Here is a 107840-nt window from a genome sequence, read left to right as displayed (position 1 = left end):
ATTAAAAAAAAATTGCATTCGTGTTTCCCTATTTCGATTCTATATGTCTGTAAAAAAAATTTATGATTTATAGTGTAAATTGAGATTTACATTTTATGAAAAAAATAGCTTAGCAACGCCTGATTTGAGGGCGGAGCTCCATGCCTATCTCAACTGCAGTAAAGTTTGCCTCCCGCCCCAAATTTCCGATAACCTCTCTTTTTTTGAAATGTCCATATTTCCTAAACTAATGGGTCAAAAATTTAATTTTTTTTAAACGATAAAGAAATGAACAAAGTTTCTTTCCATGTAAATATAGTATGCATTTTTTTATATTTTTCCCGTAATACCTTTTATGGCGGCGAAAAATTTTTACATCGAAAAGCCGTTTTTTTTAAATTTTGTCAATAACTCCTACAGTTATTGACAAAAACACACCAAACTTCAACCCCGATTAGATAATATGTTTTTACATGTCACATTAAAAAATCTTTTAAATTAATTCATATTTTCTATTTTTCCCCTCGCTTTCCCTCTTGACCCGCAGTCCCGGGATACTCCAGTCTCCCCTAGGCCCTATGACGTTTGATACAGTACCCACCAAACTATTAGGTACACCCCCCTTTTTTCAGTGCATTCTTATGGCACTACGTGTTTTTAAAAAATGCAATAACTCTTGAACCGCTTAGGCTAGATTTTTTTCCTTTTTTACCTGAGTAGATCTAATGATGATCTACATTTTTTATACACATGAAGTTGTCGTAGGATTAACCCCCACGGCGCTACGGTATCGTTCACTTTATTAGGTACACCCCGTTTTCCCCCATATACGCCGTGTTAAATACGGCGTTTTAAAAAATTTACAAAAAATACTAAAAATCAAGCTATAATCTTTTTCTTTGTGCCGAAAGATGCACAATTCAATTCTTTCAGTTTCATTCGACAGCCACAGCATGGAACCAACCCCATAAGCCATAACATATCAATAGATAACGCATAATTTAATAAGAGAAGATTAACTACGCCTTTCTTTGAATGGAAACCCATAGGGTATCAGTATATTTATTGGTTTTAATAAATTTTCTGGGAAAAGAACCGTGACATTCTTTCACCCGATATTACCAACAACCCTTACCCTAACACTAAACCCCAAGCACGCGCGCATTCCTATTAAACAACGCCATTATGGCGGATATAAAGCTGTTAGAACATGCGAGAGTGAGTCCATGTTAAGGAAGAAACGGACAGGGTGTAACAGAGTCTGGGGTTTGCTACCCTGAAAAAGAATTTGAACGCCCTCTAGTAAACTAACAGTGAGGGAAAAATAAACAGTACAACACAATTTTTGTGGGCTATGGGCCTTAAACAGGTCGCGCTAGAAATATACTTCGGTTAGTTAATCTTGTGGAATTCATGACTCCTAATTTTATGTTAAGATAGCAAAGCAAACTTTTCAGCTTGCCGAATGGATAGTCGTAAGCCAGTTGAAAACTGTCTTAAATGACGAATAATTCAGGGCCTATTGTTAAGTCGGACTTTTTGCTAAATGCCTTCCTTGAGCAATCAGTCTTGAACATGGAAAAATTTCTTTGTAACGTTGTTTCTGCTTGAGAGGTTACACTTAGTACCGGCAGTATTAACTTCAGTTTTCAATGTCAATTTAAAAAAATGCACTCTTGTCAATTACCTACCTTAATCAAACAATGTCTGGGTTAAACAAATATAATCTAGCTTGGCAACGTTGCCTATGCTGCAACGTATACAAATACGATACGACCCAACCTAGTAAATTTTAGCCCTTCCGAGGCCGGTCCTTAGTTGGCCTAGTTCTAAGTGGGACTTTTGGCTAAAGACCTTCTTTGAGCAGTCAGTGTCATACGTGAAAAAGAAATTTCAGTTGACAACGTTGCATCTGCTTTGTGAGTTTCGCGTTATAGCTGCTTGTATCGGCATATTCTTATTTCGTTCGTCATTTGCAACTTCAGTCACGGGACCCCTGCGGGGGCCCGCACCCGAAGTTGCCCCCGTGTTATTCACCTGCCTTGAGCCTACAGTGCTTGGGGGGAAAATATACAATCTAGCTTGGCAACCTATGCAGCGAGGGCTCCGCTCATGAGCCCCACTCCCGTTGACTCGAGTCACGCTGGAGGTATCCTCGCTGCATCCGCTCCGCGGCCGCTTGCATCGGCAAAGTTAGAGGCAGTTATTTGGGTTTTTTGTTGATAGATTGGTCGTCGTGGCATCATTGTGTGTTTCTGCAAATTTTTTTTTTGACTTACAGTAATTTAATATTTTGTTGCCCGTTAACACCCTGCCAGTCATTCTCATCCTACCCGTTACTTAATGGCTGTTGGTCTCATTTTATTCTTTAATCTCCTGTTATTGTTTCTCGAGGAATTGTGACTATACCAACAGTCTCATTGTTTATGCGAACTTTGCAAAAGTGCAATTGCCTCCGGCGGTAATTTTGCAGTGTAGAGGATATTCACACATTGCCTCCGGCGGTAAATTTGTAGTGCATAGATGTTCACGCATGGCCACCTGCGGTATGTTGATGTGACAGCGATCCACAACAGCGTTCCAAGAAGGATCAATCCTACTATAGCCCCTACCGATGCGATAAGCGTCGTAAAATGTAACGTGTTTTTTCGTGAAAATTTTTATCACGATATTTCGTCAGTACCGAACGTTGACTACACATACCTAAGCCATACACGCCAATGTTCACGATAGATGATGTTGATGGGGGTTGACTTGAACCTCTGCGCTTCACGAATCTGAAGCCATAGCCACTACACCGGCAACTACTTTGGTTGAGCAACCTTTTTGCAAGAGCGCAATGGCCTCCTGCGATATATTTGCAGGATAGAGTGTTTTCAAGCATAGCCTCCGGTGATAAATTTGCAAGATGACCAAGTTTTCACGCATGGTCATGGCAGGACTCTGTAAAAGCACTCAACAGGACTCTGGTAAAATGCAAATAAAAACAAGTGAAAAATTAATTTAACCATATCATCTCAAATGTGTTCTATTTCCTCTAGGTTTCAGGTTCTTCAATCAAATACACAAAATGACCAAATATCAACAAGAATAAAAATAAATATCCAAAAATAAAATAAAAATACAGAACATTCAAACTTAACGTGAAAAAATTTTCTTTTGCAAAGATTTGAACCATTAACATAGCTGCAAGGGTTGCTGGTTATTTTATATAATGATAATTAAATTAAGTCAATATTTTATATAAATATTCTCTTTGTAATTAAAAATTAGTAAACGGAAGTAAAAACAATCCTTTGTCATGCAAGTTTGCGGATATTTGAGAACACTGGTATAGACCAGGAGCGTCTTTCAAGCCAAAGCCTATCTTAGGTTCATTCGAACCGCTAACCATTACACGGAGTGTTATCATTTCTCTTTTAAGTAAAAATGTATTTACCAAAAAAAAGCTCAATATTAATATTTCTACATAACAAATCTTTAAATATACAAATTTCTCCGGTTAAATGCAAATAAAAACAAGTGAAAAATTTATTAAACCATATCATCTCAAATTTATTCTATTTCCTCTATAGTCTGGGAGCTGGGCGACAAAAAAATGACAATGATTTAGCAAAAGGTTTGAGGTTAAAATATGGTTAGGGGGGGGGGTATGACACACACGAAAAGCCACGTCTGTCGACTGGCGGCCGGGGCGTTCAAGCGTGACGCGATCCCAAAGTCGGCGGGAACAGTAAAAAAATCCACTTTGTTTAGAAAATCTTAACTATATCTTAAAAAATATTGGGATTTCAACTTTATTTAATATCCGGCAGACAGACGTCATAATCTGGGGCCTTGGGGCCATCAGACGTCGGTGTGTAACAAATTTCACGAAATTTCAGTCAATTTTGAAAATGGCAACGTTGCAACCTAAGCGCAAAATTTAAAATAGAGATATTTGGGGAGGATATGTGAGTTTTTAACGAAGTAAATGTGAACAGAAAATGCAGTAAACTGTTTTTTAAATAAAATTATGCATTTATTTTGTTTGACCGATCATTTTTTGATTATTTGGTTAGTGTTATTGGCAGCTTAATTTTTGGCGATTCAAATTTCTTCCCTATTCTCCCCGCTTTTTTTCTGCTCCTCTTTCGTCATAGCGTAGCGAATGTCACGGGAAACCCTTGACTAACAGACGTTATGGTTTTTCCCCTGTCTCCGCATGGGTTGTTCCCCGCTTATGTGTATGCGCTCTGATGATATCGGAAACAAACGCCAAATCGCCTCTAGTTCTAAGAATGAAGTGTCTCTCGTCGGAGCAATCGACCAATACTCGTTATTCTTCATCTTCCTTTTTGACGATATCTTTTAAGTATATTACTTATTTATACTATACATATAGGCCTACTTGTGTGTAGTTTCCCCGTGCTGTTGAAGAGAGACGTGACTCTCTCTGGTTGTCCCGCGGCCAACCACTTGTCCATCCGCAACGAATAAATCGGGTGCTTCACGCTATTGCAGCTGGAGTTGGCGTTGACCAATTTGTCCCGATCGACGACGACGGCCAACGATATCAACCTTTTTTTCTTATTCTCGTCATATAGACGGAACAGAGAGAGTCTTATATATATAGCACAGCAGGACTATAATAGAAAACTTCCTAATAATTTACCTAAAATTCTTACGTCTTAATGACTCAGCACTCACTCCATTTTGAGAGAGATTCGTCGTTCCGCCCGTAATTTTTCTTTTTTCTTTCCCATTACAAAACACAATACGGCAGGCCTAAACATACATTAACCTCCTCGGAATATTGAATCGAAAATGTCCAAGAGATTCTTTTTTTCTTTTGATTTTTTTTTATTCGCCAAACGTTTTCTCTTTTTTTATTCTTTCGAGATTTTGGTCTCTTTGTGTGGCTTCTCATATCTTTTTACCGCGGCTGATTGTATCCATCACTAAACACTACGTATAGCAGCAGTCGTCTGGGCGTGAAAGAAGGGTCTGCCACAAGGTCGTGATTGCATTCGGAGCTAACCCGTTCTGGCAGGTTGTGCTGTGTGCCACTAAGGTGTCCCATTCCCGCATTATTTTTGATAATGAATGTGGGATTATTGTAGAAATGTTCGAAAATGTTAAAACAAAAATCCTATTTTATTTTTATTTTTAGGGGTTGCTGTTTTAATAAAACCCCCAAAAGCTATATTTTTTAATTTTTTAATTTTTTATTGACATCAAGAATTATTTTTTAGGTCATGGGGCTGGGATATGTCAATCCCTATACCAAAACCTATATTTGGTCCAAAAATTTTAAAGATAATGTAGGGGTCGCTGATTCATAAAAATGATTTACCACTACGTGAGATATTCGATCTAGCGCGTAAATAATTAGTAATTGTTTAAGATAATCATGAAACGCCGGAATCATTAAGAGATCTGTCAGTTGGTCACTTCACTTTCAGTTTTCAATTGCTATTGTGTCTAAAAATGAGTCGCGGAAAAATTGACTGGTTGGTTGGACCCACCAAAGAAAAATGTTTGTCAGAAAGTACTCAATTTCCAACGTATCAGTGTGTTATTTCTCGTTACTTGTACTTGCGTAATGAAAATCAAAGTGAATCAGTGAGAAACCTGTTTAAAATAGTGCATAGTGAACTTGAAAACACGTGGTCAAAGACTTGCATTCCTATCAAAGAAAAGAGGAAAGTGTTGGATCTGCTTGTTGACTTTCATAAACAATAGGAATCCATGAAAAGACTAAATAAGTCTGATGTTAAAAATCCTACAAAAGTGATAGAAGCAAAAATTCAGTCATTTAAGAAAAAACTTGATAGTCTTTGTGATTTATCAGTTGTCAATGAGTATAAACAAATGCTTTTATTTCGGCTACCATCATGGAAAGAGGACTGGGAGTTGCGTGACCAACGAAAGAGTCGAAAGCTTCATCTAGGAGGTATCGTTTTACCAGATGCGGCTGCTATTATTCGAGAGAAAAATAGAGAATATCAAACGCAACTATTAAACGAACAAGCCCAAAGATCTCATAAACAATTGAGTGATGGAGAGATTATAGTGGAATTGGAAGACAGCACCGATGATGAAATGAACATATCGGCAAGTGAAGATGATGCTTTTATTCTGCCAAATAGACGTAAAACACCAGAAGTAGTAACTCTAAGAATATCACCATCCGAACTTATCACAGGATCTGCACAGTGCGCTGACAGAATTGGTCTTTCTGTTCGAAGCCATATTTTGATTTCTGCGGACTTTGTTGGTAGAGCAGGCGGCAAACTATCTGATTTCTCCTTATCAAATTCATCTATTTGGAGGAAAAGATAAGCAACTCGAATTGAACTTTCAGCAACCATTAAAAACGGTATGACTATATCATTTATCATTTATCTTTATTTATTCAACAAAATATTTATTTCAGATTGGTTAAAGAACAATCCAAAAAATCTTATTGTTCACTGGGACACGAAGCTGTTTAGTTTGAATGATGGCCAGAAACAAGAGAGAATAGCAGTAATCGTAAGCGGATGCCAAACAGGGTAGGCGATATCTCTAAGTCCATAAAATGATGAGAAACATTCTAATAGTTTGCATGAATTGCAGCCCTAAAATGCTAGGCACTCCTCCAGTTGAGAACTCTACGGGTCAGACACAAATGATCGCCACACTTGAAATGCTTGACGAATGGAAAGTTAAAGAAATGGTGGTTGGAATGGGCTTCGATACGACATAAAGTAATTCCGGTATTAGACTGGGTTGCTGTTCTTTAATGGAGATCGAACTTTAAAGGCCTCTACTATGGTGCGCTTGCAACACGCTTGGCAGTCATTAAGAGGAGAAAGAACTTGCCCAGAGGAAATGTTGTTAAAGAAAATTCAAGCTAACTGGGGCAATATGGATCGTGACACAAACAACTTGACTCTTCGAATGGCCTACAGACAAGAATTGTGATCTCTGGCACTAATCTCATACAGTTAGAAAATGGGCCCAGGATTGCACATTTAAAGATACATTTCCCAGAGGGGATTACAGAGAGCTGATAGAACTTACTCTGATTTACATCGGAGGATCTTTTCCACATTGCAATTTTTATCTACGAAAACCAAGTGCGATCCATCATGCTCGATTCATGAGTAAGGCAATTTATCTGTTGAAAATGGAACTCATGTCGGAGAGAATTGATTTAACAGTAGAAGAGAGATGAGAAATTAATCAGATGGCGGTTTTCATAAGTCTTTTTTATGCGCGACTTTTTCTGCGATCTCGAATTGCCGTATTTGCTCCGACTGATGATCTACAACTTATTGGTAAAATGATGTTGTTTCGTGAACAAATTGAAACCATTGCAAACGCTGTGATACTATCCGTTACCCGTCATTGTTGGTATTTCACTGAAGAGTTGGTTGTTCTCTCTTTATTCAATGAACAACTTGGAACTTTTACTCGGGAATTAATTGCTAGAAAATTGTTTAGTACTCCACGTCCATCTCATTTTGAAATTGGGAAGCCTACATTTCCGAAAATTGAAACAAATACTCCCCCTATGCTGCTCGATCTCATTGGTCGCCGCTCTTGGCTTTTATTTTCATTAATTGGGCTTAACCAAAGTCAAGACTGGATGCAACTCCCAAGCAAATATTGGAATCAGATGACGGACTATCGGACACTTAGAGACTTTTGTTTAAATCTCGAAGTATTTAACGACTGCGCCGAGCGTGGAATAAAAATAGTAGAAGACTTTGCAGTGATAACTCCAAATGAAGCGCAATTTCAATATCTTTTGCAATGTGAATGTATTAAGGATATAAACCAGTTCTGACTCGGTCACTATCTGGATTCGAACAATCTTCAATGACTTGTCACATTGCAGATTGAACAACCTACATTCATTCTTTTCAGCCTGAGGGGAGGAATCAGGTTACAGAATTAAGTATTGCCACAGATAAATTAGTTACTAAATTACCAACACAGATGACAGACTGGATAAGTTCTTCTTTTTAACATACTCTTTGAGCAGGGTGTTATCTGATTCCGAATGAACTTGGTGCAGAATTCTAGAAGACAAATTTCTGTGCAGCCCATTCCATGATTCTTGTTATCAACTTCCTCTAGTAGTCAGGCTTTAGTCTACTGGAGGTAGATTGTTGTTTTGATATCCAAACAATGGTTAAAACAATCTCTTCCTTCTGGGTCACTGGGTGTGCTGACGAAATTAACTTTATCAGTGTTTCCTAAACAAAGAAATAGTTGTAGGACTTGAAATTAAACAAGATTAAGAGTAGAAATTTAAATTCCTTCCACGACAATAATTAATAACTTTAGCTCTGTGAGAATCAAATCGTTGACTACAAGTTAAGCTGTCAAATTTTTAACAACAAACCTGTTTCACTCCTATTGCCGCTGGGCAGCACCATAGGGTTGGTGGCACCGATGGTTCGGCGTTACAACGCTAGAGATAGGAAGAAAAGCTGGCACGCACTCCCACCAAAGGGTCGGGTTCCACCGTGGAGACCATGTTGCACTAGCTGCCATCTTGAACAATAAAGAAAGGAGGAGGATAAGAAAAATTTTCCTTTAGAACCTGTGAAGTGACATCTAGCGTTAAAGCGAAAAAGTTAATGGGAGGTCTCCGCAAATGGAGTGGCTAATTGGTCAGAAAATTGTTTTACCATTATTCTATTCTGTATCTAGTGTTACTTAAATGGTATCAGAAACCTTAAGGATAACTTTCTCAGGGGATGCGAAAGACCAAAATCTTACATTTCAAGATTTTCAAGACACATCGCTAAGCTAATACTGCGAAATAGCGACATTGTTTTTCCGAATTGAAAGAGCATGTTAAAATTGGGGATATGGGAATATTGTTGTAGGGAAAAGATACAGTATCTCACTTTTTAAATAGAAACAGAAATAAAACATTAGTTGGTTTGCTAAACAGTCTGGAATTTGTTTTAAAAGGAATACGAGTAACTTGAGGCCCGGTCAAATCCGGGGAACTTTGGTCTAGCGTAAAGTCGGACATTTTTTCTATTCGCTTCTCTGTAGCCTAATACCACGATCTGCCCATAATAGATTTTATCGTGGGAAGTCTGCCCAGTCAGTAGATTCCCTACCTTACTTTAAGATTGCGTCATCACGGTGATGCTATAGACATCTGGTGGTGATGCGGTGCGTCATGGTTGGGTCATCAAAGACTGCGTTATCACAGCGATGTTACAGACATCTGGTGGTGATTTGCGACTGACCAATCACAGCGTGTTCGCATTGTGACATGAATAAGCTCCTCCCCCAAACGTTCGTGACAGACACAGGCTCCTCCCCCATAATGTTCGTGACAGACACAGGCTCCTCCCCCAAAAGCTTGTTCTTTTATTGTATATGGATTAAAGATTCGGCTCAATCTAAGCTATTGCCCACTCAATCAAAACAGAAATATTTTCTGTGATTCATGGTATCGTAACAATTTTAGGTACCATACCTCCAAAATTACAAAAACGTACTTAAGACATGACTAAGAGAAAGAAAAACATATTGGTAACGGTGAGATTCGACCTCGCGCCTCCGAAGAGACTGGTGCCTTAAACCTACTCCTTAGACCGCTCGGCCAAGCAACCGTTTCAAATTTCTATTTACTAATTTAAAGTACTAGGTAAAATAATAATTAAACTCGACATGGTGTAAGATTCAAATTTCAAAAGAAAAAATATATTAGTTCAAAAATAACTCCAAGTCTTTCCAATACAGAAGAATGTGCAGTCGTGCACATTATAACATACATAATTTTTTAAACCGTAAGTGGTGCACACCAGCTTTTTATGGAGGCCGTGAGCGAACAGTTGTTTTCTTTATTTTAGGCCCTTTTGCAAACCGAATACGAAACAAGCAAGATTTTTTTAAAGAGGGGGTAATTAAATATGGTCAAATCGAATGTAAGTTTTGAATACGGTACACATCTCCTCAAAAATCAGATTTGTAACGCCCCTTTCCCAGTTTTCTTCTTTGCGTGGCTCAGAAACAACGTGCCAGAAGCGATTGGTAGCGACAATCAAACAGACCTTGAATGCTATCTGTATTCTGCACGAATGAATAACGACTGTCTAGTGTCAACAGTTTAATGTTCCATGCGCGTCTGGTGTCTCTCGTATCAAGATTTAATGACTGAAAGAAAAACAAATTTATAAAAAATCCTACAGAACACATTCACAAGAGAGCAATTTGTTAGGGACTTTTGGGCAGATAAAAATTAATACAAATACAGTTAACAAGAAATGGATTCAAATTTCTGTAACCTTTACACTTTAATTTATAAGTGAAAAATTACTTGATCAACGTTAGTCTTTCTACTCTGAAAGATTTAATTTGACTTTCCAATGAGAATAACTTTGTAAACAAAAAATTTGTCAGTGAATTACGAGACTAGCTCCCAGAAGACCTCTGCCGATGAGGCGACAGGCAATCAAAAGGTGGAAGACATCACTCATTAAGTTTTTACTGATCAAAGCTAGAACCGAATTTGATTTTTAAAGACGACCCATTTTGCGATCCCTCAATATCTCACCAAAAGCTACGAAATCGGGTGTAAAAACACCAGCAGACATGGGAAGGAACGTTAACGTGATTACAATTCCACCTGTTTGCTTGTCTAATATAATCAATTAATAACTTATCTACATTTACACAAGTCACCACCTCCGCCCATTTGTAAACGAGTTCTTAACTTTTGCCTACAATCCCCTCAGTGTCTACGATCTCAGTTTAACTTGCACTAAAATAGAAAAAAGGGCGAGGTTAATATCAACTAATAACTGAAAGTTGAGCACAATAAAATTCAGTTAATTGAAGTCGTCGTCAAGGTTGCGCATTAACCTTGATTCTAGCGGTAACGGTAGCCGTTGGTATGCACTCTTGTTGGGAGAGGCTTGCCCATCCTTTGTCACTGTCAGTCCCCACAGTGGTCCCACAGTGGTTCATCCGAAGTCAAGGAGGTAGTTCGTGACCTCCCTGCCCCATACGCATCTGAAGGAGAAACAAAACAGAGATTCAATCAACATGTGTCAGAAATGTGAAGGGCTGTGCTTTTAACAAAAACATAAGGATCATAATCTCAACCAATATATAGTGGTTTTGGTTTCGTTAAGTCAGCGATAAGACTCAAACAAATAAAATCGAATAGGTATTCACGAGTTTATGACAAAGAAACAGTGATAAGACGGCCTTATTTTCGACTTTGGTCTAATTTTACCATAGAAAAAACAACCCAGTTTCAAATTCGATTAAAAAAGCGAAAATTGAAAAACAACCTCGTGGAATCAAATTGACTTATTTAGTTATTTCATGAGACCCGGAAATCTTGTCAATAGAACAATAAAACTTGTCTTTATATAAATTACAGCTTACCGTCAGATTATGTGAAAACAACCTAATGTCACGGTAGCAAGACATGTACTGTAGGCCTGTTATGCTAGTCACTTTCAATAGATAAGAAAAGCAACTGGCTCAGAAAATAAAAGCATAAGGACAAATCAACTTTGAAACAGAGCTGAATCTGACTATATGTCAGTGTTAACAAACCAATGAGTAGGTAATATTTCGTCCAGTTAAGCTCAAGTGGACCGTGTATGGAATAACACACAAAAAACGACCAGTCTTCAGTCAAGCCCGGTGCACTAAGTTTGCAATGTTCAAAATTGAACGGAAAAAAAGAAAGGATCCAAAACACATTCAGTCCTGTCTACTCAGAGAGACTAGTTCCTCATCAGATTAACCGAAATGGATGTAGGGCGAGGACTTTTGGATTTTCCCACTACATATGCGATGGTTTTATTTTCTTCTGATGTGGTTCCCGTATAAGTCCTGTGTTCTGTGTGTGATAAGTCCGAGAAAAAGACATCCCAAAACATTATTTTGAATAACTAATTACGACCGATTACGACTTTTATTAGTATTTGGCACTCCACGCACAAAGCCTAACAGTGTAACAGTTCGTTTTATTTAATAAAAACAAAAATTGCGGAGAAGAAACTAAAAAAGTTTGACTCATTGTTTAAGAAAATACGTCTATATTGAACAAAAGAGACATTTTCCCTTATTATCTTGTGTTTTACTTTCTCGATTATTCAGTACCTTGCGCTACTGCAACATCGCGTGTGCCATATAAAGATTCGCAACAAACTAGTCAATTGTAGTGAACTAATAAAGGAAGTCGGAAAATTCTCCAGAATTTCAATTTTGGAATAATGCCAATAGATATACGATAGAGCTGAAATTATATCAAATCAAAAGGTGTTACGAGTAAGCTTAAGCTTTTATGGAAATGAAAGTTCTCTCTATAGAACTGAACGTTCCACCAACTTGTTGTATTTCCGAAAACGAAAGAACGATACCTCCTTATTTGATCCACACGTACCAAACGACCATCAGTCCATGCGAAAAACACTAGATGCTAATTTCCAAGTCTGATAGAACCAACTGATATCCAGCCATCATATCCCATATTTAGCAATTTAATTACCATCCATTTAAAACAACCACACCTCTCACATCAACCAAAATGTGCCAGAAAGTGGAAAATTCAAACCAACCAACTACCACAGAACCGAAAAAGAAAAGATTTTTCATCTTTATTTACGCTCAACTGCTCGATTGAGCAGAAATGAGTTTTCGTTAATTTCAACAGTGTTAAATAACGTAAACTTAGTCAAGAATCAAGATTGACTACACATGATAAGTTACTCAAAAGTACGGCAATTAATCTACGAAAATCCTATCCAATAAAAACAGCAAAAAAAAGTTTCCAGCGACTAAACGTTTACTGATGAGCGTATTACTTTAAAAAGGAATGAGCAAATTGAATTTAAAAAAAATTAATCGTCGTCAATTTCCTACATTTAAACATGGTGCGGACAAGATAAATTGGTGAACGCGCAAGGTCATCAGTTCAATCAAACATTTTCCAATACCTATATTTCGGCAAAAACGACAGGGATGTCGACTTAAACACGCATCTTCACGGTCACCTAAAAATAATACACGTATAACATGACCTTGAATAGGTGGAGGACTTTGATTGGGTAAATGGACTTTCAGCTGATTTTCCATACCAACAGCGAAATAACTTGTGCGCAATCTTACAACGAAACAAAAATCCGCACTATATAAAGTGTTGGCTGTCACTTCGATTTTCAAGCAGTCATCGCTAATTCTCCAATCCAATCCTCTAAGCATTGCCACCATACAACACTCGGTAATTCAAAATTATATTACTTCATTTACTCTGAGGCTAATTATCGCAAAAGGCTAAAACGTAATCGTACAATCCTTGAATTCTGTTGTTACTAGTACTGTACGCTACTTGCTGAATCATGTCTAGATTGCCACGGTCTTTGTCTCCTTGGCGGCCAACATTTTAATGGTCAATGTACAACAACCGACAAGCTGGACCAACCCATACTTTACTACCATTACAACACCCAACTGGACCTGACTACACAGAAAGTCTCGGCCGATGAAAAAGCAGGAAATCAGCAGCAGCTATTCACTAATTACAACGATCACAGTATGCAAAACACGCTAGGATCTCATGTCGTACTGCTAACAACATGCCTGAGGGATCTGAAAAGTAAGTTACGACAAAAAAAAATATTTTCTAATGGAAATTCGGATAAATTACGTGAAAAACTATTTTCAGCTACGAAAGCCGATTTGGTTCACACACATTCCGAGACTGGACGAAACTCAAAAATCCCAATAAAGCCTTTCAGGTCGACCGATGGAGGAGGAGCCTATGCTGCTATAAAGACCTCTAAACCTTCCGTTATTTAGTGAACTAAACATCTCAGGGATAAACTCTTTTTTTACGACGCTCAAAAAGCAAAACAAGGAAAATAAAGCAACTATAACCACAAAAATCGTCGCCCAGAGCACATTCAAAAGGTAAAAGCCAAGTGGACCCTAAATAAACTTTGCTCTTTCGCGTTTACACGATGGGAATTTGTTGTCAATGAACAGTAACCAGACTCACCAGTCGATATTGCATTTCATATCCACTCCTACTGTCGCCAATCAACTCGTTAATCAATATGATGGCACAACAGCGTACTTAACCCCCTCCTTCCATTCAAAATTAGGCAAAAACAAACTGCCGTAGAGAATTCTTGTAAAGAAAAATGCACAGCTCAAGAGATGAAATGCTGAAGAATAAACGCGAAGTTTGAGCATAGGGATTCAAAATACTCAGGCGAAATCAAAGTTTGGTACAATTCAAACCATCTTGAAACGATCATTGAAATGGGGCAAGGCTTACGCTAAACCAACTCAGGCTCAATAATCATAAAAAGGTGGTACACTCGTTGCTGATGTGCGTAAACTGGAATGTGATGAGTGGCGGGCCAGTGAAATCCTGCGAAAAATTATATAAAAATAAAATTAAAATAAGTTACAGTTTTTTAGCTTATTTTATAACACTACATTTTCCAGTCTTCATTAAAAATGCAAAGTTTTCATTCCATGTGATATGTTTTAAAAAATCAATGTAATATTTGTTGGCGCTAACGCCACAACGACAGGAGTGGTACATCGGCATATGACAATCCAGGATAGGTATTTGGTATCAGGTTTCACATACTCAATTTTTAATGGGAGAAAATCCATTACAATTCTAAGAACATAATCAGAGAGCAAGATAAAGCTGAATTCAGTTTTAAAAAGTCCAAAAATGATGTCTCAAGAATATAACAACGGAATGATATTAGACAAAGCTAACCGGTTTTGTTGACTGATTGAACTTGCTAAAATTGAGCATAAAAGGAACGCACCGAATAAATTCCGCCTTGTCAATTTATTTACGAACTAACGTGACAATAAAGTTGAAAAACAAAAACAAAAGAAAAAAAAGTTCCTTTCGTTCGAGCACCTTTTCAAAAACGTCGCGATATCTCTCGCGTAGACTACGTTATAAAATATAAATTGCAGTTACGATGAACATTGCGGAAGAAACGAATTTAACGTTAAATTACTTAATCATTCAAAATTTTTATATTCAAATCTGAATCGCTTTATGCACAGTCCACTTTACAAAAATACTTTTCATTAGAAAATGAATTAAACGATAATCTCTTTGAAACTAATGGAGAATGTCCGAGATTCTAGGCAACACGAAAACAATGGAAGGACTGCAATCGACATAATTTGAAGAAACATTTGGTGGACGGTGGAGTGACTAATCGAAGTTACATGAATAACCTTGATGGGTTGATCCTTTGATCAGCGCGATATTGTATACGTAGACTCTTAAAACCTCTTTTAAGGGTTTTGTACTCTACTACTATAATAATTCGGAAATGAGACTTTGTAAATTACATTGCAATTAATTCCGCTCCTTCACTTGCTTTCTATAATAAGAAAAATAAAACCAACCTTTAAAATACATTACTCAAATACACAGGATGCCACTCCCCCCATTTGTTAACGAGGTATTAACTTTTGCCCACAATCCACTTATATACTATGCTTTCCATCGTCGCTTCCATTCAAATAAAAAAAAGGGTGAGGTTTGTCAACTAATAACAGAAGAAAAATCATCTAATTGAAGTCAACGTCAAGGTGGGGTTCGCGCACTAACCTTGATTCTATTGGTGGCGGTTGCCATTGGTGGTATGCACTTTCGTTGAGGTTTGTCAATTCTCTGTCAGTCCCCAGATTTCCAACAGTTTTTCATCCGAAGTCAAGGAGGTAGGTGGTGCCATTTATGTCCTACGCCTCCGAAATGGAAAAAAAAATAAATTCAATCAATATCTGAAGAAGTTCGGTTCTGAAAACCGCATTTCTTTCTTTTAATTATATACCATACAAAAAAATCTAGCACGGAGTAGCATACTTAATAAGGAGGTCGAGAATCGAGATACTACCAGAACGGGAATTTTCTTTTTTTAATGAATTAAAAAAAAAGTGTGAACCAGTAGCTTTTCTATTTTTTCAAACAAGTTTTGAGAAACACACTCGTTGACCCTAAACATTTTTTAAGAACTGACAACAAATGAATTGGAAATACTCAATCAAATGAAGGATAGACTGGATGAAAACATTTTCTAGTAGTGACTTTTTTTTATCCAGATTGACTAGTTTTGTGTCAGATACCCCAAAACGGTTCAAAAACAACAACTGCACGCACAATGAGTTCCATCTATGGAAACGAACACTTCAATTAAAATAGTTGATTTCCTAATTAGAGAAAAACAAAAATATCATCAGTCCACTAACCAACGCCAATGAAGATTAACTGAAAGTAATTTATGTTCCCTTCAAACAGACAGATTTGTACTACAATTTATCTGACAGCTAGCAATTTTGAATTTGGTTGATTTCGGTCAACTGTGTTCAATTGTTTCTTGCTTTCCTCCAACTGAAGCTGCGATGCTTCGTCCTTAACCTCCAATCTGCACGATTTTTTAACTTACGGATTAGTAACCATTATCCGTTAATCTTCTATCAATAAAACGGAATTTCTACTTTTATTTTCATTTTCTAATAATCAAGTTATAAAACTTATAACATCGAGTTATACATCACTTTTACATTAGCATTCACTTGTTTGCTGATTCAGCAGCTTGATAAGATTTCGGGAATTTCATCACGACATCCAAATCGGCAATGAGGTGTTTTGTCTAGACTGACAATAAATAATAAAGTTGGTGAGACGTTGTGACAGACCTACGATCATCAGATTATGAGAACCAGCTCCGATCAATGAAAAACAGCCAAATTTTCTGATTCTACTACTAAAGATGTTTGTAAGCACAACTTGGGCATTCCCTTGAAAGAACCTGCAAGTTCAAAAGCAACAATATCCTACCGTGTATTGGGTGTGGACAGTTCATGGGCGTTCATGAGTACAAGGCCATCAGATCAATCCAATAAAATGTTTCCACGTCCATTTGGCAAAAAATAAGAATAGGAGCCAACTTAAACACGCATCTTCACGGTCACACATAAAATAATATATGCAACTTTCAGTAAACTGTAACCATAAAAGGGGTGATGGGGATAGGCGGCAAGGCCTACGCTCACAACCAAACCAAACTCCACAAGTATTAAAAAAGAGGATGAAGTTTGGAACACTTACATGGGGCGATCTGCGATGACTGGAATGTGAATGATGCCTGGAATGTGATGATGGGCCAGAGAAAATCCTGCGACAAATCAAAAGAGAAAAACATTTTAGTTGCAGTTTCAGTAGAAAAAAGTTAAAGCACCAAAATTTTCAGTTTCCAGTCAAAACACATAGCTTGATTAATTGATTTCCATGTGAATTGCTTAACAAACTAAACAATATTGATAAACCCCTATTAATTAACTAATTTAATATCATCCCAGAATTAATATTTGGTATCAGGTTTTAGAGGCTCAATTCCTGAGGGGGGAGAATATAATACCCATTGAAATTCTGAGCACAGAATCAGAGCCAAGAAAGAAAATTGAAGCTGATTTCAATTTTTAAAAGTCCAAATACAGTGTCTCAAGAATATCACCATAATGAGGGGAAGCTAACTGGTTTGATTTGACTGCTGCATTTTTTGGTTGAAATTCAGGAGCATGAAAGAAGCGCATCGAATAAATTTCGCCATGCCAATTTCTTCACGAACAAGTGTGACAATCAACTTGATAAATCATAGGAAAATCAAAAGTGGTCGGTCGAGCACCTTCGCATAGACGTCAAGATAAAACTGGACGAACGATTCCATTGGTTGGCGACGTGATTTCAGGTTGGAGGAGAAAGACTGAGCGTCCTCGTGAATACATTCACCTTCACATGAATGTACACAAGGACACAGGAAAAGGGGAGGAGACTACTGAAACAAAAAAAAATGTATGTTTGTTTTTCAAGGTGAAAATTAACCTCATCTATGTTATACAGATGTTGACGACTGATGGCATGGGTTCTGCAAAAGATTGTCAGACTAAACGAACAATTAGCCTCTCACAAATCGGATATGCGCTCCAACTAACGAAAGTGTCAGTTTTTAAAAATATCTGTAACATGCAAGACAAAAATGACTAAATTGAAGTTCGAAAATATGCCAAAACACTGATAACACACAAGACACAAATGTCACTCAAGTGTATGTCTACCTGTTTACAGCTATCACACGGTGACCTCAGATGATAATTCAAATTTGTCTGCTCCAACAGTTGAGGTGTCAAGGACAAGGGGTAACACCAATCATTCGAAGTAACCAATCTTTTTTCTCTGCTGCTAACATCTACTTTCCATAAATGTTTGTTGTGTTAGGCTTATTAAGGATAACAGCATGCTCAAAAAGGTTATAACAATCCATTCTGGTGAGAATATGAGCAACAGTTCTATTACTATTCAAATTATCTGCTGTTTGGTTTGTAGGAACTCTTGATGGCTAGTACCTGATTTTGGTGTTTTGCTATTTTGCCATTTTGGGAAGTTTGAATCGCAGACGCCATATATCATCAGCAGTCAGCTCTCTTGAAGAAACACGTTGCTTACAACCATACTGGCCCATACTTTCATCCTTCCATTAACATTTTAGTTTCTTTTTAAAACACTTCATATTATTGCAACGTGCTTAGCAGACAAAATTGAGGTTTATAATCATCTTCGACAGATGTCGTTGTTGGCCATTGGTCGTGTATGCAGAAATGTGAGCGCCAATTTCGTAAAATGCAAAATTTTATGTAACCAATTTTTAAATCATGCGGTTCTGAAAAAGTTAGTTTTTGTAAAAAGTCAGTAGTTTTTTCCTGGTCAGATCCGACCGAAAAACAAACCAATCATCTTTTACACGGTTGCCGCTCCCCTTCTATGTCAAGTAGTACTATAGAAAAAACAAGTAGTTTTATAGAAAAAGCGAAAGAAACCATTGGATCAAAGAAGCCCCGATAAATATGCCGTCAAATGCATCGAAACGATGTTTGAAAGTGAACGAAAGTGAACCGGTTCTTTCTCCTATTTGGAGAAAAGCAAAACGGACCTTATTTGGAGGATACGACGAGAACGTATAGGCTACGCTATAAAGTGTAAATTGCACGAACGGATAATGAGAAAAAACTGCAATGACTGGAATGATTTAACAAATTTAATGACAAATTGATAATATAAATATAATCAGTTTGCTCAAATCTGAATCGCTTTTTGCACGGCCCACTTTTAAAAAACAATACTTTTCATTAGAGAACGAGTTAAACGAAAATCACTTTATTAATGATGGATGATGTCTCAGACCTTAGGCTATACGAAAAACAATGAAGATTAATTTGAAACAAGGAAGTTGGAAAAATTGCAAAATGGAATAACCTTGATGGGTATATCAGCGCGGAATTGAATTCGTTGACTCTCAAAATATCTTTTCTTTGGGAGGGGGGGGGGTTCTAATCAATTCAGCTTTCAGAAAACCTGAATTCAACCTAATTACCTGCAATCTACAATCATCAGATTCTGCATTCACTGGAATCAGTTCCCGCTCAAGATAACCTAACATGGTTGGGAATATTTAACATATTTTAACTCCAACTTCGCACGCGATTCAGCAGCTCTCAATATGGGAGTGTACACTTGGTACAGTCTGTGGAAGTTGTTGCTCTGTTCGTCAAGTCTTACAACAAATAAAAGTGAGGAGGTTTCCGGCTTTTGATCATTGAAAAATAAAAGATGGACATGAGAAAAATATTAAAAAAATAAATAAATAAAAATCAGAATGGCCATTTGAAAATAAAAGACCATTTGAATCCTGATGCTAACTCCAATCGATCACGATTCTTAACCAGCAAGTCAAATTTCAGATTTGGTTTGTCACTGACCTTGTTTCTGGTGGTAGCCAGCCAGTGTGTCACTCACTTCCGTTGAGGTTTCGCCCGTCCTCCGTCAGACATCCGCAGTCAGGGAGGTAGGTGGATTTATTTCACTACCGTTTGCATCTGAAGAAAAAAAAAAAAAGAAAACAATTTCAGTCAACATTTGACATAATGAAGAGCTCTGCTTTTAACAAAAACAAGGATTATTACCCCACAAACGATATAAAACCACATTTATTTCTTTTGATTGAATACCATATAAAAATTCTACCAAGCAGTAGCACACCAAAAATGGAGGTCGGAATGTTACCAAAATGGGGTTTTCTCGCAAACATAATGTAACGAAAGGTAGTTGATTATTTCATTTCAACAATAAAGAAATAAATCAAAGTGAAAGAATAGCTTTGAATTTTTTTCAAACAAGTTTTGGGAAACGAACTCGTTGACCCTATACATTTTTGAAACTTTATTTGATTCAGCAAGAATCTGATTAAGTGAAACCTCACTCAATCATATGAAGGATACAGTGTCAAGATTTTCCAGCTGTACGCACATTGAGTTCCATCTGTGGAAACGAACACTTCAATTAAAATAGTTGACTTCCTAATTACAGAAAAACAAAATTTCTACGACTCCACCAACCAAAGTCCGTGCAAATTAACTTTAAAAGTAATTCATGTTCCCTTTCATCAAACAGGTTTCACAGCACTTTCATCTGACAGCTAGCAATTTTAAATTTAATTGATTGATTTTATCGGTCAACTGTCCTTAATCACCCATCAGCACGATTTTTTAACTTATAGATTAGTAACCATTATCCGTAATCTTTTATCAATAAATCGGAATGATTTCTTTAATAATCCACTTTCTCATAATCAAGTTAAAAAAGAGCTCATAACAGAAGTCGTCAAGTTTTACAGCTTTTCTGCATTCACTTGTTTGCTGATTCAGCAGCTTGATTGGATTTCGTGAATTTCAACAAAATGTCCAAAATGGGAATAAGGTGTTTTGTCTAGACCGATGACGAATAATGAAATAAGTTTGGCGACACGTTGAAACAAATAATACAATCAGATATGAGAACCGGCTTCGATCAATAAAAAAACAGCAAAATCTAACTACTTTTTTCAACTACTGAAGACGTTCTTGAGCAAAACTTGGGGACTAGCTTACCAGAAAATTAGAACAACAACAATTTTCTTCCTACCATCTTTTGCAAATCGGGTGTGGATCAGTTCACGGGCGTTCATGAGCACAAGGCCATCAGTGAAAAAAAAATAAAATGTTTCCATTCCGAGTCAACTTCGACACGAATCTTCACGTAATCCATAAAAAAAAATACGTGACCTTCATCCAATTCCGATAGAAGACTTTCAGTTGGTTTTCATTTTAAATTTAAACAACAAAATTACTTATAAGGAATCGCTGAACGGAGCGAAAACCGCACTATATAAAGGACGACCCATCTTTTGGATTATCAAGCAGCATTCGACGCTTATTCTTCAATCCCGACACAAGCATCTCAAATCGCCATGAAACACGCGGTGAGTCAAAATCGCTTATACACTTAAATTTCGATATTCGTATTACTCATTAAATCGTATGTTTAGATTGCTATGGTATTTGTCTCTTTGACGGCCTTTGTTTTAATGGCCTCTGCTCAGCTACCCACCACCTGGACCAACCCTTATTATTTCTACTCCAACATCAACACTCCACCAATCGTGGCTCCCCAAAAGATCTCGGCCGACGAGACGGAAATCAATTCGAAGACATTCACTAATTACGACGATCACAGTATCCAAAACACATTAAGCTCTCACGTCGTACTCTTAACAGCATGCCTGAGAGATCTCAAAAGTAAATTGTACATTTTTAGTGGGAAGGAAATCAAATTTAAAGTTTTAATTTTCAGCTACAAAATCCGATTTGGCTGAAACGCACACTACCGTCAAATTTGTAAAGAAGGAATTGAAAAGTAATTTTTACTTCTGCAAGACAACTAATAAGAGAAAATTCGACTACATCTATCTATTTTTGTATCCGCTATGAATCGATTTACAGATACGAAAGATGATTTAACAAACACAGATACCACCCGGTGGCGCCCTCACAGGTTGCACCTAAAAGTCAGTCCCGAACAACGGTTTTATTTTAATTGTTTTAGTTCTGGTTTCATGTGATAGTTTGTTCCCAATTATTCGTGAGTGTGTCGTGCATCTGCCAAGCAAAGACTTAGTGTACTTACTTCGTCCGTGCTGGTAGTTTTTCGTTCAATTTGTCTGTGTTATTGTCGGCCATGACACTCCATTACTCTCGTTCAGATCTTTTGGCTCTGAGCCTGAGGCCTACCCCCAGGCTCATGCCTGGCAACTACAGAATTTTCAGAGACCTTTGTCTGCTTGTGAGAATGTCAACAAGCCGATCACGCCGAAAGAAAAAGAAACGATGTGAGAAGTTGCTTAGTGATACTGATGCCAAACTTTTCTTAGTAAATGCAAGGGACCTCCGCAATTTCTCTTCCTGCACTAAAATTACCCGTCTACTCGCTGCGTCTTGTCCTGACCTGCTGGCGGTAACTGAGACTTGGTTTACTGATGCTGCTGGCGACCATGACGCCAGGTCTGTCTGCCCGCGCGGCTACTCAGCAGTGCAGAAGCCTAGAAACCTGGTTCTAACGAAAAAGAAGAGTGGTGGTGGTTTGGCTCTCTTCCACAAAAACTCAGTCAAAGTGACAGTATTGTCTGAGTTCCCTGATTTTCTTTCTTTCGAGTGCCTTGACCTTAGTGTTGCGATCAAATCTACAAAAGTCCGTCTCATCGTCATCTACAGACCACCGGATAAATCACGCGCCCAATTCATTGAAGAATTCTCTTCTCTACTGGAATCTACAGTTTCAGTCTCCTCGAAGCTATTGATCACCGGAGACTTCAATCTTCATGTCGACGCTCCAATCACCGACGCGCATGCCAATCATTTTCTGACTCTCGTCGAGTCTTTTGGCTTGCAGCAACACGTGAACCAACCCACACACAACGATGATCACATTCTCGACTTGGTTCTCTCCCGTCAGTCGGAATCCCTGGTGAAATCCACTCACGTTGATGACAGCTTAGGTCGGAATATCTCTGATCACTCTGCTATCAAGTGTGTGCTCAACATCCGACCTCCCCGTTGGCCGACTAAGACCATCACCTTCAGGTCGTTCAAGTCCATTGACTTGGACGCTTTTCTCTTGGACATTGACTCTCTTCCGTTGGTACAGTCTCCATCCGACTCACTGGATGGCCTTGTCACCCAGTACAACGATGGCATCCGCTCCACTATCGATCAACATGCTCCTCTTCAGACGAAAACCATTGTTCTCCGTCCTTCTGCTCCTTGGAGATCCTTTGAAATCCGAGGCCTTAAAGCGATGGCACGATGGGCTGAGCGAATGTGGCAGGCTGCTAGGAGAAAACGCGACCCAGCCAGTGAACGATTCCACAAAGTCTACAGAAAACACCGATTAAAGTACTCTACTACTCTTGACGCCGCCAGAACCGATTCAGTTCGGGAACGTGTGTCTGACTGTGGTGGCGATATGCGCGCACTTTTTCAACTGGTTGGCGACTTAACTGGCTCATCCTCACCCCCGGTTCTTCCAGATCGTCCCTGCATGCAGGAAGTTGTCGACGACCTAAGCGAATTCTTCTCGTCTAAAATCTCTACAATACGATCGAATTTGGACCGTGTGGCTGAGTCTACCTCGTCTCACACACTTCAGCACGAGCAGTCCTTCCTTCAGCTACATGAAGAAAACGACCTGCTCAAGTTTCGATCTGTGTCCACTGCGGAGGTGTCCAAACTTATTGAATCGTCGCCAACGAAGTCGTGTTCCTTGGACCCACTACCAACTCAACTACTCAAGAAGTGCCTCGTGGTCCTAGTTAGACCAATAACCGACATCATCAACCTTTCCCTTTCTACTGGCGCTTTTCCTTCCAGTCTGAAACATGGCATCATCACGCCTCTCCTGAAAAAACCAACTCTTGACCGGAACGTACTAGGCAACTTTCGTCCAGTATCAAACCTTTCATTTCTTTCGAAACTGATCGAGAGAGCTGTTCTCATGTTGCTGACTGAACACTTGTCTAAGTTCCACCTACTTCCGGTACACCAATCAGCCTACAGAGCCAACCATTCAACTGAGACAGCCCTACTCTCCTTATTTGATGACCTTCTCACCACAGCAGATCAAAAAGACGCAAGTGCTCTTGTTCTTCTCGACCTGTCTGCGGCATTCGACACAATTGATCACCAAATACTGCTTGAGAGACTGTCCCACTGTTTCGGCCTTTCTAGCACCGCTGTCAACTGGTTCTCATCATACTTAAGCAATAGAACGCAGTCCGTCCATGTTGGTGCATATACATCTGCTAGCGTTCATCTTTTGTTTGGCGTAGCACAAGGCTCCGTACTCGGCGGCCCACTGTTCATCATGTACGTCACACCTTTTTCTGAGGCTACGAAAACTGAAGGCGTGCAAGTTAGTCAGTTTTCAGATGACAAGCAGGCACGCTCACGTTTCGCTCTCAAGGAGGATTTCTCCTCCCAGTCTCAGTGTCGCACCCGCCTTGGCTGCTGGTTCGAAAAGACCGACGCCTGGCTCACCATCAACCGCGTCCAGCTCAACATTCCTAAAAGCACACTAATCTACACATACAACCCCGGTAAAGGCTCCACAACTCGTCACATTGATTCAACCCCTCTCCAGATTGGATCGTCACTAGTCCAGCCGTCCACAACGGCTTGTAACCTTGGTGTCATCATTGATAGTCACCTGACAATGGAAGCCCAAGTCAAGAAGACCTGCAGAGCCGCCAACTTTCATCTCAGCAGGATAAACAAGATCCGTCGGTTTCTCGATTTTTCCTCTGTCAAATGTGTTGTGAATGCTTTAGTTCTTTCTCGCCTCGAATACTGCAATTCTCTCTATCTTAATCTTCCATCTTCTCTCTTGAAGCGCCTTCAGCGTGTCCAAAATGCAGCGGTTCGTACGATTTTTAATCTTCGAAAACGTGAACATGTGTCTATACACCGCCAATCTCTTCGCTGGCTTGAAATCGCTGACCGTGCTAAACTCAAAGTTGCCTGTCTCACTTTTCGCTGCCTTAATGGCTCAGCCCCTCCCTATCTTTCTGATCTCATCTCCTGCTATTCCCCAAGTCGTGAACTCCGCTCCGGCGATAAAACTCTTCTCATTTGCAAACCTTATCGTCTCACTCTATTCGGCAAACGAGCTTTCTCATGCGCCGCCCCTCTTCTCTGGAATAGTCTACCCGACCCTGTCAGACAAGCCCCGAACTTGAACACTTTTCGTTCTCTTGTAATTCGTCACCTTCTGTCCAAAAACTGTAACTAAGACACACTATTTATTTCCGTTGTATTTGTCGACTGTACATATCTGCGTCATTTGACAATTCCTTAAAATGCGCGTTACAAATAAATCTAATCTAATCTAATCTAATCACTAGGCAACGCTTGGATGAAACGCATGCTACTGTCGAAGGTTTAAAAAATGAGTTGAAAGGTAAAATACCATATTGCATACATTTGAAAATAAAGACAACGCAACTCTCGTCATAATTCGATAATTTTTCAGGAAATTCCCAACTTCTTGCTACTGTTATGGCCACATTCGAAACCTTGAAAAATGAGATGAAAAGTACGATTCATAATTTTAGTTGAAAATATCGTTTCAGGAAGATACATGTTTTAATTAGGCTACTATTTGATTTCCATCGACAGACAGCGCTGCTTCTAGCATCGGTCGAATGCCCAAATCTTGTGACGATCTGCATAAAATTGGACACCGGAAAAGCGGATTTTTTACAGTCATGGGCAACAAAACGGTTGACAACGTCTACTGTGATTTCACGAAGCCAACCACCGATGCGGGTACAGAATAAAAATTTAAAACTTTTTTATTCCCAAGTAAAAATTTGTAGCCTAATTTTTTGTTTGATTTTTATGTCGGTTAGGTTTTCAAAAAATGATTGGCTACTTTGACGTTAAAACGTCACCCATTCATTTTTACGCCCAAAGACGGACATCCTACGGGGCTGTTAATACCGCTATTCCATTAGAAATACTGAAACTGAACTTGGGAAATGCAATGAGTACTTCCGGAATATTTGTCGCTCCTAAATCCGGCAAATACTCATTCGCTTTATCTGGTATTAGTGAAGGAAATGCCCTAGCCCGAATCCAATTGCAAGTCAAGACTGCCACAGCGGATTGGACAAATGTTGGAACAGCGTTCGCAGAAGTCACACTATATCAAACATTTTCGCTGCAATCCACCCTGGAGCTTGTCAAAGGCAATCAAATTCGACTTCTTTTACTAGAAGGAGTACTTTTTGATAATGATTTGCTCTAGACTCATTTTGTTGGTCGGCTACTCGAAGAAGATATCGAACAATAAGTTCAGAAATATCATAAATAGAATGGGTTTTGATATTGCAAGACAGCCCACACCCACTGTTTAGTGTTTTCCCACAAAAATCACCTGGGTTAATTTTTTATTGACTTTAATATCTAGCTACTGTAGTCTACCTTTCCTTAGTACCTAACACTATACACCTGTTGAATAATAAAAGTTCTTGGATTCGGAATTATAAAAAATTGCAAAAAGATGTCAGAATTGTTACTCATTGATAACAGAACGCCAGCAGATATCATAATCTGCTGTTAGAAGAAACGCACCAGCCAAAAGTTTGATTTAAAAAAAGTGCCAGTCAGAAATTTCCATTACCCAAAGACCCCGTGCCCTTGTACAGTGTACTACTAGCTTTTACTACCCCAGCACATGTTCGATACATTTAATCGCTCAATCAATCAAAAACAAATTGTGGCAGCGATTTCTTCCCAAAAAGCACACGGCTTAAAAAAGAGAATTCTGATAAAATCGAAACGTGAAGTTCCGAGTATTTTGGATCCTTACGATCAGAGGCGAAACCAAAGGAGAATCAAAGTTGTGTGTTTCAAGAGTCACGACACAATCCCAAACGATCTTGAAGCAATAAAAATGAGAAATACCTACTCTTAACCAATATCGGTGTTAGACTTACTTTGGGATGATCTGGGAAGTTGTGTGCTTGATGAGTGGAAGGTGATGTGAGGCGGACCAGTGACATCCTACGATAAATAATAAAAAGGACAACCATTTTATTAGCTGCATTTGCTCAAGAATATTGTAGGAGTGAAAACAAACAAATATTTGATAACTATAAAAGCAAAATCGGAAGGGGTCGTTCGAGCACCTTTAGACAGATGTCAAGATAATGTCAATAAAAAGACTCAATCTGGATCGATTCGCGATCCTATTTCTAAACAGTTCTATCAATAAACGAAATAGCTAACCCGGCAATCAGTTCGAAAATTACGTCTGAGACCCAGTCTAAGCGGAAGTACAAATTATCGGTTATTATTATTAATTATAAAATGAATTATTATGAAATAATAATTAAGTATTCAAGCATCTTCCTGTCAAAACAAAAGCGTCCCAGCCAGCAGGAAAAGCATTGCTGTACGTAGATTACCACCATTCTGCTGGCAACAGCTATTTGGCGCTATAGCTATAGATAATGCAAAATGTTGATTTAGACGCCACCTTAGGTTTGTGAAAAAAACAGCAGACATCAATTTCAAAAAAGGAGTTTGAAAAACCACAAGATGGAAATGAGCTAATAAAGTGGGGGGTGATGTTGAAGATGGAATGGAATGACTATATAATGAGGCGAAAAGGAAAAGTTGTTTTTGAATAACCTTGGGTTAATCAGCGCGATATTCAATTCGATGACTCTTTAAACTTCTTTTCTGGTTTTAATTAATTCGGCAAGAACCTGAATTCTTCATATACTCAACCACCTACACTAAACAATCATTAAATCCTGCACACACAGGGAAAGAGTTCCCGGTAGAGATAACCCAAAACAGTTGGAAATATTTGAACATTCACTCGTCTCCATCAACTTCACATGCGAATACCATAGTTTTCAATATGGAAGTGTAAAGCAATGTTTTTCGTATCTCTTATCGAGAAACATATCATTATAAGTTCAGAATTACCGGCGCCATTAAAAAATAGTCATAAGGTATTTCTTGTTTCTAAATAGGCAAAACTCAAGAAAACGACAAGTGGTCTACAAGTTACTTTCGGCTCCCATAATTCATTCATCAGACAAACTCCCGCTGTAAATTAACCAAAAATAAAACTCTACCCTCCCAATTTCTCTTGCCTTCTTGTTATTGATCCATCGTTATTAATGAAACTATTCGTACAAGGCACACAATATTTTCCATCAATGAGAATCTATGATCATGATACGAATTTAAAGAAAGTAATCCTCATTTAAATGGGCGCTCTCCTGCTGCTGATATAGAAGCAAAATAATTTCGTGACATTCAGCCGGATATCCGAAAAAGAAAAAAAAGTTGATTCGTCAAGGCTATCAACAAATGATAGTGACAACGATATACTGAACAAAAACACGAAGATCAGACAAGTCACGAGAACTGCAGACTATGACAACAGAAGATGTATCGACCAGAACACAACTTCATGCGTCCCTTAAAAGGACCGATCCATTCAGTTAAATTTGAATAATTTTTGTTCCATATAAAATAAATTGGGTGTGGACACATTCAAGAATTATTGAATGCACAAGGGCATAAGGAAATCAGTTTATCCATTTTATTTTGCAAATGAGTTGAATGAGTACGAGCAAAAACGAGAACTTCTTCACTTTCAGTTGATTTGATTTCCCGATTAAATAGCAAACTACCCCGAAGGCAACCACACAGCAATGTAAAATCCGCACTACATAAAAGACGAAAATTTCCTCAGTTTTCCATCATTCGTCGCCAAATCTACGATCCACTTCAAGCATCGCACTGTCACAGCCCTCGCTACCATGAAGCAAACGGTAGAAAAAAAAAACACGTCGCTTGTTTATTATGAGAGTTCTTTTCGTGAATGCCATTGTTTCAATCGCTCACTGAATTCACCTATTTAGATGTTTATGCTCTTTGTGTCCTTGACGGCTTACGGTTCGACGTCCTCAGCCCAGCAACCAACCACCTGGACCAACCCTTACTTTTACTACAACTACAACAACCCGCTTGCCCTGCCTACCCAGAAGGCCTCCGCCAACGAAATGGTGGGCAATCCGAAACAATTATCCGCTTACGACGATCACAGTATTCAAAGCACGCTAGGATCTCATGTCGTACTGCTAACAACATGCCTGAGGGATTTGAGAAGCAAGTTAAAAAAAAACGAACCAAATTAGTTTTCAATGGTAATTCATATAAATGACGTTATAAACTATTTTCAGCCACGAAAGCCGATTTGGTACAAACCCATAAGGAGGTTGAAAATTTTAAGAAAGAGTTGATTGAGTTAAAAGGTAAGTTTTAATTACATTCTTTTGAAAACAAAAAATTGCTGAAAATGTGAACCAACTCCATTGATTTCTTACAGAATTTTCAATTTACCTCGGCGTCAACTCAACTTTTGGCCAATGTTATGGCCACGGTTGAAAATTTGAAAAAAGAGATGATCACCAAAACTGATTTGGCACAAACTGCGCAACGCTTGGACAAAACTCATACTAGTGTCGAAAGCCTGAAGAATGAATTGACGAATGTAATAACTACCGTTCAAAATATGAAATTAGATACAAATGGTAAGTTCAGTATAATCCCGAAGTTTGAAATTGCCATGCCTAAGGGATCTAAAAGTAATGAAATTTACTACCAATTTAATCACATTGAGACTTCGTATCAATTATGAATTTATGGATTAAACTGCAACGACGGTTTAAAATCTTGTTTTGCAGAAAATACGGAGGGACTGGTGGTGACCAATACTAAAGTTCAGGAATTGACCTCGCAACTAACAAGTAAAATCTTTCAAATATCAATTTACTGACAACCATAAACTTGACCATTTTGGCTGTATTCTCGGTGAAAACAGAAAGTACGGCCGCATCGTCCATTGGCAAAATCCCGGCCTCATGCGAAGACCTTCAACAGATCGGCCACAAGAAAAGCGGATTGTACTCTGTCATGGGAAGTAAACAAGTCGAAAACGTCTACTGCGATTTCACTAAACCAACTGGAGGGAGTCTATTTCTTTTCTTTCAGGGATTGGCTGGCTTCCCAAGTTCAACTGGACAAAATGTTCACTTGAAAATTGCTTTTTACTTAAACGGCAGCTATCTGAGTACGGCCGAGGTAGCTGAGGCAAACACCCCTGGCCACTCTTCCACGCTAACGATGCAATCAACGCTAAATATGCAAAGGGGAGATCAAATCTGGTTGCAGATTTTGTCCATTCACCAGGTGTCAGATTGTGGGACAACAATTATCACCATAATCATTTCACTGGTTTTCTTCTGCACGAAGAAATGTCTGTCTTGCTTTAATTTAATAGCGTGACAAACATAACAACATAAATGAGTTTGGTGACATCATCGATACCATCGACAAGGAGATTTCCGGAAATTGACTTAAAAAAAGCATTCAAAACTGATTCTGCCTTCAACTTAACTGATATATTTGCAGCAATAATTTTTCTATTTCTTAGACTAAATCTGACGACAAGAAAAAATACACAACACAAAGGAAATCTCAGCGAAATTCATTTTTTTCTCCTATCCGCAGAATTATAGAAATCTATCGTTTACGTTTACGCAAAAACTTGATATTCACTCAAGGCAACAGAAGGCCAAGAAAATGCCAAGCAACAGATCAGAAATCAAAGATAGAAGCTGGCAAAAACATGCATAACACACAACAGTATCTTCAACGTAAAAATTAGACCCCAGCAAGTCTAAGGTCTGAGACATCATCCATCATTAACAAAGTGATTGTCGTTTAACTCGTTCTCTAATGAAAAGTATTTTTTTTTTAAATTGGGCTGTGCAAAAAGCGATTCAGATTTGAGCAAACTGATTATATTTATATTATAAATTTGTCGTTAAATTTGTTAAATCATTCCAGTCATTGCAGTTTTTTATCATTGTCCGTTAGTGCAATTTACACTTTAAAGCGTAGCCTATACGTTCTCGTCGCACCGATGAAATTTAAAAAAATAATTACTTATACTAAAATTAAGAGAAAAAAAAAACAATAAAAAATATTTCAAATTTAATGTCTCTCGGAAAAAATTATTTTAGAAGTTATTTAGCTTTAAAGTTTCGATCACGTGACTTTCCAAAAAAACGGAGGAGGTGGCTTAAAAGTCATGTGATCTTCCGGCATTAGCGGTGGTTCATGAACAACCAATAGAAATGGATTACGTGATCCGCGAAACCAATAGAGTGCGTCAGCCGCAAAACTTTTTTAGCCCACTTCACTATTTCTTTTCAAACGACCTAGAGCATACAAGAATTCTCACCAGATGTCTCAGCAAGACCAAGCTGTCAATAGGAAAGCCAATAGAAAAGCCAAGCTGTCAATCACGTGATCTTTTCCTATTGGTTTTAAATCGGACCACCGCTAATGCTCTAAAGTCACGTGACTTTAGGCCCCTCCTCGTTTTTTGAGGAAAGTCACGTGATCGAAACTTTAAAGCTAAATTACTTCTAAAATAATTTTTGCCGAGAGACACATTAAATTTGAAATTTTTTTTTTCTTAATTTTAGTATAAGTCATTATTTTTTTGAATTTCATTGATCCCGACCCTATTGTTTGTTTCACTTTTTCTATTAAACTAATTGTTTTTTCTGTAGCACTACTTGAAAAAAATTTTGATAGAAGCGGAGCGGCAACCGTGTAAAAGATGATAGGTTTGTTTTTCGATCAGATCTGACCAGGAAAAAACTATTACAAAATCGTCTGTCCTACTGGTACACCAAAAACGAATTGTTTTTAATACCCGCATGATTAAAAAGTTGGTTACATAAAATTTTGCATTTTACGAAATTGGCGCTCACATTTTTGCATACAGGACCAATGGCCAACAACGTCATCTGTCGAAGATGATTATAAACCTCAATTTTGTCTGCTAAGCACGTTGCAATAATATGAAGTGTTTTAAAAAGAAACTAAAATGTAAATGGAAGGATGAAAGTATGGGCCAGTATGGTTGTAAGCAACGTGTTTCTTCAAGAGAGCTGACTGCTGATGATATATGGCGTCTGCGATTCAAACTTCCCAAAATGGCAAAATAGCAAAACACCAAAATCAGGTACTAGCCATCAAGAGTTCCTACAAACCAAACAGCAGATAATTTGAATAGTAATAGAACTGTTGCTCATATTCTCACCAGAATGGATTGTTATAACCTTTTTGAGCATGCTGTTATCCTTAATAAGCCTAACACAACAAACATTTATGGAAAGTAGATGTTAGCAGCAGAGAAAAAAGATTGGTTACTTCGAATGATTGGTGTTACCCCTTGTCCTTGACACCTCAACTGTTGGAGCAGACAAATTTGAATTATCATCTGAGGTCACCGTGTGATAGCTGTAAACAGGTAGACATACACTTGAGTGACATTTGTGTCTTGTGTGTTATCAGTGTTTTGGCATATTTTTGAACTTTTTTGTCTTGCAAGTTACAGAGATTTTTAAAAAATCAGTTAAATTATCCTAACGAAAGTGTGCAGCTTTCTATGGTCAGCCAATTTTTGTAGCAATAATGTCAACATCCAAGCAATTAGATAATTGAATTTAACCCCAACAGTTCAGTACCGATAGACAATTGTTGTTGGTTGGACATTATTGCATAATGTGCAAGCTCTTTCTAAGATCTGGAATCCTTTGTTTTGTAGAAGCTTAATGAAGTTGTCTAATTTGGTTTTCTTTTACTTATTTCCTCTTCAACCCAGAGATGAAATCAGTGTTCATCATTTTCTTGCTTCTGCTAGATTCCCTGGATTAAAACTGACATTTTCGTTAGTTGGAGCGCATATCCGATTTGTGAGAGGCTAATTGTTCGTTTAGTCTGACAATCTTTTGCAGAACCCATGCCATCAGTCGTCAACATCTGTATAACATAGATGAGGTTAATGTTCACCTTGAAAAACAAACATACATTTTTTGTTTCAATAGTCTCCTCCCTTTTTTCTGTGTCCTTGTGTACATTCATGTGAAGGTGAATGTATTCAAGAGGATGCTCAGTCTTCCTGCTCCAACCTGAAATCACGTCGCCAACCAATGGAATCGTTCGTCCAGTTTTATCTTGACGTCTATGCGAAGGTGCTCGACCAACCACTTTTGATTTTCCTTTGATTTATCAAGTTGATTGTCACACTTGTTCGTGAAGAAATTGGCATGGCGAAATTTATTCGATGCGCTTCTTTATTCATGCTCCTGAATTTCAACCAAAAAATGCAGCAGTCAAATCAAACCAGTTAGCTTTCCTTCATTATGGTGATATTCTTGAGACACTGTATTTGGAAATTGAAATCAGCTTCATTTTTCTTTTTTGGCTCTGATTCTGTGCTCAGAATTTCGATGGGTATTTTATTCTCCCCCCTCAAGAATTGAGCCTCTAAAACCTGATACCAAATATTAATTCTGGGGTGATATTAAATTAGTTAATTAATAGGGGTTTATCAATATTGTTTAGTTTGTTATATTTTTTGTTGTTTGTTGTAAGAAATTCACATGGAAATCAATTAATCAAGCTATGTGTTTTGACTAGAAGCTAAAAATTTTCGTGCTTTAACTTTTTTCTACTGAAACTGCAACTAAATTGTTTTTCTCTTTTGATTTGTCGCAGGACACTGGCCCACCATCACATTCCAGGTATCGTTCACATTCCAGTCATTGCAGATCACGTGATCGCCCCATCATCCCCATGTAAGTGTTCCAAACTTCCACCTCTTTTTTAATACTTGTAGAGTTTGGTTTGGTTTAGCGTAGGCCTTGCCGCCTTGCCCCCTCCCCCCTTTTATGGTTACAGTTTACTGAAAAATGCATGTATTATTTTATGTGTGACCGTGAAGATGCGTGTTTGAGTTGGCTCCTATTCTTATTTTTTGCCAAATGGACGTGGAAACATTTTATTGGATTGATCTGATGGCTTTGTACTCATGAACGCCCATGAACTGCCCACACCCAATTTGTAAAATATGGTAGGATATTATTGCTTTTGAACTTGCAGGTTCTTTCCAAGGAACTGCCCAAGTTGTGCTTACAAACATCTTTAGTAGTAGAATCAGCAAATTTGGCTGTATTTTTATTGATCGGAGCTGGTTCTCATAATCTGATGATCGTATGTCTGTCACAACGTCTCGCCAACTTTATTATTTATTGTCAGTCTAGACAAAACACCTCATTGCCGATTTGGATGTCGTATTGAAATTCCCGAATTCTTATCAAGCTGCTGAATCAGCAAACAAGTGAATGCTAATGATGATGATGATATTTGTTTTAACGGTGCTACCGAAGGGGGCTGCTAAAGCGCAACCCACGTCTTCGGATTACGGGCAAGTGTGAACGAGCCCTTTGCGCACCGACCGATTGACTGAGATCTTCTTGTAGAATCACATGTCATAGTCAAAAGACTATGAAAGAGAGTTCACATAGATAGTTTGGGGGGGGGGGGAGGGAGAAAGGGTGGAATGGAATTTAAATTCGACTAATGAGGCCAGACTGAATTAGAAATTTTACTACGCCGTCTCTGATTTTAAAATGACTGTTAGAAGGAATGTTTTCACAAATGCCAATAAGGACTGGGAGGGCAAAATCAAGTTTAAGACCGGATACAAGAGATCTTAGGGGCTCCCGAAAGATTTCATAAGTTGGACATACGGTAAGAACGGGGTTAGAGTCTTCTAAATTGGGGCAACCTTTGGGGCAAAAACCATCATTGTCCGCGTCAAAATGTCTCAACGTTTTATTTAGGCGATTTCGACCGCTCCTGAGCCTGTGAAGGATTCTCGAAATAACTCTCGACTTGTGGACCTGCCACGGTCTAAGACCCATACGACACCTCGATGAGGGAAGGAGAGTAGGACAGGCCAGTCTAAGGGAACGGCTGAGGTTAGAAATTCTAACAGAATGGATAACGTTCAAAAATTCTGATGTTGAAGGCATAATTGATAAAACCGGGCTAACGGGATCAGACAAGCATTGAGTAGCGAGCTCATTGGCGCGTTCATTACCAGGGATGGTTACGTGGCTCGGTATCCAAATAAAGTTAGTACGGGTGCCTGAACTCAAAAGGTTAGATACAGTCTGACGGATATCTTTAATAAGGTGATGGGAATCGACGCGCTGACTATGGATAGCCTTAACACTTGAAAGGGAGTCGCTGAAAATATTAACCACTGCAATTTCAAAGTTATAGATATAGTCTAGTGCTTGTCTAATCGCCGCGAGCTCGGCCGAAAAAATGCTACTGTTATCGGGAAGTTTCCAAGCTTCATTTACATCACGGGAAGGGATGGTAAACGCACAAGCAGCACGGTTGTCTCTTATTAGGCTCCATCCGTGAAGACATGTTATTCGCTGGTTGGGACTCGTAAAGTTCCAAAAAGTGGCCCGGGCCAGGCCCGCATTCTGGACGGACATCTTTTTCGTGATGGGAAATTTAGAAAACTCGGAGTGGGGTGTTTGCCACGGCGGGGGCGGGAGAGGCCTAACAGTTGACGCGCTATTATTGAAGATGTTGAGATTGTCGATTAATTTAAGATTTTTACAGAGAGGGACGATGGCTGGGGTACTACGAGGTTTTCATTTAATATTTACGTAAACAAGAGAGCTGGCCGTTTGGTAGGTCATGTTAAACGGTTTGGCGTTAAGGTTCAGCAAGTAATTGATCGCCAGCGATTTCCACCGGAAATCGATAGGTTCAATGTTAAGTTCCCAATTCAAAAGAGTGACTGCAGTGGACTTAAAGGCGCCGATAATAGATCTCATTGCAGCATTCTGGAGCACTTCAAATGAGTAAGTCTGGGACTTAGAGAGAGACGATAAGACTACAGCGCCATATTCAAGTCTACTTCGAATAAGAGATTTATAGAGGCGGACTAGAGACCTGAAATTAAGGCCGATCTTACCTCTCGCAAGAATTTTAATGGCATTCAGATTACGAGACGCCTTGGCGAGCGTAATGCTGACATGCGCGTTCCAGCTAAGTTTTTATATCAAAATGAACTCCAAGAAATTTAAATGTGGTTTCAATGGGAATAGGCAGATTGTTTAGGGTTAAGGTTAAATCCTGATTCATAGAGCGTCTTCTCGAGAAAATGAGAAGGACACATTTGTCAATTGAAAAGACTAGGTACCAATCTGTGGCCCAGAGGCCAATACGATTAAGATACGGTTGCAACACTTCGGCCGCCCACACTTTAGATTTTGACGACGTATGAAGCTCAATATCGTCTGCGAAGAGCGCTGTGTGGCACAGAGGAGCCGGAATCGGGAAATCGTACATATAGGCTAGCCAAAGTGTGGGGCTGAGAACTCCACCTTGGGTGACACCACGCTTGAGGGCTGCCGGTGAAGATAGCTTGTTATTAATTCTTACGGTAGAGGAACGGTTAGTAAGAAAGTGTTTGAGCCAATTCAATATAGAACCAGAAATTTTCAATTTGGATAATTTGTACAAGAGGGCTGGAATCCAGACTGAATCGTACGCCTTGGAAATGTCAAGAAAAACTGCATAAGTATTCTGGCCTTTATTAAAGCTTTCCTTTATGTGGGACTCGAGTCTGACTATATGGTCGAACGTGGAAAAACCTGGTCGGAAGCCAGCTTGGAATTTCGGGATGCAATTGAAGTGTTCAAAGTGCCATTGGAGCCGAAATTTTATAACGCGTTCAAAAACTTTAGCCACACACGACGTGAGGGAGATCGGACGGTACGAATTGACGTCATTTGGAGGCTTACCTGGTTTAAGGAGAGGGACAACAATAGCAGTTTTCCAATGATTTGGACTGAAGCCGGATACGAAAAACAGATTAAATAAATGTAAAAGGGACCTGCGGTTAACTGGACTGAGCTGTTTAAGCATTTCATTATGGATCAGATCGGGGCCTAACGCTCTACTTTTTAGGTTCTGAAGGCCCGATGACAGTTCAGACAAAATTATTTTACTGTTAAGAGGGTTCGGAACCTCGGAGGAAATAGCGGCATCTGCTTTACTAGTAAAGAATTTCTCCTTATTCGCAGCTCCTGCGCAGGAGGGGGGCGTAGAGGTATGGGCCGACAATGTGTGTACGAACAGTTCCGCTTTCTCCTGGGTGGAAATCAAAGGTGCGCCAGAGGAATCAACTACTGGGTAATTGGAAGAGGGTGACGGAGCTGAACCGATCATTTTATTAGTGAAGCGCCAGATATCATTCGATTTGCTTGCATCCAGAGCTGTAATAAAATTATTCCACGAATCAGACTTAGCTTTTTCATAGCCTTTTTTTTTCAAAGCATCTAAACGATTGAGCTCGATTTTGTTTTCAATACAAGAAGATTTTAGCCAGCGTAGCTTGGCGCGCCTAGCTAAGGCAATCGATTTTTTAATATCAGCTGACCACCAAGGCCTACTTAGTTCCTTAGCTTGGTTGTTCCTGGGGGAAAATTTAAACATCGCGTTACTAGCATTCATAATGGAATCATACCACGTTTGGTACGCTACGACCGGGTCAGACAAAGAAGAAAAATTTGAGTTAGTAAGGTTGCTTTCAATAAGGTTATTCCACCCTAACCACTTGTTGGGGTCAAACTTCCAGGTAGACGGAAGGTCGGAAATGAAATCCATTTTCATATTTAGAGAAATACGGATGGGGACGTGATCACTGTCCCATGTAGTTGGACCAAGAGAGATTTGAGTCAAATGCGCTAAATCTGGAGTGGCGAAAGTGAGGTCAATTGTGGAGCACTGATTAGTAGAGGAAATCTGATCAATTCTAGTCGGGAGATTTGGGGGCGTACACAAAACCATATGATAATTAGAACTGAGATATTGGACAATCGACAACCCACATCTATTATTAGTCCGTGAGTTCTCCCATACGCACGGCGATGGGCATTAAAATCGCCGCCAGTAACACACAAATTATTAGACTGGTCAAGCAACGAGGCGATTTCCGACGGTTCTGCATCCCCTTTGGGGCAGTACGCCGAAATCAGGACAAGGTTTTTGCCATCGGGTAGTAAAATTGAGACCCCGATACACTCTATATGGGCAAGAATAGGAGAAGGAATTAAAGACGCAGAGATGGACTTCTTAACGAGAATGGCTACTCCGCCACCGTTTTTATCTGTGCGATTTTTAACAAACAATTATAGGCATCAAAAGCAACAGGGTGAGAATCGACCCAATGGGTCTCGCTCAACAAAACAATTGAGGGGTTAGAACTTCTGAGATTATTTTTAAATAAATCTAACTTAGCACGGTATAAACTTCTAGCGTTCCATTGGATAATATTAAGATGAGGGATTGTTTTATTCACTTGTTGTTTTGGGGAGACTTGTCATAAGGCGTTCTATGGAAACGGGACTGGGCCTGGCTCTGAGATGACGACACGTTCACAGACTTCATGAAGGTTGCCATCTCGGCAAATTGGTTCTGCAGACCTTGAATCGCACCGGGTACTCCTGAAAATGTCTCGATTTTCTCGTGAATAGCTGCAAAGGAATCAACTATTTTTTCAACGTTGCTTTTCAAAGTGAAAAGAGGTTGGATATCTACCACTAACTGGGAAAGTTTAGAGTCCAACAGTTTGAATTTCAAATGGAGACTATCAATTTCTTTCTGTTGGGCGAGTTCGATCGCCGAGGGCGCGGCTGGGCCTGAGGCAGAAGGAGGCGTTTGTGTTTAACTACGGAGAGTGGATAAACGCTGTTTAGCTTCGAACATCGAGACATTGTTAGCCCTGGCAAACTTGAGCGCATTCAAATGTAAAATGTACGCAGGGCATAGGGGGCTTCCCGTAAGATGGAGATCTTTCTGACAATTTAAACACTTGGCCTTGCTTTCACAGTTGGCTGCCGGTGGGTGACTGCCACCGCAGCTGGGACATTTAGCTGGAAAATTACAATGCGCGGCGGTGTGCCTAATGCGGTGGCATTTTGAACATTGCATGGGCTTGGGAGAGTATGCACGAACCACAAAGCTTCTATAGCCCAATCTTACTCTGTAAGGAAACGGTTGCGAAAAGGTGAGCACGACAACAGTGGATGGAGACTGAACCCCATCAACGAATTTGTTAACCCGATGCACGTGGGTAACGTGTTGGTCTTCCAAGAGATCTAACAGAGCCTCGCTATCCGATTCCGACACAGGGACTCCAACTATAACAACTCTAAATTCAGATTCAGATTTGGGTAGTTTACAAGAGACCTTAAGGTTGTTAATGCAGTTTAAATTCAAAATAGCCTGTTTTTGTTCCATATCGAACGGGAAAACAAAAAGGTCTCCCCCTGACGCAACTTCGACATTCTTAACAGGCTTGACTAAGCGTCCAAGATCATCAACAAAGGATTTAGTGTCAGCAAATTTGAGAGACAGGAAGAACCCGGGTTTATCAATCGCGGAGACAACTACTGGGGCAATTTTACTAAGGCTGCTGATGCAAAGTGATGGCTGCACGGGATTAACATGGTCGACTAAGACTTTTGGTGGGCGACTAGGCGAATCCTCATCATCTCCTTCGCTCATCTCTGAGATGCTACGTCTACGATCGTACATCGTGAAAATTACTAGACAAACGAGAGCCACGCGGGTCAAGAGCGGTTTTAGATACAGACGGACAATGAGGTTGGGCAGACTTACGTACGAGAGACGGCGTGGTTCGAAAAAGTAGCTGGAGGCGAAAATAGTCCTGGGAGGAGAGGTATGAAACGCACACAAAAAGGAAAAAAGAAGGAGAGACTTAACACGCGTCCGACTGCCATGAAAGCTCAAGGCGAACCCGACGTTTTTTAAGAAGGAAATAAGTAATTCAAATTCCTCCAAAATATTCGTCTGCTAACCATTACGTACACGTGTAAAATTTCTCATCACTCGGATTCTTCCTGTAAGAGTGATAGATGGCAGGCACATCATTAATAAAAAGTAATCGGATAAAAAGTGTAATAAAACAGTGTTCAAATCAGCGGAAAAATGATTCATTCTAAAAATTCGATACGATGCAAAATGAAATAAACTTTTAAAAGAAGTCATAAAAAAAATTAAAAATTTCCCATTGACGAGCAACGACATCAGCGCCACCACTCCAGACACGATGGTGGCTCCCTCGTAATGGAGTCGGTCTCTGGCACTTGTTGTAAAGGGATCTGAGAAGAGAGACGTGTTGTTGTCCATTCTGGGCTGTGTTTAATCGTGAAACAACATACACACACAGTGCTGTTTACTTTTGTTTTTTGTTACCTTCTACACTTAGTAAACTATAGGATCTGAGAAGAGAGACGTGTTGTTGTCCATTCTGGGCTGTGTTTAATCGTGAAACAACACACACACACAGTGTTGTTTACTTTTTTTTTACCTTCTACACTTAGTAAACTCTAGGATCTGAGAAGAGAGAAGTGTTGTTGTCCATTCTGGGCTGTGTTTAATCGTGAAACAACATACACACACAGTGCTGTTTACTTTAGTTTTTTGTTACCTTCTACACTTTGGAGTGCGTGTTGTCTCCCCGTCAGTTATCGAATAAGGTAATTGTTTTTAAGCTTCAGTCAATCACGAAATCCAATCGAATATTTTGCACGACTGTGTCGGGAGGTACGCGAAAGAATTGGCCGCCACACACATACACAAGTTTAGTCCATTGACCAGCACACATATACACGAGAAACACAGTCAAGTTTACTGCTATTTTTCCCAATCTTTTTGGAACGTTGATTTTTGATTTGGGATGGCTAGATCACACGCGAGTCGTTATTCTTTCATCGGTTAGAAACCAGCAGGTGAATGTAGAAAAAAATTCTGGGCGTGTAAAGGGAGGAGCACATGTTAAGTTTGTGTGTGTGTGTGTGTGTAAAATGTTGATTGTTAATCCAGTTAAGCCACTTTTTATTTCAATCACCCAAGATGGAAAGATGAATGGGTTATACAAAAAGAAAGCACCTACATGTGTCTATAAGAATGTTCATTTCTCTCAACGTCTTGTCGACCTTGACTTTCTTGTTAAGTCATTCGTGTGGTATGGCAGAGAGTTGCCGGGGTGACGAGGTACAGCACCGACAACATTGCAAAGCGTGAAAAGTGTTCGCCGGACATTGTCAGAATCGACTCGAGTCTGGTACAAAACGTCAGAAGCCCCCGGGGCGAAAGCCCTTCTTCATCTTCTGTTGCAATTGCAGTTTAAAACTTTTTTGAAAACTTCGTTTTGTTCGTTTAACTTCGTTTCACGCAATTTCAAACTACCTCGAGTGGCCTCTGCCAAGAACGGCGAAACGTTCTCGGTATATTCAAATTTTCCTCTTTTCCAATTTTGTAAGTAATTCAATTGGTACCTTCGGGAATGATAGGCACATGGATGCATCATGGGCTATTTTTAATGAATGCCTTACTTGCACATTTTATTTTAGTACGTATACGTACATTTAAAAATAAATTTCGCAGAAAGGGATAGCGGTGTATTATTCAAACGACCTTGAACCCCGTGTTATATGAACTTTCCATTTTTTGGGCCTAACAACGGAAAAAACCCTACACCCCTTTGAGGACCAACCCCCTCGTGTTGGTTAGGTTAGGCATTTTTTAAAAAAAGGGTAGTCGGATTTTTATGGAAGATACTGTACGACTTTTTGTTTATTATTTCCAGATAATGGAAAATTTGGCAGTTTCTCATCTAGAAGAATCAGAGCCCAATCACCACGTTGTTCGTGTTGGATGGTCGGTCGACTCTACTACTTATCAATTGGGTAAAAGCAAAAAATATTTTTATTGCCATGTCAGCGCAGTCACTAAATATTTGTTGTATTAGGCGCAGATCCATTTTCTTACGGCTATGGAGGTACGGCCAAAATATATGAAAATAGTGAATTCAAAGATTACGGGTTCCCTTTCAAATTGAACGACGTGGTTGGTGTTTACCTGGTAAACAATCTCGTTTGGCTCTTCCCTAGCAAGACAAGTTTTTTGCTATCGAAAAACGATTAATACAGGATTGTAGATCTTTTTACACTGATCATTTTTAATATATGGTTTAGGGTGTGGAAATGAACGGAAGTGCCCGTAAAACGCGTTCAAAGTTTCAAGTTTTACGGGGCTGACGCGCAACCCACGCCGGCCAGAAAGGGGGTTGAGCGGGGGAGGGGGGTGGCGCGTACCCATGGGAGAGGGGTGAGTGAAGGGGGGTATACCTGGGTGGCCTGGGCCATACTATACTAGCCCATGTTTCCCCATCTGCTCCCATGTCACCGGTGCCCTAATGGTCAGCATTCCGGGCTGATATGTCGAAGGACTTGTTTGAAAAAATAGAAAAGCTACTGGTACTTTTTTTTAAATTCAGAAAATTCTCGTTCTGGTAGTATCTCGATTCTCGACCTCCTTATTAAGTATGCTACTCCATGCTAGATTTTTTTGTATGGTATATAATTAAAAGAAAGAAATGCGGTTTTCAGAACCGAACTTCTTCAGATATTGATTGAATTTATTTTTTTTTCCATTTCGGAGGCGTAGGACATAAATGGCACCACCTACCTCCTTGACTTCGGATGAAAAACTGTTGGAAATCTGGGGACTGACAGAGAATTGACAAACCTCAACGAAAGTGCATACCACCAATGGCAACCGCCACCAATAGAATCAAGGTTAGTGCGCGAACCCCACCTTGACGTTGACTTCAATTAGATGATTTTTCTTCTGTTATTAGTTGACAAACCTCACCCTTTTTTTTATTTGAATGGAAGCGACGATGGAAAGCATAGTATATAAGTGGATTGTGGGCAAAAGTTAATACCTCGTTAACAAATGGGGGGAGTGGCATCCTGTGTATTTGAGTAATGTATTTTAAAGGTTGGTTTTATTTTTCTTATTATAGAAAGCAAGTGAAGGAGCGGAATTAATTGCAATGTAATTTACAAAGTCTCATTTCCGAATTATTATAGTAGTAGAGTACAAAACCCTTAAAAGAGGTTTTAAGAGTCAACGTATACAATATCGCGCTGATCAAAGGATCAACCCATCAAGGTTATTCATGTAACTTCGATTAGTCACTCCACCGTCCACCAAATGTTTCTTCAAATTATGTCGATTGCAGTCCTTCCATTGTTTTCGTGTTGCCTAGAATCTCGGACATTCTCCATTAGTTTCAAAGAGATTATCGTTTAATTCATTTTCTAATGAAAAGTATTTTTGTAAAGTGGACTGTGCATAAAGCGATTCAGATTTGAATATAAAAATTTTGAATGATTAAGTAATTTAACGTTAAATTCGTTTCTTCCGCAATGTTCATCGTAACTGCAATTTATATTTTATAACGTAGTCTACGCGAGAGATATCGCGACGTTTTTGAAAAGGTGCTCGAACGAAAGGAACTTTTTTTTCTTTTGTTTTTGTTTTTCAACTTTATTGTCACGTTAGTTCGTAAATAAATTGACAAGGCGGAATTTATTCGGTGCGTTCCTTTTATGCTCAATTTTAGCAAGTTCAATCAGTCAACAAAACCGGTTAGCTTTGTCTAATATCATTCCGTTGTTATATTCTTGAGACATCATTTTTGGACTTTTTAAAACTGAATTCAGCTTTATCTTGCTCTCTGATTATGTTCTTAGAATTGTAATGGATATTCTCCCATTAAAAATTGAGTATGTGAAACCTGATACCAAATACCTATCCTGGATTGTCATATGCCGATGTACCACTCCTGTCGTTGTGGCGTTAGCGCCAACAAATATTACATTGATTTTTTAAAACATAACACATGGAATGAAAACTTTGCATTTTTAATGAAGACTGGAAAATGTAGTGTTATAAAATAAGCTAAAAAACTGTAACTTATTTTAATTTTATTTTTATATAATTTTTCGCAGGATTTCACTGGCCCGCCACTCATCACATTCCAGTTTACGCACATCAGCAACGAGTGTACCACCTTTTTATGATTATTGAGCCTGAGTTGGTTTAGCGTAAGCCTTGCCCCATTTCAATGATCGTTTCAAGATGGTTTGAATTGTACCAAACTTTGATTTCGCCTGAGTATTTTGAATCCCTATGCTCAAACTTCGCGTTTATTCTTCAGCATTTCATCTCTTGAGCTGTGCATTTTTCTTTACAAGAATTCTCTACGGCAGTTTGTTTTTGCCTAATTTTGAATGGAAGGAGGGGGTTAAGTACGCTGTTGTGCCATCATATTGATTAACGAGTTGATTGGCGACAGTAGGAGTGGATATGAAATGCAATATCGACTGGTGAGTCTGGTTACTGTTCATTGACAACAAATTCCCATCGTGTAAACGCGAAAGAGCAAAGTTTATTTAGGGTCCACTTGGCTTTTACCTTTTGAATGTGCTCTGGGCGACGATTTTTGTGGTTATAGTTGCTTTATTTTCCTTGTTTTGCTTTTTGAGCGTCGTAAAAAAAGAGTTTATCCCTGAGATGTTTAGTTCACTAAATAACGGAAGGTTTAGAGGTCTTTATAGCAGCATAGGCTCCTCCTCCATCGGTCGACCTGAAAGGCTTTATTGGGATTTTTGAGTTTCGTCCAGTCTCGGAATGTGTGTGAACCAAATCGGCTTTCGTAGCTGAAAATAGTTTTTCACGTAATTTATCCGAATTTCCATTAGAAAATATTTTTTTTTGTCGTAACTTACTTTTCAGATCCCTCAGGCATGTTGTTAGCAGTACGACATGAGATCCTAGCGTGTTTTGCATACTGTGATCGTTGTAATTAGTGAATAGCTGCTGCTGATTTCCTGCTTTTTCATCGGCCGAGACTTTCTGTGTAGTCAGGTCCAGTTGGGTGTTGTAATGGTAGTAAAGTATGGGTTGGTCCAGCTTGTCGGTTGTTGTACATTGACCATTAAAATGTTGGCCGCCAAGGAGACAAAGACCGTGGCAATCTAGACATGATTCAGCAAGTAGCGTACAGTACTAGTAACAACAGAATTCAAGGATTGTACGATTACGTTTTAGCCTTTTGCGATAATTAGCCTCAGAGTAAATGAAGTAATAGAATTTTGAATTACCGAGTGTTGTATGGTGGCAATGCTTAGAGGATTGGATTGGAGAATTAGCGATGACTGCTTGAAAATCGAAGTGACAGCCAACACTTTATATAGTGCGGATTTTTGTTTCGTTGTAAGATTGCGCACAAGTTATTTCGCTGTTGGTATGGAAAATCAGCTGAAAGTCCATTTACCCAATCAAAGTCCTCCACCTATTCAAGGTCATGTTATACGTGTATTATTTTTAGGTGACCGTGAAGATGCGTGTTTAAGTCGACATCCCTGTCGTTTTTGCCGAAATATAGGTATTGGAAAATGTTTGATTGAACTGATGACCTTGCGCGTTCACCAATTTATCTTGTCCGCACCATGTTTAAATGTAGGAAATTGACGACGATTAATTTTTTTTAAATTCAATTTGCTCATTCCTTTTTAAAGTAATACGCTCATCAGTAAACGTTTAGTCGCTGGAAACTTTTTTTTGCTGTTTTTATTGGATAGGATTTTCGTAGATTAATTGCCGTACTTTTGAGTAACTTATCATGTGTAGTCAATCTTGATTCTTGACTAAGTTTACGTTATTTAACACTGTTGAAATTAACGAAAACTCATTTCTGCTCAATCGAGCAGTTGAGCGTAAATAAAGATGAAAAATCTTTTCTTTTTCGGTTCTGTGGTAGTTGGTTGGTTTGAATTTTCTTCTTTCTGGCACATTTTGGTTGATGTGAGAGGTGTGGTTGTTTTAAATGGATGGTAATTAAATTGCTAAATATGGGATATGATGGCTGGATATCAGTTGGTTCTATCAGACTTGGAAATTAGCATCTAGTGTTTTTCGCATGGACTGATGGTCGTTTGGTACGTGTGGATCAAATAAGGAGGTATCGTTCTTTCGTTTTCGGAAATACAACAAGTTGGTGGAACGTTCAGTTCTATAGAGAGAACTTTCATTTCCATAAAAGCTTAAGCTTACTCGTAACACCTTTTGATTTGATATAATTTCAGCTCTATCGTATATCTATTGGCATTATTCCAAAATTGAAATTCTGGAGAATTTTCCGACTTCCTTTATTAGTTCACTACAATTGACTAGTTTGTTGCGAATCTTTATATGGCACACGCGATGTTGCAGTAGCGCAAGGTACTGAATAATCGAGAAAGTAAAACACAAGATAATAAGGGAAAATGTCTCTTTTGTTCAATATAGACGTATTTTCTTAAACAATGAGTCAAACTTTTTTAGTTTCTTCTCCGCAATTTTTGTTTTTATTAAATAAAACGAACTGTTACACTGTTAGGCTTTGTGCGTGGAGTGCCAAATACTAATAAAAGTCGTAATCGGTCGTAATTAGTTATTCAAAATAATGTTTTGGGATGTCTTTTTCTCGGACTTATCACACACAGAACACAGGACTTATACGGGAACCACATCAGAAGAAAATAAAACCATCGCATATGTAGTGGGAAAATCCAAAAGTCCTCGCCCTACATCCATTTCGGTTAATCTGATGAGGAACTAGTCTCTCTGAGTAGACAGGACTGAATGTGTTTTGGATCCTTTCTTTTTTTCCGTTCAATTTTGAACATTGCAAACTTAGTGCACCGGGCTTGACTGAAGACTGGTCGTTTTTTGTGTGTTATTCCATACACGGTCCACTTGAGCTTAACTGGACGAAATATTACCTACTCATTGGTTTGTTAACACTGACATATAGTCAGATTCAGCTCTGTTTCAAAGTTGATTTGTCCTTATGCTTTTATTTTCTGAGCCAGTTGCTTTTCTTATCTATTGAAAGTGACTAGCATAACAGGCCTACAGTACATGTCTTGCTACCGTGACATTAGGTTGTTTTCACATAATCTGACGGTAAGCTGTAATTTATATAAAGACAAGTTTTATTGTTCTATTGACAAGATTTCCGGGTCTCATGAAATAACTAAATAAGTCAATTTGATTCCACGAGGTTGTTTTTCAATTTTCGCTTTTTTAATCGAATTTGAAACTGGGTTGTTTTTTCTATGGTAAAATTAGACCAAAGTCGAAAATAAGGCCGTCTTATCACTGTTTCTTTGTCATAAACTCGTGAATAACTATTCGATTTTATCTGTTTGAGTCTTATCGCTGACTTAACGAAACCAAAACCACTATATATTGGTTGAGATTATGATCCTTATGTTTTTGTTAAAAGCACAGCCCTTCACATTTCTGACACATGTTGATTGAATCTCTGTTTTGTTTCTCCTTCAGATGCGTATGGGGCAGGGAGGTCACGAACTACCTCCTTGACTTCGGATGAACAACTGTGGGACCACTGTGGGGACTGACAGTGACAAAGGATGGGCAAGCCTCTCCCAACAAGAGTGCATACCAACGGCTACCGTTACCGCTAGAATCAAGGTTAATGCGCAACCTTGACGACGACTTCAATTAACTGAATTTTATTGTGCTCAACTTTCAGTTATTAGTTGATATTAACCTCGCCCTTTTTTCTATTTTAGTGCAAGTTAAACTGAGATCGTAGACACTGAGGGGATTGTAGGCAAAAGTTAAGAACTCGTTTACAAATGGGCGGAGGTGGTGACTTGTGTAAATGTAGATAAGTTATTAATTGATTATATTAGACAAGCAAACAGGTGGAATTATAATCACGTTAACGTTCCTTCCCATGTCTGCTGGTGTTTTTACACCCGATTTCGTAGCTTTTGGTGAGATATTGAGGGATCGCAAAATGGGTCGTCTTTAAAAATCAAATTCGGTTCTTGCTTTGATCAGTAAAAACTTAATGAGTGATGTCTTCCACCTTTTGATTGCCTGTCGCCTCATCGGCAGAGGTCTTCTGGGAGCTAGTCTCGTAATTCACTGACAAATTTTTTATTTACAAAGTTATTCTCATTGGAAAGTCAAATTAAATCTTTCAGAGTAGAAAGACTAACGTTGATCAAGTAATTTTTCACTTATAAATTAAAGTGTAAAGGTTACAGAAATTTGAATCCATTTCTTGTTAACTGTATTTGTATTAATTTTTATCTGCCCAAAAGTCCCTAACAAATTGCTCTCTTGTGAATGTGTTCTGTAGGATTTTTTATAAATTTGTTTTTCTTTCAGTCATTAAATCTTGATACGAGAGACACCAGACGCGCATGGAACATTAAACTGTTGACACTAGACAGTCGTTATTCATTCGTGCAGAATACAGATAGCATTCACGGTCTGTTTGATTGTCGCTACCAATCGCTTCTGGCACGTTGTTTCTGAGCCACGCAAAGAAGAAAACTGGGAAAGGGGCGTTACAAATCTGATTTTTGAGGAGATGCGTACCGTATTCAAAACTTACATTCGATTTGACCATATTTAATTACCCCCTCTTTAAAAAAATCTTGCTTGTTTCGTATTCGGTTTGCAAAAGGGCCTAAAATAAAGAAAACAACTGTTCGCTCACGGCCTCCATAAAAAGCTGGTGTGCACCACTTACGGTTTAAAAAATTATGTATGTTATAATGTGCACGACTGCACATTCTTCTGTATTGGAAAGACTTGGAGTTATTTTTGAACTAATATATTTTTTCTTTTGAAATTTGAATCTTACACCATGTCGAGTTTAATTATTATTTTACCTAGTACTTTAAATTAGTAAATAGAAATTTGAAACGGTTGCTTGGCCGAGCGGTCTAAGGAGCAGGTTTAAGGCACCAGTCTCTTCGGAGGCGCGAGTTCGAATCTCGCCGTTACCAATATGTTTTTCTTTCTCTTAGTCATGTCTTAAGTACGTTTTTGTAATTTTGGAGGTATGGTACCTAAAATTGTTACGATACCATGAATCACAGAAAATATTTCTGTTTTGATTGAGTGGGCAATAGCTTAGATTGAGCCGAATCTTTAATCCATATACAATAAAAGAACAAGCTTTTGGGGGAGGGGCCTGTGTCTGTCACGAACATTATGGGGGAGGAGCCTGTGTCTGTCACGAACGTTTGGGGAGGAGCTTATTCATGTCACAATGCGAACACGCTGTGATTGGTCAGTCGCAAATCACCACCAGATGTCTGTAACATCGCTGTGATAACGCAATCTTTGATGACCCAACCATGACGCACCGCATCACCACCAGATGTCTATAGCATCACCGTGATGACGCAATCTTAAAGTAAGGTAGGGAATCTACTGACTGGGCAGACTTCCCACGATAAAATCTATTATGGGCAGATCGTGGTATTAGGCTACAGAGAAGCGAATAGAAAAAATGTCCGACTTTACGCTAGACCAAAGTTCCCCGGATTTGACCGGGCCTCAAGTTACTCGTATTCCTTTTAAAACAAATTCCAGACTGTTTAGCAAACCAACTAATGTTTTATTTCTGTTTCTATTAAAAAAGTGAGATACTGTATCTTTTCCCTACAACAATATTCCCATATCCCCAATTTTAACATGCTCTTTCAATTCGAAAAACAATGTCGCTATTTCGCAGTCTTAGCTTAGCGATGTGTCTTGAAAGTCTTGAAATCATGAAATGTAAGATTTTGGTCTTTCGCATCACCTGACAAAGTTATCCTTATGGTTTCTGATACCGTTTAAGTAACGCTAGGTACAGAATAGAAAAATGGTAAACCAATTTTCTGACCAATTAGCCACTCCATTTGCGGAGACCTCCCATTAACTTTTTTATGGCGCGCCGAATCCATCACAAAAAAAAATTAAAACAAAAGAAAAAAAACGCCACCGCCATCTAGCGGTCAAATTTGGAAACTACACCTTATTTTTTTTTCTTGATTCCCGACTGTTTTTTTTTTCTCTTGGGCGCGCGCGTATTATCACGGTCGGGTTTCGCCTTTATGTCAAAGTCGTGACTGGCGTGTGTGTGTGAGTGTGGCTCACGCCCTTTTTGCCGCTCTGCTTCGCTTCCCCGTTGGGCTTTTCTAAAAATTGGCTAAAGTCCCGCACTCCCGCGACCGTAGAATGAAAAAATATCACGGCGGGAGAATCGAGAGAGAATCATTCATGCCTTGCTAATACGTCCATTAAGGAGCCAGTGCCCTTTTTGTTATTTTTGATTACATCACCCGACTCGAATGTTTTTTATAGTTGGCCAAACCGAAAATTCTGGTTATCTCGGCAGCAGCAGCAGGCCAGCAGCCTATATTATTATTCATTGAAGCCGTGGTTATTATTACGTGATATTCTTACGCCGCTGTCCATATTATATTAAACCCGTTTCCGAAATGACGATGATTTGGGTTTTTTTTCCAGATGAAAATTGGGTCAAAGATCGACATGTCTAGCCCCAACAAGAAATATGTACACATTGTTTTATTCTCTCTTCGGCTTGCAGTTTGGTGTGGGTCAAAAAATTGAAAAGTCACTATATATACTCTATGTACCCGCTATGCATATTATACAAGGCCCACATATATCTAGAGACCCTATAGGTATAGTGTCTGGTGCCGAGAGACTGAAATGGACGTCGGCATTAGGGAAGAAGAAATGGACTTTTTATTTTTCTTCATGTCCGACACGTCCGAGAAGAAAAAGAAGAAGAGGAACACGACGACGACGGTCGAATAAAAAAGAATAAAGGCTACACAACTACAAGGCTGTGTTGGTGGGTAACAAAAAGAAAAGAAATAAAATCTTTTTAAAAATTCAAACGTCCCGCCCTTTTTATTTTTTGAAAAAATATCGCCCGCAAAGGATTGGCTGATGGAAATGTCTTTGTGTATAATATTAAGATATCCATTATAACGGGAATAATGGAATTGCAGAAATGCAGAGAGATAACGAGATAAAAAGAAGAAGGAAAAGTGCGTTATTGGTCCATTCTTTCGATTGTACTTACATGAATCGGATATTCGGATGGAAGAGGACAGACGACCAGTTTGAGCGGGACTGCCCGATCGATCGACACAAGTCGTCATCTCGCTCAATCAAATATATAGTCAAACGATTTTTGGGTTGTTATTTTCTTCTTTCTTTTCACGTGTGTCTGTTGGCTGTTTCACAATACGCACCGGTTTCAACTATCCGCTTTTAACTCATGAATGAAAAGATTTTGCAGCATTATTTACTAACCTACAAGATGTTGTAATTCAACCCGGGTAATCTGCTTAACCATTTCACTTCATTTATATAAGGATTTTGTACGAGAAACGCCAAGGAAATGTGAAATAACCAGCACAGTGAATTATGAGTAGTGTTCTTATGAGAAAAATTTAGGGGTAGTTTCCAAATTTGACCGCTAGATGGTGGTGGCGTTTTTTTTTTGTAATTTTTTTTTTTTTTTAATTTTTTTTTTTTGTGATGGATTCGGCGCGCCATAGCCATACTTTCTTTATTGTTCAAGATGGCAGCTAGTGCAACATGGTCTCCACGGTGGAAAGGGGTAGGGTAGCTCCAGCCGTCAGATGTAGAGACTAGAGAGGGGTACCCCCCAACCATCAGCCGTCAGAGCGCCCCTAGCGGCCTGACGGTGCAATAGCGCAAAACCCCATTCGAGCACCGTCAGCCCGACGGTGCAATAGAATTTTCGCCCGACGGTTCTACATTAAAAAGTTATTTCGTTATCAATTTATGTGTTCGAAAAGCAGCCTGTGGGGTTAGTTGTTAAAAAATTTTGATTAAATATCAAAATCGAACTGGCAACTTCGGACGTTAGCCAAGTATTATTGCACATTGTATCGTGTTTATCGATGTTTCAATCGATTAACGATTGCAATGCTTCGTCTGCCAAAACACTGACTACACCGGTCACCAGACACCAGTCAATACTAGGATAATTTGTATTATTGTAATTTGAATTTTATTACAGCTATGTTTTTCTCCTCTTGCGTTAATAACATTGCCTTGCGACCAATGCATGGTTACTTTGAAAAATTGAGCAAATTTAGTAAACTTGGTAGCTATCGGAGTTTAAGTTCCAATCCACTTAGCTGCTTAGTGTTTCTTGAAAATTTGAAACGAAACTCTCCGCTGCTGTCAATATCGTATACTCAAAACAACGTTGGATACGCAAATAAATTCAGAAGATCGTACAGTCAACAAAACTCCCAATCTGAATCAAAATCAGATAATGGAAGGAAAGGTTCCAGCAAAATAAAGCTGTTAATGATTGGATTTGGTTTTGGAGCTGTTATCGGACTGTCATATTGGTACAACAAAAATGTCAGAAATAAGATGGTTCCTATTGCAAATGTGGATTCTGAAAACAAGCTTTTGTTCTTGGAGCCTCCCCCTGTAGATTTCATTGCAAAAAAGGTATTTGAAGAAAAATGTTACATAATCAGTGATTGTTTTGTATTTTTTTTTTTTTTTTGTAAAATATTTTTCTGCAGGTAGAGGGCAACAAAGATACCAGCAACTTGCAACTGACATTATTTCAATATGAGCCGTATAAAAGAATAGATATTTTGTATTTATTCTATAAATTTCAAAATATCTTTGGCTTCTTAGGTGTCCTTTCTGCAAGAAAGTCCGTGCCTATTTGGATTTTGCTGGTCTATCATACGATGTGGTTGAGGTAAACCCAGTTACAAAAAAACAACTGAACTGGTCTGCATACAAAAAAGTTCCAATTGTTGTTGTGAAAGTGGAAGAAGGTTATCAGGTAACCTTTTAACTCAATCTTCTATGTGTTTAAACATTTTGCACTGCAAACTAATGATTAGTAATTCTTTTATAGCAACTCAATGACAGCAGTATGATTATATCATCTTTGGCCTCTCATTTGGTTAACCCTGACCAAGACCTATCCACAGTTGTCAAGTATTATCCTCAAGTTGACTTTCAAGATACTAACGGCAAAAAAGGCTCCGAAATAATGAATCGGTATTTCTTAATGTTTGGTGACAATGAGTCTACTGGACGAAGCAAGGAAAGCATAATGTAATTAACTTTTTATAACCATTAACATTTTGGCCAAAGATTAAGCGCTCCTCTTTTGATGAAATTTAAAAAAAAAAAAAGTATGCATACATTACATAATTCTTTAAACATTGACTTTAGGGAAGAACGCAAGTGGCGTAAATGGAGCGACGACGTTTTGATGCACACGTAATCACACAATGCACTCTTTGTTTCTGGAAAATATTAATTACACATTGCTTTGGTTGATAGTATTTCACCGAATATCTACCGAACTTGGGAAGAATCATTAGAAGCCTTCAACATGTTTTCCAAGGTAATCCTTGGTGCATGTTTATAAAATTCTTAATGATGTTCATTCATTTGTTTTTTAGAACGGCGATTGGGAGCGCATTTTTTCTTCATGGGAGAGACAAATGGTGATTTACGTGGGTGCGGCAGTCATGTATTTGATTGGAAAGCGCTTGAAAAAGCGACACAATATATTAGACGACGCCCGTCAATCTTTGTACAATGAAGTCAACTATTTTTTGAAAACTGTCAACGAAAAAGGCACGCCCTTTCTTGGGGGCGATGTTCCAAATCTGGCTGATCTAGCTGTCTACGGATGTATTAGCAGTATTGATGGTAAATTTATACTGTTTTCCAATTATTGTTTTAAGACCTTCAAATAATTCTAATGATAAATTTATTCAGGAACGCGAACTTTCGATGAGCTCATGGATCACACAAAACTGTCATCCTGGTGAGATATTATTTTCTTTCCAAGATTTTCAATTTTATTCATCAAACTAGTTCTAAAAAAAAATCTTTAAAAAACAGGTATAAGGCAATGTGCCGTGTTATAGACAGCCGTCGAGGGAAAATTTCCTTGTCGTAGTTGCTAATGCACTCAGCACCATCTTAGCGTGTATCCGTTTAACAAATATATTCCCGTGTACAAACAAGGCAGACTTTCAGCATAACCGGAATGACAAACGCAGTCGTACGGAGAATATATATACAGTGTGCGAAATAAAAATTAAAAAAAAAAAGAAAAGAAACATGCATCATTTTTTTCTTTCACAGACAAATCGAGTTAAAAGTAGATTTATTTTTGTCAGAGAGAAAAACCTTCGCTGATAAATATATTTCATGGCTTGACATCACAGTAATCACACACCTTCAGTCGCACTGTATGAAATAATTTCGCTGCGTGGCGTATTTCAATTATTTCCTTTACGTTTTTTAATAAGATTCCTCAAATATTTGAAAAGGCACCGGGTAGGCCCAAGGTAAGGTTTCAGCCCCTCGATCATTTTATTATGTAGTAAACAGCAAATTGTTTTGCGCACCGATATCAATTTCTCAAGGCAAGTAAACAGAAATCATTGTCAGGACGTAACGGCGCAAAACTCAGCATTTATTGGCTGGATTGTAACTTGTTTTCCTTTTGAGCAACCCATTAAATCCTTCGTCACACAGCGCCTTTAATTCAAACAGATGAACATAAGCTTTTTTGTCTTTTTTTTTTTTGTTATTTTTTTGTTTTTTGCATTATGAAAAATAGAAAACGTGAAAGCAAAACGTAGGGATAGTTGGCCAGTTCTGGCATCAAAATCTTAAAAAAAAGGAAAACTTCGATGCCAAATTCCCTTATGTACAACAATCCAAATAAATGAATGACACCACACACACACACAACCCAATTTATAGGACGCAGTTGCTGTTTTGGCCGTAAAGGACTTTGAGCTCTCGGTAGATCGCCGATCTGATGATGGCCGACTGTTTCTTAGCCATGGCATCCCGCAGTGGCTCCCGACGAGGTATTTTAACACCGGGTCGATGCACCAAGAAGGCGTTGTCCAATATCATAAAGTCGTAGTCCAGCACACACAACGCGTAACCCTTTGAAGAATCAACCGAAAGAAAAACAAAAAACAACGATGAATATATCGGCGTCACGGAAATCTAACCAGCAGCCTCAAGGCAAGTGCTGATCACGATCGAAAATGTACCTGCGTCATTTTATCGCTTTTGCCTTCCCACGTGAGTCGCTCGTCGTAGAGCGGATCGTCCTGTGTGCCGATGTAGATGGGCTCCCAGCGCTGGTAAGGCTTGTGTCGCTTGGCAATGTGGAAGACGTGCAGGCCATCTGTGACGTTGGCCACCAACCATTCTTTCGATTTCGGAACAGAGTGGCAATACGAGCAGACTTTCTGGTGGAACGGAACCGCTAGTCCGGCCTTAAGTTTCTCAACCTATTTGGAGTTTAGTTCAGATGGTATAGTGCGGTTTTTTTTTGAGGAACTAGGTTATATGCTCAATATTCAGCCCTATATCTAGTTATTTCTTATTTTTACATGAAATGGTGATTCAAACACGGTTACTAGAATTTGGTTTTGAAAGAAATCTCATTCAACTAGCTTTTAAACTAATAATATTCAATATTACGCTGTTTCTACCAAAATAAACTATTAAAATTTGAATTCAAAATCTTTAGTATAGAAAGAAAAAATCAAAATTAAGTGAATTACCAGTTCAGTCTTTGATGATGGCACGGTCTGATTGCGATAGACTTCGAAGATTGGCAGGACAAAGACTTTGGGGCGACCCAGGTGGAGAACCGACTCGTTGCGACGCAACATGTCAAAGAAAAGTCGTACCATATCCAGACTTGGATACAATTCGGCATCCGACGCCAAGATGTAGTGGGTTGGGGCATTCTGCCGAGCAACGTTCCGTAAAAGGTTCACCGGGTATGTCAGATTCATCGTCTATTTTTTTTTTAAGAAAAGAAAAGAAAAGCCAAAAAATCAACAATCTGTCTCTTTATTTGTTACGGTATTTGTTCAGAAATCAGAGAAGCGTGAAGCAAAAAAATGGAAATTATATGCGTTTCACGGTGGTGACACGTTGACGATAAAAAACCAAACAAACAAAAACAAGACTAACCACTTCCCGCGTTTTTTGGAATACGCAACAAGCCAACAACCACAATGAGTCTCGGAAGTGGCCAAAAATTCCAAGGATATTTCCAGCCATCCGACAACTAATAATGAGATGATTCTAACCTGTTTGAATGTTTTCTGCGGTGGCGTTGACCAAGGGGCCGGTTGGTCACAGTCGACGATCGGTAGCCCGTCGCTGTCCAATTCCACATTGTTCGACCCCATCGTCGTTTCCCTGGCTTGATTCGATGATCCTGAATCCGAGGAGCGCCGGACGCGGAGAACAGCTTGTCCGTTGGAAGAACGAGCCTGACAAAATTACGGAGAAAATTTTATGATGAATTCATCAAGTGGAACACAGACGGAGAACATCATCAAATGAACAAGCGACGTGAGAAGGAATTTCCTCGAAAGTTCTCCAATTTCCACCTGATTATTCTCTGTTTTATTGGTTTGACGGATTGGAGTCATTTGTATGTGTGTTATGGAAATCAGAACGAGTGCCAACGAGGAAAAAGGAAACTAGAAGACGGTTTAGATCTACATTCACGAGATGAATCAAATGTGCCCAGTCATGAAATCGCAGACCGACGAGAGAGTCTTGCACGGCGCTTTATAGAACTGCTGGTCATCTGAAACAACAATGTGGCCTACTAGAAACTCAATCCGATTTGTAAGAGCGTGCCAGTATATAGAACTATATAGCTACATTCCGGGAAAAAAAGTTCAAAATCTAACACAGTCGCAAATGACGCTGGTTTCAATCGTGATATGCGAGTCTACCCATTACACATAGTGGTGGCCTGGTGGGCGTCCTTTTGCTCAAATTTCAAGCGTGATGAAACATTATCCTATTTTTTTCAGATTTTCTCACATGCGCATTGAAATTAGCTTTTTCCCCCTTGTAATAAAGTCGTGTTCGACTGGTTCTCTCGGCACAGTTTCCGATGAATTTCTATGGTTTGACCGCCCCACATCTTGAAATTTTATACACGCAACTTTGGGTGGCTGCTGTCGGTTGCAATGCCGGCCGGGCAGCACAAGCGGGACCCCGATTGTTAATGGAATTGACTTCACGCTCTCGGCTCCCACCGTGCTGCAAGTGCTGTACGTGCGAACTGAACGCCAGCATTGAGAGAAACGGTTAATAACTAATTGAACACAAAGGTCTAACCTGTCCCGAGCTCAAGCGTTCGCATGGCAGAAGAAACGAGAAGAAAAGAGAGTTTATCCGTGTTGTGTTATTCTCGTTATTCTTTTCATATTATCTAACAGTCGGCGTCTAACTGCACAAACTGCATGGCAGGAGCTCGTAACAATGAATCAAGAGTTACCATGACGACTCGCTTGTTGTCCTGCGTCTCGGGCGTAGCGGTGGAGAGACCGTTGACGGCCGACGTTTGTAGCGGTGATCGTGTGGTCGGCGGCCCTTGCTGCGAGTGGAGTTTGCGCAAAACGGTGGGGAAGTGGCGCTCATCCAGGACGAGATGGAAGGAAACTCGTTGTCGAATGTCGGGTCCCGTACACTGGCGCAAGTAGGCCATGCTGCGAATGGCCGACTCGTAGTCGCTTCCCGGCGTGTAGACGGCCACCGACAGCGGGCCGTCCCAGCGTCGGGTGAGCGGAACGATGTTGTCCAGGAAGGTGATGTCACCGTGAGTCGTGTACGTGATGGACTCGTTGCAGTGGTAGGCTTTCTCGGCAGGCACGTAGTGGTTGAGGATCCAGTAGGATCCGCGTTGGGAGTAGCTGAAATGCCGCTCGCGATCCTGGCAGTCGATGCCCAGGTCGGACGGGCGAGGGGGGTCCGTTGTCTCCGTTAGAGTGCTGCTGACCGGCAGTTGCTGGTCGCCGCTGGTCGTCGAACTGGCCTCCGTTTCGATCTCCACCGTGGAGAACTGAGACGGAGATGACGACAGGAGGACATTGGTGGAGGCCGGAGCTTCTCTGACGGCCGTTTCCGTCTCGGCGTTGCTGTTGTAAACGATTTGAACGCCGGACGGCAAGTTGACATTGTCCGAGTAGATGGGGTTGAGCCCTCCAGCACCACCGCCTCCGCCCGAGCCACTGCCGCCACCATTGCCACTGTTTTGGGCCGCTTGCAAGGCCACGTAAGTCAAGACACAAAAGTTGAGGAACAGCGAGGCTCTGATGAGCATCCGCCGGTGGAAAAACATGGCGCTCGGCTTGAAGTAAGATAACATGACGGCCATATTGGTTGGCGATTAAAAAGCAGCGCGGCGTTGACGGTGTAGTATCAGCTGTCTTGAAGAAATTCACAATGCCTCAAGCTCCTGTTCAAATTAAATTTAAAAAATGTTGTTATTTTGATTAAATTTGAAAATTACAAATTTTTAATTCAGCAATAGTTTTAATCGAATATCTTTATGAAATTCGAACCACAGTTTTAAAAAACAAGTCAAATGTTTAGCAGGAAAACTTTATCAGTATGTGGGTTTGCCGGTTTGGCATTAGCCGAGCTGTCCTGAAACCTCTAACGGGAGAGAAAGTCCCTTTTCAATTTTCTATTCCATTTCCACGAAACTTGTCATGTGTGTCTACTAGACCGGCTTACCCGAGTGAACGAGGCACACATATAGCAGCTAGAGTGTAGTAACCAGTGTAGTATTGATCAATCGAGCAGGTAAACAAACACTATACAGTTGGGCTTGGACGGACCTATACAGAATGAGTGGGGGTTTATAAAGCGACTGGTCACAGTCACACAGCCGTGGCACTCGTTGGACGCGAGAGCTGACGGAGACGACATCACCAGTCCGTGCCACGTCCTGAACTGAGCGACTCGACACACCAACGTTGGGGAGTTGTCGTGAACGAAACCCATTACACAGTTCAAGATATGACAATATTCCATTGTGTGATTCGACGTTCGCTCGCGAGCACCACCCCGTTTTTACAAAGTGCTACTATTCACTTGTGCGAGCAAAACAAAAATAAGGGAATGGTGACACTAATCAATACTTTGACCCCAAATTAAATTCATGAAAAGAAAACGAATTACAATATAAGTTTACTCCACCCTAACCTGATTTCGAGAACAACAGAAAATTGACACTGCTGTCGGCCAGGAGTCCAGGACTATAGATAAATGTATCCAGTAAGCATCACGTATCGGTACGGGAGTATTTGAACAATCGTTAGAAAAACAATTAGATAGGCCTAATCTTGCAGATAACATAGTATTAGGCCGGTTCTTGGCTGACGAGGAACGTCGACGCTTGATTAAGTTTGAAACACGGAGTCATTAAAACGAACACTTTCTACAACAGGTTTTTTCGCTCTTTCTTCTTCTTTAAAAAAGAAAAGAAGACAAAAAAAACTCCGAAAGAGGAGCAACAACAATAGTAAATGTGTTTTAGAGTTTTAGAGTGAAGAGTAGTAGGAAGTGAAAGCAACAATTCGAGTTGTTATCGCACGCAACATCAGCCATCTGGACACAGGCGTCTAAAGAAAGAAAAGAAAAAGAAAAAAAAGAAACGAGAAGAAGAGAACAACAGCAGCGATTCACTATAGGTTTTTTTTTTCAGGGGAGAGCATCCTGTTTCGTTTGGGCGAAATCTTCAACCTCAACCTACTTTTGGGACATTCCAGGTAGGAAAGCAAAGCGAAAAGTAGGGAAACACGTATATAGTCTTCTTATACCATATAGCCTACTGCCTACCTTGTTATATAAGACTATAGTCAATTCGTATCTCATTCCAAATAATGACGGCCGGAATGAATTTCAGTCTGGTCATTTACAATTGAGAAGTTCTCACCTTATCATCACGTTACGTCGACGAAAAAGCGCCATGTGTGGCGCCCACATATTTCTCGGATCAACGTAACTTTCACTAGGGCATGGTAACGTTAACATGCGAGTCCGAAAAAGATGATGACGGAGCAACAAAAAACTCGAACCACACGGCCGCCCTGAGACAGCGAAACTGACCGTCAGATAATATCGAGCGAAAGGAAATATCTGCTGTTCTGCTGTTCTTCTATAATCTATCCTTGAAGGCGCAATTGTTTGTTCAAACTATTGGCCAATTTAGACTTGAAATGACGCTGTGATTTGTGTTGTATATTACTTTTTTCTGTTGTTTTTAGTTTTTACAATTGTAGTGGCCAGCACGCCAAAGAAAATGAGGCCGAAAGATGAAAGAAAAAGAAGATGAAGTAGAAAACAAGAGCCGCTTTCTCTTCTGCTGGCCACGCCATAACAGAAAATTCCCCCCCCCCCAACAAGTCTATGGGGCGTGGACTACCTGAGAGGATAGACTCCAATCCCTACCCAAAAGAGAGAGAGAGAGAGAGAGAGACTCGCACTTTCTATTCTTTTCCCGTTGACTTGTTTTCGTAAACGACAGCTCTAAAACTCACCAATTGGTCAACTGAGAAAAAACATTGCTCAACCGAAGACGCTCATCACATCAAGTCGAACAAAGAGAAGAACCACCGTGTAAATTACCCCGATGGAATGCAAATAGTCGCGAGCAGAATTGTTGGACGTCTTTTCGGTCACCCGCCACCGCCGCCACCACGGCCGCTGTTTCCGGTGTTGAAACCAGGTAGATAGACGCCAAGTTGTTTTGCTAGCGACCGCAAAGCCAACGTTTTCCCGACTTCAAGGTTGCGTCTCTCCTCTACGTCAGCAGTAACACCACCCCTTTTGCCTTTTGATTCACGACGGCATCCTTCTGAAGGTTGTTGGCTTTTTCTGATGCATACATATTGTTGTTGGACCTGGTTTGAATGCTCTCCCTCCCCTCCCCCCCCCCCCTTCTGCTGGTCATACTTCTTCCTCTTTGACTCGAGGCCATTCCTGACGACATGCGCATCGTGCGAATCATCCGTGTTCTTCACACATCAAGAAACAAGAACTAGCCTTGGCTGCCATTGGAGAAGAAGAAGAAGAAGAACCACTGCGAGTTTGGCCCCGTCCAAAATAATCGAAGGCAGCCCTAGTTATCAGTTTTCCAGCACCAAGCACCAACGGCGCTTACCGTTTTTTTCCCAGCATTCCGGCGGCGACGCGCCAGCGGCACAGAGAAAAAAAAAACAACCAAAACAATCGCAATCCAAAACGAAATCAAAACACTATGAAACGTAACTAACCCCGAAACAACAATCGATTGAAATCCACCTTTTAAACGCGCACCCCGCACAAAAGAAATCAAAGAAAAGAAAGAAAAAGTCTTTTGTGTCAACTGCTGCGACGACGAGGCCACAAAATTCTTGAAATGACAAGTTGGGAAATGATAAATCAAGAAACCGACGTCAGCAGCGCAACCTTGTAACTACTTGAATGAATTTCCCGACTCCTTGTGCGGCCACAGCAAAGAGCCGATTTGATTTCTGTTTGGCTTTTTTTTTAATTTCTATTTTTCTAAAACTGTGTCTCTCCCAAACCCCCCATCTCTCTCGCCTTCCTTTTTCTTACAAGTGGCCTTCTTCTTAATGACTCTCGAGAATATCGCGACGCTCTCCGCCCGAATTAAAGTCAGTCGAGCGTCGCCCGGCGACCGCACGGAATCCTCCTTCACCGTTCCGCCAACCGCCGAAATTCACCACCGAGTCCCCGCCACCATTATAAATATCTATTTTTTTGTAAGACGGGATTTTCTCATTGGAGTGGCTCACATTTCTATCATCTGTTAGAAAACAAAAGGCAACAAGGAACACACGGTGCAGTGGGCCAAGGGGGGGCTCAAGTGGGTCACTGGGCATCGGTATAAAAACACAACAATTCAAAGTCGATACCGGGTCTCTTATAGGTAGGCAGTTTTTAAGAGGTGATGAATATTCCTTGGGATGTTTGACCTTTTTGGCTTTTGAAAAGAGGTCATCGGCGCTCTGCCATTGAGGGAAAGCAAGCGCTGCAACTCCGATATATAGACAACGTGAAATGTACTACTCAGCTACATAGCAAAGCTCTTTCGTCTATAGAGTCTCTGGTCTAGGGATCACAAGGAAGGGTCGGACCCAACTCTACCTGCATTTGAGTGAATTATGACTCTTTTCAAGCACCCCCAGGCAAAAGTTGGTCCATCCAAAAAAAGAGTCTCAGGTATGAATAGAAGATGCCAGAGTTTGCGTCAGTGAAATGATTTTCCAAGGAAAACGGAACTAACTAAATAATCGGAATATGTAAACAGACTCGCCTGAGTTGGTGTCAAAATTGTTAGGTCAATATGCTTGTGAGTCGGTAGACCGCTGAACTGAATGAAAACGATTTTAGCCTTGAAAATAGTCAAAGAAGAAAAAAACAAACATAAAAGACAACAGAGTGACGATGAACAGACAGAACAGTCAACTGGAAAGAATGGACCGCAAAAGGAAACTTAAACGAGACAATACGAAATGAGTTTCCCTCTCAGGACGTACAGAGGAATGTTTTAAACAAGAGAAAATCCTCCCAGAAAAGAAAAAAAGATATATATACATTATTAAATAAAAGCTTCTTTTTTCTTATTTTCTTTTCTTGAAGAGGAGACCCTGAACAGCCCTCATTTTCCAGAGAGGGAAAGAAAAAAAGGGAGTTGTATCGAGACTGAAGAGAAAGTGGTTGCTAAGCTCTAGCAGCAACAACAACAGCTCCATACCATACACCTTTTTAGCCTTGTCCTGCAGCTAAGAAATCGTCATTCGAATACCGACAGTTGTTATAGAACCCGTTCGAACGACAGGAAGCCATTTCCATAATGGGAACTTCGCCAAAGCTAAAGGAGTAATAATGAGAGAATTTAACAAATAAAGACAAAAAGAAAAAGAAAAAAAAACGACTCCCGGTATCAAGCCAATGCCAAATAAAGTCGTTTGGTCAACAGTCTAAACAAGTTCTAGCGGTTTTCCGTGTTGAAATTCTCATCAAAATGTCGAGATGCATTTGGATTTTAAATTCATCTCCGACAACAACGAGTCAACGACAAATGATTATTCAACAATGGGTTTTCCCCGAACGTAAAAAATCAAAATCAGTGACTAATCTATTTGGTATTCCTTTTGAAAAGAAGAATTAATTCCTTCCCGCATAATCGTCACGAGAAGTAAAAGGGCGCTGACATCTTAAAGAAATTCTTGCCCTGTCTCTGTCTGAAAATACCATTCTCAATTTTTAAAATCTTGACTTTCGGAATATTTTGAAATAATATTGTGGGTATAGTCAAGTTCACGACGACCACCTTCCTCTGTGTGTACTCTCTAAAAATCTTTCGCTACATGTTTTAATGCGAGCGAAGTAGTAAATAAGGAGTCGTAAAAACGAGGAGCTGCACCACCAAGTTCCAGATTAATCGAAGTGGATGATTCAACCGTGTGCCATTGCCTCCTGTGTTTAGACCTTGACATTTTTCAATTCCACAAAGAAAGAAGAAGAAGAAAAAAAGATATAAAAACGACATGGAAGGAAAAAAAAAACCCTGGCGGCGGATCGGCGTCGTTGCTCCGGGGCAGGCAAATGCGCTTTTGTCTGGAGAGCATCGCACAGCTAGAAATAAAAATAAAAAATAAAAAAAAACTTTTGCCCAGTTCAGACCTCCTTTTTCAGACTTGCATGCTAGATTATTATCCGGCGCCCTTACTACAATTTTCGTCATCTTTTTCTTCTTCTGCCGCCTGGAAATTTGGTAATTCGATGCCCTCCAGGGTGTTTATAAAAAGTTATACCTGGTCGAATAAAGTGTTTCCTCTCAGAGCCCAAAAGAAGGTTAGACTGTGAATGCTTTAAATGAATGGAATAGCCTTGTTTTTAACTCTTTGCTAGCTTGAGGCAGATAGCATCTTATAATCTTCCCAAAAATATACGTACATTTATATATACAGCCCCCGTCAGGTGTTTGAACTGTCATATAATTTTATAGAAATTAGTTCAACAAACCCAAGGTACACACACAGTGGCAAACAATCCAAGACCAAGGTCGGACTTGATTCGTTCACTTTTTCATCGAAATAGCACAACTCGTGAGATCTGGTCACATACCAAAATTGCTTCCCAATCACGACCGAAACCCAACGATAATTATCTTACCAAATAATCGTTTTAAGGTTTTTTCCCCCCTTTATTTTTTTTTTAGTTATTTTTTTCGTTCAAACGGTTTGTATGATTGGCTACTTCCGGCACCACAAAACAATAGCGTAATCAAATAACAGTGGAAGAACTCTATATAACTTGATGCTAATACAATAAATCAAGACACTCCCACGCCCACGTTGTGTGGGTTCAAATATTCTTTAAAAACCTGAAGGACAAAATGGACGCCGGCGATAATTCAAATGAAGGCGTCGATGTCTTAAAAACCCTTTGAAAATAAGCACGATATCTTCTTCATTGAGAGAAGGGATGACGTAGCCAACAGGTCATCACATTGTGCTGTCTCTCCCTCACACGATATTTTTGTTTCTTTTTTCCTTTTTTCTCTCGAGGGGCTAAAAAGGAAAATCGTGACTGAAGACCAAATCACTTTCAGGCACACACACGATGCCCAAGGTTAAAGAAGCATTATTTTCGTTCAATCCGACAAATGCCCCTGAAACATTCGGAAGTGTATATCCTAGAAAGGGGCCTTTGCGATGGAGCGCTATACCGCACGGCACGGTGTGCCTAGCACTGCGCCGCGTCCTTCAAGGTGTACCAGTGCCAAACAACAGACTGTGGCCGTTCCACTCGGTAGAAATAAGTTCCTTGTATCCATCATTACACTAGGTAATTGCGATGTCGCAATGACTCGGACATTTGCTTTAAGGTCGTCCCTCTCTTGCGAAAAAGAAAAGAAAATGGCAGTCACGAATTTAGCGAAAGAATGTTTAGCTTCTTTAAAGGAATAATCTAAAGGTTTTGGGGCTGGTTGGTGATGAGAGCTAGGTGGTACCCCTCGCACGTATTTGGTCACACGATAACAGTGTAAAATACAATGCTGCCAGCCCTATACAGTTCGTCAGCTGCAAGGCCACAAAGTCCAATGGTGCAACAGTCTGATGACGACGTCTTATTACCTATTCTGTCTGTTCCTTAGGCGAGAGAAACCGTATCTTATTGTTACAAAAAAAATTGAAAAATCATAGAAATAGTTGGCACGAGAAAAACAAGAACTCGCCTGCACGGATTGTAGAGAAAACAGAAAGTACACATAACTAGAATGTGTTTTTGGTCGAAAATGACTGTTCATTTTCGAGTTCATCCTATTCGAAAGAAAAAAGAAAAAAAAAAAAAAAGAACTGTAAAAGAAACACCAGGCATTAGCCTCTTCGGAATTTTGTTTCCTCGCGTGGTCAGTTTCGAACGAGAAAATTCCAAAAAATCTAAACCCGGATCTACAACATTACCACCAGTGAATTTGTCTAGTTTGGCAGCGCTTCTTTACAAAAAGAAGATTACAAGTTAGAAAATAGAAACTCTGCTACGTATATTATTAATTTGGCGCATCTAGCAGCAGCCAGAGTAAAAGTCATAAGGAAACAAACTTGAATCAATGGTATACCCTCCCAATCTTGCGGGGTGAAAACCTGAATTTCTTCTACGGCGGGTCATTTCATCTCTTTCTATTATTTCCTTTGGAGAAAACTATGAGGAACAGTTTTCTCATAGAGTTAGGTATACTAACGGTTTGGGCGATGCTGTGTGTCGAGTCACATGTCATACGGTAAAAGCCAAAAAAACTAAAAACTAAAAACCAAAAAACAAAACTACTTTTTTCTTTCTAAAAAACTGGATTTTCAGGTAAACAAGTAGAACTGAAATCGTGATTGTCTTTCGTTTTCAAGTACTTTCCCCTCTCTCGGCAGAGTTTAAAGACCTATCATGATTGAGACGACGCTTGATGATTTCAAAATGCTTAATCACTGGTATACCAAGAGAGGGGTTTCAACAAACATTAATTACTTATATAATAACTGCTGGCGCAAGCCATCCAGTAGATAATAAGACGTGCGATTAGTGGTAAAAACAAGTTACTTCCGGATTATCAGGCAACTCTGGCAACGGCCTGGTTCAAACGTTACACGTAATTTGGTTTTTAAATAGCTGAAATGATTGAAGAAGAGAAAGAGAGTAGAAATAGACAGTTTTTGGGAAACAGAAAAGAAATTTCAACTGCGATGTTTTTTTTTTGTTTTTTTTTAGATAACGGAAGAGAAAATTGTTTCGCATGTGATTTCATTAATCCATAAGAATATTTTAGAAAAGTCTGATGTTCAGCGATTTTCAGATAATTCAAACTGGTTTTGAGATGCGTGCACGTAATTTCTCTGATATGCCATTCGCCATTTCAGATATTAAAGATTATCACAAAAAGTCAATTCCTCCACATCCCTTTGTGTTTTTTTCCTGAATAAAAATGGACTCGTCGTCACAGTGTCGCCATATCCGCAGATTATTATCGGACAAATAATTTTGAAAAAATCTCGTAAACATTTCCCGTGTACAAGCCAAAAAAATAAATCTTTGCCAATTCCAAGGCTTCGCGGTGTCTTGGAATGAAGCTGAAGTGTAGGTTTCCTGTTCATATTATATTGCTAACATTGAGGCAACGCACAAATTTAGATAGAGCAAGCTAGCGAGCCCTTTTTTTATTTTATTCTATTTTTTTTTTGTGTGTGGAGTCGCGGGCTCTCTCTCTCTCTCTCTCTCTTTCTCGGCTCGCATAGATTAAAAATAAGTCCTTTGCCAAGCTGTGCGTGCATGCTAGACGGACCATGCAGTATGTGTACAAGTGTTTACACTTTTTTAATAATAACGTAGTAGTAGTATATATGGATATTTTGAGTCGGCTGCTGCCAAAGTCAACGTACCTTGCAGAGAGGCACATCCAGACAGCATTAGAGGCAAATAGCGCCACGGGATAAATTGGTGTCTTGGTTCGATGACTGTGAAGTAATGTCAAACATTCGAGGGGAATGCGAACTACCAGCAAGGACTCCTGCGTAATAACACCGAAGGAAACGAAAAAAATACCGACTAGTCAAATACAAGCCTAAGGCTCAGTCGAGCGAAGGTGCAGTTAAGTTGGCGAGAAACGAATTACGAAGGAGAACAACCGCAGAGAGAATGGAACGTCTGCTCACTAGCAGCCCAACTCGACGACTGAGCGCTTACAAGCTGGCGCAACCTCTTAGGGTTTTCTCAACTTGAGGGGGGGGGGGGAGACCAGCAGCGAAAACCCACAGCGAAAACCCACAACATGTAGGCCAGCACAAGTCTCTTGCAAGACCGAGTCAAGGTGAAACTATAAATGAGCTCACTGTCGCGTAGTGTAGCTCTGCTGCCTATTTGACGAACTGCCGACTTTCGAGTCGACTTCCAAAGACGACTACACGCTTGTGTCAATATGTCGGGTAAATAATCAGGTATTCGGGTTTCTTTTTCGGTCGCACAAAGTTCTTGGCGCGACATCACGAAAATTGACTATTAGACGACGAGTAACTATTATACTACTAAATTCGAAAAAAATATTGCTACCCAAAGTTGACGTTCTACTTTACTAGACGTTTACGTTACTTTCGCGATTTCTAGCTTAAGGCATATCCTCGAAACGATATGCACTTATTCGTCCGTATCTACTATACGGAAGACGTGTAGTCATGAATATTTAGCAGTGCTATATTTTCTCTTTCTATTGAAAAATGCTACAATTTGCTGAATGCTGGATATATTGTACAACTCATTCCCAAAACAGAAAATGTTACAACAAAGCGTACAAGGAAAGAAAAAAAAAGAAATTCGTTCAATTACTCGCTGCTGCCGAGCGCTAGAATTTGAATTATACTGCTGAGGCGTGTGAAAATTTTGACAGCAACACGCACACGTACATTTCTTGGACTGGGCAGAATTGGTTTCATTTCTGTGTACAATGCTCGATTCTTCTGAACATCTTATTACATTATTGTACACACGATCAAATTAATTTTTTACCGTAATGCGCACAATTTTAAACGGATGTGAGAGCTGAAAATCATTGACAAATGATGTTGATGAATTCATAGTTTCGCCCCACGGGTTCACTCACTCAACAGTCAACAGTCAACACGCATTCACATAACTGATGTAAGTGATTGCTGCAAACAATGAAAACGAGTTGGAAGAAGTCTTTGCTAAAAATGCAATCAAGCAACAGTTATAGTAACGGTAGTTGGATTTAGATAACTCCGACGACAAAGGACTTATCAAAAGTTTCCGCTAAAGCACTATAGAAAGCATATTTTTCTTTGTTTCTTATTTTCTTTGTTGCTTTGTTACATTTACAACAAAACACTGATCTGAGTATCGTCATAATAACATTCTAGAAGCCCAGTACCCGTGCAGTTCTCATTAGCACAAAGTAGTCAAGGCTGTTTAACCGCATATGACGATCCTGACATGAATTCCAATTGCAGACATAATAACTTAAGCAAATATAGTACAGCAAATATATTCAGGATGTGTAAATATTTGAAAGCTTATAAGCCATTCTATTGAATCATTTTATCTTAAATAAGAAGTCTTATAATTTTCAACCTTCAGCTTCTCGGATTGAATTATTGGTTGTAGACCTGTAGAGTTTCTCAAATCTCTTTTCCTCGCGCAATCGAAATTCGTCGTACGGAGTGGAAAAATTCCATGTGACGCAATCATATGCACAAGTTTTGCTAACGAAATCAATTTAACCTTGATCGTGATGCAACAGTTTTCCGTGACTGCAGCATGACTCTGTGTCGACTTTCGCAACGGATCCCGAGTGTCTACCATTTTTGTATGCAGATGTTGGGCGATGTTGGGTTATCTTAAAGATATTTCAAGTTGCAAACAAATGCATTGCGAAACATTATCAAATGCATCTATTTATTAAAGTCTTACATTCTTTAGTTTACTAGCCCAAATAACATTAAATGTAATATCAAATAAATAAATAAAAAAAAACAAAAATTGCCATTGGTACCGTAACTTTTTTTGTGCATTTGTTGCAATCTTACTATTAGATTCGCAACTAGTTATGACTATACACGTTATAAATTTTCTTAGTGAACTATTTAAATTGTCAAGATTGATACAATAAACGATCTCATCCTTCCCGCTTCGTCTCCTCGATCTAGTGGGAAATTTCAAATTTGGACCTATTTGGATACCGTAGTTAATTTTAGGAAAGCGGACGACAATGAAGATCCTATTATTCAGTTTTTTTTTCTTTGTCTTGCTAACTTATTATGCAATCTACTCCACACGTTTCTTCATTTTCTCACACACTATCACGATGCTGGTCAAATAGACAAAGGTGATAGTCATTTTCTTGTCCTAAAAAAACGTTAGTTTTATACATTATTAAGGTACGTTTATTTGTATGAGATGACATTGTTGCTTCTTCACGAAGCCATTCATCAGCTGGAAAAAAAAACCTTGTCACACTTGAATGAGATGAGGCCTTGAACGATAGCTACAACCTACCGCTTACATTGTCCTAAGTGGAGAAAACTGAAAGCGCGACTTCGCGGCAGAGCCGAGTTACGAAACAACTCTCAAACAGTCGTTAGTATATGAATTATTAGGTAGATTCTGAAATTTTGACGTGGGTGGTATATGAAAAAAACAAAAAAACAAAAAAAACAGAGCTGCTTTTTATTACGGTACTTTGAATCCAATCTTCGAATACATCATTCATCAATTCGAACTCTGAATATTACACAGCAGGTTGCATATTGACCGCAAAACCAGGATTCGTAACTATTTGTTGCCCTTTCTGAAAAATAGACACCGTGAGACACCGTGAGATCGACCTGAATCGAAATATAATTTCCAAATCGATATTTATGTAATCGCATACATGCAATTGTGAAGAAACATTTTGGAAAACTTTGAAATGTAACAGAAGAATTTTTAGTTTAGGTTGGGTGGACATGGGGGAAGCTGACATTTTCCAGTACTTTAGGCATTGATGGTGCAAGAAATTTTAATGTGGTGTCTGAAAATTCCTCAATTCAGACTTAAAACCAGTAAATACCGTTCAACCTTCGCAACGCGGTGATTTAATACGAAATGGAAACTATCTTCGATACTATATCCTAAAAAATGAGAGTCAAAAGGCTGATTGCTAGTTGTGAACAACATACTATGATTCTAGGCAAATCAGTGCAGATCAGACATAAATAGGTTTTAGAATTGAGACAGTATGGAAATGAATGCTAATAAATAGACTAATGTTTTTTTAGTCGAGTACTGCTGCAATAAATATTAAAAAAAAAAGAAAAAGAAGCCAATCTTGTGAATATAATTTTAATCTCGTGAACCGAGCTCTACATAAAAATAGCTAGCAAGACTTAAAAACAAAAGGCCATTTCTTTTAGTTGAAGTTTAACGGTATCACGCATAATAGAAAGAAGATGAAGAAAACAATACAAAGAAGCTATTCAAATTTCAACTGCCCACGAAACAAAACAAAAAAATTATTTTATGCCTCAAAAGTAGCCAAAGTTCGATGAAACGGTACAAGATATGAATGACTGGTCAATCGCTAGAATAGAGAAAGAATCCTCTTTTGTATGACTTAACAGTACAAACTATTTAGAAGCAACTTACAACGCAGATGCTTTAGTCTGAAAACAAACGAAATGACCTAGGGGAGTTTTTGCGCTCAAATGATTACGCGAAAGTGGAATATATTCAAAAAGCAGAACAAAAGCTTTGTGAAAGGCTTCTAAGTTTTCTCGGATAAGAAATATTTATACTTTTTTCAACTTCTATTTTTTTTTCGAATTACGACCACGCGATTCGACCAATCAGTATACGTAATGGAAAATTTATTCAAATGTAACATGTACAAAAGAAAAATATTCGTCTAGTGTATATACTACATGAAACGTTCCTTGGAAGAAACGAGTCAATGACCCTTCCGGGATTTTGGTGCGTGAATACCCGCTGCGCTCTTCGTCCAACCAGTTGCGGCCTTCACGCGCGCAGCACACACACACAATTTAGCTATTTTGGTTACTTTTATTTTGAATGTTTAGTAATGTTGGAAACCGCATTGCAGGGTAGCGTCCTTGAACTTTATGTGCATTCCTATTAGAAAATGATAAAAGCTATATCTACTTTTCTTTCCTCCTGCTATCTAAAAGATATCGAAAGATATAGCTTGTTTTTAAATGTATTTTAATCATCGTATATAAGCAAAAGACTTATTTTTCTCGTCACAATTTAGCCCTCGATTTTATTTCAGAATTAGCGTTTTGATTTTGAGACTGATTTGCACGCAATCATTTTCAGCGCAACCCAGTATTTTTAACAACTTGCAACACACGAAACGTATATGTGGACGTGAAAGTGTGAAACTTTTGTTTCACTGAAACCAACAAATTTTTTCTCAATTTAAATATCTTTTATATATGATGGTTAGCGTTAGCTAGCTTGAGTTGATCATTTTTACATGGCCTTCATCGGAATTTCTTTGAACTTTGAAGGTAAAGTAGCGGATAGTCTGGTCTGGGATATGGACGAACAATAATGTGGCAACATCATGAAAGTAGAAGGTCGTTCTAGTACATCGGATTTCAACCTTGCCGCCAGCGCAATGTGTAATTTCTCATAGGGTAATCACATGAGCTTCTTTTCGGATTCTTTTGACTTGGACATAGTCTGTTCGAAATTATTGCCGTTGTGTAATACATTTTTTCCTGTAAAAATATGATTGCTTATTTAGAAAGATTGAACTGCTGTTCGTGTTCAAGTTGTCGTGAATCATTACTCCTGTGAATAGATATCATGGATGCCTTAGATGGCAGCATTTTCAAGTTTTATACGCTCTAATGTTTATGTGACATCAATTCTTTTGAAGGACTAACAATAGTTTCATCAAAGAAACAATTAGTCACGATATTTGTTTGTGTATATTTCTGGGTTATTTAAAACGAAAATAAACCATACAATCAGATTAAAAATAACTTTACCAGTTTCCATAACTCCAATTATGACATACGATACAGGGATAAAATTTGGGAGCACTCAATTTTCGTGGTCAACACCAAAAAATGAGTTTAATCAAAATTAATTTTTTTTCTCGTTTTTTGCGTATCATCATGTAATATCATTGTACCTACTAGATTACTTGTTACTAGCGCTCCCACTCGATTTGCTGATAATCGATTCCAATCGATTATAATCGATTAATTAATCATTCGATTATAATCGACGGCAAAATTATCCAATCGACGCATAATCGATTAGCTTTTTTTTGAATTATATTATCCATTCGATTGGAAGAAAAATTAATCGATTAATCGACCGATTTTCTAAAATGTTATTTTTCTAAAATTAGTTTTTTTTTGCTCTTAGAGCCACTATAGGGCTCTTTCGGATCTGTTTTCTTTAGCCGTTTCATCTGGCAACGCAGCATGGCTCTAGACTTTTTTAGCGCAAGAACGGGGAGAAGAGGGAGAATGGGACGAATGGGGGAGAAGAGAAAACGTGGGTATCCTTTTTTTTCGTACGCCCTCCTCCCTCCCATTCGTCCCATTCTCCCTCTTCTCCCCGTTCTCGCGCTAAAAAAGTCTAGAGCCATGCTGCGTTGCCAGATAAAACGACGAAAGAAAACAGATCCACAAGAGCCCTATATTCTATTTAAAAAAGATGTCATCGATCCATTATTGTCTTCTCGCGCTATAAATTATCTGTTTTTGAGAATGGTTTCCTTTAAGTTAACATTGGAAATTGGATTAAATTGATATTTAATTTTTTAAAGTAAAGTTTTGTTCAAAACACCCTGATGTGCATGAATATCTCACTCATTCTTCTGATTTTGTGTGAAATATTATTGTGAACTTAGTTCAAGCGATAGTTATGCAACCGACTACTTTCAGCATAATTTAGAACTAAGCTAATGTCTTTTAGCATCATAAAGTTCTCGTAATTATTTACTAAACAATAAATTTATAGAATTCGAGAAATTTTTATCGCAATTCAATCGAGTTTAGTCGATTTTAATCGATTGTAATCGATTATAATTGAATTTATCACTTTTTTTATATTATTTATATTAATCGATTTTAATCAACTATAATCGATAATGTTATAGCTCGGGGAAGAAAGATTCGGAGAGAGGACAAAGGCGATTCTGAGGAACTGGATGACGGGTGGATGACGGATCGGCGTAGCTGAAAGAGAGAAAGAGAGAGAGAAGAGGGGCATTCGGGGGAGAGGCAAGGAGGGAGACGGACGGTCTTGCTCAGATTAAAGAAGTATTTATTGTCTATCTATTTGATTGTTTTGCGGACCAAGGTTCTTGCTGTAGAATAGGGTTGGTGCATGAATAAGGGATTCCTTAAAAAAATATCATTAGAACCAGTTTTTCACGCTGATTCTCATGGTATTTTTTTTTTATTTTTAAAATAATAATTTCCCCCGTAATCTCACTTCAAAGTTTAGATTAGCTCCCCCCATTTTAAAACGGACCCCACGCCATTTTTGGTGGGCGGTCCTTAAAATGTGATGAATTTTGCTCTTTTTCCCCTCTTTTCACCCTTTTCTTGCTGCCTATCCACCCCCTCTTTTGCCCTTAGGGCCTAAAGGCGAAAGACGAAAAGGGTGAAAAAGGGGGAATTCATTTTGGTCGAGTGGGAGCGCTACTTTTTACATGAATTTTTATCGGTTTTAACATGATCCGTGAGTACGAAGGCCGTACAGATTATGGTACGTTACAAAACAATTCTTGCGAACACCGTAAAAATTACCTTTTAAAATGCGTTTCAAATTGCATTCTTCATCATTCTTAGACTCAAGCATGAGTTCGGATCTGATATCCTCAGTTCCTCATGGATTATTGAAAAATTAAACAAGCATATTTGGATCTGATCGAATGGAGAACGAGAACTCTTTTTTTATAATCTAAATAACCAAGTAAAAGTTTATAATATTACATGATAGATAGTTATTTTCCAAAATTTCCGATGGGAAATTCATTCAAAAAAGAAATTTCCCGGGACATTTCCCGTCTGTGGTTATCTTTCCTATCAATTGTATTTTCAGACTATAGGGCTGTTCGACATCTTTTTTGACATTTGTTTCCATCTGGCAACTGAGCCGTTGTTTGAATTCATCATCTGCTAGAGAGCCTCAGGCATTGTGCCCCGCTTTGTCTGACCCATCAAATCCAACCCCACACCATCTCATCCCCCACCCCCATTCAAAACCCACCCAGACAAAGCGAGGCACAATGTGTTGGGACTCTCTAGCAGATGATAAATTCCCTGTGTTAATCGTTTTTCGATAGCAGAAAACTTGTCTTGCTAGGGAACAGCCAAATATATTAGTCGTTCTGGTATTTTCTTTAATATCTTTTTTTTAATTTCACCAATTATTCTTTAAACCCAAACCAAAAATGTAAACAATGCAATTTAAGTTCAAAATGTTGATCATAATATCATTAATTCTTATACTTTTTGCAGCATTGCCAAAATTTATATTATTTACCTTTTCCAAATCAACTGGTTTGCAATTTCTGAAGCAAAGGACATAAAGTTATAAGGTCGCATATAGTTATTCTTACACCATTAATTCTTACCTTTTACGCCAATCTCACATCGCAACTGGACTGTTAAAGGTTTAAAGTTTATCCCGTCTCTATGACCGTGGTCGCAGAATGTTTGACTTTCTCACTACAGTTAACGGAGTCAAGAATACCTTTATGGTAGAAGATGTTCTGGGTAGAAATTAATTCGTGGTCTAGCAACTAATTTTACCTCTTTTTCTGCAGCGACCAACATTGGTTTATCATTACATTTCATTGAAACTATAGTAGCCTTCTGAAAGACGATGATGGTTGGTAATTGGCAACGAGTCTTTACAATCTAGAAATTTTTCCAGAATTTTACAAAGATAAAAAAAGTAATCCGCGTGCCTCGCTGTACCATCTACACCTTCTACGGCAATCTTGCATCAAAGTTTATCCTTAGCGCATTCACGCTAGAAAACCATATCTAAGATGGCAACTAAAGTAGAAGTTGGAGGAATTATGTTATCAATCAAAAAGTTCATCCCCATTCAACCTACATTTGCTGCCAGGGAAGATGCATAGTTACCTTTTCCAAGTAAGAAAACAACAGTAAATAAAGTTGGAAAGCTAACGTCTGTGGTTTAATGTACGTGAGTAAGAAGTAAATATCTGAATGAAGCATCTGAATTGAACCTTCAAAAATTACGTCAATTAACTACGCAGTGAAATTGGCAACTTCGTCTCACTCTCAGATCATAGAGGTGGTGAGTTCATAAACTCCTCATTTAAAATCATGGCTGTTAGAAAGATGGATTTGCTAAGTGTCATCAGCACCACACATCCTGGAACAAACTAGTGTGGTGGAGAACGCAAATCGCACGATCGTTGTAGCTGGTCACATCCTTCGACATGTTAAACCATCCTTGAACGCCCTCCTGTGGAAAGGCAATTGTCTGCGCTGTTTATACTCTAAATAAAGTCAGTAATATAATTTTATTATTTATACCCTATCAAATAAGGCATGGCTTAAAACCAAAATATGTCTCTCATTTGCGGAATTTTTTAATACATCGCGTCCATCCACATCCCAAAAGGTTGTCAACGGAAACTGGACTAAAAAAAGCATAATTTTTGGTTGGGTACACACTCACTCAGAAGTCCTATCATTTTTGGGATCCCACCAGAAGTAAATTGAAATCAGCAGAAATGTGATATTTGATGAATAGCTAATGAAAAGCTATTCAGCTAATGAATCCAAAAAAATTACAGTAACTACCTAAAGTTTTCGGACAGCTTAGATCAGCTTATGGAAAAACATGTTTTTTTAATAATCGAAGAATCTAGATAAAACAGGGATTTCTGGAATATGTCCTCTGGCTTCCCATTTGTAAAGGGTTCACAGAGTAACATTCGCATTGAAGAATCCGAATTCGAACAACTTCTGCTCCAAACCAAAAACTGTCTATACAGCGGTGGTCTAGTTATAGATACGACCTGTGCATGATTCTTTAACCGGGTGGTTCCAGATCCAAGCACTTAACTGCCATCTACGGGGGATTCCTTCCAGCGTTTTTTTATTCAAATATATGTAAAAGAAATTCGTTCTTTTCAATAAAGCACGAAGAAGATGCTGAGACGGATGATGACGGCCCAGGCACTAGTGGTCAGCAACACGTACTAGCTCTAGGTAAATCTCGTATTACTGTTATCGACGGCAATTTCCGTATGTTGCCAAAGGATGCTGCTATAAAGACAGGAGGTAAAAGAAAAGCTACCTTGCAATTTCTCCGTATGCCTGCCGTAAAGAAAAGGCATGTTATGGAATGAGCAACCGACGGTAACAACCTAGGTAAAAATGACAAACAATGAGTTTGTACGATCAATTAATTAAATAGTTTTTTTCAGACGACGTAAATGACAAAAAAGAAAGAGTGGTGGTTGCAATGAATACGGAGTCGACGACGACGACGATGTCGATGAAAGAGATTCCGAAAAATGGACTTATATTCAAACTGATTTACTTCTACATAGTTTCGTTCACTTCGAGACTCAATTTGATGCTCCCTATTGAAAAAATGAAGATACGGATCAATGTTTTATCTGTTTAATTATACATCACAAATTTTTCTTTTAATATGTTTGTATTAGTTATCAAAACAAGATGCGATTGCCAGGATGGAAAAATCTATTGCGTCGTTTTCCAAGAAAATTGCCAATATGAAAAGAACTTACCGTTTGCTTAAGCGGCCCGTAGCGGTGTCCAAAGGATGGAAATGGTTTCAAAGGATAGAAGACATTTTCGGTGACGATCCAGCTGTTGAATTGGACCATGTGTCAGAAATGAACTATAATGGATCAAAGGAGAAGAAAATCGTGTAGCCTAAGAAGAAACAAGGTTGGAGAAGAGAACTACTGGAAATTGAAAACTACTGGGCATGAGGAAAGGGTTGTCACCCTAAAATCCATCGCGGCCAGTCATTTAAAAAACAAACAACACTTCTGATCGTCTAACATCACCTATCGAGAAAATAGCCGACAAATAAATGTGCTGCAGTTTCATTTTCAATAAAAAGATATGACATCTTATGAAGTTCTTTCTTTTTATCCAGCTCTTGTTTTGCCCATTCTATAACCACAAAAAACAGTAACACTTCAACACAAACTAAATTTCAACTTGTTTGCCTTTTCATGTTCTTCGTTGTGTTTGAATAATTCCTTCTTTTCTGCTGCGCATATTAAACGTGATCTTGAGATTTAATTGATGAGAATCTAGACGGGATCTTTGATCTTGCAGTTCCGTGTCCAGCATCCAAGATTCGATTGGTCACAATAACTCTCTCAACTCTGAACCGCAAAAATCATCAATTAACAGTCGTCGAGTACGGATTAATTTGAATAAGTTTAAGTATAAATTGTTAAATTGTTTGTCTGAGTATAATGAATAAGAAATCAGATTTGAGTGCATTCCATGCAAATCACTGTAAAATATATTTTAATTGTATTTCTTTTCCTCTTAGCAGTTACGTTACCTAAATCACCTTAAATTGCATCTGCAAAAGCAAAAAATCAAAATCAAGCAATTGCGTGCAAAGTGGAGTTGGAAGCAATGCTTTTGAAACTTTTTCCGGATTCTTTTGGCTAGCAGCAGGTGCAGGCTAAGCGATTCCCGGCAGGATTTCCGGGTCTGGCTGTCCTTTCCATAGGCTGGACTTAGTCTCATAGCCTTGATGTTACGTTAAAAAGACTGGGTCAAGTGAAAGGAGCAGACGACTCTGGCTTCACTGTGGAAAATACCGCATTGAATGCTTGAAAAATAGTGAAAAAAGAGCTACTCCTGAAGATTAACATTATAAAACAATGATTACCTTGCACATAGAAGCCTCGAAGTCCATCATGAATTCTTTCACTCTTGGATCTTCATCCACAATTCATGAACTAATCATGAATATAGAATGAAATATAGTATAAGAACTCAAAACGACTGTTTAACAACAGTAAAAAAACTATTACCATAAGAGAATGCAACAACAATCGAAATTTGGTTTTTTCCAGTATTAAAACTACAGTTCTTTTAAGACTACAGTGTGTGGGAATGATTTTATAACCCCTAGGCCATTCTTTGTATCCATCAGAAGAATGCTCTGACATTTTGCTAAACACTTAAATCCGTTATTAATACGAGTCATTAAAAAATGGGCCTGAACGACATTTAAAAAAAGGAGGTCCTGAAAGACAAGGGATTGAATTTCGCCCATTCCAAATCAATAAGGCATAATCCAGATTTCCATAAAAAATGTGTGTAGATATAATTAAGGATTACAGCAGTTTACATCCACTTGCAAAAAAATGCCATCTTACAGCTTCCTTCTGGGGAAACAATATTCGTCGTCTACTTAATTACATGTTATGACAATTTGAAATTAGTGGCTTTACATAATATGCAAGAAAACGTTGTTGGAGAAACTTATTCACTAGCATGGAATACAATTTCCATAAAAGATCCCATAAAAGATTAGTATTTTATGGCATAATATGTTTTTGAGGGGTTTGTGGATTATGATAAAGATTATGAGATTTCACTTATTTTAAGATTGTTAAAAACCGTATTCCTGTTATTCTATTAAGATGATGCTTTTTTGAAATCTATTGTCTGTTATTTTAGAGAGGAGAGCAAAGAATTGACAATACAAGTTTTCCAAAACCCTCCATGGTCAGTCCGTCATGCACTCTCTGGCAAATGGCCACTGGGATCATCTCCTCGTCCTCAAACTGGTTCCACCAACTTTAGCCCCAACGATACGCTGACTTTTCCACCTTCAGCCAATGAACTCTCCATGAGAACCCGTGAATCTACAATATTCACCGACGTGATGACCGCCGCATCAACGGGCTTCCGAGCCCCAGGCCGACCCTCATCCCCAGCGACTCAACTTTTATATCCACCCGCTTCCGTCACTGATGACTTGAAACAGGAAGAAAGCGATGTCTCCCGCTCCAGTTTATTTTTCTATCAGTGGGTCTCACTAATTTAACGTTTAACTACCTGGGAAGAGTTGAACTCCTTTACTGATAACCTCGCCGGCGAGCGGCGCAGGGTCATGTTGAAGCCCGAGAAAATCCGCCCCTACTACCGGAAGGCTGTCCAACCAGCTACTCCACCTATTTGCAGTACTTCTCGCCAAAGAAGAAGTCAGGCCAGGCAAAATCAGGGTATCCAGAAGAAGAACAAAGTCAAACGGTGGGATGCGGCCAGTAAGCTCAAGGCTCTCTTCAAACGCTACCCGAAGCTGGCCACCAGGAAGGTGCTAGAGTAATCTTCTAAGAGCTAAACGGGATAAGTGGATACTGCAGCTTTGTTCCTGAGAGGGGCCTACAAACAACCATGCTCTCATCCTACTTCTATCCAGGAAGTCAGGGTACCTACGATGACTGCCATTGGTCTCAGCCATCTGAAAAGGAAACGAGCTGTCTTGCTAGTTCTTCCTAAAGACAGGAGATCACCTTTAAGTTGCAGAGGGCATCCAACCCTGCTCCAGGGGCCGACGGTATCGAATTCAATAACATCCTATACCTGGATCCTGAGGTTACCGGTATGTTAAGGACGAATATGTTTGATGGAATTTTTCGGCAACAGAACAACACTTTTGAGATAACCTACAAGCTCAGTTTCTTCTTTCAAAGGTAATATATAACAATAAAAAATATAGAAATACAATTAAGTGACATGGTGACGATAGGTTAACTAATAGAGTCTGTTTTTAAAGTTTGTATCCTCCAATACAGCTGACAAACGAGGGATTTTCACCAACTACAAATAAACTGGAACCAGAGATAAAGAGATGGCCAACTCAATGGGAGAGCTAGCAGACGACGCCAACCCGTTCAGAACCCACCCAAAAATTATATCCCTACACACTTCGTGCTTCACCAGCGCTACGCTAGCGCCTCTACCGACCGGGCCCCGTAACATTGTGGGTAACGCAATTCCCCTACGCAACGCAATTCCCCTACGCAACGAAATTCCCCAATCACTAAACTATCCCCTTCATCTTGTTTAAAGGTCGCCACCGTTGCTGAAAATGACGTATGCAGATCAGGTCTGATACAATTGTGTTTTACAGAAAATTGTATAAATGTTGTGTGTTTTACAAATCGCAGCAAAAGTATATGTTTTCAGATACGAAACTTATCTGTTTTATCTCTCTAAAAAAAATTTCTGATTTCGAACTGTATTACAAACCACATCTGTTTTCACCCTATAAAATTGAACACTGGTTTGATTTTGCATTCCAGCTTTGCCACAATTCTGTATTCACCACGTAAAATTTAAAAACTATTTTCTCTCTGTTGTAACAGTTTTATTTTTAAATTTCTGTTTTGATTATTTAAAACCGAATGGCTTTTTGTTCCAGGTCTGTTTTAAAGAAGCTGTAAAACAAATAAACAGACCTGAAACACGAGTCGGTGTGCTACGTGGGGTTTGTTCATAGGGGGTTTTGTCAATTTTTGCCAGGAATTAAAGCCGTTGAGGAAGTTATAATCCACTGAGTTGACAATCTCTTCCCTATCCAACGGTATCATGAAAGCCAATGGTATTTTAATTTTTGAAAGCCAAAAGTATTTTAACTGAAATTAGCTCAGCTTAATTTGTCTTAAAAGCAGCAGTTGGCTGGAACTCCAGTGCCACAGATGATTATTTATCTACGACAGTAGATTGCATTGGCAGCGATTTGGGTTCTAGAATCAGCTTGCATCGTTATCGATGAATTTCCAGCTGGGGTTGCTTAGGGTATTTCATTTTACAAAAAATTATTATTTCCGAGCTAGGGATCTGGATTGGGTTGTTAAATTATACGAATAGTGATATTCTGAAAAAAATTTATTTTTAAAAAAATATTTGGATCCCGCAAACTACAATTTGGTTGGGAAATAAAAATAAATTTTCATAACGCGGGTTCAAAAAATAATTTCTTACAGGGGTTTCAGTAACTGCTTGCTAATGCCTTCATATCTGCACCAACAATTTGAGAGAAATATTTTAGCATGGACAGCGCACAAAAGTAAAATAACTTAACATTCTGAAAAATAAGCTCATTTTATTGATTAAGCACGAATAAGAATGACTTACATATTTGGAACGCTTGTCTTATTGAAACTCTTAAAGTGCGCTTAATGTTGCTCCATAACTTGAAGTAAATAATGCCGCTTCTCGTATTTTCTACTGAATCCTTGAAGTCTGATATTTATTTAAACCCCCTTTCACACAGTCGTTAAAAAATGCTAGTCCCCTTGTAATAGTCTTCATTTTCTGATACCCCGTCACTCCAATATTTTTCTGGTGGCTTATTCCATTCTAACATTTCATCTTTAATTTAGAAGGTGAAAAAACAGCCAACTTTTTGGACCCAAGAGCGATAATAATTTATCCGTATATTGTTTCTGGATTTGTTTTTAGGAATTTGGTTCGCACGAGGAATTTTGTAGTTAAGAGTAGTTTGTTTGTTAGAGTTAGTGTAGTAGGTATGACTATTGACTACTAATGCTAGTCTTAGAGTACCCGATAGTTAGAAAAAACGACAACCTCTTCTGTAAAGTACCAGAGATAATTTTAAATAGATTTGATCACTACATGTGCTGTTTTTTCGTTTTCTCCTTTGCAGAGAGAGTTTCATATGGCGAACATATTTAATATCCACTGAGAGGGAAATAGAGTACGCTCACTTCCAAAAATAACGATAAAGGCCAAAGTGCGAAACAACGCACCTGCGAAACGTCATGTGCTGTGTCTTGCTGCTATTTCATGGATTGAGTCCTAGGAAGTTGCGCAGGTTGTGTCCCATGTTGTGAGATGTGAAGTTATTGTTGATTTCTTCTCTTTCTAGCTCGAGTGCAGGACATTCCAGGAGGACATGTACTGTTGACTTATCTTCCTCTTCGCAGTATTGGCAGGCGGAGTCTAGTTGGCTGTTGAAACGACCAAGATTGGCTTTGAGCCTATTGTGTCCTGTTCTAAGTTTGAACAAGATTCTTGTGATGCTACGGAACTTGTGGGAGTACCGTTTCAGCATACCTATTTTTGTTCTTGTGTGGGTATTGTCTTTATCTCTTCCTTTGTAAAGTTCATTAATGTTAAGTTTTTTTAGGTATTCTTTGAATACCACTGCTTGTTCAGCTGAGAAGAGTTGATGCTATCGGATTCTGCTTGGAATTAGTTGGTTACTTTCTTCTGATGCTGATCAGTCTGCCACTTGATTGCCTGGGATTGCTACGTGGCTTAAGATCCAATATAGATTGACTTTGCTGCCTGTTGACTTTAAGTTATCTGCTGTGGTGAGTATGGCATTTATGATGGGTTGTTTTTGTTTCTTTTTTTGGAGATTCGATTGATTGGATAACAGATATGGAGTCGGAAAAAATTTGTTAGTTCGTCACTTGATCGTCTAGATGGTAGATGGGCGTTGTTTTGAATAATCTACATAATTGGTTTTTAGTGGGTACTGAGGTTGCTGTGCTGCTTCTGTTTTGGAGTCTTTTTAGGTGTGTGGCGGTGTACTTGTCTTGTAGACTCTTTAAGAATTGAGTTGGTTGTTTATTCTTCTCTCTTTTGTCGGGGTGGGGGGTTTCGGTCTTCGTGTTGATCCTTATCTATGGTGTCGCTTAATTCTGCCGATGATGGGAGTTTTTTTATTAGTTTTAAGAGGTAATCTAATTTGTTGTTAGTTGAATCTTGTCCTTTGTTTGGATTGGATAGGGAGTTTTGGATTTGGCTGACCGAGTCTTCGAGGTGATCGACTTTCTTTTCTACTGTTCAGATTTTCTCCCATTCAGTTCTGAGAAGGTACATTTCGGTTTGGATAGCCAGGATTTGACCTTGTAGTATCTCTGCTTCCGGGTTTGCTTCTTCGTTGGGCTGGCTTCTCCTGAATGCTTGGCTGTAGGTAAGTTTTCGGTCTCCATGCTGGGGTCGTCCTTCTTCGATGGCTCGGGAGGTCGCTCTCACCTGAGAGAACTTGGGGAAGCTGGTAGAGCTTGACGGATGGTTGTTGTTGCAGTTGACACATCTTGGGGTTGAGGAGCAATTGGTCATATCTTCATGTGGCTTCCCACAGTTTGCGCATACCTCGTTGTTTCGGCAGTAGTTGGCGGTGTGTTCTATCTTCTGGAACCTCTTGCATCTGAGGGGGTTGGCTTTTTGTGTTTCAGGATGAAAGATTAGCCCGTCAAGGAAGGGCCCCCTTCAAATTCTAGGGTGACAGTGGTGGATGGGAATTTTTCTGTACCTTTAGTGATGCTGAAGGACGGACGTTGGTTATACGGTATCCTTTATGTTTGAGGGCTTGTTGTATATCTTCAATAGATTCACCTATTGGAACTTGTCTTATTACCATTCTCTGTTTGGTGTAGCTATTTGGGAGTAAGCAGGATACATATGGTGTCGTTAACGACTGATACTGTGGTTTTCAATAGATCATCTTGTTGTTTGATGGATCAGGGGCGGATGATTAGGTCTCCTCCTTGAGCGATTGACATTTTTTCGAAATGGCCATATTTCTGTTCGAGTTCATTCACGATTGACGAGATTTGATCGAATTTCATGCTCTTGAAGGTATTGCTCTCATCTCTTTTCATGAAGATTGGTGGTAGCTTGTTGTTCAGAATCAAATATATTTTTAAAAATCAATTTCAAAGAATATACTAATCGTATAATTTATCAACCTACACCAAATCCCCAGTTCGGAAATAGTTTTTTTTGTAAAATGAAACATGGTAGGAACGCTTTAGGCTATAAAGAGAAACTAAAGGGAGCACAGAGAGTTTATTTTTCTTGTTCTACTTATTGAGAGAGTAAATAAGCCGGATTTGCTTGATCGAATCTTATCCAAGAAGTAGCTCCTGCAACTGTTGACCGTAGTACGTGGCCAAAGCAGAGTTGAAGCAAAACATATGGAAGCTTCTATAGAACAATATAAAGCGACAAAAGTAAGTTTTAAAAAAATACTTTCCCCTGATAATTGGTTTGAAACTGTTTGGATATTTATTGTGAAGAAATTCAATGACAACTCTATTATTGTTGTATTTGACAGAATTGCATGGTTGTTATTGCTACAATTCCTCAGTGTTTACGTCGAACTGTTGCTAACTTTGATAACAGTACCATAACTCCATCAACAGTACATTAAATCATTATTTACGTTATTTCAGCGTAAAAAAACTATTTTTTTAAACGCACGTTCCTTTCCAGCTTTCTCCATGTAGTCTGTTGAGTTTGTCAATAACCATTGCCTTATTTATTTAACTGATAAAAGTACAAAGACTTTACAAAGGAAAGATTCTTGGAGAATGGAGATTGTTTTGGCTATATGTGTGACCTTCTGTGGGGTGCATGACAATCTTACATCGGGTTTTAACGGAAAAATATATTTACGAAGAACTTTTTTAGGAATGATTTCCCAAACTGCTTGAATATTTGTCCACATTTAATCTTTAGAATTTCGCTCCCTTTTTTAATCACGTGTCGACATACAGTACCTACCGGCGAAGTTGGTACAGTGAGCATGGCGTCTTATGGCGCTACGCGACTTTAGTTTTTATCTTTTAATTTGCAACCTAGTTGCTGTAATGTTAAGATTTTTTTATGGGGGTTCGAAACAAATTGGTGAAATGAAAAAAATGCGCGGCCCCTTTTAAATCATAAAACAATTTCCTTTTAGTTGTTAGGTACGATAAGGTGTACGATTAGGTACGATTTTTTAGCTTTACGTAATACTTATAAATGTGTTAGGTGGTGGCCCTTTAGGTAAGAATGGGATATTGCGCCCAATTTATCAAAAGTATTACGAGGAAGTTTTGGGCTTGTACAACCCCGCAGTATCTGCAACAGCAATCCCAGTGAGAATTCTAAATATTCCCATCAATAAATGTTTTAAATGTAACACATGTTTTCAATTACAGGGTGCTATTGACACCGATGAATTAACTGTTGTTGCCAAAAACGCTGTTCTTTAACAACAAATCGTTTTGGCCATCACTGGACGGTCTGATCAACCAACCGAAGAAGTTATATCAAATGAAACCTTAATGGTATCGTCTGAGAATAATCAACTCGTGGCTACGCATTACTCTGAAGATCAGTATTACGTCATGGAGCAAAGTGGTTCCTCAGCAGGAAGCCCAATACCCCGTACTACATTGGCGAGATTGGAAATTGAATGTGGGCCTGCCATCAATATGGACAAAGGAAAAACATTGAAGAAAAAGAGTATAGTCGCCGAACGGGCACTTCAACATACAAGTAGTTCATCAATCAGCAGACTAAGTACACCATTAACATCACACTCGTCGCCAGAACCACAGGACGCATTTAATGTTTTGAAAGAAAAAAGGGATTCCTCAACCCTTCGTCAAGTGATGAAGAAAACCAAATACTCCCTTTGTGATTTGGAAGAAACTACTGCCCAGAGTCGACTGACTGAACAACGATTGAAGGTCCTATCATCGGCCATGGATGTCCGTTAAAAGCTGAAAGATCAAGTTTTAAGGGATGAACTCCATGAAGATTTGATTGATTTATTGTACAATTTGAAAGAAAATTTATAAGTCTACAGTTTGAGTATTATAATTACAATATGTTTCATGGATTCATGGCAATAAAAACACTTAACGAGAAAATATCTGTCTTGCCACTCCGTTTCTTTTAATATGTCCCAGTCGTCGCAATTCCGCGTCTTTATTTGTAGGATTTCCAATCGGTCTTGCGTGTAATCCCTGCATGTCTTCTTCATCTGCATCATCATCAACATCATCAACATCGACGTCGACGTCGACAACAAGTCGTCATCAAGTGGCATATTTAAGTCAATAGCCAAATTATGCAAGACACAACAAGCCACAATCACCCAAGATACTTTTGTGGGACTCATTCGAATTTCAGAGTGCAATAGATGGAATCCCTTTTTTAGAATACCAAATGATCGTTCAATAGTGCAGCGCGTTGTTTCATGAGCCCGGTTAAATCTTATCTTATATCCTTCTACCGGATCAGTATAAGGAACAAACAGAAATGGAGTATTTGAGTATTCACTATCACCTAACTAAATGCTGCTGCCAAAAAACCCGATTAAATTTTTTTCCCGATTGTACTGCCCTTAAAAATAGATGAATCGTGACACGATCCAGGTTTTGTAGCACAAACACTCAAATATTTGTGACGGGCATCACATATTGCTTTCCTATTGATTGAATGGTAGTTTTTACGATTCACATATGCTTTTTCGTGCAATATTGGACGTTGAATCCGAATATGAGTTCCGCCAATGGAACCAATGATGCCTGGAATACGGGCTATTTCTGCATACTCGCGTTTCGACTATATATTTAACAAAATTTTACTAACATATAAACATATAAATTTAAAATGTTTTCTCACGTCATTAAGGTTATCGGGGAATTGAATATGATTCGGTGATATAAGGCATAAGGCTAGGGATACTGCAGAAATGGACGTGAAACAGACGATTGGCTGTATCGAAGAACATTTCCTATTACAGTTTGGAATGTTCCAGTTGCATAGAATTGTAATGCAATCAGTACCATGTCGAGTGGAAGTAAATTCCTCTTTTCTGCTGTCTTTCTTTTCGGTAAAATGTCTGTTACCAGTGCTATTAAATATAACAGTTATGGTAGGAATATTCAATATACAACAATTCATGTTCAATTTATACCTGTTAAATATTCTATTGAAGGTCTATCGAATCTAAATATCCTCATTAACTTTTCTGCGTAGAAATAACTTAAAATATCTTTCCGTGTTTGGTAAAATGGGATAAGATGGCGTTTTTTTGCACTGCGTTCATCAGCTCTTTCTGAATTAGCACTTTTTGTTGAGGGATCGTCAACATTGTCTGTTAAATTATCTAAATCTTCTAAAAACTCATCAATTACGTCAGTATGATCCACCATTTTGTAAACAAAAACAAAACACTGCCCATTTCCCCCACAACTTAGAAAAACTTGAGCTATAAGTCAGTTTCAAGGCACCTAGGAAGGTACCTTGAGATTTCGGAGACTTAACTAAGTTTGGGGATTCGAGTTTTGCGTTTTCAAGTCAAAGTTTTCAACTTGACTTGAGATTTTTGTGTTCGGAATCCTACTTTGATGAAAGTCTGAAAAAACTTTCAAGTCAAGTCGGAAAACGATCTAAGTCATGTCCAAGTCAAGTAAAAAAGGACGTTCGGAATTCGACCCCTCAGGAGTTGATGGTTATGAAGGTAAAATTGGTTCTCTCAGTTAGTCATTGTTTGTTTGCTGTTTCTGAACACACCTTTCTCTATTGACACTTCGAATGTTGTCACTATTCTATAGATATGTATCTTAGGTTCTCGTGTACCCGTACACAATTATACAACACAAATGCACTATTATGCTAATTTTTAAACTAAAAAGTAGGTTTCAACGTGGTATCCTAGCGAAGTAATACTTATTTAAATATTTAATTATTCTATAAATTATATATAGTGACTGTACCTTAATTGATCATGTTGTGTAAAATAACTACCCTTCTAGCTCTGAGAGTATCTGTGATAAGCTCCAGCTCATTAGCACCTACCAGCTTTGCAGGCAGTTTGCATGGTCTGGTTCTATGAAAACCCGTCAACACACAACGAAATAATTCACTGCAGTCTTTCCCCTTAACTATGTGTGAGGATTCCGATACGTATCCGAAAACACGTTTTCTGTCTTACATCAATGGTATAGAAAACATTCGGCTGAAAGTGCATGACGGACAATTGTTTACTATCATCTCACTACCTTACGGTGAAAATAATGCGACATTAAAATTTTCGCCAAAATATCCAATCAACACAAAGAATATTTATTCGAAAGTATAATCCACTTTGAATAAATCAAGTAATTTTTACAAACAATCGTGATTAGCAGTCTCGCTATCTAACACTACGATTCAAGTTCAAATCCGATAAAATAACGAAAAATTGAATCCAAGTTCACATCGAACATGATAAGTATGAAAAGTATTCGTGACTAAAAATAACATACACCAATATCTAATCAATAAAAAGAATTTTATTCTGAAGTATGATCCAGGTTTATAAAGTCAATTACTGGAATAAAACTGTAAATAGTGCAGCATAGTGGTTTGCAGTTTCCTTTATACACAATTATGATAGAAGTTCGAATCCAACAAAAAAGCCAATTGAAATCAAGTTCAATTGTTCTTTCTCTTCGTTTAATTCTGGATTTAACAAGAAACAATAAATCAAATAAAACAAGAACAATGTAATGTTAATTAACAGCATATGGCAAAGCCAATTAACAAGTTCTATACCACTTGTTGATTCGTTAACCATGTGTGTATGCCTAATTACTTTAACATGCATGGCTACTATCAGTTAAGATATCTTCAGGAGCCCCGTATATAAACCGGGCGTTCTATCCATTTGTTGGTCGCTTGTACGGTCGCTTGTGAGTCGCTTGTAGTAGTATCACAGTTGTCGTCGTGATTGTCATTCATCATCGCTTTGGGCTACGTAATACACTGTGTTAGTCAAACCTGTCGTTTACTCCAACTTTTACTGTGATAAGCCATCATCATAACAATAAATCAATAATAAATTTAAAAAAACACAGGGATAACAAAAACGGAAAACGAAAGCAAACAAAAAAACACCCGAATAGAAAAAATAAAACAAATTATTTGTTTCTGCCAAACATTCGGACGGCTTCCAAACATGCGAACGAGGCAAGTTCCATTCAGTCAGTGCCTCATTCCACAAAATGTTTCCAAAGTTGCCTAGACACTGCAAACAACCATACAAAATACAGAAAAATTAAAATCAAATAAAACTTATTGTTTTGCTTCTTTCGGCGATAACCATTTCAGGGGGGAGAAGAAACGGGAAGGCCACGTCTAACAAAAAAAAACATATCACCGTACGATTCCGTTTTAGGCAATACAATCGCACGATTGATCAAAGCCTCAACATCAGCTGTATCTACTTGAATGCAATAATAGCCAACATCAGCTTGCAAGCAAAAGTAATCTTAACTCCACTTGCCTGAAAAAATATGAGAAAATCTTGAGATGTGAAAATGTGAGCGATGACATTGAAGACATTTAATTTACATGGTGAAGTGGCAGGGGGAGAAACGGCCCTTTCTTCTTCTTGGATATCTCAAATGGCCCCTTCTTCAACGAAATCTTCATTGTCTTCTGACTCTTCCTTGTTTTCTTCTTCATTTCCAACAGCTATTTATTTGCTGTGGCTCATCATGATGAGCCTGTAATGGAACGCCGTTAACGTCGGGAATTACTCCAGCTTCATATAGGCGTGAAGAAAATTCGAGGTACGCGCCTCGTTTCGTGCATCTTGTTTTCTTGACCCCAATGAATCCTGCTAAATAGCTGCAATAACTAAAGAAAGATAAAAATAGAGTTAAATAACAAATACAATTAAATTTATTCATTTTAACTTACAGTGTCCCCTTTTGTTATAGTACTGGGGTTCGTTAAGTTTGCACACAGTCAAACTCCCAATAGACGTTGCCAAAAGTCACGTGACGCCACATTTTACCCAATAAGATGATGCCTTGAGTACTCTCGACCATGCCTACTCTCGACATGGCACGGAAAGTGTGGTTAACAAAGCCAGGGGTGTGGAGAGATCCCCATACCTTTCTCTCCATACCCCTGACAAAGCTGCCTTGTCCCAGCAAATTGCGCAGACGCGCCAAATTGTAACAGACTATGTCCATGGTAGAAGAGGGGATGGTATGTTCACGTACTAGAATTTTCCCTTAAGGCTAGATCCTCGGTTTTTCAGGGTTTTTTTCAAGTCCTTTGCCACGGTAAATGGTGCTGCCACCAAGCGAAGCGTTACTGAATCGTGTTTCTTGAATTTTGCTTCCAGAAACGGGTAATGGTTAGCAATTTTTGGGTTTTTGAAAGGAATTGGAAGGCAAGATGGAAGAGCGACGAGCTACAATGAGTGGCGACACATGTTCAAATCAACTTTCATATTTTTTTTATTTTCGTTTTTTTCGATATTTTAAAAACGAAATTGATAGAATACCTGGATTCTGTAAAAAATACGAGTTTTTTTTCACATTTTTTAAACAAAATCCTAATTATTTTCTTTCGCAAGGACTTAGAAAAAAAACGTGTTCAGACATACAGTACCTACCAGAAGTTTGGAAACGCGGAGAGAAGCGTAAATAGCCGATTTTCGCCGGAATGTAGTGTAGTAATGTAGTACTTGATTTCCATAGTAGAAAATAGAATATAGACAAAGGAAATCAAAGTTAGAAAAACAATATTGTATAGAAAAAAAGCAGATATTTATAAGCGAGATGAATATTAATTGAAGGCTATGAATAACACATTTTGCAAAATGGCAACTGTGATGATAAAAAAAATTGCTTCCCTTGGCGCGTTGCTGGATTAATAAATATTAATAATAGGCAATTTTTTTTATTTTTTAAAATGTGGCAACATTGAAAATGTCTGCAATCTATCATTGTCTTAATCGAGTTCCGGAGTGTTCGGCGACTCTTGGCGCGTGCAGAAATATTGCCCAGAAAAGCTGAGCAATTACATTGTAAGGCAACCATAAATCTAACTGATAATGTGTGTGAGAGTAATAATGCTTGTCAAAAAAAGAGAGAGAAAAGGAAAAAAAAAATTGTAAAAAAATTCTAAGTCCGAATAATTCGGAACACCAAGATCGTCCTCTGTCCAATTAGGGACTAAGAATAATTAAAAAATAACTAAATAAAGAGTAAGAATATACACTGACAGGGTCTTGTTATTATTAATTTACAAAATTATTACAATTATATACTGCTTTTAGATAACATAAGGGAATGAAAGAAGTTACGAGGAAAATAGTACTAAAATATCCTTGCCAGTAAATAACGTTAAAAACAGAAATGTCTACTAGTTGATGACTGTCTACCTTCCCCAGTTGATGACTGAGTGAGGGCATCCACTGCTGGCGCTGTTAATTTCAACGTTTTTCCTCGGGGATTACTTTGACGCTGTTCATCAAAAACTTGCTGATGGGCTTTTTCTGAGCTTTTTACACCCGCAACTGCCCTCGGTTGGCCGGACGGCGGCTGGGTGCCTGATGGTGACTTCTGCTTGACGCCATCATCCGATGAGAGAGATGCGACGCCACGACTGGAAGAAGGCAAAGGTCCCACCTTTGTCATCCCAGTTTTTTCGGTCCGCTCCGATGCAGATTTCTTCGTACTAGACCCACGTCCAGAGCTGGATGCTTTCTTTTTGCCGGATGCGTCTTGCGGCTGGACAGGCATTTCCTCTTTAACAGAGTTTTCAATTTTTTTCGTTTGGCTGGTACTGCCGATTTGGCCCTTTTCGCCAGAGGTGGATGGCCGATGGGCTTTTTCTGAGCTTTTTACACCCGCAACTGCCCTCGGTTGGCCGGACGGCGGCTGGGTGCCTGATGGTGACTTCTGCTTGACGCCATTATCCGATGAGATGGATTCATCTTCAGAGCTATAAGATGGTAAAGGTCTAACCTTTGTCATCCCCGTTTTTTCGGTCCGCTCCGATGCAGATTTCTTCGTACTAGACCCACGTCCAGAGCTGGATGCTTTCTTTTTGCCGGATGCGTCTTTCGGCTGGACAGGCATTTCCTCTTTAACAGAGTTTTCAATTTTTTTTCGTTTGGCTGGTACTGCCGATTTGGCCCTTTTCGCCAGAGGTGGATGGCCGATGGGCTTTTTCTGAGCTTTTCACACCCGCAACTGCCTTTGATTGGCCGGACGGCGTAGTAACTCTGGAAGATTTCTGTTTCACGCCGCCATCCGATGAGATGGATTGATTGCCGGAGCCGGAATGAGGAGAAGCTTGGGACAACTTTGGCATCGCAATTTTAGATGACGGTCCCAAAGCAATCGATGCCGCAACGACACCCGGAGGAATATTTTCTTCATCCTTTTTCTTCGTATTTCTAGTAATCCTAATTCTAGTGTGGTCTTCGTCAACACTGTCATGGAAATCGTTGCTGGTGAAAGTAGTGGGTGTCTTCGACGCAGATGGCTGATTTCTAATACTCAAACGCGTTACTGCTCCACCGCGTGTAGGACAATTCAATTCCTGTTGAGATAATTTCGGTGATTTGTGATGAATCTTTCGCCCATTAGACGAAAGCCAACCATCGATGAAAGGTTCAGCAGCTGGCGTGGCTGTGGCGCCTTCGATATTTTCAACCTTTGGCATTGCATTTTCCAACTCGGTCGACTCGACAGCGTCCGCTTGAATGTCCTCCACCGAATCAGAGCTGGTCCTTTTAGGCATTTCATCAAACAGCGGATTGGACATAATCGCAATAGCCATCAAAACATCTGCTTTTCGCTCTTTTCGCAACACTGAAAAAGTGGAACACATATAAAAATTGAGTCAACAACTTTAGAATGCAACAAATTAAAGACAGATATATTGCAAAAAACAACCCACCCGGTTTTACGTAGTCCTGCAAACCACACGGGTAAGAGTCGTTTTTGCCAAGGGGAAAAACGGCAAAAGTGTTGACTGGCGGCGGTAGAAAGCGGTATTGGTGGTTGTGCATAATGCCAACCGCGGCTACTTCACTTAAGCTGTCGTAAACAAATTTATAAGCGGGAAGATCCGTTTCGTCATAGGGCATAATTTGGAAAACGACGACGCGTTCGCCAATCGAGTAGGGTGCCGAGTCAAAGTAAGCGGCATAAGTCTTCTAGTTGAAAAGTTTTCAACTGGTAAACAACTTGTTTTTAATTTTTACGCAAATTTTTAGCGCTCCGAGTAGATAGTCGGGTGACTCTATTGGATGTTGGTGTATTACTTTGATTTCCTTTGGGTAATGATAACCGTTTCTTTGCAGAAGTATGAATAAGCGGTGGAGATGATAGTATTTCGAAGAAGTCATCATCGGTATAATTTGAAGCCTTTCGAGCAATTTTCGCTTTTGGTAAAGTCGGTGTCTGTTAAACATAAAAAAATGAAAATGTTATGAGCACTAGTGTTCACTTATAAAATATTGTTCCATTTTAACCTGCAGCACTTGCATCCCTTTTGAGGTCGATGGAATTGGAGAAGGAAGTCGTAGTGGTGGAGAAGAATTCCCGATATCCTTAAATTTAAATATAAAAAAATAAAAAAAAACGGTTAAAATGGAGTGAGATAAACTTCACGTCACGTGTATTCAAATAACGTGACGTCAGTTTAAACGTGGAAAAATAGGAAAAGTAACAAAACCTTTTTGTGCTCCAAAATCTCACTTGCAACACTGTTGGTAATCAAAGTACTCGCCGATAGTGGAAACAGACGAGTGCTGAGTAAATAAGAAAAAAGTAAATTAAAAAAAAAACGAAATATAAAATTTTATGTGAAACCTCATTTTCGATAACAGCAAATGATCTTTTCTGGGAGTTAATAGTTTTTTCCATTTATTATTTTCCTTACGAAATCCGTCTGCAGTTTCATTTCTTTTGTCCTTTTTTGTGTAACTTGGTGTTCCTTGCAGCAGTTCACTTTGTATAGTTGTCGAATTTTTGATGTCATTCAAAGATCTCAGACTACTCTCCTATAAATGGGAAATACTAATGAATTGTCTTGCCTTTATGCATGGTTATTTCTTTTACCAATTCTTTTATCTTGTTTTGTAGCTCAAGTGTCAAGATGCAATGCGCCTCTTGACACTAATGCAGTTTTTGCTGTAGCACACCAACCTCGCTGTTTGACTACAAGAAAAGCAATTAGTTTTCTGTTGATTTCGAAAGTAAAATGGAACATACCAATGCTAATTTCGATTCAAGTGATTTCACCTGATGCAGTTGATCTAACAAATATTCATTTGTTACATTGTGGTTTTCCAGTTCATTTTTCAATTCCTTCTCCTTTAACTCCATTTTTGAACTGCATTAACTAGTTTTTTCTGTAAATCATCACATTTGGTTTTAATTACATTTTTCATGTATCAATTCTTTAATAATGTCCTGGTTATGTTGTGATTGTTGAGCTTCTTCAAGGTTATTGACTCTACTATTGCTCAACATCTTCAGGTTTGGTGAGACTAACTTTTTCTGTGAATTTAAATAGACCACTTGTCGATAAAAATTTGGTTACATGTTTGGTAAGAGTTGTGGTTGACTGTTGACTATTCCTAGTGTCTCAACTCTGGTTGAAGGTGAAATATTTAGACTTTCACAGTTTGGTGTTGTGTTTCGTTTATTGCTGGACACACCTGAGAATAACTTTAAACATCAGAAACTTGAATATGAACTATATTTCTTTCAATACCCTGATTACTGTTTCCAGACATTGTATTCCTGTCTTCTTGCTGCGTACCCCAACTGCAAGCATTTGCAGTTCTGGTAGTGCGTGCTGCACGTTGTGTTTCAGTTTTCGTCGAATGTTTCCTTATAGTTAATTTTGACATAATGACGCCAAAAAATTTAGATTGCATGGAAATGGTTAGTTTTTTACGTGTTACACACAGATGAATCAAAACTATAGTTAATCAGATGACATTTCAGTTGACGAGTGCAATAGCCAATTTGAATTGCTATCACAAAAGTTATTCTCATTGAAATTTTAAAATTTTCATTGAAATTAAATAAAAACTATAGACTCCAAAACTACTGTTAAACCGGAGTCTATGGCTCTAATAAAAAGATGATATAAATACATATTGGAGGACCGTCAACTATTTTGTTAAATCTACGAATCTTATATTGCAAAATTTGACCACTATATACAACTCGAGAATGAATTATAACGAACTAGAGTTGAAAATCATGCTGTACTTTATTTCTGCATTAAAAAAATTAGCACATAGTTTGATCTTGACGGTTGGCAGCCAAACGTCGAGACTAACAGATAAACAGAAATCAGAGAGCAATGAAATTTTTACTTTTCTTCTAAATTAGCTTCGTTACGAGAAGAATCTTCTTCTCCAGATTCGTTGATTTCAAGCAGTGTTTGATTCAGTAAAGAAAGCACTGCCTGTTCGTCATCGAAGCCTGATTGAGTTGGAAAATAAAATTAATTACACTACTTGATGCAACGAAAATATTTAAAAATACATACTAATATGGATGTTATATACATCTAAAGCTCTCTGAATGAGGGTGCGCCGTTCACCTTAACTCAGAGAGGACCACCTTTCAATGGCGGACAATTTCATAGCACAAAAGTCATCTGGCCACTTGAAATCTTCAATTAGTTTGCTCATTTCCCATTTGTCCAAGAACATGAACCTAGATGTTATAAATTTTTTAAAATGATTTATGATAAATATTACTATTTTTGTTACATACCACACAATTGGATTGTACAAAAATTCAATATCAGTCTCAACATTCTCTTTTGTGGTTAGTTTTGTTGGTGGCGTGCCACAATATTTACGCTCTCCTACACGTTTTCTATTACTACAGCATGAATCACCCTCGTCTCTTATTCAATGGCAAAATGGTTTTGCTTCATCAAAACTCTGTATTGCTCTTTTTCTTTACTGGTTTTCATCTGTTTAAATTTAGAAAAATTTCTTCTGATTGAATTAACGTTACGTAGATCAAATGTAATATTTGATCCACATAACGGTACAACATTTGGAATGTTGTACCTCCCAACTTGTTTCCACGTATGTATTTCTTCTTTCGATTCCAAAAATTCTTTTGCGTAAAATTGAAATGCAAGGTCGTTGTATGTGCCGTAAGCAGTTTTCTTGCTCATTGCTAAATTCCAACGTTTTTTAATAATTCGTACTCAGACAAATTTTTCAAATCCATTTTAAAACTTCTTTCAGATTTATAGAAATCACGTATAGTCTTGGTGTTTGTTTAGACAAAAATCAAGACTGCGAGAAAAATAAAATTATCTTAAAGTTAAAAAAAATGAACTGGGTGAATTAAAAAAGTGTTTGATATTTCTTTAAATTTAATTAAAAACTTTTAGTCTTGGTATGTGCTCTGTATTTTGCAACCTTTCATTACCACGAAAAATGAGCTGCTGCATTCAGACAAAAACGTTGGGCATCAAGAACAAAGAAAAAATTGTAAGGTTGGAGAGTTTGTCCGTAACGACAATGTTCTAGTTGTAACCCCTCGAGACGTTTGACACGCTCAGACTTGTCTTGGTCAAATTTTGTGCTTGAACTTGTTTTAAAAAATTATTAAGGTCGATACGATAACATTTAAAGAAATTGTTGAGACGAAAATTTTCCGACAGAAAGCTAAAAGGACTACAAAGGCTATTCAGAAAAACAAAAGACGCCGAGTATTTCTAAGCTTAAGGGTAAACATGCAGCCGGGAGTTATGAAAACTGAACTTTTAGTTGTGACATTTGTCGACTTAAAGAAACTAAGGAAATCTTTATTGTTATGTTGCTGGAGGTAATTGATGACGGCATAAAAGGGAAAAACTACTCATTTGCGTGAGAGCCCTGGAATAACACCTCAATTTCACTTTAATCCATTTCCCCGTCGGCCGCTTCTTTGGTTGAATGTTGTGTAAGTGACGAATCTGGTGGATCAATGGACATGGTTAATTGACTTTTTACATGTACTTCTTCGTCATTCAAACAGAAGTTGCAATAGTTAGCTGTAAATTTTTTTGTGCATACCCTTCAACTTATAAACCTTTCTTGCTTGTTGGGATGCTGAATGCAAGTTTGTTGTTTCCGTAGAATGTCGTCCTGGTAATGGAAGTATTTCACGTTTCCGGCATTCTATATGTTGTATCATTGAATAAGAAATTAGTTTTTATAAAACGGCAATATATGTGTGTTGGTGCGCCATTCCGGCACACCAACACAGAAATAATGTACTTCAAAACATTTTAAACTTACCATAAAGCATGGAATGTAGGTAGCCCACTGCAGCTGGTCAATTTCCATAGGTTGGAGAATTTTTATTGATAAGTTTCAACAAATCACTAGTCTTGACAATAGTTTCCATTATAATCGATTTTTTTTCTGTTGATTTCAAACAATGACAGTAGAAAAATAGTGCATCCTTGGGTATTCCACATGAAAAAAGACCTATGAACTGATTTTGTGAATTGTACAAGGAACAAATTTAGTAAAAATGTTTTTGTTGTATAAAAAAAATCGTAATTAAATATTTAAAAATTCTTACAAGATACTTTGGCGAAGTAGTGAAACTACCAGGTTGACTCATTCCTATTTTGATGGTGTCACCAGGATAATAATGAAAAATAATGTATTCTGCCAACAAGTGTATTCCAAGAATAGTGGAATCTGAAGTTCCTACCAACATTCTGTCAATGGCGGTCATTGCAGAGGCTACACTCATAACATTTCCCATGAATAAAACTGGTTGTGGAGCACCGGAAAAGTTGAAGCCATTGAATGGTCCAGGATTTCTATAATGGATTATTATTACAAAATTAATGAAAAGTTATTATAATTAATCACATCATTTTCCTAGATTTTTCAACTTACTCTCTACTTTGTTGAATTGTTGTTCTTAAGTTTTTGAAAATATCAGTAAAGTTCAACGGTTCGGTGCTACCATATAGCCTAGCAACCAGGAATTTAATTAGGCTTGATGCTTTCCCGGTTGCCTCTTGTAAAATCATAGGCAACACTGATTTTTTTGGGGTAATTGTTTTCGCAATCCCCCATTTACAATAAACGCAGGTATTTTTAGCACCGTATTGTTCGTTTCTGGCACAGTAGCTACCATTTACTAGTGGCAATTTTTTTTTAACCATGTTCTTCAGACTTCAATATTTCATAAACGCAATGTATGGGACTCACTTACCTATAGCAAATATAAATTAAAGTTATGTTATAAAAAATATGAAATAAATTACCACTTCAACTGCTGAATTACATCTCGTAAAGGAAATTTGTTGCCCCCTAACAGGAACGCTGGATCAATTAAAGAATGATGGATTGCCATCCACAGCCAATCTTCAGACAATGTTTCTCCGTTTATGATACAGCTTTTAATTGGCTCGAAAGCAATATTTTGCAACAGTGTTGGCTCTCTTTTTTGTTTAGTAATTTTTGCTGATGTTGAAGCCTCCATTACTTCAACACCAGCAACAGAAATTGCTTTATTTCTCAATGAAATCAACCATAAAAATAAAACAAATTTTTCTATGTCAAATAAAGATGTTTGACTGGTTTTCTAAATTTTAAACATACTTTTGCATTCTTCATCAATTTTGTTTTCGTCGATTTTGCTCCAGAATTTTTGAAATTTCTTTTTTTTCTCTTGGTTTATACAAATCTTTCAGTTCCTTTCTTGTATAGAGAAAAGAAATTGGTATCTTCTTAGCAGCAAACAAGTATTGATTCCAGTAAGAATTTGATAATGAAACTTTTTTTTTTTGTGAAATTTTTGTTGAAATTTCCAAAATTAATTTCAGAGGAAGTGAAGAATACAGATTTTGATAATTGTTCACCAATTCCACTTCCACTTGATTTTCCAGAGAAACTCGTTTAAATTTGCAATTTTTTTTCACAATAACATCCCATTGTTTTGCCCGCTTGGTTTGCTTACGACATGGATCATGTACGTGAGGGTTAGGATTGTTGGAATGTCTTGAACGAGTTCCTAAGTTGCTAAAGACTCTGGTGCATCCGAGGACTTTGCATTTGTATTTTATTTGCTCATGACATGTTTTTCTATGGCGTAATAGACATTGTCTTGTGGCGAATGTAATTTCTTCATTCTTAAGCAAGGAACATTCGTCACACTTTCGGTTTTTCTTTTCTTCTTTTCCTTCTTTATACTTCTTCTTTTCTTTCTTAATTTCTTTCTTCATTCCAATTTCCATGCATTTCTGGTAGTGGCAACTTTTGCAATGTGTTTTCTGGAATTCGAAACGATATTCATAAGAGGTCCCTATCTCCTGTCCGGTGTATAGAATTTGGTTTGAAACCAGTAAATCTGACCATTTTATGGTTTTTTACTTTTTTTTCCAACCGTTTGACAACCTCTACATTGCCGCTTTCTAACCATTTCCAAACCGTTTGCTGTACTTTATGTAGAACGGTTTCGTTTTCTTATACCACAATTCAACGTATTAACGAAACTTTATTCAGCCCTTATTGTTCTTGGTGATAAGACGCAACCAGCAAATGACCGTATGAAAATTTTTATTGGTCAGTGATTTCATTGCGTGATGCCATATTTGGAAACAATTCAATTCAATAACACATCAGTCAAAAACAAAATATAAACAAAACTCGAAATTTTCTATGTGAAAAAAAACCAATCAATATCTTATCTTGAAAAGTTGATAGAAAATAATCACAAGTAATCGTTCAAACGATAGAACAGTACGATAATAATTATACTAACTTGGTTTAAACGATTACTTGTCAAACTTTTCTATCAACTTTTCAAGATGAGCCACTTTTTTTTCCCAGAAATACTTGAATATCGTCTTTCAATTGACGAGGCGCATTGGTTCTTTCAGATGACACAACATGCTGCTTGGTGTTGCCTCTGTGTGTGTATGAGTCTTGTTTTCTGATTCTCTTGCAGCGATCAATGAAATCCTGGACGTCTTGTTTCGGGATGTTGTTTGCCTTTGACCAGATATTGGCAATTACTAAAATAAAGAAAAAATTGTGAGTTAACAAAATTTAAAAACAGAAGATTTTTAAAAATATACCATTTTAAGTCGGAGTATTATTCGGGCATAAGGTGGCCACAATCTGTCAGTCGGATGAACGGATGGAAAACATGGCAAATTGTTTCCTACTTGTGAAATAAAAACATTTTGTCGAATGCTTTTACAGATTTAACTCAAGCAAAGGATTCAAAAAAATTTACCATTCCCAGTCGGAATATTAGTGAGGACAGTTGGCCCAATGTCAGACGAACGAAAAAAGGGACAAATGGCAAATTGTTTCCTTCTAATAAAATTAAAAGTTTTGCATTAAAAGTACTTTCAAGTTATATTATCTGTAGAAGATTTATATATATATACCATTCCCAGTTGGATTGTTATTCGCGGCAGAAGGTGGCTACAATCAGTCGGTTGGATGAACGAAAGGGAAAAATGGCGAATCGTTTCCTGCTTTTGAAGTAAAAACATTTTTTCAAGTGCTTTTACAGATTTAACATAAGCAAAAGATTTTTTAAAAAATTTACCATTCGCAGTCGGAATATTAGTAAGGACAGTTTCAGGCTGACGAACGAAAGGGACATTTGGAAAATTGCTTCCTGCTATTAAAATAAAAAACTTTTAGTCTAGTACTTTCACAGATTTGAATAAGCATAATAAACTAATGATTCTTAAATACCATTATCAGTCGGAAAATTATTCCGGCCGACAGAAGGTGACCCACTGTCAATACGATGAACGATGGAATAAGATGGCTGATTGTTTCCTTCTAATAAACAAAAAATTGGTTAAGTACTAACAAGATTAACATAAACAGAAAAATGTAAAATATACCATTCTCAGTCGTAGTATTTGTCACTTTTTGTGGTTTACCTCTTCTCGGTTTCACAACAACCAAAGCTGCTGCATCTTGCAATTGTGAGCTTGGAATTTTCTTTCGCTTGCCCAAACCAAACATTTTTTTCTGTCTGACGGCTCCATAATCAATAACAAAATGGAATTTGATATCCAAATTAAAAAGTGGGAAATATGAAAAATTGAATCGACAAAAATTGTGGTCCAACAAAGTTTCACCATCTTTTACGAGATCGAATGTTAACTAAACAAAACTTTTACTCTTCCCTATTTTTATTTATTTTATTTAATAATTTTTTTGGGTTGGCGCCGTATTTAAAGAGTGCTAAAAGATTTTAACTTTTATGACTTGCTTTCAAAACAAGAACCTCCTAAACCGCATAAAAAAAAGTACACTCTTATTAAAAGAAAGTAAATTAAAAAAAGAAGGAATTCTTACAACACAATAACCTTAAGAGTGAAGATGAAATGAAATCAATTACTTTCCCAAATTTTAAATTGACTAACAGTTTCCCAAATAATGTTGTCTTGATGAGAAATAATGCTGTTGTTGTTGTTGACGATATCCCACAAGATCCTCAGGGCAGAAACATTTTCAAAATATTTGGCCCAAAGTTTGATCAGGTGTATCCTGCCTTTCGAACTCCCTATGAATCAGCTAAATATTTCACTTTTGTTGCAACTAAAATAAGGGAAACTGGAGGAGAGTATAATGTGAATTTAAATGAGTGTAAGTAATTTTTTAACCCACTTGATGTAACACTTGACTTAAAAGAAATTTTAGATATACTGAAAATGAGAAATCAAAAATGGTTTTTAGTACCATTACGACACACCATTAGTGAGTAATAAAAATTAACTTTCAATTGCAATGCTGAATTATTTTGTCAATATCACATAAAAAATGTAAACATTGCACACAAAAAAAACAAAAAAGAGTCACTAGAAATTCACAAAGTATCAACAACGAAGTGACGCTATGACGCTCTTGGGCAGCTGTTGCCAAGTTTGAGAAAACAAACTTTCTGTGCGTAGTATACGCTGCTGTGTTGCCACACCTGAATTTTTCTTGCAATATCTGTAGTGAAACAAATGGTCAAAACATTACGGTATTGGAACTGTTCATGAACGGGTTTATTTTAAAAACTTCACGGTGAAATATACAATTCAGCTTTTTTCTAAACTTTCGCCGTTATAAAATTGTTGACGCTTTTAAAACCTTTTTACAAACGGTTTATAAAAGGTTAGTTTTTAGAAACCAAATTCTAGACGCCAGACAGGAGATAGGGGTGTTACACTTGTTGGAAGCTAAGCACACATATTCCTTGGATTCTTAAATAAAATTTAAAAACAAGTTAGGTTTAGTAGGTTAGCATAAATGGTTAGGAGAAAATTCTCCTAACCATTTATTCAAAAATATTTTACCATCAACGGTAGAGGCGAAAAAAGCAGCACATGCATTGTACACCATAGCGCCTTAATTCAGGCATTTTATCTTAGTATCACAGCAGACAAGACAAAGTTTTTGTGGCTGAGTTTCCTTTCCTTCTTCATGTCCCTCTCGTTGTTTTTCGAAATTTTCTTGACTTGAATCTTCTTGACATACCTCCATTTTTGTCGACTAGAATAGCCCTTCAAAATGAAAGTAAACTATTACTAAAAAATCAAACCAACAACTTGCCATCAACAACAAACGTGTGCGGCATACACACAACACACACAATGTAAAATAAGTTGAAAACGGCCCGGATGGAGAGAGAGAGAGAAAATTGTGCCCAGAAACAGCACCGCCGGCAACATTTCACTGGTGGGAAGAGCAACAATTCATTTGACTATTTTTGGCCGGCGTAGAAATGGGGAAACATCTTCGAACATGACAATTCCCTCTCTACCAGCGTCTCATTCAAACAAACATCTAAACATTATCCGAAATTATTATTGAAACGGTTATCCTGATAATTTATATTTATATATTCTTTTTATCTAAAGAGTTCGGTTTTATAGGGCAGGGGTTTTTAGGAGAAGATAGAGTTTCCATATTTTCTTTGTGAATAGCCCAGTTCAGTTCACATCCAATAGTTAATACATTATCTGGGATGTATAAAAATGGATGGCTCAAAAGTTTTTCCTGGCTAATGGAAAAACTACCCATTGCTTTCCCATGTTTAGATGTTGAATCTAGAGTCTGAAACTCCTAGTAAAAAGAAATCTTGGAAAAATTTCAAGCTAAAAGATGTGATGAATCATTGCTGATCGGAATTTTGATTTATTCCAGGAATTAGTTATTGTTCAATAGGAAAACGAGTCTGCCAAAGCAAACCTTGCTACGTTCCTAGTACTACGGATCGCAAGTAACATGGAATGCACTCGGTTCCCCAATGTGGCTTCCGAATGCAAAGCGAAAGGATTTCCAACTCTCATTGTAATCATTTTCCCTTAACAACATTGTTGATAAATATTCTAACACTACATTTCTTTTGACAGCATGAAGAATTGGGGGACTTTCCACTGCAAATGAGAGAATGAGGAACGCAGAAAGAATGGCTCTTCCCCTCATCCGAGTCATCGCCGAATTAAACACCAAGAAAGATTTGTAAAGTGTTGATACAATACAGTATTATTTGACAATCACTTCACACTTCACTTCACAAGCGGCGCAACTTTTCCCGTCGCCAAAGGTTTTTCAATCGGCGCTGTATTACAAACTGATTACAAATTAAATCAATCAACATTCATTCAATTTTTTTTATCGCCGAACAATAAGTATATTTTTCACTGCAATGGTATCAAACGACACTTTAAATGTTTAAATTACTGTTATAGTAAAGCGAAAAATTCTGCTGTATAAGAGATAATTACCAGGGAGATCACTTTGTACCATAACAGGTACTTGGTCTCCATGGAATCAACCATTTAACATCACTTGAATGGTTAAAAATAAATTGGACACACGTGTGGAATAATTTGGACGGCCTTGCTGCAAATAATGCCGGCATTCTATCTTTTCAAATTCAGAAACGTAGGGATTCACGCCTGCCATCAATTCAAGTTTTCTTCTTCGATATACGCATGGGGATTTGGTTGATAGCTTTAATAACACACAAGATGTTACCCTGGACCACCTTTCTGCAAAAAACTATAGATTATTTTCTACAAAAAAAATATTGTTTCGTGTATCATTCTGAGACTGTTGATGATTCTGAGAGAGTCCTTGGTAGGGTAATTACTATCTATTATGATGATAACTTCTGAGAATGTAAAGTTGAGAAGTCGAAATCAGTCAGATGTGTCTTATAAATTCTCCGATATCTTAACCCTATTTGAGCAGTGCCACGGTTGATAACATACTCAATCTCACAAACATCATTTTTTAATTGTTCAATCAACAATGAATGTCGTTCACAACTCAATCTTAATGTTCTGTGATTATTTTTGTGTCTTCTCTTTCATCGAACAGTAAGAAAAGTTACTTACAAAACTACTTACTCACCCAATAGTTCATGCAAAAGGATTTTCATGTTTCTTATCCATCGAAACTCCAACACTGTCAAAGTTTCTACTTTTTCTGTTTTCTCAGTTAGTGAGTGAGACAACAATGCACCCTTTTTCCTGTTCCCTGGGCTTCTTCCCATGAAGTTTTTTGTTGCTGTTGGGGTCGCCAACCCACTTAACTAGGTATTCAACCACACCTCTTCTATTAATCCTATAAACAAAAAAAAACTAGAAAAAAGTTAATATTTAACATTTGAGAAGTTCAGTGAATAAAATTGGAAGCAGGGACCGGAAATGCTTCACCTCTACCTTAGAAATCCCTCCGCCTAATTTCAGCATTCTTAAAATCTTGCAAGAAGGAGGGAATTGCCAACTCAATATGGCCTTAGCGTTGGCTGGCATGATTTCCTGAAAGGCCTGAAAAGCAAAATTGCATGAACACACGTTCTTTTGATTGTTGTACTCAAGTACAGATTCAATTTCAGCTATATAATTAAAATGCTCATGTCTGCATAACTACAATTTTACAATTACCTAAACATCGACTTCTCAATTGTCGTTGCTTTCTTCGTCAAAAATTATATTAGCGCCACTTTCTTCAAGAATGACTATTTCAAAAAAAGCGCTCTAAATAATGTAGCTTAAAAACCCTGATTTGATCATTGAGGTACCTAACAATTATAAATTATTTACATAACAGTTTATACTTACTAGACTAAAACAGAACTGAATTGGTTTATTCCGCAAGCTTTGAATGCACATTAATATAACTATTTGCGGTAAAATTCCATCCCAGGTTCACTGGAAATTAACGAAAACGAAATAATAATAATAAAAATATATAAACGATGTAGTATTTAACCTATGCAATATTATGCATATCAACAAAAGCAATGCTTGTCTTTTTGTACGGACTCGTGGAACCATTTATTTCCAAAGATGAAAAATTGGCACGTCATCTGCTTGAATTTTGTGAGTAGAATTTATAAGAAGGCAATAAAGGATTATATCCTTTTCCCTACATAATTATGTTAATGAAGCATCGTTTTTATTAGTTAAATTTCAAATATTCGTTGATTCTTGAGACTTTAAATTACATACGGCTGCTTGCTCCATCATTTAAGAGTGAAACTGGGTAACCCATTCCAGGAAGGTCCTTTACAAATAGATACAATTGATCTCTAAGGTAAACAAGAAAGATCGCTTGAGTCATCCAACCTTTCTTCGTTTTTTTTCATGTGTCTATCCTTGTAAAGAACATGGTTAGGGATACCAAATTGAAATTTAAAATGATTATTGTTTCTCGTTTTGTACCTGATGGAGTTCTTGACTTCCTCTCTTTTTCCCACCTTTTCCTCATTTTGTGGTTCCTGACCGACATTTAAACGCTCGTACTTTTCTATAAGTTTCATTGTAATAACCTCTCAATATTCGCCAAAGTTTTGCCTTGGATTATGATGACAAGTAAGAAAAAACGAGAGTGATTATAATGAGGAATAGGATCCATGTAACCAACTGAAGGCAATAACAAATAATTACTATAAGTTTCGCATTTGTCATGTATGGTCTGCAACAGTTCCTTGAAAAATACATTTTTTTTAAATTGTATGACGTGTTTTCATTTAATTAATGGGTAGTTAAGTTAATAGCATGATATTATTGCAGTACGATTCTGTATTTGGTAAAAACCGAGTAAAAAAATGGCAGTCATATTGCTCGTCGGGGATTTGGCTATACATTTTTACTGATTAAGCCTGCAAAAACATTTTTTAAAATCCTTCCTTCAGCATCTAAGTGTTCTTTATGACTCGAGAATTAATTATTTACTAGAATTAATAGAGATTACCCCGCAAACGATGAGCTCAAAGTTTCTGCGTATGAGCTTCTTCCCCCCTCCTCCAATAAAGTAAAAAAAGGGATATTGAATAACTCCTAAAAAGTCAAAATGATTTTAATTTTATGGAATCGAAAGACCTTGAGACCTTTCGATTTCTTTAAAATTTGATACAAAAAATATGAACGAAAAAAAGTTTCATACCACATATTTATTTTCCGTTTTATCTTGTTGATCAAATTACGGTCTAGATCGGAAAAAAACGGAAAATAAATATCTCGTTTGAAACTTTTTTCTGTTCATATATTTTAAATGGTACGTAATATTTTTTTTACATGCAGTAACTTTTTATTTATAACATATTATTTATAACCGTATTTGTGTGAAGTCACAATACACACAAATACCTTGAAGATTCTTCTTTCAAAAATGTTATCTATGGTTGTATTGGGTCACTGGATGCCAAAAGCCTAAAAAACTACAATCAACAAGACAATTGCAATGAATGCAAAGCTATAGTGTGTTAATTCGTCTATTGCACATATTAGTTACATGCTTCTTCTTTTGAGTTTCTTTTTCAATGAGTCTTAATGCAACTCCAGCACAGCCGTAGGTGGCATTCATGAAAGTGGCATATTTCCTGATGTTACATATTCATGTTAAACAAACTTACTAAATATTTAGCAAAAGTAATATAAGGTATATACTGTTCAAATCCTATCACCCCGAATTTAATATAGTATTTTCACTTTGCATGAATGAAACACTCGTGCCAAGCTGCCCAGACATTTTAAGAAACAACAGCCTACCTTCAGTAGAACTAATGCTGTTAACATAACATTTACTTAGCAATAAAAAATTCACACACTTTACCGAGTCTAGGTATTTCGTGTCCGTAGATTTCGGAATTGCACTGGTCCATGGAAAGCCTAACTCCGGGGGGAACCAATTCCCCGAATTCCACTATTTATTTTATATGTTGGGCTCTGGTATTTCGTGTGCTTATTCAGTGTACCGTGAACTGAAAAGAATCGAATTATGGCTCTAATAATTGGCTTTGTTAGTTTTAATCGGCCCTGCCCTTAGATTTGTATGTACAGTAATGAAGCTATTGAAGCAAGCTTTTTAATTGAACATTGTTAAATCAGGCAGCCGTCGAGGGTCTCAAAGTGATTTAAATTCATAAATTCCATGAAACAGTTGAGACACTTGCATTGAGATATATATTTGACATACAGGAGGGGGAGGAGGGGTGGGGTAAATGAGTTAAAATTTGGAAGAACTTGCACCACAAACGGAAAGCATTCAGTCAATTTGTAACTGTGACATGTAAAGGGTTGTCTTTTCTTTATAACTAGGCCCATTCATGTGTTCATGCATCATGGCTAAACACAGTCAGTGCAGCAAAGACGTGATGCTATTTGATAATATCTCAATACCTAGGTATGAAATTGGGGACAAAAAGAAAAGGCCGTAGGAGGCTTACCTTCCAAAATCAGGTAATATTTTGTAAATGTTTTTTTAACGAATAGCCTACAGCGGATGTATTGTAAGAAAAAAAGTCACCAATTTAAATTTATAAAATCACGTTGCCATTGGGCGTCTGTGACAGAGTCACGCCTTTTCAAAAATTGTTGATGGGTACTTGTGGCGTCAAGGATCAGGGGGGAAAATGAGATAGCCCTTCACAATGGAAAACCCTTTGACAAGCTTTATACTTTAAAACTTTAAATTACGGATCAATCAGGGGGAGGAGGCCGAGGCGTTTATGAGTGAATTCAACAAACGTTCCTACAAACATGATGATTACCCCAATAAAGTGCTTGTTATTTATAATGGCGATGAAAAGGTGGTGAATAAATACTATTCTCACGGAAATTCAACTCATAAAGAAAAAAAAACTGACAAGCCGTATTTTCGGACGGCACCATCTGTGTTAGAGATTGCGAAAGCGAGGCCAAACGACGAGCCTTTCAAAGTTCACGGGGATATTTTGGAGGCTGTACCCCCGTAGCAATGAAAATTCAAGCTGCTGAAGTATTTAGCAACATATAACAAGAAAGAAACTGCCAAAGATTTGCACGTGAAAAAACATCAATTAGTCACGATACCCAGTATAATGCCTAGGAAACGGGAATAGACACAAACTTATTCCTCAGTAAATAAATAAAATTTCCACATCTTCACGCAGCTTGTTAACACCTTGGTTAAGTATAGTTCAAACTACAGTCTTTTTGAGCGTTTTACGTTCTACGTACAGCGTTTTTACGCAACGAATTACGTTTGAGGAAACGACAAAGTTTTCACACACAACGCTTTACGAAGTACGTAATTCGTAAACACAAAACGGAGTCAAAACGAAGCCAAAACGTAACTACGTAAAAATGATATTGATC

The 107840-nt window shown here is 38.3% G+C and overlaps 5 protein-coding genes and 6 long non-coding RNA genes across 17 annotated transcripts; 6 read left to right on the top strand and 5 right to left on the bottom strand.

Annotated features, from left to right (window-relative positions):
• Positions 1 to 7468: 7468 nt before the first annotated feature.
• LOC124325922 lies at positions 7469 to 10925 on the bottom strand. Its single transcript, XR_006915451.1, has 4 exons — positions 10843 to 10925; positions 8357 to 8508; positions 7940 to 8207; positions 7469 to 7876 (listed from the first exon to the last, which is right to left on the bottom strand). It is a non-coding gene; the product is annotated as an uncharacterized LOC124325922 (long non-coding RNA).
• A 1925-nt stretch (positions 10926 to 12850) lies between these two features.
• LOC124325996 lies at positions 12851 to 13708 on the top strand. The gene is made up of 3 exons (XR_006915487.1): positions 12851 to 13219; positions 13346 to 13594; positions 13664 to 13708. It is a non-coding gene; the product is annotated as an uncharacterized LOC124325996 (long non-coding RNA).
• Positions 13709 to 13758: 50 nt separating this feature from the next.
• LOC124325997 lies at positions 13759 to 26970 on the bottom strand. The gene is made up of 5 exons (XR_006915488.1): positions 26907 to 26970; positions 19801 to 19917; positions 17096 to 17162; positions 15596 to 15726; positions 13759 to 14374 (listed from the first exon to the last, which is right to left on the bottom strand). It is a non-coding gene; the product is annotated as an uncharacterized LOC124325997 (long non-coding RNA).
• Positions 21284 to 26485, top strand: LOC124325993. Its single transcript, XM_046784569.1, has 8 exons — positions 21284 to 21338; positions 21405 to 21654; positions 21710 to 21772; positions 21859 to 21880; positions 25305 to 25366; positions 25439 to 25501; positions 25585 to 25734; positions 25818 to 26485. The coding sequence occupies exons 1-8, from the start codon at positions 21327 to 21329 to the stop codon at positions 26213 to 26215; spliced, it is 1020 nt and encodes a 339-aa protein (XP_046640525.1). The 5' UTR covers positions 21284 to 21326; the 3' UTR covers positions 26216 to 26485.
• A 1688-nt stretch (positions 26971 to 28658) lies between the features above and the next one.
• On the top strand, positions 28659 to 29257 carry LOC124325995. The gene is made up of 3 exons (XM_046784570.1): positions 28659 to 28763; positions 28854 to 29100; positions 29175 to 29257. Exons 1-3 carry the CDS (start codon positions 28752 to 28754, stop codon positions 29255 to 29257), a joined length of 342 nt encoding a protein of 113 aa, XP_046640526.1. The 5' UTR covers positions 28659 to 28751.
• Positions 29258 to 29324: 67 nt separating this feature from the next.
• Positions 29325 to 30349, top strand: LOC124327676. Its single transcript, XM_046786673.1, has 4 exons — positions 29325 to 29525; positions 29679 to 29741; positions 29816 to 30075; positions 30275 to 30349. The coding sequence occupies exons 1-4, from the start codon at positions 29366 to 29368 to the stop codon at positions 30347 to 30349; spliced, it is 558 nt and encodes a 185-aa protein (XP_046642629.1). The 5' UTR covers positions 29325 to 29365.
• A 12077-nt stretch (positions 30350 to 42426) lies between these two features.
• On the top strand, positions 42427 to 47493 carry LOC124325901. The gene is made up of 4 exons (XR_006915443.1): positions 42427 to 42551; positions 43773 to 43825; positions 47155 to 47304; positions 47406 to 47493. It is a non-coding gene; the product is annotated as an uncharacterized LOC124325901 (long non-coding RNA).
• Positions 44439 to 45294, bottom strand: LOC124325898. The gene is made up of 3 exons (XR_006915442.1): positions 44928 to 45294; positions 44553 to 44801; positions 44439 to 44483 (listed from the first exon to the last, which is right to left on the bottom strand). It is a non-coding gene; the product is annotated as an uncharacterized LOC124325898 (long non-coding RNA).
• Positions 47494 to 51559: 4066 nt separating the features above from the next.
• On the top strand, positions 51560 to 53999 carry LOC124327646 (prostaglandin E synthase 2-like). Its single transcript, XM_046786636.1, has 9 exons — positions 51560 to 52152; positions 52230 to 52285; positions 52348 to 52501; positions 52577 to 52779; positions 52900 to 52947; positions 53011 to 53074; positions 53133 to 53385; positions 53455 to 53503; positions 53581 to 53999. Exons 1-9 carry the CDS (start codon positions 51709 to 51711, stop codon positions 53636 to 53638), a joined length of 1329 nt encoding a protein of 442 aa, XP_046642592.1. The 5' UTR covers positions 51560 to 51708; the 3' UTR covers positions 53639 to 53999.
• On the bottom strand, positions 53832 to 66788 carry LOC124327645. 4 transcript variants are annotated; one of them, XM_046786631.1, is made up of 6 exons: positions 66477 to 66788; positions 57023 to 57982; positions 55812 to 55997; positions 55275 to 55514; positions 54756 to 54998; positions 53832 to 54645 (listed from the first exon to the last, which is right to left on the bottom strand). In XM_046786631.1, the coding sequence occupies exons 2-6, from the start codon at positions 57899 to 57901 to the stop codon at positions 54448 to 54450; spliced, it is 1746 nt and encodes a 581-aa protein (XP_046642587.1). In that variant the 5' UTR covers positions 57902 to 57982; positions 66477 to 66788; the 3' UTR covers positions 53832 to 54447. The 4 variants fall into 4 exon arrangements, with proteins under 4 accessions (XP_046642587.1, XP_046642590.1, XP_046642589.1 ...); XM_046786634.1 differs by lacking the exon at positions 66477 to 66788 and adding an exon at positions 59371 to 59644; XM_046786633.1 differs by lacking the exon at positions 66477 to 66788 and adding an exon at positions 59468 to 59644.
• Positions 66789 to 98803: 32015 nt separating this feature from the next.
• On the bottom strand, positions 98804 to 101077 carry LOC124327843. Of its 4 annotated transcripts, XR_006916220.1 has the most exons (8): positions 100870 to 101077; positions 100098 to 100815; positions 99943 to 100032; positions 99791 to 99865; positions 99627 to 99716; positions 99470 to 99552; positions 99309 to 99397; positions 98804 to 99245 (listed from the first exon to the last, which is right to left on the bottom strand). It is a non-coding gene; the product is annotated as an uncharacterized LOC124327843 (long non-coding RNA). The 4 variants fall into 4 exon arrangements; XR_006916218.1 differs by having other exon boundaries at positions 100098 to 101077; XR_006916219.1 differs by having other exon boundaries at positions 99309 to 99394; positions 100098 to 101077.
• Positions 101078 to 107840: the final 6763 nt, after the last annotated feature.

This window comes from Daphnia pulicaria, chromosome 2, assembly GCF_021234035.1.
Source record: "Daphnia pulicaria isolate SC F1-1A chromosome 2, SC_F0-13Bv2, whole genome shotgun sequence".
NCBI classification, from domain to species: domain Eukaryota; kingdom Metazoa; phylum Arthropoda; class Branchiopoda; order Diplostraca; family Daphniidae; genus Daphnia; species Daphnia pulicaria.
This window is presented reverse-complemented; position numbering and strand designations above follow the sequence as displayed.

Excerpts from the sequence above, each read along its gene's own strand:
- LOC124327676 (XM_046786673.1), top strand. The coding sequence starts at position 29,366 with ATGGCCACGGTTGAAAATTTGAAAAAAGAGATGATCACCAAAACTGAT. Across the intron at positions 29,526-29,678 it reads TATGAAATTAGATACAAATG|AAAATACGGAGGGACTGGTG; the intron begins GTAAGTTCAGTA and ends CTTGTTTTGCAG. Across the intron at positions 29,742-29,815 it reads ATTGACCTCGCAACTAACAA|AAAGTACGGCCGCATCGTCC; the intron begins GTAAAATCTTTC and ends CGGTGAAAACAG.
- LOC124325995 (XM_046784570.1), top strand. Across the intron at positions 29,101-29,174 it reads ATGCCTGAGGGATTTGAGAA|CCACGAAAGCCGATTTGGTA; the intron begins GCAAGTTAAAAA and ends AACTATTTTCAG.
- LOC124327645 (XM_046786631.1), bottom strand. The coding sequence starts at position 57,901 with ATGGCCGTCATGTTATCTTACTTCAAGCCGAGCGCCATGTTTTTCCAC. Across the intron at positions 55,515-55,811 it reads CGCAGAAAACATTCAAACAG|ACGATGAATCTGACATACCC; the intron begins GTTAGAATCATC and ends AAAAAAAAATAG. Across the intron at positions 54,646-54,755 it reads AAAGCGATAAAATGACGCAG|GGTTACGCGTTGTGTGTGCT; the intron begins GTACATTTTCGA and ends GATTCTTCAAAG.
- LOC124327646 (XM_046786636.1), top strand. The coding sequence starts at position 51,709 with ATGTTTTTCTCCTCTTGCGTTAATAACATTGCCTTGCGACCAATGCAT. Across the intron at positions 53,386-53,454 it reads ATGTATTAGCAGTATTGATG|GAACGCGAACTTTCGATGAG; the intron begins GTAAATTTATAC and ends AAATTTATTCAG. Across the intron at positions 53,504-53,580 it reads CACACAAAACTGTCATCCTG|GTATAAGGCAATGTGCCGTG; the intron begins GTGAGATATTAT and ends TTTAAAAAACAG.
- LOC124325993 (XM_046784569.1), top strand. Across the intron at positions 21,773-21,858 it reads TGTAAAGAAGGAATTGAAAA|ATACGAAAGATGATTTAACA; the intron begins GTAATTTTTACT and ends ATCGATTTACAG. Across the intron at positions 21,881-25,304 it reads ACGAAAGATGATTTAACAAA|CACTAGGCAACGCTTGGATG; the intron begins CACAGATACCAC and ends ATCTAATCTAAT.